This window comes from Nyctereutes procyonoides, unplaced genomic scaffold, assembly GCF_905146905.1.
Source record: "Nyctereutes procyonoides isolate TBG_1078 unplaced genomic scaffold, NYPRO_anot_genome, whole genome shotgun sequence".
In the NCBI taxonomy this organism is placed as follows: Eukaryota; Metazoa; Chordata; class Mammalia; order Carnivora; family Canidae; genus Nyctereutes; species Nyctereutes procyonoides.
Genome location: NW_026575122.1, coordinates 24713820 through 24830317, shown reverse-complemented (window position 1 = coordinate 24830317; position 116498 = coordinate 24713820). Strand labels below are relative to the sequence as shown.

The following is a 116498-nucleotide window of genomic DNA, read 5'->3' as shown; positions in this document are numbered from 1 at the left end:
TGATGATGATGATTACCTCTACCAGGTACTTGTGTCATTTACTCTTCATAAAGCAATTCTGCAAGGGAGTGTTATTAATATTACTGTATTTTACAAATGAGAAAACTAAGGCATAGAGAGATAAACTAGCCTGTCCACAGCATCTAGTAAGAGCCAAGATTTGGTCCAAGAGTTTAAATGTAGAGACTATTAATCACTATCTCTTTGATTTTAATAATAGTTCAGAAATTTAAAGATTAAGTTAGTGTATGTGTATATATATATGTGTGTGTGTGATATGTGTATATATCTACATATCTCTATATCTCTATATATCTATATCTATATATCTTTGAAAGTTTACTCACAGGTATTAAGCACTTTCTAAATCTTTACCCATCATCATCCTCATCGCCCAAGGTCACAGCCATTTTGTGGAGTCTGGATTCTAATACAAAATTCATTCTTATCCCTTATTATGTATTGGAGTTAGCCGAGGGTATTACAAGAGCACACAGGAGCACCTGATTTCAAGAGTGAGAACAGGGTAACGTGAGGTGTCAAGAAACCTTTTAGTAAGAACGACAGAGCAGTGTTATGAACAAGTAGGCGGAGGAAGAGTAGGAAAGAGAGGCAGTTGATCAAACAGCATGTCTATAATTTAAAGGTGGTCGGGCCTAGGCTACAATCGAATGGGCAGTGGCGGGGAATGAGGCTGAAGAGACTTCATACCCCATTCCACACTGTATGATTTTGCATTTTTCATCCCTTAGGAAACGTCACTGAACAATGCTACTGGAACACACGCGGGCACAAGGCTGAAGGTGCACCACGGAAGTCAACAGAGACCTGGCGGGGCGAGTCTGTGCGAAGCGGAGGGCAAATACGTAATACGGTGGGCGCAAAAGCCGCAAGCCGGTGGCGCGTTCCCGGAGGAGGGAACCGGCGGGGGGTGGAGGTGAGCGCTGCACAGCCCTACGCCCGCAGCGAGGCCTGCAGGGCGTCTCTGGTTTCCGGCGTCCTCCGTTGCTAAGGAAGACCGGAAGCGCCCTTCCGCCCCGCCCCGCCAACCCTAGAGTCCCGGAAGCCCAGGGAGCCGACGTGACGGGAGGACGGAGCGACAGCCGGTGGGTTCGCGGTAAAATGACGACTTTGGTGCTGGATAACGGAGCCTACAATGCCAAAATCGGCTACAGCCATGAAAACGTGTCGTAAGTGTTCTCTCGCTCCTCAGCAGGAGCCCGACGTCTGGTGGCTTCACAGACTCGGCTGGCTTCCTGTCGGGAGCGCAGTAAACTGCAGGTGGCCCTCCGTGGCCCTCACCGGCGCCGTAGGGATGCTCCGACTGGAGCCGGGAGGCTGGGATGCTTTCCACTGCGGTTGTGGCGGTCACGTAGGCCACGCGGCCCCGGAAGTGGGACGTGCGTTTCCTTTGGTACAGGAAATCGTTGAGGAAACTAGGCTTCTTTGAGAAGCGGTGCTCGACCAAGCGGTGCGTCCCCGAAGTTCAGGAACCGCAGGAAGCGCGGACATGTGGGTGCATATGCACATTCTTGAGGGCACTGCCGTGGCTTTCACCAGATCCTCAGTGGGTCCTGTGACCCCAGAAGCGCTTAAAAACGGCCTACTGGTTGGAGACGTTGAAGGCTTCGTGTCCAAGCCCCTTGGTGTGCCTTGGCCGACCTGGTTGATAGACTTGATTTGACGGAATCACTGCAATGGCATTCGTCAAATATATACGTATATAGAGAGAAGAAAAGATGCTTTACTTCTAAAATGTTTACAGAGGATTCTCTGCCCTCTCTCCTTTTCTTTTTTAAAGAGAACGCTTATAGAAACGTAAATTCTTAGTCTTCCGGAAAATGTTTTTTTGGCAATGTGTATCATTGTTTTTATCCTTTGGCCACAGTAGTTCTGTTATCAGTTTCCTAAGGAATAAGTATGAAGGGTTTGATAAGAATAAATACAGGGTGCTCTATGTTACAGACCTTGTGTATGGTGGGAAAAAAAGAAAAGAAAGCAAGCTGAATAATCAAGAATAGAAAATAGACTAAAATTACAGTACAACCATAAGATTGACTGTAGTGCGGTTTTTAAAAATCCCGTCCTCCAATCGCCTGGATGGCTCAGTGCATTGAGCATCAGACTCTTGACTTTGGCTCAGATGGTGATCTTAGGGAATGGAATTGAATCACCCCTTGGGCTCTGCCCTCAGCTGGGAGTTGGCCTGAAATTCTCTCTCCCTGCACCCTAACCCCCAGCTCTTGCACTCTCTCACTCTCTTGCTTTCTCTCTAAAATTAATCTTTAAAGAAAAAAAAAATCATGTCCTCAAAGCATATTTAAACATGTAGAGAAAATGACAACATAGTATAAATGAAATAAGCAGATACAAAACATGTTTGCAGTATTGTCCCAATATCCTTTCCCTCTCTCCTCCTCTCTCTCTCCCCTCCCCTTCTCCCACTCCTGCACACACATACGTGTGTACATGTGTGTATGGTTGATGATGACTTTAGTTTGTCTTCCTAACCAGATTGTAAACCTGTGGTGGGCGGCAACCATATTAAGAACCACTTCCTCCTTCTGTATCCTATAGCATCCTGCTAATTGAAAATCTTTGACTTCTTAGATATTTAGTTTTAATGGCAAGAATTTTGAAACTGTAAATCTTTTGCCCGAGTGGTATTAAGATTCCCACGTTAAAGCCCAAAGGACCAGAACTTTACCTGAGCCCTGACTGTCATTTGGTGGTGGCAGGATCAATACCCACCTGGAAGGATTTTTAAAGGATTACTTGAGAAAGATGAAGGGTCCAGTGTAGGATCTCATACATATTATAACTTTTCAAACAAATGTGTTTTTTTTTAATTATTTGAAGACAAAATGAGAAACACTGGTTGTGAATATTTTTTTTGTCATGGAGGGAGGTGGTTAAGTAATTATACTTTCTAAGTGAGTATTTGGGAAATAATTATATTATTTCTTTGTTTACAGGGTAATTCCTAACTGTCAGTTCAGGTCAAAAACAGCACGACTTAAAACTTTTACTGCTAACCAGATAGATGAAATAAAGGACCCTTCTGGACTCTTTTACATCCTTCCTTTTCAGAAGGTAATTCAATTATATGTCATTTCTAACAACATAGTCCTAAATGTAAAGACAATTTTTAAATGTATAATTAAGATTTTTTTATGTATGGGAATGTTTTTAGAAAAGCTATTTAAATTTTAATAAGATCTTATTAAAACCAAAAATTGAAATTAAATTGTCTTGTTAGCAATAAATGACCATGACTTAGTTACTGTCTAGGGTTCAATCCCAGACCCTATAGCAGGATGCTATAGGATACTGATTGTGGTACTGAATTTTACTTGTTTATATTAAAGCTAAATGAGATGAACATGTTAAAAAAATGTAAGTATGGAGTGGCGTCTCCTTAAACAGTGTTTGAGTAGTGAAGGTAACCATAAAGAGCAATTAGTCATTTAGAGTATATTAATGTGATTTTTAAAAATTATTCAAATATTTGTGGTAATTTATACAAGAATTTTTTTAGGGCTACTTGGTGAATTGGGATGTTCAAAGACAAGTTTGGGATTACCTTTTTGGAAAAGAAATGTATCAGGTAACAAATTGGAGTATGTATTCAAATTTCTATTTCCATGCTTTATTCAATGAAAAATTACAGCATCAAAGAATTATTAACTCATATTAATGCAAGAACCAACAGGATAGGATATAAAGCTAGTTTACACCTTAATATGACTTAAATAAATCTGTTCCACATGGTTACTATGTACTATCACTCATTTTTAGCTTTTAAAATTATATACACTGCCCAAATATATATGTTTATGAAAAGTAATACTTATATACTTATGATTACTTGAGCTAAAATCTGGTAGGGGGGAGAGCATGGTGTGAAGTGAATAGACTTATTATTTTTTTAAAGATTTTACCCATTTATTCATGAGAGACACAGGGGTGGGGAGACAGAGACACACAGGCAGAGGGAGAAGCAGGCTCCACACAGGGAGCCTGATGTGGGACTCGATCCCGGGATTCCAGGATCACACCCTGGGCCAAAGGCCGGCAGTAAACCACTGAGCCATCCAGGGATCCCCTAGACTCAGAATTTTTACTGAACAGTCTTGTGCTGAAAGTTGGCTCCTACAGGGTCATGAGAACCAATTACATGCATTTCTTCCCAGCTCTGTGTTCAGGGTTTGGTGACTTCAGGATAGCTGGAAATCAACCATGGTGACAGTATCTATAACACAGACTGTGGTAAACCCTACAAATCAGGGCTTTTTTTCCCCCTGGAGATCTGGTTGTTGACCATTCACCAGCACACGCTGTAAGATGGGTTAAGGGGGGGATGAAATTGCAAATATATGGGCATTATTTCCTAGGCAGTGTCAAGTCATAGAAGGAAGGACTTGTGTGGTGAGGAATACATTTGCAGAGGGTGATCAGATTTCTGATTTAGAAAAATACTTGCTGATGATTATGCTAGCGGCACAGAAGACCGAGCAGAATGAGAAGAGAATGGAGGCAGAAAGGGCATTGAGAAGGCAGTGGCATTATTTGAGGTGAGAGATAAGGTGGTATCAGTAAAGAGGAAAGGCCAAGGACAGATTCCAGAGAGTAATTCTGGGATTGGGGTTGAAGGTAATTGAGGTATCTAGCTTTAACTTTAGAATATGTTTCAAAAGTTATATTTAAGTCACTAATATACTGTTCTTAGTTTTGAAGAAGTATAATATTTAAAAATATTATAAATATTTTAGGGATCCCTGGGTGGCGCAGCAGTTTGGCGCCTGCCTTTGGCCCAGGGCGCGATCCTGGAGACCCAGGATCGAATCCCACGTCGGGCTCCCGGTGCATGGAGTCTGCTTCTCCCTCTGCCTGTGTCTCTGCCTCTCTCTCTCTCTCTCTCTCTCTCTCTCTCTGTGACTATCATAAATAAATTTAAAAAAAATTGAAAAAAAAAATAAATATTTTAAATATATTTAAATATTTAAAATTAAGTAATTGCATATGAATAGAATTTTCATTTTGAAGTGAATTTGAGGTTGAGAGTCTGTATGAAACTCAAGATTATTCACATGTCTACTATTATTAGATCAATTCACCATCTCCTATTTGTTTTCACAGTAAAATATTTTTGTCCACATACCTAAATTGTGAATATTATGTGAGAATTTTGTGCTTTTACTGTATGTAATGTACCTTTAGGTATAGTGAGTGAATTTTCAGTTTTTAATGCTTCTTAAGGGTGTAGGAGAGAATTATGTAAACACTATGCTAAAGCTTCTGGCCATTTGACTTGGAAAACAAAACATCTGTAATGCTTGTAGTTGTATTTTTCATTACTTTTGCACGCTGATCTTCAAACAATTTGATAGTATCATTTTATTAATGCCACCATTAAGAGAGTTAAAATTGAATAATAAAGTGCCTGGATTCTGTAATCAGTCTTCCGGGATTCAAATCCTAGCTATGTCCCTAACTAGTTACATGAACCTTGGTAATGTATTCAACTTTTCTGTACCTCAGTTGGCCAATTAAATGGGGTTAGTAATAAGACTTCTAGGATTATTGTGAGGATTAATATTTTTGTCTATATATGTAAAAGAAGTGTTTATGACTACAAAGTTATAAAACTTGTGGAATTTTTTTCTCTCATAGGTTGATTTTTTAGATACCAATATTATTATCACAGAACCATACTTTAATTTCACTTCAATTCAAGAATCAATGAATGAAATCCTCTTTGAAGAATATCAGTTCCAAGCAGTCTTAAGAGTAAATGGTGAGTTAAAGTTTTGATTGCAATTAAGTAATGGGAATACAGACATGAATAGGGTAAAGAGAAACCCTTAAAGTCCAAGAATATTGGGTGACATTTTTTTAGATTTGAAGGAAATAAAACATGGAATTTAAAAATTAGGTATACTCTTAGAGATTATCTAATCAGACTTTTCTCACTTCATCTTTTTACTAGTTTGGTATTTTCTCCATAATGAAGTTACTAGCCACATACTAGTTTTTGTTTTTGTTTTTTGTTTTTTTTTTAAAGTAAACTCTGAGGTTCAGACTCACAACCCTGAGATCAAGAGTTACATGCTGTAACGACTGTACCAGCCAGGTGCTCCACTAGCCACATATTTTTAAGTTCTGAGACATTGTTTCTAAGGAGGTTACCTTTTCTGCCACTGATGTGTTCACTATCATTATTATTGATAATAGCTCAGCCTGCCAATATGTGGAAAACCAATCTGAAAATAATATCTAGATATTTAGATATATCATTTAGATATTTATATGCTTACTAGTTTATGAAAGGCTAGAATTACATTACATGATTGTACAATGAAAGTACTCAAATATTTAGCTTGCAGAATTTAAGTCTGTATGAGTGATACTATACTATAATGGTTAAGAGCACAATCTCTAGAACAGTGTTCTTCAGGGTGATTTTGCTCCTTGGGATATTTGGCAACGTTGGGAGACATTTTTGGTTGTCACGACTGTGAGGACACAGATGCTGCTAAACATCTTAAAATGATTAGGACAGCCTCCAGCAACAAGGAATTATCTGGCTCAAAATGTCAGTAGTTCTGAGGTTGAGAAACCTTGCTCTAGAATCATTCTAGGTGGTTTGAATCTTGACTGTTACTTTCTAGTTGTATGACATTGAGTATATTATTTAACTTCTCTATGCTTCAATTTCTTCATCCATAAAATGGAACTGTTGTGAAGATTAAAACACAAATACTCATGGAGTTTTTAGAATTCTGCTCAGCATGTAATAAATGCTCAGTAAAATTATCAACTGTTAAAATAAGTTATGATGTTAAAATAATTAAGAATATTTACTTTTAAAAATTGATCACAAAAATTTTAAGTCACGTTTACCACAAAATGTGATGTTTTAGTTTAAATGCTGCAGAGAGCTTGTGATAGTTATGCATATTATTTTTAATTGACATATAGAAATAAAGGAAAGTTTTTGTCTTTGTGTTTGCCTTAATTTGTTACCTTTCTTTAAGTTACTTTAAATTAAGTACACTTTATATAATCCAGTTTTCTTTATCTTTTTCTGAATAGCTGGTGCTCTCAGTGCACATAGGTATTTTCGAGATAATCCTTCCGAGTTGTGCTGTATCATTGTAGATAGTGGATATTCCTTTACACATATAGTTCCCTATTGTAGAAGTAAAAAGAAAAAAGAAGCAATTATTCGGTGAGTTGTATTCAATTTTCGTGTTTTTCTTAGGTTAAAACCAAATGAAAGGTGCGATAAACTGAACCAAATTTGAATTCTCCCTTTGTAGGATAAATGTAGGAGGAAAACTCCTAACCAATCATCTAAAGGAGATCATATCTTACAGGTAATATTTAGCTTTAATTCTTTGGGAGGGTTGGCTGCTGGTGATGAACTTTTTAAAGTCATTTAAAACTACTCTGACCATTTAGTTGTAACTTCAGGTGACAATTCTATATCACTACTTTTAAAAACTATATCACATATATAAATACAGATGATGTTCAAATTGAAAGGCTTTCTAGTGGGGCACCTGGCTGGCTCAGTCTGTCCAGCATGCAACTCTTGATTTCTGGGTCATGAGTCCAAGCTGCACCATTGGTATAGAGCTTACAAAAAAAAAAAAAAAAAAAAACCAAAAGCTTTCTAGCATATAAAATGCTAGTGTCCACCAAAATTTGGATATTTCCAAATTACTTAGGGAGTTAAGTATGTTTAGTATCTTAAAATTCTAGAAGTTATAGCAGTTTATAAATGTTATACATTATAAAACAAATTAAAAATGCATTTAAGGAAATAGGGTTTTCAAAGGAAAATAAATCTCTATGCCTCTTTTTCTCTCATGTCAATTCCATTTCACACAAAGTATGGTCTTTAAACTGTATTTATCGTTTATAGTTTTAGTCTCTATGACTCTTAATAATGTATTGTTATTTTTGCTTGTGGATTAACCAATATTAGTTGACTATCCATCATTAAAAGATGAGGAATTAGCGTACTTTGCCACATCCCAACTCTTCTTGCTTTCCTATATTTATTTATAAATTTAATTTATGCTATTATTTTAAATTTTATTTTGTTTAAAAACTTAAGTGGGATTTTTTTTTTTGTTTTGTAAGTAGAATTGTTAAATCTCAATTTCTCATTACATTAACTTTGACTAGTATGACACCGTCAGTATCTCTTAGCTCCCCTCTATATCAGATGAGAAAATAAGTGAATCTGCATTTCCTTCTGCCTTTCCTCCCATGTTTTCCTTCTTTCTTCTGTCAGTGTACTGTTATTTTTTTAAACAGCTTTATTGAGATCTAATACATACCATAAAATTCATCCATTTAAAGTGTACATTTTCAGTGTTTTTTAGTGTATTAGAACATTTTTAGAACATTTTTGTTACCCTCAAAAGAGACCTACTCCCCTATCCATCCTACCCAGCTCTAGCACATTTGTAAAAGACTTTTTATTTTACGATAATCACAGACTGAGGAAGTTGTAGAATAGTGTGGAGAGCCCTGTGTAACCTTAGTAACATCTCAATTAACTAATACAATATCAACATGATAAAATTGACACTAGTACAATATTATTTTCAATTTTCACCATTTTTTACATGCATTCGTGTGTACATCTATGCGATTTTATCCCATATATAGATTTATCTAAGCACCACTGAAATCAAGATGTAGAACTATTCCATCACTCTAAAGGAACTCCTTTGTGCTACTCCTTTACATTTGCTTTCTCACCATGTCCTTCTCTCCTGGCAATCTCTAATTTGTTTACCATTTCTATAGTTGTTATTTCAAGAAACAGAATCCTATAGTATATAACCTTTAAACAGTGACTTTTTTCATTAAACACAATGCTGTATGATTTCTTCTTAATTATTGAGATAACATTTATATATGACTTTTTACTAAAGTGAAGTCTTCTTGCCTTGTTGTTTATACATCAGTTCTAACAATGAAAGGCTCAAGAGTAGCATATACAGTATTATGATTATGTGAATGTTATTCATTGTAGAACCAGAAAGAATTGGGCTCAGTTTCAAAAAGTTTGGATATTTAGTCCCCCTATCCCCATCAGATTGGAAAGACCACATTTGAAAGGCAGAGAAAGTTGAGACAGATGAGGATGTTAACCAAAACCCAGGTCCCTCCCACATACAACTTTGTTAATAAAACAAACTTTTTATTGAGGTAAAACATACATACAGAAGTTTACAAAACTTGAATGTACAATTCAGTGAATCTTTAAAAACTGAATATACCCAAGTAACCAGAACACAGTTCAGGCAGACTATATTACCAGCACTCCAATCCCTCTTTGTCCTCTTCTGGTCTGGAAAACCACTCATTTCAAGCATTTGTAAACAAAACTAATGTCAATGTAAACCTGAGAAATCAATTTAAAGCAGATATGACACTGGGTTGTTATCTTTAATATATTAAGGGCTCTTCTCAGTTAAGAAATCACTACCTTGGTATAAAATAACGGGTTACTAGACGATTCTCAGAAAACAAATGGTCAGTGATACAGATAGATAATTATTAGGGTTACATATAGTCAAAGGATATAAATGGATAATTCTCAGATATAGAAAAGTGTTAAACATCTGTAGTAATTATTACAAATTCAGTTAAAATATTTATTGAGCATTTATTTAGGAGGTTGGGATATATTGAGTTAACAAATAAGAATTCCTCTATAGGGCAGCCTGAGTGGCTCGGCAGTTTAGTGCCCTTTCAGCCCAGGGCGTGATCCTGGAGACCAGGGATCGAGTGCCATGTCGGGCTCTCTGCATGGAGCCTGCTTCCCCCTCTGCCTGTGTCTCTGCCTCTCTCTCTGTCTCTCATGAATAAATAAATAAAATCTTTAAAAAAAAAAAAAAGAATTTCTCTATCATGACACTGCTATTAGAAAAACACAAATTAAAATACCACAATTTTTATGATCCAAATTAATAGAATTTTTTTCAAAAGATAATATTGCAAAAAAAAAATATTGCAGATTGTGATGCTGGCTGCTGATCAGAGCATACCTTGAAATAACTTTTCTGGTAAACAGTTTGGCAATACACCAAGGTAGTAGAAGTATTTCAAATTCTGTGTCCTAGAGTATGAATAAATAATGAGATAATCCAAGATACAGATAAAAGTACCTATATTGCATTGATTTTGAGTTATACTTTTCTCACATCTCTAGTTGGAATGGATCTTCCAATTGTTGGTACCTTAGAATTGTCATAGTTTAATTATCCTCTTTTCTTTGGTGCAATAGTAAATCTTAAAGAAGGTAAAATATGGTGTATATGGAGATAACAAAAAGCAAAAAGAAGCAATAATAATATTTTTTACTTATAAGGGCTATGCTAAACACTTTCCATGTATAATTAGAATCATTTACTTCTTACAGATGTATTAAGTCGGTGATCTTATTATGATAACCCCTTTAGAGTTGAAGAGATTGAGTCCCAAAGAGGTAAAATAACTTGGTTGCTGAAATGTGATTCAGCCAAAGTCTCTGGGGCACCTGGCTCGCTCAGTTGGTAGAGCATGTGACTCTTGGTCTCAGGCCATGAGTTCAAGCCTCATTTGGGGCATAGAGCCTACCTAAAAAAACCCAAAAAGCAACAAATCCATAATCACAAACACACAAGTATCTTTCCCCTTGATATAAATTTCCAACACCAGGAGCATTAATAAATATATTTTAATAGATTAGATTCCTCTAATAAATATTATGGGGCAGTAAATAACCATATTTTTGAAGAATGATAGCATATGAAAATATGAGATAACATTTAGTCTAAAACAAAAAGTATAGTATATATGGGTAAAGATAAATATTCAAAGGAAATAACTTCACATTTTTGTTTATCTTTTTCTTGTATGTTTTTTATTGAAGTATAGTTGACACACAATGTTACATTAGTTTTAGGTGTGCAATACAGTAATTTGACAACTCTATACTTTATGCTGTGCATATTATAAACATAGCTACTCTCTGTCACCACACAATGCTATTATAGTACCTGGACTATATTCCTTATGCTGTACCTTTCATCCCTGGGACTTACTCATTCCATAACTGGAGGACTATACCTTCCACTCCCCTTCACCTGTTTTGCTCATCTCCCTACCCTCTCTCCTCTAGCAACTGCCAGTTCTCTATACATATGGGTCTGTTTTTGCTCTGTTTTGTTGTTTAGATTCCATATATAAGTGAAATCCTTATCATATTTGTCTTTCTCTGACTTACTGCATTTTGCATAAAACCTTCTAGGTTCATCCATGTTGTCACAAATGGCAAGATCTCATTTCTTTTTTAGGCTGCTTAATATTCCATTGTGTTTGTGTGTGTGTGTGTGTACCTGTACATACTATGTTTTCTTTATTCATTTACCTATCATTGGACACTTGAGTTGCTCCCATATTTTTGCATTATAAATATGTTATAATAAACAACAGTGCATATATTTTTTATATGTTTTTGGTTTTTTGGGGGGTAAATACCTAGTAGTGGAATTACTGGATTGTATGGTATTTCTATTTTTAATTTTTTTGAGGAATCTCCATACTGTTTTCCACAGTGGTTATACACCAGTTTGTGTGAGTTTTTCTTTTTAAATGTTTTTTTTTAATTTATTTATTTATGATAGTCACAGACAGAGAGAGAGAGGCAGAGACATAGGCAGAGGGAGAAGCAGGCTCCATGCACCGGGAGCCCGACGTGGGATTCGATCCCGGGTGTCCAGGATCGCGCCCTGGGCCAAAGGCAGGTGCCAAAGCGCTGCGCCACCCAGGGATCCCAGTTTTTCTTTTTATACATTATTGCCAACATTGTTATTTCTTCTCTTTTTGATACTAGCCATTCTGATAGATGTGAGGTGATATCTCCTTGTTTTGATTTGCGTTTCCCCGATGATAGTGATGTTGAGCTGAGTTGTCTTTGGTAAAATTTCTATTCAGGTCCTCTGCTTATTTTAATCAGATTATTTGGGGGTTTTTTGGTGTTGGGTTGTAAAATGTCTTTATGTATTTTGGATATTAACCCCTTATCAGATATATCACTTCAGATAAATCCTTTGTATATATCTTCTCCCATTCAATAGGTTATCTTTTCATTTTGTTAATTGTTTCCTTCACTGTGTGAAAGACTTTTATTTTGGTGTGCTCCCAGTAGTTTATTTTCACTTTCATTCCTTTGAGTGAAGAGACATACGTAGAAAAATGTTGCTAAAGCCAGTGTCCAAAACTGCCTATGTTTTTTATAAGGAGTTTTATGATTTCAGGTCTCACATCTAGGTCCAATCCATTTTGAGTTTATTTTGTGTGTGTGGTGTAATAAAGTGGTTTAGTTTCACTGCACCAGTTTTCCTAGCACCATTTATTGAAGAGGTATCTTTTCCCTATTATATATATTCTTGCCTCCGTTGCCGTAGATTAATTGACCATAGAAGCATGGGTTCATTTCTGGGTTCTATGCTATTTCATGGAGCTATGTGTCTGTTTTTCTGCCAGTACCATACTGTTTTGATGACTATAGCTTCATAGTCTATCTTGAAATCTGGGATTATGATACCTCCAACTTTGTTCTTTTTCAAGATTGCTTTGGCTATTCAGAGTCTTTTGTTATTCCGTATTAATTTTAGGATTATTTGGCCCAGTTCTCTGAAAAATATTGTTGGTATTTTGATAGGGATTACACTGAATCTGTAGATTGCTTTGGACATTTTAATAACACGAATTGTTCTACGCCATGAGCATGGAATATCTTTCCATTTGTTTGTGTTTTCTTCAGTTTTGTTTATTTTCTTTTTTTTTTTTTAAGGTTTTATTTATTTATTCATGAGAGACAGAGAGAGAGGCGCAGAGACACAGGCAGAGGGAGAAGCAGGCCCCATGCAGAGAGCCCGATGTGGGACTAGATCCTGGGCCTCCAGGATCACATCCTGGGCTGAAGGCGGCGCCAAACCGCTGAGCCACCGGGGCTGCCCATTCAGTTTTGTTTCTTGAAGTATCTTTGTTTTCTCTAAGCCTGTGTTTCTTAGGTTCACTCATCAAATATTTATTAAGCATCTACCGTGGTACCAGGTACTGTGTGCTGACTTACTACTGTAATTAGAAAAGAGGGAGATCCCTGGGTGGCTCAGCGGTTTAGCGCCTGCCTTCGGCCCAGGGCATGGTCCTGGAGTCCTGGGATCGAGTCCACCGTCAGGCTCCCTGCATGGAGCCTGCTTCTCCCTCTGTCTCCGTCTCTGCTTCTCTCTCTCTGTGTCTCTCATGAGTAAATAAACAAAATCTTTAAAAATAATAATAATTAGAAAAGAAAGTGCAGAGTTAAGTCATTTTAGCAAGATTCTATTCAGAATGGTTGGAGGAAAGTTGCTAACTGGATAAACATTACCTAATTTAAGCCTTCGTTTTCAGTTTCTTTCTGCAAGCTGGACTAATAGTTGACCTCAGAGAGATAATGTGGAGATTAAATAAAATGGAAGTGTGATTATTCTATGAAGTTGAAAATATTTTACACATTCAAAAATTTAATATTTAAAAAAATTATCCAAAGATTTAATTCCAGAAAAAATATTTTAAACAGTTGTAAATTATACTTAATGTTTTTCGATTTCAAATTTTACAGTATTTATTTCTGTTTAGGCAGCTTCATGTTATGGATGAAACACATGTAATTAATCAAGTGAAAGAAGATGTATGCTATGTGTCTCAGGATTTTTATAGAGATATGGATATTGCAAAGTATGTATAACCATAATCTAAGAATTAGAAAGTTGATTGGTGGGTGATGTTATGCATAGTTAATTATCTCACAAGTCTATATTTTGTTTTCCAGGTTGAAAGGGGAAGAAAATACTGTAATGATAGACTATGTTTTGCCTGACTTCAGTACAATTAAAAAGGGCTTTTGTAAGGTAATGTAAAGAATCCTCAATGGCATTGCTTGAAGAGATCATCTCAGTCAGATTTGAAAAACATCTAGCTGGGTTTGGTAGAGTCTTACAGAGTTGATAGCCTTCTGCTGGCCTTTTCTCTGACACAGTGCATAAATGATTAATAAATATCTTATTAAAGTTATTTAGAGAAAGAAGCATCAGCTGTGATAGAACATGGGGAAAATCTGGTGTTAGATAGTATCATTATTTATATTCCAGTTAACCCCTTTTCTACTTTCTAAGGAATTAGTTTATTTTATTTTATTTTATTTTTTTAAGGAATTAGTTTAAATCCAGTTGGAAGTTGGTTATTTGCCAGTTGTGAAAATTATTAACAGAGCTGACATGGCTGAATTTTACTTGTTTGGTCTGATATGATCAGATGTAGTTGAAAAGGGCAAAATCCAGCACACTTTCAAAGTATTGAGAAGCAGTTTATCTTAGATGTCAAAATAATTTCTCCTTTTATTTTTGATCAGCTCAGATAAACTTAATTCTGTTTGAGTAAATGTGAAGTTTGCCCTTTTAGCTGACTTAATGGAGGACTATTGGGAAATTATAAATCTTTGGTCAGAAATGTAAGCGTGTTTCCATAAGGAAATGTTAATGATATCATTCATTGCAGTATAAAAAGTGAAAAATTGAGAAGTGCCCAAATATCTACTAATGGAGGAAAATAAATAAATTTTGATATATATTATATTATAAAAAGCAATTGTGAAAGTGAAATAGAGCTACACAGAATAATGGTTACATCTCAGAAACATGTTTGGCTAAAACATCTAACACATTATGATGTCTTTTTAAAAAATATTTATTCATGAAAGACACAGAGAGAGGCAGAGATAACAGACAAAGGGAGAAGCAGGCTTCTCATGGGGAGCCCAATGTGGGACTCGATCCCGGGACCGGATCACGTGCTGAGCTGAAGCCAGATGCTCAACTGCTGAGCCACACAGGCATCCCAACATTATGATGTCTGTAAGGAAGATTTAGTAAGATCTGTACAGTTTCAGGATGTGTGGAATAACTTATGTTACTTAGAAATACATAAGCAAGAAGTAAAAGGATGAAACTGTATGTGAGTGATAACACCAAATTAAAAAGGGGAGTTGTTAAATTTATAAGTTGTATCAAACAAGTTGATAGATACTTGGGTTTTGTACTTTTATAATTTTTTAAAAGATTTTATTTAATTATTTGACAGAGAGAAAGAGAGAGAGAGAGAGAGCACAAGCAGGGGGAGTGGCAGGCAAAGGGAGAGGGAGAAGCAGAACTTGCTGATCCTGGATCCTGGGATCATGACCTGAACCAAAGGCAGACGCTTAACCAACTGAGCCATCCAGGCACCAATTATATTTCTTTATATGCCTGAAATTTAAAAAATTTTTGGACATACTGTTGAGGTAAAAATACAAATCAGAATTCTAAGGAGCCCTTGTAAAATTGAAATCACTTTGTGATATTCTTAGAGACAGGTACTTGTGGGAGGACCTAGGCTGGCTTTGAAAAGTGGGAGTTGGGACAGATGAAGAGATCAGGTTGCCTGTAATAAACTGAAAGCCCAAGTCCTCCTTAGAATATCGAAAGTACATTTTTTTCTTTACAGGACAGTGAAAACTTCAAATACATAGATAATACCATCTTCATATATTATTGCTCATTAAAACACTCCAGTTATATAAAACACCTTATGGATAATTGATAGCATTTTATAGAGTTAATGGTGGTAAAGTAATACGTATTTCACAGGGATGGGCCCTGAGTAAAGTCTCAGTAATTCCCAATTTCTCTAAACCTGAACGATCATTGGTATCACCCAGGGCACTTGAAAAATAATCAGTATGTATGTTCTCAGTTCATGTCCCTTCACCTTACATAGTGAGCCAGTAGAGAAGTGATCATTCCTCCAAGTGAACTTTGTTTTACTCATATCTTTGGAGAAAAAAGGCAGAAGCCACATAGCTCTTTTATTGGCCTTTGGCTTTGAGCTCAGATTCTGGTTATAGGTTAAGCTTCATTAACTTAGTGTAGACTCTTTGTTATCAGTAGACTGGATAGTCACTTGCCCTGGACTTTTGCCAGATGATGGAATGTTACATTGAGTTTTTATTTTAAAAATAACAGTTTAATCTTTACTTTGCCGATTAATGTTAAGATTTATCATTGATAAGTATAGTTAATCCTTGAACAATGTAGGGGTTAGGGGTACCAACTGGCGTCCCCCTGCCCCATGCAATTGAAAATCTGCATATAGCTTAACACCCCCATCCCCACAAAAAACTTAACTACTACTAGCCTACTGATGACTGGAAGCTTTACTAATAACAAAGTTTATTAACACATATTTTGTATGTTACATGCATTATATACTATATATATTTGTATAATAAAGTGAGCCAGGGAAAAAATGTTGTTTAGAAAGTCATAAGAGAGTGCCTGGGTGGCTCAGTCAGTTAGCATCTGCCTTCAGCTCAGGTCGTGATCCCAGGTCCTGGGATTAAGTCCCATGGAGTCTGTTTGTCCCTCTCCTTCCACCCTTCCTACTTGCTCTTGCTCTCTTTTTCTCAAATAAATAAATAAATAAAATCTTTTTTTAAAAAAGTCATAAGAAAGAAAATATATCTACAGTACTGTGTTGTAAAGAAAATCTGCATATAAGTGGACCCATGTAGTTCAAACCCATGTTCAAGGGGCTACCTGTACATGTTAAATCATGTGTATATTGAAAAAAAAGACCAAAAAACAAACAAAAAAATTGTGTATATTTTAATGATTTTAAGATTTAGAAACAATTTCATTTAGTATATGTTAGAATTTATCCTAAAATATGTTGTTTTGAATTAGTACTTGATTAACTTCATTGTTGCCTGATATACAACAACTTTGATGAAAGCTCATATATGTTTATGAAATTAGAAAAACAATAACTACATAAAATGAAAAAAATTATAATTATTTGAGAATCCTTATACTTAGGATATTGTTAAAACTTGAACTTTGATAGTTTATTCAAGAATATTTTTAAATAATTGTGAAAAGATACAACCTTCATTTTCTAGTACTTATGATAGTAACAATAACAATAATAAGCCTATAATATTGTTACCGATTACAACTGATACGAATTCCAGTATTATCTCTTATTGGAAAGGAAATACATACTAAAGTGTAGTGTACTTGATTGGACTTAAATTGAGAAAATCTGGCTCATAATTAATGACATTAACAGTTTCTGCAGAGCCATTGTAAAATGTAAACTGAGTATTTCATTTACAGTATTAGAACAAAATTTATGAGGCTGTATAGTAATCATGGCCTACCCCACGTTGACTGAAGTAGCAACTCCCAATAGACCTTATATATTCATTCCTTCTTTTGTCTATGTCTAAAAAAATCTTTTTGGAGTTCTACTCTTAAAACAGAAACTACTTGTAGTCCCACATTGCATATTGATGAATAATGGCTTTAGAGCCAACATCCAACAAGGATACCTAGTTCTGGCTCTTTCCCCTAGTTTAGATATTTGATTCTGGGACACTCACTTGATTCTCTTTTATAAAATCTGGGGAAAGGACTACATAATCTTATGTTTTGTCAACTGAATTTCTCCAAAGTCTGCATCTGTTTCAACTTAGAGTATTGACAAAATGAGTTATAGCCTTTAAACTCAAGCTAATATCACTTTTAAGTGAATTTATAAATTTGTAGAAAATATTTTCCTTACTGCCTAAGAAGGAAGAATACTTGAGGATAATACTTTTTGCTACTTTAACAGAAGTTTATTGAGTTGAAAAGTGATTTGAGTTTTCCTTGTTCTTCCTAAAGTATAATGAAAATTATAGAATTTTTTTTGAAAATTCTATAATTTTTTTATTTTTTTAATTTTTTTAAAAATTTATTTATGATAGTCACACACAGAGAGAGAGAGAGAGAGAGAGAGAGAGAGGCAGAGAGACACAGGCATAGGGAGAAACAGACTCCATGCACCGGGAGCCCGACACGGGATTCGATCCTGGGTCTCCAGGATCACGCCCTGGGCCAAAGGCAGGCGCTAAACCACTGCACCACCCAGGGATCCCGAAAATTATATAATTTTTGAGTGTTCTTATTTAAGAGTAATGTTTCGAACTTGGAATTCCCAAATTCCAAATGATAGAATTCAGAATTATATCCAGGTTAAGAGAGGCAATGTAGTGGAAGAAATATATATTAGAAGTCCTTTTGGTTATTAGATGAATGATCTTGAGCAAGTCATGTAATCTTGCCAAACCCGATTACATCATAAGAGGAAAATATGCCTACCTTACAGGGTTATATGAGAGTTCAGAAGGATAATGTATATAAAATGCCTAATACAATAAATGGCACATTGTTAACTAGGATGCTATTATTTAGGAATTTATTGAATACTCATTATGTGCTAGGTAGTGGACATATAGACTATGAAGGATAATATAGAGCAATAGTGGAGAATAATGGAGGGAACTTTTTTTTTTAAGAGTTTATTTATTTATTAGATACAGAGAGAGAGAGAGAGAGGCAGAGACATAGGCAGAGGGAGAAGCAGGCTCCTCACAGGGAGCCTGATGTGGGACTCGATCCCGGGTCTCCAGGATCACGCCCTGGGCTGAAGGCAGCGCTAAACTGCTGAGCCACTGCGGCTGCCCTATGGAGGGAACTTTTATGTGAAGTCAGAAAAAGCCTCTTTGAGGAAGCAGAAATCTGAACAGAGAATAGATGACTGACTATATTAAGGGATGTATAATATTCTTTAAACATATTATTCTTTTGTAATTAATATTTTCATATATTTTAAGTATTTTATACTTATATAAAAGATTGGGTAATACCTTGTCTCAGGAGGAAAATTGCATATATAAATGGAAATGAATGTTTATAACCAAATCTGGAAGAACTGATGGTTCTTAGTAAAATTGAAAGGGCGATTATTTTAATGATGTAGAATATTGTAGATTTTTTTTTTCTGGCCCCTTTAGGGATACAGCTCAGCAGAAAATAAGTAACAAAATTTCATTGATAAAGTCCATGGATTTCAAAATAGTTTTTTGAAGATTGAATAAATGAATTTAAATATTTAGGTTTTTTGTACAAGAGAAAGGGGAAGTCCTGATAGAATATAGCCACAGGGTCCAGTAAACATCTAGAATAAGAAAATAGGGACATTCGGTTGACTCAGTCCATAGTGTACAACTTTTGATCCTGGGGTCGTGAGCTCAAGCCTCATGTTGGGCATAGAGCTTACTTAAAAATAAACACACATATGGGGATCCCTGGGTGGCGCAGCGGTTTGGCGCCTGCCTTTGGCCCAGGGCGCGATCCTGGAGACCCGGGATCGAATCCCACGTCGGGCTCCCGGTGCATGGAGCCTGCTTCTCCCTCTGCCTGTGTCTCTGCCTCTCTCTCTCTGTAACTATCATAAACAAATAAAAATTAAAAAAAAGATTTAAACACACATATGCATGCATACATAGGAGAGTGAAAGTAAGGTAGTGATGGTAGCATTAAGACATACTAAATGTTTTTTAGAGTATGTTTTTTGTTCCCTAGGAACTGAAATCAGTCTGTTATTATAGGCAGGTTAAGAAGTTTCCTCTCATCTATTCTCCTCTCTCTTTAAAAATGTGTGGAATAAGGCCAGATCGTCTTTTTGGGAACAGCTGCATTAGAGTGAGCAATTATTTATTCGTATGGTTTAGGCAACAGAAAAGGCCACATTTTTCTAACTTTTGAAAATCCTGAAAAGAAAAAAAAGAAAATCCTGAATGAAACTCCCAAGAATATGGTTAATATTATTAATAATAACATATTGCTAAATGTTATTCGTATGGACTAGATAATGTAGCTTAAACTTTTTTATCTTTTTTTTTCTTTTTTTAAGCCAAGGGAAGAGATGGTGTTAAGTGGAAAATATAAATCTGGAGAACAAATTCTTCGTCTGGCCAATGAGAGATTTGCTGTTCCAGAAATACTCTTTAATCCTTCTGATATAGGCATTCAAGAAATGGGTATTCCAGAAGCTATTGTTTATTCAATTCAGAACTTACCTGAAGGTACATGAATAAAGTATTGCATGGTAATAATATTTCTAAAAACATCATAAGCTCTATAAACTATAGAGAAATCATCTGAGTTTTCTAAGTAATTTCGGGCAAGTGGCAAGCCTGTTTTATTTGCAGAGATTTCCAGATCTCATAGTGCACTTGAATAATTCTTTATTGGTCCTAGATTAGAAATTTGATATGGGAAAGTTATTATAGTCTATTTAAACTTGAGGAAGTTAATCTCTTCATGACTATTAGATTGCTGTATCTGTTTTAGAAAGGTTTTAACTCAAATTTCCACAAAATAGAAATTTATAATTTAACAAAGTGATGGTTTGTAGCTATTGATGGGACTGGTTTATCCTCTCAGTTTTATTTGGACTAATGTACAGGATGTAAATAAGGCTAAAGTATGGTGCTTCTTAGTGATGTGTGTGTTCTCCTGAAACAGGATTCACCTAAGTAATTTTCTAGAGTGTTATAGAGTACTTTTATATCTTGAAAGTGTCTTCCTACTTCATAAGGAACAGTCTAGGCATTGGAGAAAATCTACCACCACTTGCAATGTCCTTTCCTCCCTTTAAAAAAAAAAAAAAGAGAGAGAAAGAAGAGAAAATCACATAATGTAGTTATTTCACAACTATTTTTGTATTAATGTCTCATTAATTTCACAGTTTATATAAAGTTGCAGGTAGTGTTCTACAGCATTTTAAACTACACTGCTTTAATATCATGAGACTCAGTGTCAAAGTAAGGGAACTTTGTGCCTGTTTTGTGAAAGGAAGCATTATGTGGGGTGGCCATTATGTATTAATTCCTCATAGATTTCCCCATGGCTTTTAATACCAACTAACCAACCGTATGGCACCCATCATGTAACCGTAAGTGTAGAATATAAGATCCTTTATGCTTATGGATAATGAGTATTTTTCACTATCAAATGTAAATGTTGCACAATGAATATATCTGTCAAAGTGAGACAACATGGAAGTTTGGGCTTCCACGTTAAAATGCCTTAAAGGCCTTCATTTTTAGCCTTACCTTAGTTCACAATCTCAGCCTACAGAAATACCTCCTCCATTTTAGGAAAAAGTGAGCATAATTATCAAACATCTGCTGCTAGAAAGTTACTCATTTACATATTAGCTTACATGTATATGTAAGTAGTCAGCAGTTCACCTCCCTCTTCACCTTAGCCTTTATTTTAAAGATCTATGAGGTCATGTTTCACTGTTTAGTAGGCCAATTTGTGTAAACTTAACTTCATTATAGAATCTTACAAATTATAAATAATTTTTATGGTTATTAAACAATTAACATGTTTTCCCAACCAATAACTATAACTGATTGCCCTTGTCTAAGCCCTCATCTCTGTCTTTCTGGAAAGATAAGTAAACAGGTTTTCTGATGCCTTTTCTTCTTTTTTTCCTCTTAAAGAAATGCAGCCGCATTTTTTTAAGAACATTGTTTTGACAGGAGGAAATTCCCTTTTCCCGGGATTTAGAGACAGGGTTTACTCAGAAGTTCGATGTCTCACTCCAACAGATTACGATGTTTCAGTTGTGCTGCCTGAAAAGTAAGTGTTGGCTTACTTTTAGAAATAAAACATGGAAGTCGTTTTGTAGATAAAACGGTCAGAAAAACAAACAAACAAACCAACAAAAAAAACAATTGTCAGTAGGTAGACTTGAGTTTAAAGCCTGGTTCTGGCAGGTTTATTTCACCTTTGGAATCTTCATTTTCCCTTTCTCAATAATTAAAATGATAAGCCTGACATTTCAGTGGGCTATGACAGCTTGATGCTGAGATGATGAGTGTAGTTCCTGGAGAAGAAGCGTAGCAAGGCCACATCCTGTTCAGCATTTTTACTTTGTAAATAAAAAAACAAGGGCTCATAACTTGGCACAGGCCTTACAGTAAGTTAGTAGAAGTGACCAGGCTAAAACCTAGTTCTCTTCATGTGCAGTCAGGAGCAAATACATGTCTCTTACCAAATATATGTTTATTTTTATTTATTTTTATTTTTTCAAATATATGTTTAAATAGCACCCCCTTGCCACTGTCCCAGTCTCCAGTGGCAGAGTTGCAGATAAGACCCCCTATATCTGGCTTTTTTTGAGAGAGAGAGAGAGAGAGAGCGCATATGCATTGGGGAGGGGGCAAAGGGAGAAGGAGAGAGAAGATCTTAAGTAGGCTCCATACCCAGCACTGAGCCCAACACAGAGCTCAATCCCACAACCCTGAGAACATGACCTGAGTCCAAATCAAGAGTTGGACATCTAACCAATTAAGCCACCCAGGTGCCCCCCCATATACCTGACTCTTAGTTTTTAGAGTTTCCTTTTAAAGGTCAAGTAGAATTTTTCTAAATCAATAGCAGATATAGAAGGCCCTCGTCTGCTGCTCACTTAATTTATAGGTATCAGATTAAAGAAACAATTGTTGGGCATTGTAATGATTTTTATCAGTATTAATGTTTATGTACTTTTTATAGAATATGAAGCATACTGGATTTTTTTTTTTAAAGATTTATTCACTTATTCATTCAGAGAGAGCGAAGAGAGGCAGAGACACAGGCAGAGGGAGAAGCAGGCTCCATGCAGGAAGCCCGATGTGGGACTCGATCCTGGGTCTCCAGGATCACACCCCGGGCTGCAGGCAGCGCTAAACCGCTGCGCCACCGGGGCTGCCCGAAGCATACTGGATTTTTATCCTATGTGTTTATTTTATTTTTATTTTTTCCACCATGTTTCTTTATCCCCCACACATTTTTTTTTAAGAGTTTATTTATTTATTCATGAGAGAGACAGAGAGAAATAGAGGCAGAGACGCAGGCAGAGGGAGAAGCAGGCTCCACTCAAGGAGCCTGATACAGAACTTGATCCCGGGACTCTGGGATCATGCCCTGAACCGAAGGCATATGCTCAATCACTGAGCCACCCAGGCATCCCATCCCACACATTTTTTTTTTTTTTGCTTTGTTTCCCCTACACGTTTTTTATTTTTCATTTTATTTCATTTTTAAAGATTTTATTTATTTATTCAAGAAAGAAACAGAGATAGCAAGAGCACAAGGAGAGGGAGAAGCAGGCTCCCTGCTGAGCAGGGACTTGATGCAGAACTAGTCCCAAGACCCTTAGATCATAACCTGAGCCAAAGGCAGATGCTTAACCAACTGAGCCACCCAGGCGCCCCTCCTGCATTTTATTTTTTTTATTTTTTTAAAGATTTTATTTATTCATGAGAGAGACAGAGAGAGAGGCAGAGACACAGGCAGTGGAAGAAGTAGGCTCCATGCAGGGAGCCTAATGCAGGACTTGATCCCAGGACCCCAGGATCACCCCCTGAACTGAAGGCAGACGCTCAACTGCTGAGGCATCCCTCCTTCATTTTAAATGCAAATCATGTATACATTACAGGGCAGGAGATCATCAGAAATAGTTTTTATTCTTTTATTCAGCAAATCTTTATTATACATCTGTTTTATATATGTATATATGTTATATAGATACGTAAATAAATATATGTTTAAAGGTTAGTAAATACAATGAATATAATAAGAAAAACATTAACTTTTCATCATTTTTCAGATTTTAAACTGATTTGGGAGAGAGGAACAGTAGAAATAGAATTGAGTCATAAAGTATAATCTTGGTTGAAGATAAAACCAAACTAAATGTTTTATGTGTGCCAAAATTTTACTTACTGTGTCATACCATGTAAACGTTTCATTTATTAGAGATAGCAGTGTGGCAGCTAAAGCACAGACTAAAAATAGTTTGGGGTTAAATCCTAGTCCCACACTTAACCTCTCTGAACCTCATTTTCCAAATCTGTAAAATGAGAGAATAGTTATTTCATGGGTTTCTCTGCAAAATAGATGACCTTTCTTTGCCACATACAGAATTTATATCCCGTTATGACAGTATTTTTCATTTTATGCATTTTTGATCTTTTGTATTCTTGTTTATTATTAGAAGTGGAGGGTCTGTAAATTCAGGGCATAGGGGAAACAAAGAACGCTTAGTTAAACTGGTGGCTGAGGTTCTTTTCTTTCTTAGTTTACCTTATTCCTATGAAGCTTATGCTTATTTTCACAAGTGATTCTCTGTTAAATTAAGTAGGGTAGAGATTGCTATGTTTTAGCTACTAATGAATGTTTTCTGGCATTTCAGGTCTGTGCAGTCATCTGGGTTCACTTATTTTAACTTTATTTTCAGCCCTATTACTTATGCCTGGGAAGGTGGAAAATTGATATCAGAGAATGACGATTTTGAAGATATGGTAGTAACAAGAGAAGATTACGAAGAAAATGGACATAGCGTCTGTGAAGAGAAATTTGATATTTAAGAAACATTCTGAATTAAATGTTTTGACTGTTTGTGATTGAAAGGTTTAATTTCAATGTTCTTTTTAAAGTAGATTAAGAACCTGTATTACCTTTCATCCTAAGATAAGATCTTGAACTTATAGAAAATACTTTGATCCTCAGCTAATTTTCAAAGGTTTCTTAGCTCTGTTATTCCAGTAAACTGTTTCTTAGCTCATATTTTCATGTAGGAGTTAGACTACCATAACAGTGCTCACACTGTTTCTGAGAATAGGTTATCTTTCATTAGAAGATGAAAGAGTGAATGCATTTTAAATTTAATTCTTTATATCTGAGAGTACAGATGTAACTGTCTCGCTGGTCAGTTTTCCTTGGAGTGCTTTTTTGTGTTACAATGAGTACAAAGGATTGGCTAAAAGTGTTTTCTGGCTGATACAGTTTCTTTTAGAACTAAGTATTCGTCTAAAAATTGTCATTTTTATTTGTACATACTAAAGTTGGGAAGACTAATCTTATTTGTGTTTAACATTTATTTTGTATTTAGAATAAGTTGGAAAGAGTGGAAACTAAAGCCAATTTATTAAAGTGCTTTTTGATTAGTACTGTGTTGGCAGAAATAGATTATTTCCTTCGCAAAAATACACCATTTTTTAGGATGAAAAGAAATTTGAAGTTAACTCAGGGTTGTTCAAAAACTCTTGGAACAAATGTTAGTTTGGTTTTAAAAACTCTTACATAAGGGGATGCCTGGGTGGCTCAGTGGTTGGGCACCTGCCTTCGGCTCAGGTCGTGATCCCAGAAACCGGGATGGAGTCCCACATTGGGCTCCCTGTGAGGATCCTGCTTCTCCTTCCCCCTCTGCCTATGTCTTTGCCTCTCTCTCTCAGTCTGTGTCTCTCATGAATAAATAAATAAATCTTAAAAAAACAAAACTTTTATATAGGGGTGCAAAAAAACCCTCCAGTTTAAGGAAATAGCTGGCAATGACATTAACGAATGGAGCAGGTAGGCTTCTTTGCTTGCAAACAGCAGAAACTCATTTGGGCTATCCTAAGCAAAATGAAATTTATCAGCAGGACAAAGTTTTGTATAATCTGAAAGGAAAAACAAAAACCAAAACTCAAAACTGGACCAACATTCTTAAAATCCACTAAACGTGGAATGAGAACTTAGGCACTTTAGAGTTCATAATTTTCTTTTATTGCAAATTGCATGCATCGAAATAACATGTTCCAGTGTTGTCCATGCATTGTATACCCCTTAAGACAATAAAGTATTAGGATTTACACCAATGAGTAATTATGATAGAACTGTCCTCTCAAACACTCTTCTGTCTTGGTTTTGAAATTTTTAATTCAGTGGTGTTTGGCTTGGCATAGCAAACCGATCATGTTCACCTACTTCATGTCCCAAATCCCTTTAAATATTTCCAGTGGAGAAGGGAGGAAAGTAAATGAGATCAGGGATGAATACACAGGGAACGCTTAAGTACTATATTGTGATGATATATTATTTCTCAAGCTGGATGGTGGGCACAGGGGTGTTCATTGTAGTAGAATCTATACTGCGTGCATGAAATAGTTCACACTATTTTGATAGAGTAAATCCTTAAGTGACTTGGAAACACAGAGTGCTATCGGTGAACAAAAGTGGAGGAATTTCTCAAAGATGAAAAATAAGTGAGATTAGATTGTTAGAGAATCAAGAACAAGAAAACCTGTGTTCCAGGTCAAGGCAGGAGAAAACTACCAAAGACAACAATTCCAGGGATATTTTAATCTTAGGACAAATACAGAGAATAGGAAATCACGGAGGAGCCATTAAATGAATTAGAAACAGCCAAACCCTACTCACTTTCTTGAAATTGAGGCTCAGCAGAAAGAGTTGAAGTGTAAGGGTTCCCTAACCATCTAAAATAGATTTACATCCACTAAAGGCATAGAGAAAAAAAAAAAATCTTGAAGGGAACAGCTGATTGTGGCACTGATCTCAGGCTAAAGGTAAGAGCTCAGACCTCATTAGAAAAAATTCTGACAGGGCAGGACCGTAGGGCACTTAGCATAGCTTTCTTCCTGCCAAGGAAAGGCACCATAATTAGAACTTCAATTCATCAACAGGTAAACGGGAATTTGTAAAAGAAAGAAAAAAAAAAAACATTAAACATTTGAGGGATACTTAAAACACCACAAGAGGTACCTGAATCCAACAAGAACAAACCCCTAAGGGAATAAAATAAACTTTATAATATTCTCAAAAGACTAATGAGGCATTTGCATCTATCACAACAGGTTACCATAGCAAAATAGGTCCTATCCCTCTATCCCTCCCCTCTCCCTGCTTGTGTGCACGCTTTCTCTCTCAAACCAAATAGATCCTAGAAATTAAAAATAGAATTATTTATGCTTAATTGATGGGTTGGATAGCAGAATGGACACTACTGAAGACTAGAAGCTGAGGGAAGTGTCCCAGAATGTAATAGAATTGAGCAAGCACTGGGATGACTAGGAAAGAAGCTAGCCCGCATTGCCAGCGTAGGCTCTGTTGTCCACCTGACACTACCAAGCCTAGCCTTCCCAGTAAATGCCTTTAGATGAGCTTTTGCATAAAATGCGAATATCCTCACTGCTTACTAAAAACACCTCCAAGTCCACTCGTTGGGTACAGGGCAGAAAGATGGCCAGGGAGAAAAGTCTCAAGAATGCCTTTCAGTTTTGAAAATTCTCCATGTATATACATTGTGAAAGGAGAAAAGTTTTCTCTCAGCATTTGAGTTAGAAAATCTTTTTTCGGGGATCCCTGGGTAGCGCAGCGGTTTGGCGCCTGCCTTTGGCCCAGGGCGCGATCCTGGAGACCCGGGATCGAATCCCACGTCAGGCTCCCGGTGCATGGAGCCTGCTTCTCCCTCTGCCTGTGTCTCTGCCTCTCTCTCTCTCTCTCTCTCTGTGACTATCATAAATAAATAAAAAAAATTAAAAAAAAATCTTTTTTCTCTTTTTTTTTCCCCTCTGAGAGAGAGAGAAGGGGAAGGGGCAGAGGGAGAGTAAGAGAATCCCGAGTAGGATCTACACTCAGTGGCACACGTCCCAGCGTGGGGCTCCAGGTCACCACCTGAGATTGTGCCAAGAGCTGAAACCGAGAGCCTGGTGGGTGCTTGGCCGACGGAGCCACCTGGGCACCTCAGAAAAACAAAACAAAACTTTAATTTACCTGGATAGTACCTGAGAATGTGCATAAGAAGTTGAAGCAGAAGCTTAAGCACTGATGAATCGGGCTGTCAATTCTCACAGAAATTCACTGAATGTTCTAACAGGAGGTAATCTTTCTGATCGTTGGAGCCAACCCTTTTTCTATACAGGGGAGAAACAAAACTTTGTTTATAAGCCTCCCTCAAAAATGAAAAGGTTTAACCCACAGTTGAAGGCCAATACCCTGGAGAAGTCGTAAGCAGGGTGACTGACCTGAGGAGCTGTCTCCAGTGGAGGGAACTGCTGGGGTAGGAATTCATACCTCAGAACCGCCAAAAACCATTCAGTAGAAGTCAAGGTTTTCTTTGTAAACAAGTGTAATTGAGTAGCAGCGTCTACGTATATTTATATTATCAGGGTAAGCTTCACTAAGGGGCGTTATGACACGTTTTCATTCACTTTCTATGGCAGTAAAATAGTTCAAGTGTTGCTGAACAACTCTTAGTAATTCTACGGATTCTGAATTGGGTTGCATCCAATGTAGGGTGCTTGCTGGCTAGCCTTTTCCCCTCTGAACTCAAATAGGTCAAGGAGTAAATCAAGAACCCTGACACCAGGCCCACGTAATGGCGTCACTGCTGCACTGCATGCTGGCCTTTGCCTCTTGGCCCTTTCTGGCCCAGTCTTAGAACCACATATCTAGGCATGTCTATTTTTATTCCAGAAATTAAAAACTGAACAAAACCGGCTCAGAGGGAAGATGATTCCTTGAGGTCACATATAATCTGAGCGGCACATTCAAGGACGTGGGAACATCCTAATGCTTTTCTCAAAGTGCCAGCGTTTCCCAGTGCAGGTGACAATCCCCACGCCTGACTCACAAACAACATTGAAATGGGGACCTTCCTAATAAGGGGGCCCCTTCCCCCTGCACCCCCTCCAATCAGGAGCATTTGGCGGTATGTTTCCAGGGTTTTCCTCATCTCTCTAGAACCACCCTTTCCGGTCTTCTCCTGGAGGTTATATTAATTTCCTTCTCAACTCAAAAGAACCATACACAGATTAGGGTGGTTACATCTTCTAGGGTCATAAGATTATTTTACTGTGGGTTTTGTTTTGTTTTGTTGTTTTAGATGGGCAGGAACTCGGAATTCATTCAGCTAATACCCTTATCTTAACATAATATCTGGACATTGAGAATAGTGGTTCATCCACAAAGTAAAAGTAAAATGTGGAAAATATATAAATATACCTCAATAAAGGCCTTTAGTATATTCTCTGACAGAATCAATAGTGTTGATTCTCTAATTTGGTAGTTCTTTTTTTTTTTTAAGATTTTATTTGTTTATTTGAGAGAGAGAGGGAGAGAGCACAAGGGGGAGAGGCAGAGGGAGAAGCAGGCTCCCTGTGGGCAGCCCGATGCGGGACTCGATTCCACAGACCCTGGGATCATGACCTGAGCTGAAGGCAGACACTCAACCACTGAGCCTCCCAGGTGCCCTAATCTGGTGGTTCTTAATGTACTTAGCTCGTAATACCCTTTGAAAACCTGGAGATGCTGTGGATGATTTTTCAAATTATTTTTTTTATTGGAGTTCGATTTGCCAACATATAGCATAACACCCAGTGCTCATCCCATCAAGTGCCCCCCTCAGTGCCCATCACCCAATCACCCCAACCCCCCGCCCACCTCCCTTTCCACTACCCCTTGTTTGTTTCCCAGAGTTAGGTGTCTCTCATGTTTTGTCTCCCTCTCTGATATTTCCCACTCATTTTCTCTCCTTTCCCCTTTATTCCCTTTCACTTTTTTATATTCCCCAAGTGAATGAGACCATATAATGTTTGATTGACTTATTTCACACAGCATAACACCCTCTAGTTCCATCTGTGGACGACTTCATAGAAAAATACCACAAGCACATATAAACCAACAACTGAACATAACTTCAGAAAGTACACTGTATTTCAGCCCTCTGAAATCTTTTCGCAGACTCTTAGTGGAGAACTTTGACTCTAAGCATTCAAATTCAAGAAACGGTCCTAACAGTCTTTGGACAAAAAGATAAAACAGAGGACCATAGTTATAAATATATTTTTTCAAGTACTTATGACACATGCTTCTCAGATCAAGGCACAAGTTAAGACCACAAAAGAGTGTATTAGAGCATAATTTTCAACAGGGATTGAATCCACAACCTATGGCATTGAGAAAATGAAGCCACAAAGTGAACTAACCAACTCAAAAACAGAGAGGGAGGGGGGCACCCGGGGGCTCAGTGGTTGAGCGTCTGCCTTCAGGTCCCCGGATCAAGTCCCACATCAGGCTCCCCGCAGGCAGCCTCCTTCTCCCTCTGCTTGTGTCTCTGCCTCTCTGTGTCTCTTGTGAATAAATAGAATCTTAAAAAATAATATTTAAATACTTGTAACATTTTGAATTTATAATATCAGTATTGAGTATAAATATTAAATATGTAATCATTATTACCCAGTAGGGTAGATGGCATTATTATTCCCATCTTGTCAATGAGGAAAAGCTGAAGCACAAGGAGATTAAGTGACTTGCCCGGGCGATCTGGCCCCCGCACCTACAGTTAGGTCTATTATGCTTTTCTTGGGAAATTCATATTGAAAATATTTGCTAGTTTAAAGAAAATCAAGGAATCAGGTCAATTGCCTCAAGACATTGAGTGAAACAAATCGTGGAATTTACTCCCCCGGGGAAGATCAGGCTCCTCCTCTATAAAACTAGGTTATTTACTACAGAAGAGAAGGAAGGGCGGGGCGGGGGAGGGAGAAGGACACAGGACAGAAAGAATCTGAGGGAATCAGATAAAGCAACCAGAAAGAGCACTGGAGCAAGGTCGCAGCAGGTGGGTAAGAGGCAGGAGGGGAGGGGAGACTTGGGAGCAGCACTGAGAGAGAAAATGGTCACCTTTTTAGATGAAAGGTCATCAGACTTTCAGAAAGAACTCTGCAGTTCAAAGAAATAACCTTCATGTAACTGCCTTTTATAATATTATATATTTATTCACATTCTCACCCTTGGCTCCTCTCCAACTTACTGGGCTCTAATAGTCACTTAATGATAAAGAAGGAACAAATCTGAATCCATACCTGATAGGACAGCTGGATCTTCCCCGTGTAGAAGGTTCTTGAGTTTCTTACAACCAGATCCAATAAAGTAACCAGAATCTACATAAAACCTGGTATGTTCAAATATTCAGTATGAATTTTTTTTCCAGCCAGGAATGCAACATAAAAAAACAAAAGCCTCTCAATATTTCTGACCAATGAGTAAGGGAAGACGATTGCAGATGAGGAGAGGGGGTGGGTAGCAGAAGGCCTCTGAGTTATAAAGGGTAGGAGTACGTGAAACTTTTTTTGGAATTCTTCAAATTCTATTTTCTGCTTGCACATATGTGCTTTAACTGCAACTAGGTCAACCAAGCCTCAGGGTAATGCTCTCCTATAATATTGAAAATTATTTATGCTTCCATAATAACAGTGGTCTCCATAAGCTTACCTTGTGATTACATGGTCTGCATACAAATGGGAGCTTTAAACTACAGTAAAACTGTATTCTTTTTTAAAAAAAGTTTGGGGGGCAGCCCCCGTGGCGCAGCAGTTTAGCGCCGCCTGCAGTGCAGGGCGTGATCCTGGAGGCCCTGGATCGAGTCCCGCGTCAGGCTCTCTGCATGGAGCCTGCTTCTCCCTCTGCCTTTCTCTGTCTCTGTCTCTGTCTCTATGAATAAATAAATAAAATCTTTTAAAAAAGAGATTTAAAAAAATTTGGGTCACATGAAAATCATCGCAAATCACTGTTGTGTGTAGGGTAGATAATCCAGCGACTACTCCAGTTACACAGGGCACTCCCTAGGCACATGGACGCTGAGCTCTTCTCTCTTAGATACTGGACTTCCTTTCCATCAGCTTCAACATCCTGCCGATTTCCAGCCACAGAGTTGCCCCCGTGGATTCATTCTGTCGATCGCTGAGAACTTTGTGAGGACCTACTATGTCCTAGGCCCCATCCTAGGTGATAAATAAAGAGACCGAGTTCCTGACATTGGAAAAAAAAAAAAAAGTTTCTGAACTCATGGGAGAGACTTATATTCTCTTGGGAGAGAAAGACAAAAAAAAAAAATTAGCAAATATGAAATAGGATTTCAGGCAGGGTTAAGTGCTGTTAGGAAAGCAGAAAGCAGGGTCAGAGGTTAGAGAGGAGATGGGTAGCTGTCTCCCACAAGGCCTCTGAATGTCTGAGGGGGTGATATTTCAAGCAGGGGCCTCAGCAGCTGTGAAGGCATAAGCAGTCTTGGGAGAAAAATGCTCCAGACAATCAGCAGCATCAGGAAGCCCTGCACTGGGGGAATGCTGAGCACGTTGGAGAGTCCCTCTCATCAGTGCCCCATGTCAGCCACTCTGGAATACCCCATCCCTCATCTCCAGGAGCCTGTTTCCCCCCCCCCCCACCGCCCCACACCCTGAGTCCCACCCCCACCTTCTCTGGTGTCAACCTCTTCTATGACCTGTCAACAAAATCTGACCCAGTGAGTTTCTCTGCTAGTTCCACTTGACAGGGAGGTCAAAAAAAAAAAAAAAAAGAAAAGAAAAGAACAAGAAAAAAGAAAAACAACTTCTGATTTCTCTGCCACAGGTAGGAAAGATAATTCATGTACCCAGAGGAGGAGTAGGGGTGGGAAAGGAGGATGTGGAGAGGTTAGGTGGTAAGGAGGCAGGGGGCCGAGGACATGGTCAGTCTAGATCCCTAGTTGGGATCTGGGGGCTACTGCACCCAAGAATCAGACCCACGAATACTGGTTTAGTGCCCGTAGAATTAAAGGTTTACATAGGTTGGGGCTAACCTCCAGTGATGATGATGATGATGATGATGATGATGATGATGATGATGATTTTGATGAAAAACTAGGTGCGGAATAACAACGGACTTATGAATGAGCTTTTAGAATATATTTCATTCAACATTCATCATTGGGATGGGGAGCACCCAGCTGATGCCATCAGTGGACGCTGCAACTCTTGATCTTAGGGTTGTGCATTGGGAATGGCACTTACGGAAAACAACAAAATGCGTCAATGGGGGACTGCTTCCACTCAATGGACTCAATACATCTTTTTCTCTGAAATAATGGAAAAGAAGCCTCAGTTTAGGTTCACAGAGCTGCTACAGAATTTGAGCCAATATGTTTCTTGTGACACCAGAATTTTCTTAGATGAAGCAAAAGAAAAAAATTGAAGAGGGAACACTTCTTGGTAGAGGCTGTAGAGAAATAACGTCACCAGAAGTACCACTGTGTGGAGCTAAAATACGGAGTGAGGCCAAAAGACCAACTTGTTCTAAGATATTTCAAGATCCATGGAGAATCTGCACCATGTCTTCCTGATGATTGCTACTCCTCCACATCCAGTCCCCACATCTCTCGCCCACGTGATGAAAACAGCCTCAGAAAAGGTACCCCTGCTTCTCTACCCTCACCCCTGATGGCCCATTCTCCATATAAAAGCCGGGGTCAAGCCAGTCTACGGTTCTGCTCAAACCCTCCAATGATTCCCCATTGTATTCGAGCAGAAACAATGTCTGTGCAGCAGCCTCAGCCCCTACTGCTCTCCCCTCTGCTCCCCACTTCTGAAGTCCTTAGCACCCAAGGGTGCATGACCCCTAGGTCCTCTGCACCACATCCGTCCTCTCTGCCCAAGACACTATCCTGCCCTCACAGCCATTTGGCCGATTCTCTTCCCACCCTTCCAGTCTTTGCTCTATTCTTCTTTTCTCAGGCAGGAGGCCCACCTTGGCCACCCTGACACCTAAGTTCCCTCTCACCCTCGCCCTAGCACCCTGAGGCCCCTCAGCCATCTTTTTTCTTTTCCTCTTCTTTTTTTATTGCAAGTATTCCTTTCTATCAGACTACATGACTTGATTTGTTGTTGTTGTTGTTGTTGTTGTTGTTGTTTTTTATCACCTCTTGTCCCTTGCTTGGATAGAAGCACCTCCAGGGCTTGCGACACAGTGTGTCTGCTGAGCTATTGTCACCCCGAGCAGCAGCCCCGGGCACAGTCATCACCAGAAACCGGTTTAAGAGATGAATCAATCAATGCAGGTATCAGCATTGTTGTGAGTCGGACTCCTTCTTTTTAGTGGGTGTGGGGAAGCAGAATTCCTTCAAATTTCCCCCGTCATGGGTACTCAGGAAATTATTTAGGGCGGGAATGGTTTGACTTTTGTGCTGGACGCAAGTAGCTTCGTCAGAGATGTGCTGGGCCCGGTGCCAGAGCCACCTCGAGGAACTCCACGGGTTGCTCCAGTAGAAACTGGACTGCTTGTTCTGCCCAGATTTCTAATAATGATCTTGTTAGCAAAACTACTTTGACAGGCGTTTTCAGGACCACCATTTTGTGATGACACTGTAAACCGAAAGATTGGGACACCTGGGTGGCTCAGTGGCTGAGCATCTGTCTTTGGCCCAGGTCATGATCCCAGGATCCTGGGATCAAGTCCCACATCAGGCTCCCTATGGGGAGCCTGCTTCTCCCTCTGTCTATGTCTCTGCCACTCTCTCTTTGTGTCTCTCATGAATAAATAATCTTTTTTAAAAAATAAAAATAAACCAAAAGATTAACCTCAGCTTGAATGATTTTTTTTAAAGACCAGAAAATTATAAACTCGCTATTGCATTTTTTTCCCACCAGTTTTTGTGACTTGTGGGTGTTAGGTTTCCATATAATAGTCATGAAAGCAAGTAGCCCTCATAATGCCTCTGTAATGTGTGCAGTAACAGTCTTAGATACAGTTAGGTTGCTTCAAGGGCTTCTGTTCTTTATTCATTTTCTATAACACGGGTTACAAAAAAATAGAGGTTGTCATACTCGGTAGTTGGTTATAAAGCTATGAGGCTGTATTTGGTTTGTGGATTCTTTTTTACACTAAGAAGTTTTTATTTCATTAAAAATTTTCGTTAAAAAAATAAAAAATAAAAAATAAAAATTTTCATTAAAAGTTTTTATTTCATTTTTTGCATTAAAATATTTCAAACACACAGGAAATTATCCTTATAATTCTACAGGCCAGGAGCACCTGGATGGCTCATTCATTTGAGGGACCAACTCTTGGTTTTGGCTCAGGTCATGATCTCATGGATCATGGAATCGAGTCTGCTGCCTGGCTGGAGCTAGGGGAGAAGTCTGCTGGGCATTCTTTCTCTCTTCCTCTCTCTGCCCTTTTGCCCCTCCCCCCTGCCATCACACCAGCCCACGCTCTCTGTCCCTCCCTCCCACCCACCCCCAAATAAATAAATGAGTACAGCTTTATAATTCTACATGCCAAACACCTGCATAATTCCATCCAGCATTATCAAATAGTATTTTGTTTTTAACATGAAGTTATATGGCTGCCTATATAGCTAAAAAAAAGTGACATGATACTATGTCACTCGATTTTTATTTTGGTGAAAAATCACCAAATTAATACATCAGAAATGAATATTTCCAGATGCCTTAGCTCTCTCTAATCCTGTACTATTATTAAAATATGTTCTTACAGTGCCTCTGTGATATAATTACCTTAGATCTGATGTCCTGTACTTCAGTTGATACAGTTGATAGTACAATTCATGTGGCAGGTAACATTAGTGAAGTGAAAAAAGAGTTCATGAAGTACTTAGGCATCATTGAAGAAAAATATTAAAATATAATACTCAGTTCATTGAATGTTCTGCTATTTATTTATTTATTTATTTATTTATTTATTTATTTATTTTTAAGTAAGCTCTATGCTCAGTGTGGGGCTTGAACTCATGACCATGAGATCAAGAGTCACATGCTTCACTGACTGAGCCTGCCAGATATGCCCCATGAAATCTGTCTCTTTAAAAATATTTTAGGGGGAAAAAATATTTTAGGGGCACCTGGGTGACTGTGCCACTTAAGTGTTCAACTCTTGGTTTCAGCTCAGGTCATGATCTCAGGGTCATGAGACCAAGCCCCGCGACTAGCTCTGTCCTCAGCACAGTTTGTTTGTCCTTCTCCCTCTGCTCCTCCCCCGACCCCCCATATCTAAAATAAATAAAGCTTTTAAAATATTTATTATACAAAAAAACTAAAGTTAATTTTTTTTTTTTTACCTAAAAGTTCTGTAATTCCTGACTAAATATCAGAATCCTCATCAGTTAATAGGCAATCTCTCTCTTGGTTATAGTATTTTACTATGACATCAAAGAGCATCTTCTTATGTATTCTCAATCTTATCTTTTGCAGTTTTGTACTAACTGCTGATTAGCTGTGGCTATAACTGGTCAGGGAAATATTCAAACATTTAATTGTTGCATTAATAAGCTGATTGTCAACCCCAGAGGTAAAAACAAACAAACAAAACAAAACAAAACAAAAACACAAAAAAACAAAACAAAAAACAACAAATCAATAGTTAACATTTCCACTAAACTACCTAAACACTGTTTGATAACATCTAATAAAGTCTAGCTTACATTTAATCAGATCTAAAGAGACTAATTTTGAGAAGAATTTTAATAAATTTTGCTGGATGATTATGAGAGTAAATTAGAGAGAATAGCTTTTTTCTTCACCAAATACCACCACATACATTTGTTTTCAAGGAATTAAAATATTTTTTGGTCACCTTTTCATTATTTCTAGTTTTCCTAGGTTTTGTTCAGAGGAGCTCATCTGCACTTGGTGTTTCCATGAGGGATTCCCTTGCTTTTCCCACTTCAATTATTTTTTTTTAACTTAAAAAAACTTTTTTTATTGGAGTTCAATTTGCCAACATATAGCATAATACCCAGTGCTCATCCCTCCAAGTGCCCCCCTCAGTGCCCATCACCCAGTCACCCCAACCCCCCTCCCACCTCCCTTTCCACTACCCCTTGTTCGTTGCCCAGGGTTAGGAGTCTCTCATGTTTTGTCACCCTCACTGATATTTTCACTCCTTTCCCTTTATTCCTTTTCACTAATTTTTATATTCCCCAAATGAACGAGACCATATAATATTTGTCCTTTTCCGATGGACTTATTTCATTCAGCACAATACCCTCCAGGTCCCTCCAGGTCTCTTTATTATTTATTCATAGAGACACACACACAGAGAGAGAGAGGACAGGACAGACAGACAGACAGAGAAGCAGGCTCCACGCAGGGAGCCCGATGTGGGACTGGATGTGGGACTTGATCCCGGGTCTCCAGGATCACACCCCGGGCTGCAGGCGGCGCCAAACTGCTGGGCCAGTGGGGCTGCCCTATTTTTAACTCTTTGAGGAACCTCCACACAGTTTTCCAGAGTGGTGTTCTGTTATTATTTGAAAAAAAGATACTAAATATTTGCCCAATCAAGATGCATTTTTATTCCACCATAACATATGTGACGAATTATCTTCTAGATTCTCATGTTGCAGATGAAAAGTTTAATGCCAGTTGAATTACTTTTCAACTGGAAATGCCAACCGATATACGGCCACCTGGCTGCTGTTTCCTGCAGTGGAGTCTAAGGAAACCCTGTTTCTCTGATGGTATCCCTTTGCTCTCCCTGTCTCAAAGGCCGAGGAACACTCAGCCATTGTTTGGGTCTTTCTTGGCTCATTGTGAATTAAAGAAACCTACCATGTGCAAATAGGACCACAGTTGACTAAGTGGGTCCACAGGTCCCTATCACCTAACACCTCCCAGGATCTGAAGCTTTCTGGTTCTCAGCCTTAGAGTCTAATGTTCTTTTCTTATTTGGCTGATGTGGGAGAAAGCATCAGATATCAGGATCTCCCTGCTGGAATCCTAACAGGACCCAAGGTTTTATACTTCTAGTTATTGAGAGCTGATTTATGCAAGAGTGATGGGTACTTTGGAGTTAGGAGGGAGACTCATTCAGGTTATATGGTTTCCTGAGCATCTCCACAAATGAATCTGGTTTTTTGATAGGGCTTATCTCATTGGACTGTGATGTTTTGTTCTATGAATATCTCCCCTACGAGGTGATAGATTCTTGCAGGGCAGAGATAAGCAAACTGGTAGAAATTGTTGGTTTTGTTATCTTAGGGTCATAAAGCAATGATAGAACCTTGGAAAACACTCAGGGTTGGCACAAGGAATGGATGATTGACAAATCATTACTGAATTCATATGAATGAAACCACTCTGATTTCCAACGATCTCATAGGTCATAACCGGTGATTTTCTATGTTAGATCAAATAAGAATTCACAATAATTTATAAAACAGAGATGTTGTTAGCATATATGTATGGTTGTGTTCTTAGAACTTAACATGCCAAGGACAAAATATGTGAAAGGATTTTTTAGCTATAAATTATTTAAAATAAAAATGATCATTTACTCAGGTAGACATAAGCTTAGAACAACCTCTCTGTCTAGAGAAGTGTTTGAGAGAATAAGATCTTCCTCCTTACTTAACTGAAGAATTTGTATTTTAATTGAAGCCTCCAAAATATTTTCCAAGAATGGAAGGTGAATCAGTTGAAAAATACATAGCAATATCTGTGGTTTCCAAACAGCTTAAAACAGAATTAAGTAACCATCAGGTTGATAAATAACATCCACACAGCCAACCAATATTATAAAATTCTTTCATACCTAAATGAAAAAAAAATAAAAGTTACCTTAATATGATATAATAAATGAATTTAATGTTAGGATCATTTAAATTTACTGAATTACAATTTTTCTTTCCAAAATTAACCTTTAAATAGACATCAAAGTCACAAGTCACATTGATTTTATTTTCTACTAAGGTTGATTATAAAATGATATGATTTAGCTTTTATTGGTTGGTTTGTTTATTCATTTTTTAAGTAGGCTGCATGCCCAGCATGGAGCGCAGCATGGGGCTTGAACTCACAACCCTAAGATCAAGAGTTGGCTGCTTAACTGACTGAGCCACACAGATGCCCCTGATCTAGCTTTTATTTATTTTTTTAAAATTTTTTTAACATTTTACTTATTTATTAATGAGAGACAGAGAGAGAGAGAGAGAGAGAGAGAGAGAGAGGCAGAGGGAGAAGCAGGCTCCATGCAGGTAGCCTGATGTGGGACTCATGGCAGGACTCCAGCATCACGCCCTGGGCTGAAGGCGGCGCTAAACTCCTGAGTCACCTGGGCTGCCCTGATCTAGCTTTTATTTATTTTTTATTTTTTATTTTTTTAAATTTTTATTTATTTATGATAGTCACACAGAGAGAGAGAGAGAGGCAGAGACACAGGCAGAGGGAGAAGCAGGCTCCATGCACCGGGAGCCCGACGTGGGATTCGATCCCGAGTCCCCAGGATCACGCCCTGGGCCAAAGGCAGGCGCCAAACCGCTGCGCCACCCAGGGATCCCTGATCTAGCTTTTAAAGCCAACAATAGGTTAATTCCAAATTAAAAAAACTACTAGTCAAACTTATGAATTATTGTACACATCTGAGATAATATGAGATTACTAATTATAATTTTACTCAAAAAGGCAGAGATAACTGTAGTTTCTTATTTTTAAATTAAAATATAGTATTAGGTTAATCTTAACTTGAGTTTCTGGTCATTCCTCTTTAGAGTTCATGAAATTTTTCATTATCCTAATTATGAGATCATAATTAACGTTTTGTTTTTCCTTTAAATCAAAATTATAAAAGTAGTAGCTATAGTAAATCTTTCACAGAGCTATCAAACTGGTAACCTATGTATTAAATTTGGACCATAACTATGGATTGTTTGGTTGTAAAGTATTTTGAATAAAATTAACTTGTATAAAAATGGCAGCTTTCATGTAAAATTTTGGGTTTCAAGCTTCCCTATAAAAAAATTCATAAGATCTCATAAAACACCAGGTTTGAATTCAAATACTTGAGCACAGAGAGTTGATACAAGTTAGTGGTTACCCCCTTTGGATTGGCATGTTGTTTCCGGTTCACCACAAACCCAACCACTCCATTGTATCCCAGCGTGGTAGGGCCTCAGTTACCATTTTCATGATACTGTCCTGGTTTTTTTCTATAGTAAAAATCAATTTCCCTGTACATATTTATATGTCTATGATAAATGGGAAAAGAAAAAATAGCTTGTGAGGGCTATACATTTCAAGCAAAACAATGCTATATATATATATATTTTTTTACATGTCTGATATTTAAGTACTCCCTGGCTCTCTGATCTCTCTGGCTCCCAAAAACTTCTTAGTTTGCTACCTTTGAGTTAATGGCCAAAAATCAAATCAACAACCTTTTAGTAAAGATTTGAGATCATACATGGCCCCTAATCAATCAGGCCATGTTAGTACCAACCTTTTGGCCTGGTACTGAATAGGTGTTAGAAAAAGATATATAAAGACTAATGGACCTTTAGAAGCCAAACTCTAAGTAAGAGAGACTGGGATAGCCACATATGAAATGTGCAAAGGCAAGTTTTATGAAGTCACTGAGAAGGACAAATAGATATATTATAAGTAAGTCCAAAACTGGAAAAAAAAGAGTATTCTGCAGGAGCATCAAGACAGGACGTTAATTTATTCAACAAATGTTTATTGAGACTTATTTTGTGCTAGACACTGTTCTACATGCCAGGAATATAATGATACCCCAACCAGGCAAAAATCCTTGCCCTAATGGAGCTTATATTCTAGGGTGGAGGGGAGGGATGCAATAAATAGACAAACAAAAAACGAAATATGTCGTGTGTTGGTTAGTGGTAAGTTCTATGGAGAGAAAAGAAGAGAAGCAGGGCAAGATGGGGTAGTATTGCGATTTTAAATAAGATGTGTGGGAACTAACATTGGGAAGATGATATGTAAGCAAGGATCTCAAAGAGATGGAGCAGAGAAATGTGCGTGTCGAGAATGCAGCAGCTCAATGCAGAGATGATAAACAAAATAGCTCATTCTGTGCAGTGAAATAAAACTCAAGAAGGATATATTTTTTTAAGATTTAGGGGGGAGTAGGAGCGGGGGGGGGAGGAGGAGCAGAGAGAGAGAGGGAGAAAGACAAGTAGATTCTCTGCTGAGCATAGAGCCCAACTTAGGGCTTCATGTCATGCTCTGAGCCGAAATCAAGAGTCGGCCGCTTAACCAACTGAGCCACTCAGGCCCCACAAACTCAAAAAAGGATATTGTGGCAACACTTACCATCACCACGGTCATCTTTATGGAGCAGTTCATATTCAAGTGACCATTGTGCTGAGTGATGAGGATGCAAGGGGGAGAGCATCTGCATCTGATGAATGTACAATTTGTCCAGTGTTTAGGATAGCTTATGCACACACACACACACACACACATGTGCACCAGGTATATATGCATAGGATGTATATATAAAAAGAAGATATTATTCAATGAGGAGACTGTACTTGCGCCATTAATCCATGAAACTTTTATACACCCTACCCACAGTGAGGCGCTATGTTATTCAATGTGGATGCAGTGGTGGATGAGAAAAGGACTGTCCCTAAGTACCTCACACTATAGTGGGAATAAAGACAAGTAAACAGGCAATTTAATGAAGTGTACAAATGTTTTAGTAGGAGGAATACAGTGTGTTCATTAGGATGCAAATTTTGTTTTGACTGAGGAAACCTTTGTCCAAACATATTCTGGAAGTCAAGTGAAACCTATTAACGGTAGAGTTGCCCTAGCTGATATAGGCAGTTGAGAGACCTACCCTACACAGGTGCGGGAGAGGTTGATTCTGTACCCTAACATTTCTAAAATGATACACATATGTTCTTGCAACATTAGTCATAATATTATTAGTAAAAAAATCAAATAACTGTAAAAAGCAAACAAATGTCAGCAGAGGTGGTTCATCTTAATGCTTCTTGCCAAACAGATGCAAATTTGCAGTGAATCCTGCAGCGATCACACTGCTTTACCACTGTTGGCAGAGTTCTCAATTCAAGTGAAGTAGTTCTTGCAGTTATTGGAAAATTAAGAAATGGCTTTTCTCATAAATAGGGGAACTAATATTTCTATTTCTTGACTGACATTTATATAGGTGTGTTTCCAATTGCATACCTTTAACCAGCCTTTTTTTTTTTTAAAGTAAGCTGTACATTCATGGGGCTTGAACTCACAACCAGAGATCAAGAGTCACATGATTTCTTTTCTTTCTTTCTTTCTTTCTTTCTTCTTTCTTTCTTTCTTTCTTTCTTCTTTCTTTCTTTCTTCTTTCTTTCTTTCTTTCTTTCTTCTTTCTTTCTTCTTTCTTTCTTCTTTCCTTATTAAGATTTTTAATTTATTCACTTGAGAGAGGGAGAGAGAGAGAGAGAAAGAGAGAGCATGAGTGAGAGCAGGAGGTTGGGGCAGGAGGAGGGGAATCACAGAGAGAGGGAGAAGTAGACTCCCTCTTGAGCAGGGTGTCTGGGGATCATGACCTGAGCTAAAGGCAGACACTTAACTGACTGAGCCACCTAGATGCCCCAAGAGTCACATGCTTTTATCAACAATAGCTAAATTATGGAAAGACCCCAAATATCCACTGACTGATGAATGGATAAAGAAGATGTGATACACACATGCAGTGGAATAATTACTCAGCCATTCAAAAGAATGAAATCTTGCAAGAAAAAAAAAAAGAATGAAATCTTGCCATTTGCAACAACGTGGATGGATAGAGAGAATATTATGAAATGAGTGAAATGAGTCACAGAAAGACAAATATCATGATTTCACTCTCATGTGCAATTTAAGGAACAAAACAGATGAACATAGGGGAAAGGGAAAAAAAGAGAGAGGTAAACCGTAAGGGAGACTCTAAACTATAGGGAACAAACTAAGTTACTGGAGGGGAGGTTGGGGGGATAGGCTAAATGGGTGATGGGCATTAAGGAGGGAGGGCACTTGTGATGAGCACTGGCTGTTATATGTAAGTGTTGGAACACTAAATTCTTCTCTGAAACTAATATTATACTACATGTTAATTAACTAGAATTTAAACAAAAATTTGAAACATAAAAGAAAAAAAAGAGTCATATGCTCCACCAACTGAGTCAACCCGGACCTTTAACCAGCCATGTTTTGCCAAATGCACTTTCTTCAAAAAGTTTTGGTTTGAAAATTTAACTTCCAAGCAAGTAAAATTTTTTTTTTTGCATTAAATACAAGAACAGTCAATTTTAACATTAGTTCTCTTTTGCAAACCTTTTTTTACAAACAAAAACAAAGACAACCCCTTCTCCCCAAACTACTAGATTTAAGAGGCTTTTGAAGATGAAGAGATTTCTTATTAGTAACTTATTAAAAACTCCTCTGAAAACTATGCTTTTATGAGAAAGAACTAAAATAATGTTTGTGTTTCTCTATTCCGAAGGCTGACACATTCAGTTGTGATAAAGGGCAAACATGCCAAATACGTTTCACTCATTCTCATTTTATAAGTTAGCAACACTTTGCTGCAATAAGAATGATAAAGCACTGATAAAAGTATGGAAATCTAAGTCCAAATCTTGATGCCATTAGTTAAGTGTGGAAACTTGGCAACTTATCTAATTTTTCTGTTTCTTTATCTATAAAATAATCAGTCTAAACTAAAGCAGTGGTTTCCAGACCTGGCTGATTCTTGTTTTAACATAAAAACTCTCTTTTTTCTTTTTACAAAACTTAATAGTTTGTTTTGTGACTTAATGTTTAGAATTTCAGGCTAAATGGTATAGATTTAAATCTACCCATATTCCTCCTAATTTCATCCAACATTTTTTTATTAAATATGTCACACGTAAAAGAGTATATAAAAACATGTACTATTTAAAGCGTTTTGGGCGGGGTGGGCCTGGGTGACTCAGTCAGTTGAACATCTGACTCTTGGTTTTGGCTTGGGGTCACCATCTCAGGGTCCTGGGACTGAGTGGGCTCAGCACTCAATGTTAAAAGTCTGCTTGAGATTCTCTCGCTTTCCATCTGCCCCTCCCACCACTCATGCTCTCTCTCTAAAATAAATAAAATCTTTACAAGAAGCAAATTAATAGATGTACACAAAACTGAAAGATCATGAAACGGCATTATTATAAGCATGCTGTTTAGAAATAGGAGATACAAGTTATAAATGGTTGCCTCTCAGGAACTGAGTGAAAGTAGCAGGGTAGGGAACTCCGAGTTTTTGTTAATAAAACCTGTAGGACCATTTGAATGTATCACATTCAATAATAATATTTTTAAAAATACATCAGAATGCCAGCTTTCTTCCTATACTGTGTCTTAGGGATTCATTTATCCTTCAGAGTCTCAGTTTCCCCAACCATTACATGGGAGTTTTATCCCTTACTCAGGCCTATTGTTAGGTTATAAATAATATATACAAAATGCATAACAAATTGTGTAGTACAAGGAAAGGCCCAATAACTGGAAGCTATTTTTATTAGTGTATTTACTGATAAATTACACTCATCTTTATGTTAGGAATTTCTAGAGATATACTATATCCCCAAGGGGAAGTGATGGGACAATTTTTTTTAAAGATTTTATTTATTTATTTATTCATCACACACACACACATACACACACACACACACAGAGGCAGAGACACAGGCAGAGGGAGAAGCAGGTTCCATGCAGGGAGCCCGATGTGGGACTCAACCCGGGTCTCCAGGATCACGCCCTGGGCCAAAGGCAGCACTAAACTGCTGAGCCACCCAGGGATCCCCAATTTGCTTTTTTTTTATTCGTAGTACATAAGAATCACTTCCACTTGGTTCCTCATCTTCTGCCCATCCAGTAGTCTTCCTCAGGGTTCTCTTCTAGGCCCTCTTCTCTTATTATTGCTCTACTTTGGGCACTTTATCTTTCCTTTATCACACTTCTCCTGATTATTGTTATTTTTTTGCTCCTCCAAGGTGGAAATCATTCCTGTCTTGCTTCTTTAATGGTTTAAGCAAATGCAGCAAAAGATGTAACCACTAATGAGCTATGTATGCATCCCTCCTAACTGCCTGGGTATGAGGCTTTTCTTTCCACCTTCAGCGGCATCATAAGGAGAAAACTGCAAGTAGATGAAGTAAGAGGAGTAGAACAACAGGTTGCTTAGTTTGTCCTGAAATGTGAAAGTTAGGGAGATGTTTGGGAAGGGCCTATACAATGGAAAAAGGATACCCTTGCAAAAGATGGTCTTGGATTATAGATGGTAAGGACTGGTAATGAGCTTACATGTCTTTTTTTTTTTTTCTGGTAGTATGGATGATAGAACCTGATCATGGTCATTGTAAAAAATAAATATTATTGGATTTATGCTGCCTCACTTGTCTGATGCAATCACTACGTAGAAGGAAGCTCTAATAGAGGAGTAGAGAATCAATACGATAACCACTACTTTAATCATATTTGAAAAGTCAATTCTTGGAGATAGTCAAGAGATCAGTGGTTACCAGCAATTAGGAGGATGGGAAAGATGAAGAGGTGAAGTATAGAGATGTTCAGGCAGTGAAACTATTCTGTATGATTCTATAATGTTGGATGCATGTCATTATACATTTCTCAAAACTCATATAATATAACAACACAAAGAGTAAACACTAATGTAAACTATGTGGTTTGAATGATAATGATGAACCAGAGTAGGTTCACAGAGTGTAACAAATATATCACCTTGGTACAGGATGTTGATGTGTAATGGGGGCAGGGGATACATGTGGATTCTACTTTCTGCTGAATTTTTTTGTGAACCTAAAACTGTTCTAAAAAAATTAAGTAACTTAAAAAATCAGTTCTTCCTTACAAATTTCTGAAAGAATAACGACAACTGAAATAACCTTCTTTTGAAAGTGAGAGAACATGGATATTTGGAGGTAAAGCCACATTCCTACTCATTGTATGAATAAGTTCCTCTAATCTTTCCTCACCAATCCCTTGTGCTGGAGGATTTGAAATAATTTCATCTCCTAGTCTGTTAGGAAATAATATGTGAACTTTTCTATTATACTATATGTGGGATCAAAATTTCAAATATACATTTTAACCTATTAAAACTTATTTAGACATTTCCTATTTCCACAAAGGATTTCAGGGAGGTTACAATAAAATACATGAGTAATAAATTTATTAGATAATAGAGCATCACCAAAAGAGGACAAATTAGGATTATAAATAAAAGAGAAAGAATATATGTTAATTCCAAAGTCATTATGATTACTATGATGTGATAGAAAATTTTTACTGTGAGTTTTCTGATAACCTTGGATCTTTTTACTTTGGCTAAGTCATTTTTCAAAATTATAAAGCATTATGATCAAAGAAGATACAAGTTTTCCTGGTATAAATTCTTAAAAAAATTTATGTGGTACTGTCTTCCAGAGCAGTTTTAGAGCAAATGCAGACATGGATTAATTTCCCCATGGCTTTTCTTTTATTGGCTTCCGAATAAAACAAAAAACATAACATTTAAGTTTTGCTCAATGAAGACTGTTCCATAAGAGCCTAAACACAATGTATTACAGTATCTTGGCTAACACTAACCTTAAAGATTCCTTTGCTTATATTTCATCAGGTAACCCATTCCCAGATTCCTTTACTTCTTCTGAAAAAAAAAATAAAAAATATAAGATAATTTATGGCTTAGGAACCTGTAGAGACTACTGTTTGAATCTTCAAATTCTAATTCCTTTTAATTTTTCAATAGCTTTGTGATTGAAAAATACTTTGTGATTCATTAGAACTTGACAAACTCCGTTCAGAGGTGTCATTACTTCTTAGGCACTTATTTTGCATTAGATGACTTAATACTACATCAATGGCATTAGAACCAGTAAAACAGTCTTTGCATGTTTATAAATTATGCCTCCTTTTAACTTCCGCTTGAGTCTGAAGAGAGTGAATAATACCATCCTATAGCTGAGTAGATTGAAAAGGACCAGAGCATCCTGAAAAGAAAAAAATTAAATGTTTTTTACAAATTTAGGTGACACAAAAACATGTAAGTTTCCCGGTTTTGACAACCTTATGCTTTTATATGGCATCTCTGCTGCCAGTGTCTCCAGTTTTTCCTCCTCTCATCTTAAGTAAGCTATAACTTATTTACTAAGATTGCACCGTTTGTCTGCTGATAAAAAGAGTAAACCCAGGAACTTGCTTTACTGATATGAAATATGTTATTGTGTGAATTATATACCCTTAGTGTTGCATGATTAACTACTAGTGACACTTAATCTTGAATAATATTATTTTAGGGGATATTTAAAAGGAATGCACACACACACATTGGAGTCTTGAGTATTAGAGCTGCAGCTTCAAGAGGCTCTTTGCTTTCTCTTTTTTCTTTTTGCCTATTTTTGGGCAATGGCAAGCTTTTCATGAAAGAGATCTAGGGCAAGGAGCTGAATAAAACTAATCAATTTATCTACCAGTTATTCTGTAAGAAAAAAATTTGTGAGGAATAATGAAAACCTGAAAACAATAAAAATGTTGATCATCTGGGGGAACATTTAAGTAAATTATGTCATAGACTTACTGTGGAATATTGAACAGTAGGGAATTTGGAAGAGTAAGATTTATAGCACTGGAGGATTTCATTAAGTATGTAAAACAAAACAAAAATGAAAGACAAGTAGACATGTGTATACTATCATCTTAGTTATATAAAAATGAATTCCTGAATTACAAACATATATATGTAAATAAATAGAAAGGTCTAGAAGGGTCACCTTCAAACAATTAACCTTGTGTTCACGGTTTATTCTACATATTTGTGAACTTTCTAATAATAAACATTTATACAGGGTGCCTACGTAGCTCATTGGGTTAAGCCTCTGCCTTTGGCTCAGGTCGTGATCCCTGGCTCCCTGGGGAGCCTGCTTCTCCCTCTGCCTATGTCTCTGCGTCTCTCTCTGTTATCTCTCATGAATAAATAAAATATTTTTCAATTAGTTGGAGATAGTAAAATTTTTCTTTTTAAAATTTTTAATTGAGATATAATTCACATACCACAAATTCACCTTTTAAAAAAATTTATATCTTCATTTTTTAATTATTTAAAATGTACAATTCAACGGGTCTTTAAAGTGCATTTACGAAGTTGTGCAACCGCCACTGCGATCAAAACCCATACTTCAGCAGTCACTCCTCAATCTTCCGTATCCCGGTGAATTTTTAATTAAAACACTTTTTAGAATGACAAGGTACTAAGTTGAAACACCTAGACTGGTTTCTCGGGGTTGTGTTGTTAGAATCCTAGAATTTAAGCTCTTTCCTCCCTTGACTGGAAACGGGATGTCCAATTCCACATTATAGCCTGATGTTTACGACAAAACGACAGTAATAGAAGCCCCATCTATTAGGCCGAGATCCTGTGGATCGTGCGCAGTGTGGGGCAGGCAGTGGGACGTGGACCGGGAGGAATCCGAGGAGGCGGCGAGCGAGGGATGGGCGAGTCGGCCGAGGGCAGGGTGCAGTGGGGTGGAAAGGCGAGGAGCCTGGGATTGGTGCTGACAAGGTAAGGCCATCGGCCCCGTAACCTTCCTTAAACAAGCAGGCCGGGTTAAGGAAATACTTCTCGCGCTTGCCGCCTCCTACTTTAACTCTCTGTGGTTCTAAGTGTAGCCTTCTGAGCGGCAGCAGCAGCATTGGCGTCCTCTGGGAACTAAGGAGAAATGCAGAGTCAGACCCTACTCCCAACTGCATCTGAACAAAGCCCCCAGATGATCCGAGTGCGTACTGATGTTTGCGAGGCACGGCTTTCCCGGAACCGCAGGGAGAGCGCAGGGAGAGCGCAGGGAGAGCAGCTCCGGAGAAGCGGAGCAGCGGTTCGTCATCCAGGACCAGACAGAGCAGGTGCGCCGGGGAGGAGCGGCCCTCGGGAGCCAAGTCCGAGCCACCCGCTTCTTCAGGACGCATTTGGTTAGGATCTATAGGGCTCTCGGTCCTCCTGTCCCTGCAGAAGGCACCGTCAGGGCTCACGAAGGCCCGTCCGCCCGGCCCTGGATGGGGAAGCTCCCTCCGGCGGCCCGAGCCGCCCAGCCGCCCAGCCCAGCCGCCGGGTCAGAAGCACGGTCGCCGGCGCTGCGCCTCAGGCTCCGCCCCTGGCTCGTAACACCGCCCCCGAGCGCCGGGCCGGGGCGGGGCCTGCATTCCCGGCCCCGCCCCCTTCCGAGCCCGCCGGAAGTGACGTCATGGTCCGACTGGCCGGTCTCTCGGTCTTCTTCCCCCTCCCGTACTCTTCTTCCTCCCCAGTCCCTCCCCTCCCCTCCCCCTTCCCTCCTCCGGCTCCAGCCTCTGAGGCCGCGCGGGCGGAGGACGCTATGGAGTGAGGGGCGGCGACGGCGGCGGCCGGGCGCTAAGGCTGAGCAGGAGCAGCCGGGAAGCGTTTGGGGGGGCGGGGGAAACAAGCTCCAGCGCCGCCCCTCCGGGGAAAGAGGGGAAGAGGTGAGTGACCGCCCGCGGGCACCGGGCGATCTCCTCCACCTGCCGCCCTCCGTGTTGGGCTCCTGAGGCCCGCGAGGAGGGAATGGGGAAGGACCCGCACCCCGGGGTAGGCCTCCCGAGGCTCTTGGAGCTGGTGACTGTTGCCTGGTGACAGCCCTGCCGGCTGCCGGCCGGGACGGTGGGCGCCCGCGCGAAGCCGGGGCTGGGGGAGTGGCGAGCTCCGGGGAGCGGATCCGAGAGGCCCGGGTCCCCCGAAGAGGCCTCGAGGCGACGGGGGACCAGGGCCGGAGTCGTCTGCGGGAGGGAGAGCCCCTTTCTCGGGCCCTGGAGCTCGGGTTTCCGCGGTGGACATCTCGGTTCCCTTTTGGGAAATTGGAGCCGCCTCCGCCCCGGTCAGTCCGGTGGTCTGCACCTGATGACCTGGGTTCCCAACAGCGCCCCGCCGCCCGCGTCCTTTCCGACGGTAGCTGTAGTTCTGGAACGGAAGCTTATTGTGTGCGGTGGGTGGGGCAGGTGTGTTGTGAAGACTGACACCCCCCGCGGTGGCTCCTGCACTCTTGTTTTCCTAAGCGGGAGAGAAAGGTTGGAGGAAGGTTTAGAAGGATCAAGCTTGAAAAAACTTCTTGGGATCCCACTGAATACATACTTCCGATCGCTCATTACGGAGACCAATACTGTCAGGCCAACGCCTATAACTATCTTCATGAGACTGGACTCGGGCAACTTAAAAGTGCCATGTCAGGACTGCCTTAAAATTGTAAGTGCAAACTAGTTTTTTGTAGATGAAATTCAGGCATTATTTGTATGATTATTTTTTAATTTTTTTATATATTTTATTACATACTGGATTCTATGAATAATAAGTTTTCCAAGTAGCGTTTGCACCCCGCTCCATTCTGGAAAATTAACATAATTTAATGAAAATGCCCCAAACCTGCCTGTTACTTTAAAACTGATCATGTTCTGGTAGTGGCTTGAAAGTCAGATACTTGAAGCTTCCTTATAGACTTTGCAGGATTTTTTTTTGTCTGGCCTCCTGTCTTATTCTTTAAAATAAACGTTAATTTAAAAGCTTAAAATGGTTTATCAGGCGAGTGTATAAATAGAATTCTCGAGACAATATTACATTAGTCATAAAAAGATGCTTTTGGAGGATTGTGTTAAAGGAAAGGAACCTAGTGGAAGGTAAGGACCTTCCTTCTGTTCAGATCCACTTTACTCACATGCCAAAACCTATTCTTTTCTCTTTAAGATCAATAAGCAGCCAATAAAAACAGACACATTGTACTTCTATACAACAGAATACTTCTGAACAAATCAAACCAATAATTGTGAATAACTACCCTACCTACGTTTCAAATTCATTATTTACCCCCCAAGAAAAATAGGTTCTCTTGCTGTGTTTAGCTGAAGAGACGAGCGTCATCATCCCTTTCTCTAGGAGAAGTGTGATATCTTCCTGTCTCTCATGACTCATAGTAGTCTTTCTAGAAGTCCTATTAATTGGGCCTCTTGAACATGTCCACTCTTCATCTTCAGTACTAGTACTGTAGTTCCAGCCATCATCATCTCTCCTTTGATGAAAACGAGCTTCCTAGATGTGGCCTACTTGCATTTACTGTGGTCAGATCTGTAGTTTTCCACACCAGGTTGAGTGACTTTTTCAAAATGCAGATCTAATCACATTATCTTCGTGTGTAAAGCCCTTCAGTGGCTTTCATTGTTTTTAAGGGAAATTAGCATCCGGAACAGTCTGTTTTGGTCCCTGGTTGCCTTTTCAACGTCTTCTCCACAGTGCTTTCTGGCATTCTTCTCTCCTAGAGTCAGTTCTTTCTGTTCTGCTTCAAGTACATGGCTTTTAGTTATGATACTTTCTCTGCCTGGAAATACACTTCTTTTCCTGTTACTGCCTGTTCAGCTCAGTTCAGGGAAGACTGCTGGTTAGGATAGAGTCCCATAATGATATGTTCACATGACGCCATTGCAGAGTTGCTGTATTTATTAATTCTTAATAAATTAATGAGATATTTCTCATATGCTGTGTAAGTGCTTAATAAATGTTGAGTGAGTTCATTCAGTGCTTAATCTGCTAGGTAGTAAGCATTTTATGTGTTGTCATCCTTTTTTTTTTTTTTTTTAAGATTTTATTTATTTATTCATGAGAGAGACAGAGAGAGAGGCAGAGACCCAGGCAGAGCGAGAAGCAGGCTCCATGCAGGGAGCCCCATGCGGGACTCAATCCCAGGACCCCAGGATCATGACCTGAGCCGAAGACAGACACTCAACCATTGAGCCACCCAGGCCCCTGTGTCCTCTGAACAACCACTTGATATATATGGGTGGCAGGTCCCCCTTTTTATGGATTAGAAATAGTATTAGGGAGTAGTTGGTGGTCCCAGTGCTAATAAGTATTAGAACAGGCATTTGAACCCAGGTTTCCTTGCCACTGAGGATTGTGTACTTACTCCTATAACATTTAATTCTCACATTGCATCAGAACACCTGGGGAGCTGCTCAAAATACAAATATCCTGACTGCACATTTACAGATTCTGATTCCAAAGGTCTGAGATAGTAGATAGGCATCTGTGTGATTAGCAAGTTAGCCAGTCATTTGGATGTTATTATTAGATGTTATTTAGATGTTCATCAGTGTTTGAAAACCATTGCCTTAGACAACATTTCACTGCTTTATGAGTTACAGTTTTTACACGTTTTACTTCACTGTATTTCAGATTTTGTATGTTCTTAAAGCAAGGAAGAACTATAGACCTGAGGAAGTGAACTTAGTTGTCAGTTTAATTTCCTACCCAGTTTTTCCTTTTCCCCCTTCTCCAGTTTAACGGGCTGAGTAGTGAGATGCTTGCCACCCCAGTGCTGCTAGTTTTTTGAAATGATGGTAATTTTAAGAATCTGATTGCGTTTCTGTAGTAAAAACTACACTAAGTACATGGGCTTAAAGTGCCTTCAAAAGAGTTGGATGTGATCTCTCCTCAGATCTTATGGTTCAGATTACTAATTTGATATTTAAGCATATGTTGCCTTATAATTTCTCATGTTGCCTTTTAAGTCTTTGGTACAGTGTTCTTAAGTTTGTAAAGTGATGGAATGTTTTACTTCTTGTTTGTTGTTTCTCCTGCACCTAGTGTGGTGCTTTACACATAGTAGGTAACCAATAATTTGTTGAACAGACTGTGCATCTCTGTTCATTCCTAAGGCGTGTTAATATTTTATGTTTTTCTTAAATCAGGTTTGTCTCCTGTAAGTAATTTGTTCTAGCTCAATTGATAATTATTAGATACTTTATGTAGCTGTAAAGAGAATGATTGTCTTTGGCTGGTGTAATCTTTGTTTTTTGAATAAGATTAAACATGATGGAAATGCCAAAGGATACTGCTAACCTTTTTTTTTTTAAACTGTATCTTTTTATTTTTTTTAATTTTTTTTTTTTATTTATTTATGATAGTCAGAGAGAGAGAGAGAGAGAGAGAGGCAGAGGCAGGGGGAGAAGCAGGCTCCATGCACCGGGAGCCCGACGTGGGATTCGATCCCGGGTCTCCAGGATTGCGCCCTGGGCCAAAGGCAGGCGCCAAACCGCTGCGCCACCCAGGGATCCCTAAACTGTATCTTTTTAAAGCTTATAGTAGTCTCTGAGTGCTCTCATAAGAAAAAAAAATGTAATTCAAGAATGTATCTCAGAGTCCTCTTTAGATGTAAACAGATAAGTACTGCATGTGGGAATGTAAGGTACGACATTTTTCCCAAATCTCATGAATCACTTTCCCCAAAAGTATTTGTGTCATGTTAATGTAATTTTTATATGAATCACAAAATCTCATTTTATGAATATTTAACTATATAAATCACTGTATATAAGTAATATTCTTTTATTTTCAGGCATTTACATAGAAGTCTCAGACACTTGTGCCTCTTCAAGGAATAAAACTATTTTGAGTTGATTGGTATTTATTTGCATTGTTCATTAGTGGTCAGTGTGTATTATTTTGTGCTTATTGAAAGACTGGTTTCTACTAGGTGCCGTGAGACTAATAAGCACTGAACAGAATTTCATTATCAGATGTAATCATAATAACTTTTTTATTTGCATTACAGAATTTCCATAACACATAAATACATAATACAGGTTAGTTCTACTTTTTAATATTTCATTCTTGGGGAAGTAAGGGATTTGCAGTTGTGTTACTTGAAAATGCAGGAATTTTTTTTTTTCATAAATCTAATTTTACCTACTATATTTCTGCTATTTCTAGAGTTTATGCGTAGGCAGACTGAAAGAATTGCCAATTCCTTTCAGCTACCTGCCATCAGGTGCTGTAACAGCCCAGCTTCTGGCAAGTATGTGTACAATTTTGTATTGCATCAGATTTACCTTCTGGTTCTACCAAAAGCCAAGTTATGGCTGAGCCAGATGTTAGAGAGTTATAGTCTTGGAATCATAATTAAGTTGTCCCAGATCTTGTTTTGACTGAGATTTAGAGGGAAAGATGAATGAATTTCAGGTAAATTCTGCTAGTGGTATACAGTGGGAAATGGCTTATATCCATGGACATTCCTGTTGTTTTATAGCTTTGTGTCTGGAAAAGATGGGCTTTTTTCTTTATCCAGCAATCAAGTGAAAATTTGAAGAGCTACTATTTTAAGAAAAGATATTTGGACTCTAAGTTTCTTATATGTTAAAGGGATGCTGCTAATAATTCAAAATCTCATTTAAATTCAGGTCTTCTTTTAGAAGTTCTTTCAGTTCATCTGTCTTCAGCCTTCTGTTACTCTCATGATATTCTTGGCTAACCTTTTTCAAGGTTTTAGCCTTAACTGCTGTACTGCTTATAAGCTCATGGTAATCAAAGTTTTGTCTTCAATCAAGGCTTTTTTCCCTAAGTTTTTGGCCTATGTATCTAAAAACCTACTAGATATATCTATATGTGAGTGTCATTCAGGCAACTCAACTTCAGTGTGTCCAAAATTGAATTCTTCCTCCACAAAACCAAGAGTTATCCCCTTTAAATCCTGCCTGGGTAAATGGCTTTGCCCTCTGTCTAGACTCTGAAATGGGAGACCTGATTGGGATTCCCAGTTTTGTCCCTTTTCTTTATCTATAGATAAAGTCACTAACTTCTCTTAGTTCTAACTTGTACTTGTTTCTAACTTTTTCTTTTCTTCCCTTCCTTACTATTTATTACCTTACTTCAGCAACCTCTCCTTCTGTTAAAATATGTTTAAAATTTGGTATATAGTACATAAAAGTATGTAGCAAAGTTTAATATGTAATTATAAAATAAATATCCATGGAACACCTTTGAAACCCCCTTCTTCCCACCATCTCTTCCCTATCTTCCCTGTCTCTATTTCCAGGTATCTTTTCCTTTGTCTTCTTGCTTTATATACATTCTAAATTATGGATATATATCATCCCTGAACTATGTGTTGATATTCTCTTTAGTCTTGCCATGTTCCCTATTCCCACTCTCTACTTGATTGGAGTGGTTGATCTTACTCATTCCTGAAACCCTTCTGTGGCATATTGCTTACTACTCATTGCTCTTGGTGATCTGGCTTTTGTTTCTTTTGCCATATTTCCCTGTTTCCTCCAGCTTTTATCTGAACTGCTTTGTTTTTACTTTATTCTCCCGTTCTCTGTCTTGTTCATTTCTATTCACCTTTAGAGACATCTCTAGCATTACCGTTTTGGGAAAACCTTCTCTCTCTTACTATTTTTTGTTTTGTTTTTGTTTTTTGGCTCCTGTAAGACTTGGTATTACTGTAGATTTTATCACTGTGGGCTAATGCTATAGTTCGTTTATGTCTCTGTCTCTTGCCCCTTTGATGATAAGATCTTTCATGGCTTATTTTTCCTTCTTTCTCCCAGTTTCTTATGTAGTATCAGGGACACAGTGGGTACTCAATAAATATTAAATAATTTATCAGGTGAATTTCCATGTCTACTCCTACCATGTGTACACTATCGTTGGCTCTGTTTGGATGACGAATTAGCTTCTCAGAATTGAATATTACCTCCGAAAATATCCTTTGTTTTCATACTGAGCTCTTTGTATTTCTCAAATCACATCATGATCTTCCTCCCTTACTGTGGTGTGGTAGGCACCTCTCTGTTTATTGCTCTTAATCTTTGCAGGTCTGAGTCTGCTGGCTACAGACTAAGTCCCCAAAGAGCAGAAATGTTTCCATTTACATCTGTATTCCCAATGTATAAGTAGTGCTTGGTGAGTTAGAGGAATGGGTATGCAGGTTTTAAAGAGGGTTTTTATGTCCCTTTACCTCCCCCATCAAAATCAGCAGCAGATGTTCATAGAGAACAACTTGGCATAGCAATAAATATTTTCATAATGCCAATAGCAACATTTTCTAACTGCTCACAGAAATGCAGCATTAAATTAAAAAGGGAAAGAGGATCTCTATTTCTGTTTCTAGACAGTTCAAGTCTTTCATAGAAGAAGGTAGGTCATATTTGCATAAATATAATTTAATTAACAGAAAAAAACTGGATATGAACTAGTGCTACCTTAGTCCAGGGGCCTTCCAAATATTTTTGCTTGTGTGTTTTCCAAATAATTTGGAAAAAAAGAAAAAGTACTTTTTTTGCATGTTTTTAAGTCGCTAGTATCTGAAATTTTTCATCAAGAGTTTTGATAGTTACAAAGGACCTAATTTCTAAATTGTTGCTTATTGTGATTATGTTTTACTTCTATCAAAACCTTGGAATTTTTGCTTATTAATTGGAATAAACTTGTTCTTATACATCCCTCTGACAGCCATCTTATTTCTTAATTGTAATTCTGTGATAGATAAGGCATGGGGGCTTGTTGTTAATATCTGCCCTAGAAGAAATAAAGCACAGCCTCTTTGAGTAGTTTTTCCCAAATTCCTTTTTGCTTTATTCTTAAGAGACTTTCAGTATTAATGCATTCTTGAATTTCATTTGCTGTATTCAAAGTTTTTTATATCCAGGCAAATGCCGTGTAATAAGATTGTGATGGCTGCAAAAAATTCTTTGGGCAAGTGGGAGAAAATTGTGCGGAAAGAATTGGTTAAGGAAGATTTACAGGATACCGACTTTGTCAGACAAATCAGTTGTAGGAAGGAGTAAACATGGAAGTGGAAGATTTGAAGAATGATAGAGTTCTAGGCCTTGTTTTGTGCCATGGACCCTTTGATAGTCTAGTGAAGCCTGTGGACCCCTTCTTAAAGCAATATTTTAGGGTCTTGTCAATTTCTACAAAAGCCCCTGGGATCCTGACGGGATTGCATGGAGTCCATAGATCAGTCGGGAAATTGGTATCTTAGCAATATTGAGTCTTCCAGTTCGTGGATGCAGTCTTTCCTTTTAAGTCTCCATCCGTTTTTCGTAGCAATTATTTGTTATTTTCATTGTCCAAATCTTATATATCTTGTTAAATTTATCCAATTGGTATTTCATGTTCTTGAAATGGTATTTTTAAAATTTCAGTGTTTGTTTCTTGGATATTGAAATAGACCCCCCCCCCTTTTTAAATGTTCTGTTCTTATATTCTTTAATGCTAAACTCATTTAGTTCTAGTAGCTTTTTTGTAGATTGCTTCTGACTTTCTGTGTACATTTTATTTTGTTCTAATTGTTTTGGCTAGGGACCTCCATTAGAATATTTAATTAAAGTGGTAAAAGTGGTTGTTTTTACTTTGTTCCCAAACATAGGGAGAAAGTTATCAATCTTCTATTTTTAAATGTAATATTAGTTGTAGATATTCAGAGATTCTATTTATCAGGTTGAGGAAGTTTGTTCATTCCTTCCTTCCTTCCTTCCTTCCTTCCTTCCTTCATTCCTTCCTTCCTTCCTTCCTTCCTTGTTTCCATCCATCCATCTATCCTTTTTTTAAAAAGTAGGCTCCATGCCCATTGTGGGGCTTGGACTCACAACCCAAGATTAACAGTTACATGTTCTTTTGAGTGAGCCAGCCAGGTGCTCTGAGGAAATTTCTTTCTGTTCTTAGTTTGTTGAGAGTTTTTATTATTATTATTATTATTTTAAAATATTTATTTATTCATGAGAGACACAGAGAGAGAGACAGAGAGGCAGAGACACAGGCAGAGGGAGAAGCAGGCAAACCCGACGTGGGACTCGATCCTGGGACTCCAGGATCACGCCCAGGCCGAAGGCAGGTGCTAAACTGCCAAGCCACCTAGGGATCCCCGAGAGTTTTTATTGTGAATGGATATTGAATTTTGTCAAAATTTTTTTCTGCTTTTACTGAGATTATTGTATGTCCTTCTCCATTATTCAGTTAATGTGGTGAATTATATGAATTTGTTTTTGCATGTTAAATCAACCTTGCATTCCTGAGATAAATCCTTCTTGGTTATCAGGTTGGATTTATTAGATTTGATGTACTAATATTTTGTTAAGTTGATGAGGGATATTGGTATGTAGTTTTCTCTTCTGTCATTTGTTGTTGGTGTCAGGGCAATACTGACTAAATAACAGGACATAGAAAGTATTCTCTTCTGTGTTCTGGAAGAGCTTGTACTGACCTGGTCATTATGTATTCTTTAAATGTTTGATAGAATTCAACAGTGAACCATTTGAACCTGGAGTTTATTTTGTGGTAAAGTTTGTAGTTTTGAATTGAATTTCTTATAATAGGACTATTCTGACTTTCTGTTCCTTCTTGAGTCAATTTTGGTAGTTTTGATTTTCAAGGATTTTTTTTCCATTTCATTCAAGTTGTTTAATTAACAACTTGGCATAAGATCATTTATAGTATACCTTATTGCTTAAAATCTATAGGATTTAAATAAGATTAAAATCCATAGGATTTCCTCTATTTCCAATATTGGTCATTTGTGTCTTTTAAATTTTTTCTTAATGTAACTAGAGACTTATCTTTTTGAAAGCACAGTTTTTGGCTTCATTGATTTTTTTTTTTCATTTCTCTATTAAAGTAGGGTGTTACATTAAATTCCGTATGTTTGGGGGATCCCTGGGTGGCTCAGCGGTATAGTGCCTGCCTTTGGGCCAGGGCGTGGTCCTGGAGTCCTGAGATTGAGTCCCACATCGGGCTCCTGGCATGGAGCCTGCTTCTCCCAATGCCTGTGTCTCTGCCTCTCTCTCTCTCTCTCTTACTGTCCCTCTCTCTCTGTCTATCATGAATATATAAATAAAAAAATCTTTACAAAAATAAATGAATTCAGTATATTTCATTGGTTTTTACTCTTTTATTTCCTTTTTTCTACTTATTTTGCATTTAATTTTCCTTTTTTTTTTTTTTTCTTTTTTCTGGCTTCCTGAGATGAAAGGTGAGCCTACTGATTGATTTTGGCAGTTCCCCCCACCTCATATAAATATTTAAAGCTGTACATTTTTCACTAATTACTACTTTACGTACATCCCACAGTTTTTTCACTTTTATTCACCTCAAAGTATTTAAACATTTTCTGTGATGTATTTATTTTAGCCCTTGGGTTATTGAGAAGGATTAAATTTCTAAATATTTGCATTTTTTTGTAGATATTTCTCTATTACTGAGTTCTAGTTTAATTTCACTGTGGCCAAATAACAAGTTTTATATTTCAGTAGTTTTCAATATGTTGAGATTTGGCTCACCCTTACTGAGTGTTCCATGTACACATGAAAACAAAATGCATTCTGCTGTTGTCAAGTGGGTTTTTTTGAGTCATGTTGTTTGACAGTCTTCTTTGTTGATTTTTTTGTCTACTCAGTCTACATCCATTTGTTACTGAGAGAACATCCTTGAAGTCTACAACTATAATTGTGGATTTGTCTGTTTCTTTCAGTCATTTTTTTGCTATATTTATTTTAAAGCTCTTATTCAGTATGTACACATTTAGGATTTTATGTCTTCTTTGATGAAATGACATCTTTGTTATGAAATATTGCCTATTCTGTTTGTTATTTTTTTTAACAATTTTTTAATTTTTATTTATTTATGATAGACATACAGAGAGAGAGAGACAGGCAGAGACACAGGCAGAGGGAGAAGCAGGCTCCATGCACCGGGAGCCCGATGTGGGATTCGATCCTGGGTCTCCAGGATCGCGCCCTGGGCCAAAGGCAGGCGCCAAACCGCTGCACCACTCAGGGATCCCTCTGTTTGTTATTAATATGACCACTCTAGCTTGGTATATTTTCACATTCTTTCAGTTTTATTTTATTTTTTTAGATCTTATTTATTTATTCATGAGAGACACAGAGAAAGAGGCAGAGACCTAGGCAGTGGGAGAACCAGGCTCCCTGAAAGGAGCCCCATGTGGGACTCGATCCCAGGATCCCAGGATCATGACCTGAGCCAAAGGCAGTCGCTCACCCACTGAGCCACCTGGGTGCTCGCATTCTTTCAGTTTTAAATCATCTTGTAAAGTGTGTTTAAAGTGAGTTTCTTGAAAGCGGCATATAATTGAGTCTTGCTTTTTAATCTAGTTTGACAATCTCTGCCTTTTAATTGGAATTTTAAATCATTTACACTTAATATTATTTATAGGGATGGATTTAAATCTGTCTTATTATTTTCTGCTTGTCACAATTGTTCTTTGTTCCTTTCTTCCTCTTTTCCTCCTTTTTGTATTCATTTCACTTTAGGATTCCATTTTATTTCCACTATAGACCTTTTAGTTGTATCTCTTATTTTATCCAATTAATCTAGGATTTATAATATGTCTTTTTTTTTTTTTTTTAGATTTTATTTATCTATTCATGAGCGACACACACACACACACACAGGCAGAGACACAGGCAGAGGGAGAAGCAGGCTCCATGCAGGGAGCCCGATGTGGGACTTGATCCCAGGTCTCCAGGATCATACCCTGGGCTGCAGGCAGCGCTAAACTGCTGTGCCACCGGGGCTGCCCTATAATATGTCTTTAATTTGCTCTAATCTATTTTCAAGTGATATTATACTGCCTAACATATAAGAATCTTTCAAAAATACACTTCCATTTCCCTTGTCCTGTTCTTGGTTTGTCATATGTTTTACTTTTTCATATTATCAGCATATTTTTGTTATTTTTGTTTTAAATGATCAGTTATCTTTTTAAGAAATATGAGAAATTTTTTTAGATACTTGCATAATTTTTATTTCTGGTATATCCTTCATTCTTTTTATGGATTCACATTTCCATCTGGTATATTTTTCCTTCTGTTTGAAGGACTTCTTTTAATATCTCTTGTAGTGAATATCTGTTGGCAACAAATTTTCTCAGATTTTGTTTTCCTGAAAAAGTATTTCACATTTATTTTTGAAAGTTGTTTTTCCCATGGTGTATAGAATTCTAGGTTGATAGATTTTGTTTTTTGTTTTGTTTTTGTTTTAGCACTTTAGAGACCTTCATTCAGTTGCCTGACTTGTATATTTTCTGATGAAGAAAACTGGGGAAAATTTTTATCTTTTTTTTCCCTCTATATATAATTTTCCTATTTTCTCTGGCTGTTTTTAAGATTTTTCTCTTAATTACTGACTTTCAGCTACTTGATAGGATGTGTCTAAGTATGGTTTTCTTTGTGTTTATCCTGCATGTGGTTCATTGAATTTCTTGATACTTTGTATGTTTTCATGAAATTCAGGAACATTTTGGCCATTATTTTTTCAAATATCATTTCTCCCTTTTCCCACTCATTTTTGGGATTCATTTATATATGTTAGACTGTGATATTGTCCCACAGGTCACTGAGACTTTGCTCATTTTTTTTTCCTATTCTTTTATTCTGTCTTCAGGTATTACTACTTTTTTTTTTTTTTCCAGTAGACTCCTTGTCCAGTGTGGAACTCATCATGAGCCTTGAACTCATGACCTGGGATCAAGACCTGAGCTGAATTGGATGCTCAACCAACTGATCCACCCAGGCACCCCATGGTTTTACTAATTTTTTTTCCTACTAATCTGTTAATCATATCCTCTGAATTTTTTGTTTGAGATATTTTGTTTTTCAGCTCTAGAATCTTCACTAGGGTTTAAAAAAAATATTCCATTTACTCTCATTATGTTCATGCTTTCTTTGAAATACTTAGACAAATGGTAGCTGTTTAATGTCTTTAATGTCTATAACTCTCATTTGTAGTCTTTTTTGATTGATTTCAATCTTAATTATGAGAACATCTTCATATTCATTCATGGCATGTCTACTAATTATTGACTGCATGCTGAACATTGTGGATGTTACATTATTAGATATCTGAAATTTTTTTGTATTTCTTTCCTGAATATTGGGTTTCATTCTGGTAGACAGCTAAGTAATTTATGATTAGTTTGATTATTTGAGGCTTGCTTTTAGTTTGTTAGGTCAGCTTTAGAGTACATTTTACTCTAAGAACAGTTTATCCTACTACTATGGCATGGTCCTTGTGGGATTTCTGTTGACTGCCTTTAGTGATCAGTGTAGCTGGTGAGAAATTAAATGATTTATAGCTTGGTGTGAACCTGAACTGTTCAGTTTATAGCTCTCTGGTTGGTCCTTGACTGAGCTGGTTGAGTGTCACACCATGTATGGTCATCTTAGTGTTCAAACAAAGCATCAAATTTCTGGAGCTCTTTTTCAGCATATTTCCTTCCCTCTCTGTCTCTCTCTTTCTGTCTCTTTTTTTCTTTCTCTGATTTTCCCCCTTTTTGAAATTCTATCCCAGACCTCCCAGCTACCCCTGCATTCTTGAATTCTAGTTTGTCTCCTCAACTCTTTAACTCAACTAGACTGCTGCTTGGAATTCTGCTCTCTACTCTGGTTTGCGGTGTGCCCCTAGGCAGAAAGCTTGGGGCAGTCCTTGAGTTTGCTTTGTTAATTCACTTTCTCACTAGGATTATATGCCAGTGCTGCCAATTCACTGTTTGAAAATATTTGTTTCCTATATCTGTTTGGCTTCTAGTTGTTCAAGATGAGGGGATAAACTTCAGTGTTTCTGCATCATGACTAGAAATGTGTAAGATTTTAAAAATATTTAATTACCTGTTCCTTCTGCATGTTTTACTGTCTTTTTGCCACCAGTGCTTATTTTTTTAGAAGGTATTCTCAAGTGATTTCATAGTTCAACAGTAGTTTACTCATTTATTTAAGTTAATCTCTGCGCCTATCGTGGGGCTCGAACTCAGGACCACAAGATCAAGTCACATGGTCTTCTGACTAAACCAACCAGGTGCCTGCAACAGGAATTTTTTTTAATAGTGAATAAAACTTTTATAAAATACAAATTTATCGTTTAATATAGCATTAGTTCCTTTTAGGTTTTATTTATTTATTTATCTATTTATTTATTTATCTTTAAGATTTTATTTATTTATTTATTTATTTATTTATTTGAGAGAGAGAGAGAATGCACAGAGGGAGAGTGAGAGGGAGAAGCAGACTTCCCTGCTGAGCAGGGAGCCTGCTGTGGCCCTCGATTCCAGGACCTTGGACCATGACCTGAGCTGAAGGCAGATGCTCAAACAACTGAGCCACCCAAGTGTCCCCTTTTAGGTTTTATATGTTATTTTTAGCATGAGGAAAGATTTAGACTCTGTACACCACTTAAAGTCTTGAGGGTCCATGTTACATAGTTGCACAACATTCATGTCCGTGTCAAGTGTGAATATGTCTTTTCCTGGTCTGTAATAATTGAGGTTGAAAGGAAAAATTTGGTTCCTAGATTTAAATTTGCATCCAAGCGTATTGGGCTCTTTGAATACAAAATCAACATGAAGTTTTTGTCTCTATAGAATTGTTTCATTCACTGTTTGGGGTATATTAAGTTTTTCAGACTAAATAATGAATGTTAAGTGCTTCAACAGGTACAAACAAATGATCAGTGCTTCCCTGTCCCCCTGTGTTTCTAGGTAACTATAACTCAATATTGCAGCCATGGAGTCCATGCTTAATAAGTTAAAGAGTACCGTTACAAAAGTAACAGCTGATGTCACTAGTGCTGTAATGGGAAATCCTGTCACTAGAGAATTTGATGTTGGTCGACATATTGCCAGTGGTGGCAATGGGCTAGCTTGGAAAATTTTCAATGGCACAAAAAAATCGACAAAACAGGTAAGTTTTAATTCAGAGTCCATTTGGCAAGAACATACATGCTAAGTACCATAATGTGCATATGCATCTTTATGTTAAGAAATGCCAAAAGTGGGATCCCTGGGTGGCGCAGCGGTTTAGCGCCTGCCTTTGACCCAGGGCGTGATCCTGGAGACGCGGGATCGAATCCCACGTCGGGCTCCCTGCGTGGAGTCTGCTTCTCTCTCTGCCTCTCTCTCTCTCTCTCTCTCTCTCTCTCTCTCTCTGTGACTATCATGAATAAATAAATAAAATCTTTAAAAAAAATGCCAAAAGTAATGGGTTCTTTTTTTTTTTTTAAATTCTTTTTTTTTAAATTTTTTATTTATTTATGATAGTCACAGAGAGAGAGAGAGGTAGAGACATAGGCAGAGGGAGAAGCAGGCTCCATGCACCGGGAGTCTGACATGGGATTCGATCCCGGGTCTCCAGGATCGCGCCCTGGGTCAAAGTCAGGCGCCAAACCACTGCGCCACCCAGGGATCCCAGTAATGGGTTCTTTACTTCTCGTTTCCATCCAGTGAAGTCATACAAAAATAAATCCTTTAAAACATGCCCTAAATCTAGTTACAAATACATTGTTTAATATATCATCCACATGCCCTAAATCTAGTTACAAATACATTGTTTAATATATCATCCTGTCTTCTATTTTAATTTTGCATACTTAATAAATCTAATGTATCTGTTGAGCAAAGAAGTATATTAGATTTTTTAGCGAAGTGTTTGTTTTAGAATAAAAATCATGTTCCTTTTCAAATTTGTCAATAAGCTAGCTATTAGTTTATTATTACAGACTTTTGTAACATTCTTTTGTGTTTAACATGATATTTTTTATAATCAGAAGGTAGTATGTTTGTGGAATAGTCAGTAATGTGTTTTATGATATATTTATTTCAAAGTTATTTTAAAACTAACTGTTCTTTTAGTAGTCATTTGAATGAGTTATATTTTTATTTTTATTTTTTTAATTTGACTTAAGAGACCAACAGATGGTTCTTAGAAATGTGGAGGATTGTTAGTGTTATATTTTACTAACAGTTTTCTGTTGGGATTGTTAAAGAATTGAAAAACCTCCAGGTTTAAAACCTCTGTAGAAATAACGTTCTTTAAAAAGAAAAATCACTGTTTCCAAAACTACTTTTGTACAAATGAAACATATGGGTTATAAGACGTTTGGGATTAATTACACATAATTTTCCAGTGACTCTGTCCCAGTTATACAGTTGTGGATGTATATGCATTATTTGTGACTTTTCCAAAGCTGGCTTTTTTCCCAAACAACAAGTATATTAAAGACTGAATCAGTTTTGGTTATCCTTTTATGAAGTAAGAATCTTGGTCTTGTGATAGCCTATCAAGGCTGGCATGTGGTTTGTACCTGACCTGTAAATCTTGTTTTTATTGCCATTTGGTTGGAAGTCTTTAGTCCAGGGCTGATCTATATTTTAAATGCTGATTTATTTGTCATTTTTGAACATTGTTTTCTCTCTCAATTCACCAAGAGCCCAAAAAATAAGTGGTTTCTCGAGTATTGAATGCTTCAAAAGCTATTAATGAGTCCATGAAGTTATGTAAATGACCAACCTCTAATACTAGCTTTTATAATCAATTATATCAGGGGAAAATGAAAGAACACCAAATGTACTAAATTTTGCATTATTTATTAATGGTGGAACATAATAGTGTCTGTGTGCTCAGCCAAAAGAGTTCTCAGTGTTTGTGTTTATATTAGAAGTCCGTATACAGAAATTCTCTGATAACGTTGAAACTTCTGTTGCAGTTCATAGAACATGAAAACCAGGCACAAATAATAGGTAATTGATTGGATATTGCATAATAATACATCAGTTCTCAACTGCTAACTGCCAGAATTGGATTCTCTTAGGAAACTGCTTTATTTTACCCCCCAAATTTATTGCTTTGTGGAAAAAGATAGTTTTGAAATATATCTGTGCTTTATGTGGATACAATTTTGAATCTTCTCTCTTTGCCTCTTTTAAACCTAAGGTATCTGAACTGAGTATTCTATTTGGACTATACTAGCTAATTCCTTAAGAAGTAGTTAAGTCTTTAACTACATTGGCATTGAAGCCTCATTTTAATTTCTCCCTTAATTGTAGTTTTAATTCATTTTCAGTTATCTCATTTTTTAGTAAAAGGGAATCATAGAAGATAGATAATCTAGAGCTGTGCTACCCAATATGGTAACCACAGGCTACATATACCTATTTCAATTAGGAAAAATTAAATTTAGTTCCTTAGGAGCACTAGAAACATTTTCAAGGCTCCTTAGCTATGTGTGGCTAGTGTATTACCATACTGGACAATGCACATAGAGAACTTTAAAAAAAATTTTTTTTTAAGATTTTGTTTATTTGAGAGAGATAGAGAGAGACAGAGATATAGTGACAGAGATAGTGAGAAAGAGCACAAGTGAGGAGGAGAGGGAGAAGCAGGCACCCCACTGAGCAGGAAGCCCAACATGGCTCTCCATCCCAGGACCCAGAGATTATGACTTGAGCTGAAGGCAGACGCTTAATTGACTGAGCCACCCAGGCACCCTGCATGTAAAGAACTTTTGATCATCACCAATGTTCTGTACCACAACGCTGATCTTAGAGAAATTGGAAGAAAAATATTGGAAAAAGACATTCTTCTTGGTCCTAACCCCTGCCTCCCCCCATGCATAAAGATACACTGAGACTGTGAGACTGAGGGTATTTTTCTTAACCCTCTCAGCTTTTCTTGATCTAGCATACAGTGTACTTGATTGTGTTTGTGTTTATAGCAGATTATATGATCTTAAATTTGACTTTGAGGTAACATCAGGTTAGGGACTTAGGCTGGGAGATTCTTTCTGTGTACTTTTTGCTAGGGTTATTTCAAGTTCACAGTAGTACAGTAGTACAGTAGTACATGATGAATTATAATTTTCAGATCATGTACAACTTTTGCTTTTTTAATTTAAATGTTTGAAGGCTTCTGAGAGGAATGGAGTAAGTAATAAAAGCACCTACAGAGCAGATAAAAAAAATACACATATACAAAACCTGGAGTGTAGAAAGATAAAAAAAAAATTGGCAAATAAAAATTTACTTTTGTGCCTGGTAACATCATTGTACCTCATTAGGCATCTGTGTTATTATTATCCTGGCTTTATGCTTCCAAAACCCAATTTCTGTTGTTTCTGTTTTTGAAAGACATTCTTTGAAGAAACATCTCCTGGTAAGTAATTTATGAAAGTGCAATTAAGAATTCCTAAGAGTCCTAAGTTTAAAGTTGATTTTTTTTGCAGTTAAATAAGGTGTTTAGGCCAGTTAGGTATACAAACTTAAGATTTTTAAAAGTTATTATTTGGGTAAACTTCACATGTGAACATGCTGAAATGGATAGATCATTAATTATAGCCTCTTAGCATTTGAAGCTACTATTTAGGTTTATGTTTATTTAGATTTCTTCTTGAGTGTTCATTTAGAAGCAGCTCTTGGTTCCCAACCATTATTCTTTCTAGAATCTCGGTAGAGACGTCATAAAACACTTCAGGGTGACATTTAGGGAATAAAGATTGTGTCTATTTAGCATATTTTTAAAATATAAGCATATTTTTAAGAACTTTTGCAGAGTAGTGCACAAATTATCAGTGTAGAGCTTGATGAATGTTTACAGTGAGCACACCTGTGATCAACATCTGGGTCAAGGAAACATTGCTAATATTCATGGCTTTTCATAGTCATTACCTCTCCACACCTTCTCTTCAGAGGTCACTGCTATCTGATCCTTTGACTCTAAGTAAAAATTACTCTAAATAATTTTTCCTATTTTTGAACTTTAGGGTTGTATGTGTGTGTGCGTTGCATGTTTGTTTACTTTTGAATTTTATTTAAGTGGAATCATACTGTGTACTCCTGTTTGGCTCCTTTTCCTTAAATGTATTTTCATGGGATGCATGTATGTTGCTGAACATAGCAGGTTTTCTTTTTATTAAAATATAGGATATTGCTATGAACATTCTTGTATATGCCATTGGGATATATAACACATTATTTAGACATGGAATTACCAGGTGATAGTGTTTCTATTTGTTCAGTGCTAGTCTTTCTAGAGTGGTTGTTTCAATGTATACTTCTATCAGCAGTTAGTTTCTTCACATTCCTGCCAACTCTTTTTATAGTTAGTCTTTTTAGGCATTTTGAGCAGAGATTCTTATACTTATTTTTTATTTTTTAGTGTAGTTGACACACAGTGTTAGATTAGTTTCAGGTGTGCGATATAGTGGTTTGACAAGTCTATACATTATGCCGTGCTCACCACAAGTGTTGTTAACCTTTTGTCACCACACAGTGCTGTTATACTATTGGCTATATTCCCTATGCTGTACCTTTTATCCCTGTAATTTATTCATTCTGTACCTGGAGGACCATACCTCCACTCCCTTTCACCCATTTTGCCCATCTCTCCATTTGGCAACCATCAGATTGTTCTCTGTATTTATGGGTCTGTTTCTGCTTTTTGTTTGTTTATTCATTTGTTTTGTTTTTTAGATTCCACATAGAAGTGAAATCATATATATTTGTTTTTCTCTGTCTGACTTATTTCACTTGCCATAATACCCTCTAGGTCCATCCTTGTTGCAGATGGCATGATCTCAGGGTCTATTTATTTTTGAAAATTCATTGAAATATTCGTTATTCCTCTACCTCCTAAACTTTTATATTGTCTGGTAGGTAATTAATTGCTGGGCATAGAATTTATAATGTTGTGTTTCTGTTACAGCTTTATAACTGAATTAGTCTTTCTACAGAGTAGCATGTTTAGGATTAAAATGGTACCTAACCATAAGTGTTCTTTTCAAACATATTCTTATTTCCATTGTAAATAATATTTATTTTAGAGAGATTTCTGAGATAAGTGCCCTTAATTGGATTTAATTACCTTTTCTAATTTTTTTTTAAAGATCTTATTGATTTATTCATGAGAGATACAGAGAGAGAGAGGCACAGACACAGGCAGAGGGAGAAGCAGGCTCCATGCAGGGAGCCCGACATGGGACTCGATCACGGGTCTCCAGGATCATGCCCTGGGCTGAAGGCGGCACTAAACCGCTGAGCCACCTGGGCTGCCCCCCTTTCTAATTTTTAATTATACTTTATTTAAACAAACCATTAAAGGGAAATTTTTGGCCAAACTATCTATCTATATGTATCAGTCATAAGTGAGAAATGGTTGCTTTTGTATGTTTGTGTCCTTTAAAAATTGAAATACCATCACCTTATCTGTTTGATGAGAATGATGTAACTACCAAGGCTGCTAATATGTTTAAATAATTTGTAATAAAAGCACTACATAAATAGAGTTTCTTTCCCACGTGTATACCTTTTACTGTGTTTCGAGTAGAAGAATAATTCTACATTTTGAAATTTCTTTTAACTCTACTATATCAAGTTAAGGGATTTATTTGGGGGGGAAGATGTTTTTAAAAAAGAGTGTATGTGTGGGTGTATTTATTACTTAAACATTTATTTATTATATGTAAGTATTTCTGTTTATCTTGACACAAGATTCTGTTGCCAGCTAACTACTTTTCAAAATGAATTTAACTTGGGATCCCTGGGTGGCACAGCGGTTTGGCGCCTGCCTTTGGCCCAGGGCGCGATCCTGGAGACCTGGGATCGAATCCCACGTCGGGCTCCCGGTGCATGGAGCCTGCTTCTCCCTCTGCCTGTGTCTCTGCCTCTCTCTCTCTCTCTCTGTGACTATCATAAATAAAAAATAAAAAATAAAAAAAAATGAATTTAACTTAACATTTATTTGTGGTCTTCTAGTTAGTGTCCCATATTAATGATTATTTTTTAATCCAGTTTTAGAATAGACTTTTTTTTAAAACAGGCAAGTTTAATCTTATTTTGTCTTAAAAGTCATGTTTGCTGGCCTGTTTCTTTTGCCTAACTACTGCATTAGCCTTAAAACACTATCCAGTTAAATGACTATTCTTATGAGGATAATGAAGATAGATTGGTTTTAAAAATTATATAATAAATATTTAGCTGGTAATCATTATTTTAGCCATTCTACCGGATGTCATCTTGGACGTTTTCCCTTCCTTACTGCAAAATCTACATTGTGTTGTCCAGATGCCAGTATTCTGGATGAAGCTTGCTGGTAGTATGTAGGCAAAGGCATAATTAAATTATTATGAAAAATTAAAGTATAATTATAAAATTAAAAGTTTTAAACAAAGAAATCACTGTGCAAAGCTGAATGTGTTAGTCAAATTGGTTAGGTCAATAATGATCATCGACTATCTTCAATAATTTTAAGAGATATATCTTATTACTGTCTTAGTCTTCTCAAATACCAAGTTCTTTTAGCTTAATCTCAATGAAAATTTAGATTTTGTTTTATTATTTTAGGAAAGGAACTTTGCCCCTAAATCACATGAAAAATGAGGAGTATGATGGTTGGCAGTCACCACTGACCAGTCATGAAAGGTCTTTAAATAGAGATCACAGGAAGTATCTATGTCTCAGAAACCATCTCTGTTGGCTTTGAGGGATAGGTTAGTGGAGGTCATGATTACTATTAGGGCATCCTAGACACATTGGCATATATTTATTTAGATTTTATTTATTTATTTACTTATTTTTAATTTAGATTTTATTACTTAAACTGCCCTGTTTTCAGCAAGAGTTCAACATTGTAGAAAGCAAAGTAGCTTTAAAAAGTTATAAATTAGACTTGTATCAAAAGGCAGTCTCCAGGGACGCCTGGTTGGTGGCTCAGTTGGTTAGGCGTCTGCCTTCAGCTCAGACTCCGTGCTCAGTGAGGAGTCTGCTTCTCCTTCTCCCTATATGCCTCCACCCTGCTTGTGCTCTCTTTTGCTATCTCTCTCAAACAAATAAATAAAATCTTAAAAAAAAAAAGGTAGTCTTCATTTTGACAAGTATTAGTTTTTAGAATAGATATTTTATAGCATTTTTATTTAAAGATAGGCTATTGAGAAAAAATATTTTTTAGTAACTTTTTTTGCCAGTGTATTTTAAAGGCTATGAAGTGAATAAAAAAAAGTGCCAAATATTCTTATATTTTGTTTTAGTAATTTTTGTATAAAAAGGAGATTCCAAATTTAATTAGAGTTAACAGTTGACTCTTAAGTGGAAGATTTTGGGTATTTGCAGTACTTCACCTTTTTTTGTATATTTGAACATTTTCATAATAAAGAGTCAAAAAAGGTTTTATTTCAGTATGATAATGGAAAGCTTCCAGTAACTACTTGTCTTTATTTACCACCACTAGGCAGTAAACGTCTGAGTGTCTTCTAGGTGTAGATCCTGTAGTGGACACAGAGACACTTAAGGCATGGTTTCTTTCTTCTTTTTTAAAAAGGGGAGGTGTGCTTTCTTTTTTAAAGAAGCTTGTAATACACATAAAGTGACAGGACTTTTACACAAGTGATGTGTGTTAACAGAGTGGGTAGTGAAGTTGTAGAAGGAAAACAAATGAAAAGTTAGATGATAGTCTGTTCTGAAGAAAAGTTTTGCAGTGCAGGCTAAGAGTTTTAGGAAGTCTGTGTGAGGTCTAGGGGTCCTGGGGTCAGTCATACCTTGGCATTAGTCAGTCATACCTTTGTTGAAATTGGTTAATTTTAATTAAGCTGGAACAAAGAAAATCTTTTTAAGATAGTTGATAACCTATTCTGATCTATGTAGAAATCTTTTGTGACTTTAAATAAATGAATATCTCAGAGAGAATTTTATGTTCTTTTTCTTTATGAACTATGTTCTTCCTTAAGCGGTGAAATTGCAAGAGCTTAAGGGCTATTTCATGTGATATATATATATATATATATATATATATATATATATATTATTTTTTTTTTTTTTTTAATGTCTTAAAACATCTTGAAAAAATAAACACATTTGGGACGCCTGGGTGGCTCAGTGGTTAAGTGTCTGCCTTCCGGCTCAGGGCGTGATGCTGGAGTCCTGGGGATCGAGTCCCACATCGGGCTCCCTGCTTCTCCCTCTGCCTCTGTCTCTGTTTCTCTCTCTGTGTGTGTCTCTCATGAATAAATAAATAAAATCTTTAAAAAAAATAAACACATTTAATTTAGATGCATTTATAAAATGTGTTGTAGCAGAACACTTACTAAAATAAGATTGTGCACATGAATAGTGAGATGGGAACTTGAACTTCTAGGTCATTTGTTTTTAGTTCAAATTACTATGACATGACACTTAGCTCTGATAGACCTGTGTCTCATGAATTATCAAAAGAGCTAAAATTATGAAAAAAAAAAGGAGCTAAGATTATGTATTTATCCATGAATGCTATTTAAATGTCTCAAATGATTATTTTCCTGAAAACATATATTTTAGGGAGGGGGTTGCTCTGTATTTATTGTCCCTGTATTATTTCTATGTAGACAGAATGGTATATTGGGTAAGAATGTGGTCCTCAGATGTAAAATGACTGAATTTGAACTTGATCTCACCAGTTGTGAGATTTTAGATAATACATTATCTTCTCCACTGTGTCCTCATCTCTTAAATGAGGATAATAATTTGTCTTGTAGGATTGCTGGAGAAATTAAATAATTCCTTAAAAGTACACAAATGCTTTGGAAATAAAATTTTCGAGTTGAGTTACTAAATAGTCCCTTTGTTATTTTGGAGACTTAATCCTCCCAAATCCTTAACTTATTTATATACATATAAGGAGCCTCCAACTTAAAACAAGTTGTGTTTGAGATATTTATTGGCTTGGCATTCTGCAGTGAATCTCTATTAGCTAATGAGGTTGCTTTGTGAAAAAACGTAATCCTAATGTAGCAGAAATAATAAGAAATAAAATGGAAAGATACTGTCTTGGGTATTGATAGTTGAGTATTAGTAGGTTTAACTAGAGGCTTTTGAAAGAGACTTTTATAGAAATTCTGAAAATCATTCAAAATTTTTCAAGGTATTTTGGAAGGTTAGCATTGATTCTTTCCTAATTTTGCTTCCAGTTTTATCATTTTTCTTTCTATCTATCTATCTATCTATCTATCTATCTATCTATCTATCTATTTATTTTAAATATTTATTTATTTATTTATGAGAGAGAGAGAGAGAGAGAGAGAGAGAGAGAGGAGGCAGAGACACAGGCTCCATCCTGGGAGCCCGACGCAGGACTCGATCCTGGGACTCCAGGATTGCGCCCTGGGCCAAAGGCAGGCGCTAAACCGCTGAGCCACCCAGGGATCCCTTTTCTTTCCATTTATGATGGAGATCTAGCATCACTGCTGTGTTGCACTGTGTGGTAATACATCAGCTATCAGTACAGCTATTTTTTGATTGATTTGTTAAGATTGGTTACTGGATGGGAGCTATTTTTCCTTGGGTAACAGATGAAGTGAAAGGAAGAAGATAGTTAAGAAGGACATGTGCTTTTAGTAGTATAAATATACTGTGAATGCTCTTGGAGAGAGACAAGGAGAGAGTAACTTCCTGTACTGGTACCATTCATTCCCAGTTACTGTGCATAGTACATTAGGAATAGAGTAGAAGGAGAGAGTGAGTATAGGCTATTTGTATATAAAAGATGCTTACAAAATGGGTTTTTGTATAAACACGCACTCCTGAGATATACAACTTTTCTTTCAAAAAGCGATTCAAGATTTTGTAGGGTTATAAGTAACCAGGTTTATCATTATGAATAGCATTTTGAATTTTTAAACATTTTAACTTGTATGAGAATTCTGGTTAAATAAGAGATTACTTACATAGAGTACAACACAATATACTTTGTGTGTATTAGAGTTCAAAGATGGAGATTCTCCTGTGTTCTCCTTAGATAAGGGCTCTGGGTCTCATACTTTAAAAAGTATTTAGATTTATTAATCATGAAGAAATCCAGTTTTTTGATATCAGAAAAGTGTTACAATAGTGCTATAATTTCTATATTAGATTTTACTTTGATTTGTAGACCATTGTGACACTTGAGTAAAGTTTTATTACTTTTGTATATTCTTGCTTAAAAATATGCAATTCTTTAATTAGGAAGTAGCTGTTTTTGTCTTTGATAAAAAGCTGATTGACAAATATCAGAAGTTTGAAAAAGATCAAATCATCGATTCTCTAAAACGAGGAGTCCAACAGTTAACTCGACTACGACACCCTCGACTTCTTACTGTCCAGCATCCTTTAGAAGAATCCAGGTAAATTTCTATAAAGGCTTTTATAAAAGACTTGTTGAACAAATAGTTAATAATTTTATATTTAAATTCTGTCTGGAGAGCATGCTCTCAGTGAAAAATTCTTATAAACTGAGTGTTGAGTTCTTATGGATTTTTTATTTCTGTAAAATTTATTTATGTATTCTGTGTATTTGCCTCTTTTTGAAATAGTGAAAACTTTCTTCACATTTGCCATCAGTCTGTATTTGCTTACTTTGTGCTCAGCCCTACAATAGTCAAAGTGGAGGATGTAGAAGAAATATAGCATGTAGCCTCTGTCTGAAAGTAGCTCTCCTTTTAATTTGCTAGAATATTTTGTACCCTTTGCATTGATTACATATTTGTAGGCTATTTTTATGTGTGTTTCAGGTACTCTTCTAAATATTTAACCTTCTGATATGCTCAGCATGTCAGTCCATAGCTCTTATTTACTCTGCCACTTATTTTTCTCATGCCTGAGCTTAAGAGCTGTTGCTGAGAATAACAAGAATATGAAATTTATGTTGTGTAATCTTAACTGGATCCTCAAGCCTGTGGTGCTTCTAATAGTCCATTAGGTACCCTAGCTATACAAATTTTTCCACATTACACATAACCCCTAATTTCCTTCCTTTTTTCTTCCTACCTAGCAGACTGTATTCCTCAGTTCAATTAAGAAGATTTTAATGAAATGGTTTGCCAGTTGTGTTTTATGGGCCCTAGAATTTAAAGGATAGGGGAAGAAAGGACAGATAGAAGTAAAGAGCTGGCAGGGTTCCAGTCTTCTAATATCTCTTTGGCCAGAACATTTTTGCTTTTATCTTTTTATGTATTGAATTTCTGGATAGTTCTTTACTTTGTAATCTTCAGGAACCCACTGTTGCTTATCTCTCTCCCTCAAGAGCACAAGATACTTTCTTTCAACTTAAAAGAAAAAAGCTTAGTATTTACCATAAAAACTGTGCTAAATGCTTTGCATCTATTTAACTCATTCAGTTCTCACAATTACATGGAAGAACTGAGAATCAGAGACATTACTTCAGCTACATAGATACCTTGATTCCTAAGCCCCTGGTTTGTTTTTTTCCACTGTTTCATGGTGTGCCTACCCAGAAATATGCCCATATATCTCTTATGATGATAATATTATTATTGCTCTTCTTTTTCATGAACAAACCCAAAAGAAGAGTATAGTTGTTGGCTCTTATGTAAATTCACTATTGTGAACTCTTTATTCTGAAGTGGGTAAGTTTTGTTTGCTATACTTGGCCTGAGCTTTCCGAACTGTACTGTTTTCTCTGGAGTGTTTTCTATCAGCATCTACCATCTCACCTATCAGAATCCTACCCATCTTTATTACTTTAACTTGTATCAATGTGTTTTATATTTCATCATTACACATCTCTTGAGGGGAGAAGCTATCCCTGCAGCTTCTTTTATAGTGATTTAAGTATTATAGAACTAGGGATTTGTTGGCAATTATTACGAAAGACAATTCAAGGATTACTTTAAGGCATTTTCATTGTTGTAAAGCTGTAAAGTTGATAGAAATAGGACAACTTTAGGGGAGGAAAAACATGAATTCCAGTTTTTAATGAATTAATAATGTAGAGATAACACTGGAATTATCCAAAAGAAATGTGCTATAATAAAGTCATCCAGGTGAAAGCCCCGAGTTGGGTGATATACAGTGAGAGTAACATGGAGGTAGGTGGTAATTAAAACCATGAAAAAAAGAATTTTTCAAGAGCATGAGTCAAAAGAGTAGAGTACTGAAGACAGTATTTGGAATGAAGAGGGGAAAGAAGAGCCAGGAAAAGGAATGACTGATGAATGATCATTGTTACATGGCAGGAGAAAAACAGGCAGCATGTTATGGAAGCTAAAGGAGGGGAGGGGAGAAAAGGACCCACTAACACTCATGGCACTGAGTAAATGAAAATAAGGACCGAGAAGAAAGACTTCATTACATTTGACTAGTCAGAGATTTTTATTGATCTTCAAATACATCAGTTGTAGAATGGTGGTTTGGAAGCTAGAAAATAGATATCAAGGAGCCTAGCAGGGAGAACTTCATTATATGAATAAAGTCTGACAGGAGGAACTCAAAGGAAATTTTAGGAATATAGTTTAATCACTAATACACTGAAGTGGAGTTTAGGGAAATTAAGTCATTCATGTTAGATGAATTTTATGCTTTTTTAAAGTAAAAAGTGGATAATAGATGAGTAGTCGTTAAAGGGGACCATGGAATGAGGAACCAAGAAGAGGGCTATAAAGGAATGTTCTTGAATGTTGAAAAAAAAAACAAGATTAAAGTACACTATGTGACTTTACACTGAATTTAAAAAGATTTGAGCTTTCTATTTTTTCCTTCTGCTTATGATATAAGAGAGTGAAAGAAACTTCTGGTGGTTATTATAGGTTAATAAGGGTTTGCTGAGTAAAGGGTAATTTGGGTGATAGTTTATTGTGATAGTTCCGGAGAAAGAAAGTAATCGAATATATATGGTCAGTACTGAATACTTTGAATTTGGTGAATAAAGGTGCTGGTGGGCTTGATTTGGTGGAGGTAGTAAAGGGGTAGTAGGAGATGATGGCTAGTAAGTAGCTGTGGTTGGGGAAGCAGTTCTTGAGAAGAGGACCTTTTGGTATGTGACTGTTTGTAATGGTGATGGGAGTGAATATTCATGAAAGATTAGAGGGCTTCCGCTGGAGGAACAATCATATGGATGTTGATGTGGCCAAGGATGATGTTGGGGTCAAGACATGGAGGAAAAAAATAAGAGTCAAATACATGAGTTCTGGGAATTCTAGAAAACCGTAGAAAAGACTTCAGAGTATTTGATCGGTTTTCCCCCAGCAAATGAAAGCCTGGTGTCCACTGTGTTTATGAGCTTGGTGAGAGAGTAAAGAATAAGGTAGCATCTTTGTTGATGATTGATCAGGTGTTGCTTTCTCCCTCAGCCCCAAGCAGCTCTCTCTTAATCTCCCATGTATGAACTTCTGCATATGCTTTCATTTGAAAAATGGGTTCAAAGTGCAAGAAAAGTCACACAGGTATAGCGGGCAGATGAAACTGCAAAAGGTGTGCTTGCTGTTAAACACAGTCCACGTGCAGAGGCTTGGTTGAGCTTTTTTACCGCACTACCTTATAGTTCTTCATTGCCAGAGCCTAAGCCCAAGGCATAAAATGTTAGGTCTTGAGTCTCAGTCTCAAACACTTGGTAATTATAATAGTGGTAGAGATTTATTAAGTTTTCATGCTAGTCACTCTGCTATGTACTTTATACTTTACATTCATTATCTCCTTTGATCTTCACAGTAGTCCATTAAGGTGGTTTGTTATCACCATTTTACAAATGGTGATAGTGAGGCTCAAAGCTGAGGTGTCCAAGTCACCTAGTCCGAATAGGGATGCTGAGACTTGAAGTTGGGTATTTGTCAAAGCCTGAGCTCTTTATAATTACTCCATAAAGCCAGTTGAGTGTTAATTTCTAACATTTTCCAAATTTCTAAATATTCTTCTACATCAAAAGCAATAATTTAAAAAATTTAAACATTGTGACACCATTTTAAGTTATATATGAAGTAGGTAAAAGGCGCATAGCTGCTCTGATTGAAGTAGTGAGAGGGGATCTGGAGCTGTGCTCTGGGCCTCTTTCTGACTTTTCTTGCTCAGAGGGGTCTGGAAAATCTGCAGCATATGCTGAAAATGGTGGCTTAAATGTTATATTAATGCTGAAAATAAATCTAGATTTCTACCTTCTTGTTGACCACTAATATTCTGTATATTTGACTTTGATAATGTGTAAAAAAATGATGGTAAATAACTTTTTCTTTTTTTAAAACAGAGATTGCTTGGCGTTTTGTACAGAACCAGTTTTTGCCAGTTTAGCCAATGTTTTAGGTAATTGGGAAAATCTACCTTCTCCTGTATCTCCAGACATTAAGGAGTATAACCTTTATGATGTAGAAACTAAATATGGTTTGCTTCAGGTATGTATTTTATTCATCATGTGAAAAGAGTTTTATCCTTCAAAATTGTTTTTGGCTACTTAAAACTTATTAGCAATATCAACTGCTTTATGTAAACCTTTGGGTCCTTTGAGTAATTTAAAAATTATTTCTGTATTCTGCCATTTTTTTTTACAGTATATTGTTAGGTTTAAATTATATTTTAGGGGATCCCTGGGTAGCACAGTGGTTTAGCGCCTGCCTTTGGCCCCGGGCGCGATCCTGGAGACCCAGATCGAATCCCACGTCAGGCTCCCTATATGGAGCCTGCTTCTCCCTCTGCCTATGTCTCTGCCTCTTTTTCTCTCTCTGTGTGACTATCATGAATAAATAAATAAAATCATTAAAAAAATTATATTTTAGGTTTGTAAAACATAACATTGGTAACCTTTGTAGAAGAGCACTTACTCATTTGTTGATGGGTTGGTTCCCTTTTGATTTTTTTGAGTGCTAAACTTTGTGAATGCAATTTCATAAACAAAATATTAAGTTGAAGTACTAACATACTTAAAAAATAAAAATTAAATCTTTAAGGAAATTATGTAATCAGTATCGAGATAGTTACACTTTTCTTATATGTCCACTTTTTCTGATTTTTCTTTCCCTGTCTACCAAAATATCTTCAACTCTGTAGTGTATATATGTATATTTTTGTAGCATATATTTATACAGGAGATTCTTAGTTCTTTGGGGACAGAGATCATTTTATTTGTTATTTTTTAAAAACCGCTTTATTAAAAAAACGCTTTATTGATATTAATTGGCATATGATAAACTTCACACATTCAAAATACTATATGGTTTTATAAATTTGACATATATATACTAGTGAAACCATCACTACAATCAGGATTATGCACATATTCATGACGCCCAAGAGTTTTCTTACCCACTATAATCCCTCCCTCCTACTTCTTACTATCTATCGCTTGTCCCAGGAAACCACTGACCTGCTTTCTGTTCCCATGAATCAGTTTGTATTTTCTACAATTTTATAACTAGAATCATACAATATATAGTTTTTTCCTGTCTGACTTATTTCACTTAATTCTTTGAGATTCATCTGTATTATGTGTATCAGTACTTCTTATTTATTGCTGAGTAGTAGCCCAGGGTGTGTGTGTGTGTGTGTGTGTGTGTGTGTGTGTATAAATATACGCACACCATAGTTTGTTTATCCATTATCTGTTGATGATCATTTCATTTGGGGTGTTTCTAGTTTTTGGTTATTGCAAATGCAGCTGCCATGAACACTCATCTATAAGTTTTTGTATATGCATATGCTTTAATTTCTCTTGGTTAAATACCTTGGAGTGGAATGTCTAGATCAAATGGTATGCATGTATTTTGGTTCTTTGGAAACTACAGACTTCTAAAGCGGTAATACCATTTTACATTCCTGTTGCAATGTATGAGAGTTCCATTTTTTCCATATGTTTGCCAAAAGTTGGTATGATCAATCTTTTTAATTTTAGCTATCTTAATTGGTACACAGTGGTATTTTGTTGGAGTTTTAATTTGCATTTCCCTGATGAAATAATGATGTTGAACACCTTTTCATACACTTCTTTGCCATCTGAATATTTTTTTTGTTGAAATATCTATTCAGCTCTTTTGCCCATTTTTTTAATGAATGCCCATTTTTGAATGGGTTGTTTTTTTATTACTGTGTTTTGAGATTTCTTTGTAAATTATGGGCACAAGTCTTTTATCATTACAAATATACATTTGTAATGTATACAAAGATACATTACAAATATTTTCAATATTTACAAATATTTTCTAGTGTCTGGCTTGTCTTATTCTCAACAGTATATGTATTTTTAATTGTAAAATACACATGACATAAAATTGACCATCTTACCATTTTTAAGTGTACAGGTCAGGGACATTAAGTACATTTATATTGTTGTGCAACCATACCACCATCCATTTCCAGAACTTTTTCACTTTGCAAAACTGAAGTCGTATCTATTAAACAATAACTCTTCATACTCATCGCCACAACTCCCCAGCCCCTGCAACCATTTTACTTTAATTCTCTATGATTTGACTACTTTACTTTAGGTGCCTCATAAAAGTGGTATCATATATTATTTTTCCTTTTGTGGTTTATTCCACTTAGTATGTTCTTGAGGTTTATTTATGTTGTAGCATGTGTCAGAATTTCCTCCCTTTTTAAGACTGAATAATGCATTGTATGTATTTACCACATTATGTTTATTAATTTGTCTATGGACACTTGGATTGCTTCCAAATCTTGGCTATTGTGAGTAGTACTACTATGAACGTGGGTGTAGAAGTTTCTCTTCAAGGTCTTGTTTTCCCTTTTTTGGGGGGATAGACCCAGAAGTGAAATTGCTGGACCATATAGTAATTTTATTTTTTATTTTTTTGAGGAACTAGCATACTGTTTCCCATCATGGCTATCCCATTTTATATTTCTATCAGTAGGGTAGCACAGGGTTCTAATTTTTCCATGTCTGCATTGACGTGTGTTATTTTGTAGTTTTTTATAGTAGCCATCCTAATGGGAACAAGATGGTAGATCGTTGTGGTTTTGATTTGCATTTTCTTAGGAGTTAGTGAATTTAAGCATCTTTTCATGAACTTATTGTCCATTTGGATATCTTCTTTGGGGAAGTGTCTATGTACGTCCTTAGCCCGTTTTTTAATCAGGTTATTTTGTTGTTGTTGAGTTGTAGGCATTTATTATATACTCCAGATATTAACCTCAGTATATAATCAGATATGTGATTGGCAAATATTTTCTACCATTCTCTGGGTTGCATTTTCACTCTGTTGATTTTGTCCTTTGATGCATAAAAGTTTTTATTTTGGTATATCCAATTTATTTTTTCTTTCGTTGCCTGTGCATTTGATGTCATATCGAATAAGTGGTTGCCAAATCCAGTATCATGAAGCTTTTCCTCTGTTTTCTCCTAAGAATTTTACGGTTTTAGTATTATGTTTAGGCTTTTGATTTACTTTGAGTTGATTTTTACATATGGTTTAAGGTAAGGGCCCAACCTACTTGTTTTGCCTATGGATATCAAATTTTCCCAGTAGCCTTTGTTGAAACTTCCATCCTTTACCCATTGAATGGTCATGGTACCTTTGTCAAAAATCATTTGACTTTTCTAGACTTGGAAAACTTTGTGTATTTTATAAATTATATTTGGGGAAATAAGCAGTTTTAAAAATGCAATTCTTATATGAATTTCATGGGTTCCAATGTGTTAGAACTGGAGAACATTCATTAGAGAGATATTAAGTCCTAATTGGTTATTATACTAGTTACTGAGGATAAATATTCAGGCAGTTAGTTGTAGCACATTACATCTGAGAGAGTGGTGAAAAATGAAACTGAAAAGATAGAAAAAGACCTTGTTGGTGATGGGGAACACCAAAGGATTTTTTTCTTTTTTTAAATATTTTATTTATTCTTGAGAGACACAGAGAGAGGCAAAGACCTTGGCAGAGGGAGAAGCAGGCTCCCTGTGGGGAGCCTAATGCGGGACTCGATACCAGCACCCTGGGATCAGGCCCTGAACCAAAGGATTTTAAGCAGTGTAAATGATCTGGTCTGACAGGCGTTTTAGAAGTGCCATTCTAGAAGAGTGGAACTTGGGCATAGGGGATATACTACTATGTAGGATTATTTTCAGAATCAAACATGTAAATTTATATAAGTACTTAGCATAGTGCCTGCATGTAAAAATAGTTGATAGTTGAAAAGTCTTGCTCAAAAATCACATAAAGTACTAGAGGGATAGGGTGAAATTATGCAGAGTTTTTTTTTTTTAATTTTTTTTTTAATTTTTATTTATTTATGATAGTCACAGAGAGAGAGAGGCAGAGACACAGGCAGAGGGAGAAGCAGGCTCCATGCACCGGAAGCCTGACGTGGGATTCAATCCCGGGTCTCCAGGATCGCGCCCTGGGCCAAAGGCAGGCGCCAAACCGCTGCGCCACCCAGGGATCCCGAAATTATGCAGAGTTAAAATAGGCCCTGTTGACTGACTATGGGGATGGGAATTGGGAATGGTGTGGAATCTAATATGATTTCCCGCATTTATTGAGATCTTAACATACCATCATTTGAAGTAATTTACCAGTGGGACCTACGTAGGTTTAGTGACTTGCTCAAAGTTGCGAGACTAGTAAGTAATGAAGTGGGAAAAGGAATCCAGATACTTTCTAAAATAATACTCTTGAGTATTTGAGTCAACTATTGTTGACTTACCTTTGTGTTGAAATTGTAAGGTTTTATTTATTTTTTTTTTAGAGAATTCTTTCTCATATCCATTCATTAAGCAAATATTTATTGGATAGCTGTATGTCTGGCACAGTTCTGGGTGCTAAACGTATACCAGGGGAAAAAATGGACACAAATTCCTGCCTTTTAGAAATTATGTTCTCATGGGGAAGAAAGACAATAAAATAAGTAAATATTCAGTATATTAGATTATCATAAGTGCATGTGGAGAAAATAAGGGAAGGGAGAAGAGAGGATAGTTTGGAGGGGGAGGAAAATGTTGCACTTTTGAATGGGAGTAATCAGGAACTTTATAAATGAAAGGGGGACATTTGAGTAAAGATCTGAAAAAATCAAAGAAGTGAGCCATCTAGATACCTAGGGAAAGAATGATCTAGGCAGGAAGGAACAGCAAGTGCAAATTCCCTGAGACAGAATCATGCATGACATGTTCAAGGAATAGTGAAATACCTGGAGTGGTAGAGAGTAGTTAATAGGATTAATAGTAGGAGACAAAATCAGAGAGTTAATGAGTGGCTAAGTCCTCTTAGGCCCTGAAAGCCAGAGAAATACTTTGAATTTTACTCTGAAAGAAAGGAAAGGCCTTTGAAAGGCTTTGAGCAGAAAGGTGACATGATCTGGTAGCTGCTTATTGAGAATTAAATTATGTTGAGGAATATGAGCAGGAACAAAGAGGTGAAGTAGGTGGTACCTATAGTAATACAGGCCAGAGATGTGATGGTCGAGGGTAGGGAAAGTGGTAAGACGGTCAAATTCTAAATATATTTTGGTGGTGAAGGTATTGGAATTTGCGGATGCCTTTGTTATATAAGAAAAATAGAGTAGTGCAGGATAACTCAGAGGTTTTTAAAAAATGGAAAAGTGAATCAGTGACCAATGACTGATGTGGGGAAAAGACAACAGGAAGAGAGAACTGAATTGAAGGGGAGGCTCAGTTTTAGATTCTTTGAAAAATGAGATGCTTATAAAACATTCAAGGGGAGAGAAGTCAGGAAGGCAGTCAGATAATCAAGTCTGGACTTGAGAATAGAGGCCCAGCCTGGAGATAATGTAGGAACAGTCGACATCTGGATGGTATTGAATGTTGTGGGAACACTGAGAAAGAGTAGATGAACACTTCAGATGTCCAAACAGAGTCCACGAGTTTAGGGGACTGAGGAGGAACCAGCAGTGACCAATGGAGTTGAGGGGAAACCTGGGAGACTGGTGTCCTGCAAGTTGGGAAGTGTTAGTTTGCCAAAATCTACCCCTGGAAACAGAAATCCAGCCTTCATTTTTGGTTAACAAATTCCATAGTAGTCTCAGGTACAAATATTAAAAAGACCAAATACTAATCCAATTTGAGAATATGTGACCATCAATTAACATGAAAACTGAGCACAATTCATAAAAACTGAATTTCAATATGAAGTATAAATATAGAAAAGTATTAAGAATTAGAATTGAATTGACAAGGAGTCCCTTGATATTTACTATCTGTAATGAGAACTGAAGATTCCTTCACATTTCAAACACAGAAACTGAGTAAGTTTGTATAGAGAAGTGGTTTTAAATTATCTTTGATTTTATTTATGTTCGTATAGAAAGGAACTTTAATAAAGAGTTGTACTCTGGTTTTATAACTGGGATCTTCCAACTAATGCTTAGATCGTTGTGGCAACTGAGAATATCTACTCTTTTGCGTTTATGATGAAATTAAATTGTTCCCTGACATATAAAAAAATCTTTTATTGAGAGAAGCAGCAATTACTATTTTTAAGAGACATTTTATTATTGTAATTGAGAGGGTCTTTATTTAATGTAAAAGTATCTCTCCCCCCCACCCTGCCCCATTTACAGGTTTCAGAAGGATTGTCATTTTTACATAGCAGTGTGAAAATGGTCCATGGAAATATTACACCTGAAAATATAATTTTGAATAAAAGTGGAGCCTGGAAAATAATGGGCTTTGATTTTTGTGTATCATCAACCAATCCTTCTGAACAAGAGGTAATGAAGGTTTTCTAATTTTTTTCAAAAAGATTTTGAGTGATCTCTACAGCCAACGTGGGGCTTGAACTCCCATTCCTGAGATCCAGGATTGCATGCTCTACTGACTGAGCCAGCCAGGTGCCCCAGTCTTCTGATTTTGTTCAAGCTGTGGAAATTTATGATACATCCAGAATGGACTAGAGAATTTATGTCTGATAAATGTGTAGAAACAGGCTATGTGGTACAATGTAGGTTTAAATGTATAGCTTTATAGAAAATTTCTAGTGTTCATCTTACCTAAGAGTATTCTTTAGTTCATTAATTCCACAGTAGTGTTACTTGAGTAAAGGATGCTAGAGGTAAACAAATTTTTTTAAATTAAAAAAAATTGTTTTAACTTAAAAAATTTTTTTTATTGGAGTTCAATTTGCCAACATATAGCATAACACCCAGTGCTCATCCTGACAAGTGCCCCCCTCAGTGCCCATCACCCAATCACCCCAACACCCCTCCCACCTCCCTTTCCACTACCCCTTGTTCGTTTCCCAGAATTAGGTGTCTCTCATGTTTTGTCACCCGTCACCCTCACTGATATTTTCACTCAATTTCTCTCCTTTCCCCTTTATTCCTTTTCACTATTTTTTATATTCCCCAAATGAATGAAACCATATAATGTTTGTCCTTCTCTGATCGACTTATTTCACTCAACATAATACCCTCCAGTTCCATCCACTTCGAAGCAAATAATGGGTATTTGTCGTTTCTAATGGCTGAGTAATATTCCATTGTATACATATACCACATCATCTTTATCCATTCATCTTTCGATGGACACCGAGGCTCCTTCCACAGTTTGGCTATTGTGGACATTGCTGCTATAAACATTGGGGTGCAGGTGTCTTGGTCTTTCACTGCATCTGTATCTTTGGGGTAAATCCCCAGCAGTGCAATTGCTGGGTTGTAGGGCAGATCTATTTTTAACTCTTTGAGGAACCTCCACATGAAGTAAACAAATTTGAGAACTATCAGGTTAAGTAGGTTTTTTTCCTGAGGATGTCAAATACACTAACAAACATTGTGCATCTCTAGCAAGTAAACACTTTTAAGGGAAGCAGAAAGAATTAGTATTGGTTGAGTATGTACTGTGGGTCAGACACTGTTAGGTCCATTTTCTTCCCATGCATTCATTTAATCTTACAACAACCTTTTGAACCTGTTAACTAAATCACACAGCTAGATAGTGAAAGAATAAAGTTCCAAATAATAACCTGAGTCCAATAAAACTTGAAGCCTATGTATCGTAGGACATAGGTTATACCTTTTCATATTCTTACTGCATCTTGTAGTGATAATTTGTCTGCTGGAGGAGAGCCCCAATAATCTGATGGTTACAAGAGTTTTTTTTTTTTTAATGTTTATTTATTTTGAGGCAGGGGGAGCAATCAGAGGGGCAGGGGTAAAAGGAGAGAGAGAATCCCAAGCAGGCCCTGGGGTCAGGATGGAGTCCATTGAAGGGCTCGATCTCACAACCCTGAAATCCTGAGCCAAAATCAAGAGCTGGACGCTCAATGGACTGAGCCACCCAGGCACCCAGGTTGCAAGAGTTCTTATTCATATCTCTCGGTCTGTTTAGTGTCCTTTCCAGATTTGAGAATTTGAGAATTTCAGGATTGAAGGTGGTGGTGATTTTTTTTTTTTTTTTTTGGTGGTGATATTTTTCCTTGCATGACTGAGTACAAATTTAAAACTAGGTTGCTACTGCTTGATAGTGGTTTTTTGTTTTAATTTGAGATATGTAGTCTATATAATCCCTTTTCTGTCTTTTTGTAGCCTAAGTTTCCTTGTAAAGAATGGGACCCAAATTTACCATCATTGTGTCTTCCAAATCCTGAATATTTGGCTCCTGAATACATACTTTCAGTGAGCTGTGAAACAGCCAGTGATATGTACTCACTAGGAACAGTCATGTATGCTGTATTTAATAAAGGAAAACCCATATTTGAAGTTAACAAGCAAGATATTTACAAGAGTTTTAGTAGGCAGTTGGATCAGGTAATTTGCCTTATATGTAAATATTTGCTTGCATTAAAAATGTTTAAATGTTTCTTTGAGTTTTAAAAAAGTGTTCAGAAAATTCTCTAAAATGAGATGATATCTTATATTTTAAGTTTGCATAAAATCAACTTAACAAAAGTAATTCTGTAAATAATGAGGACTAAAGTTTGTGATCACAACTTTAATTGTGGCATTTATTTACTAGAGTGAATACTGAACTATGATCTAAAATGCTGGGCATTTTGTTTCAGTAATAGAAACAATTTCAGGTATTGAAGATTAGTATTTTAATTATCTTGCTACAGTTGAATTAGCGGTTTGTTCATTCTAACATATTTTTGAGTAAATTTCAAAGAAGACTTTAAAATAGACTATTGACTATAAATGCATTATCTTTTTGAATATTTTATATTCACATTTAATATTATCACTCTTTTAAATAGTTGAGTCGTTTAGGATCTAGTTCACTTTCAAATATACCTGAGGAAGTCCGTGAGCATGTAAAACTGCTGTTAAATGTAACTCCAACTGTAAGACCAGATGCAGATCAAATGACAAAGGTGAGTACACATGAATTTCTGCCTTAGGTGGAGGGACAACGAGTTAAAAGTAGATTAAGGGTTTCTAAAGCAAGATTTAGTCAGGTAGAGTCCCCAAATAACATGAGTACCCTTGAATGTGTTAAATATTTAACTTATTTTCATCTTAAACAGTTAGTTTATGTATGTAATTGCTCTGATATAAAATTAAGATTTCAAATAATCAGAGGTCTAATAGTCATGTAGGTATAGAAATTCTGGACACATGAATGCATAGCCTTTTAATTTACTTATGTAAGTGTGGATTTTAATAGATAAATGGTACTCTTTATGCTTTCAAGATAATTAATCTTTCAATATCTACTAGTTAGGTAAAATGTTACTGCCTAGCCAGCTCATAGATACTGACTTGAAAGTTTGAACTTGAAAATAAATTTGGTTATTACTTCCTTATTTTGATTTTTGTAATAAGAATTATTAAATGGTCTTTAGCATTTTGCTAAATGTATCTGAATATTTTTTCATTATATTATGGCAGTTTCAGGTATGAGAAGTACTTTAATATTTATCAAAATAATTTTATTTCCCTGTTTTTAGATTCCTTTCTTCGATGATGTTGGTGCAGTAACGCTGCAGTATTTTGATACCTTATTCCAAAGAGATAATCTTCAGAAATCACAGTTTTTCAAAGGACTCCCAAAAGTTCTACCAAAAATGCCCAAGGTTTGTTGTTGAACTTTTTTTTAAATTATAGTCAAGATTATGTTTACTCTATAATAACTCTTGCAGAAGAAATAAATGTAACTTTTGCTTAGGTGCATTAATGACTATAGAAGGCTATAGACTGAAGCTGAAAATTTAGTGGACCTTTTTGACAGGGTCCAAAAATAATTTTAAAAATCATATAGATAAAAAGAATTAGAATACTACCTATGCAAAGGTAGCACTTGGACACTAAATTTCAGGAGAGAAGTCCATAAGCTGTCATTGTGGAGATTATTGCTTCACCAGCAATTAAGGGGATACTTCTGTATTGATACTAGCTTCTCCAATTCCTTTATTTTTATTTATTTATTTTTGTAAAGACTTTATTTATTTATTCATAGAGACACACGGGGTGGGGGTGGAGACACAGGCAGAGAGAGAAGCAGGCACTATGCAAAGAGCCTGACATGGGACTCGATCCAGGGTCTCCAGTATCACACCCTGGGCTGCAGGGGCGCTAAACCACTGTGCCACTGGGGCTGCCCTCCAATTCCTTTAACTACCCTCTCAGGTTTATTAAATCATGAGTGTAACATAGTATAAAAAATGTTGGTGAAGGCATTAGAAATCAGTGGTCAGAATACTGGTGATATTCCTGTCTACAAAAATATTTCCAGTCTTTAATCTGTCAGATACTCATTGATTATGCACTGTTTGTCTAGCCCTTCATTTAGATGCTATGGAGAATAAAGAGGAAACCTAAAACACTGTTCTCACTCTCAGCTCTTAGAGTATTTGTTAGATGGACTTAACATGCGTGAAACAATTAACAGTACAGAACAGTGTTTAAGTTGTGTGTTACGAATCATGAGTAATGAAGAGAAGAAAACATGTTAATAGACTAATGAGGGAAGATTTCCTAAAGGAATGGTGACCATATGTCTCCCTCTATCTGTAACATTCCCAAGTTATTTCTTTTGTCCTGACATAGTTAGCAGGAGCACCCCAATTTACTTTCAAAAATGTCCTAGTTTCAACTGTAAATTATATGGTTATCTTCCCCAAAGGGATTGGAGATTTTATTTTATTTATTATTAATTGTTATTATTATTATTATTTTTAGGGATTGGAGATTTTAGACTGTAACTTCAATATTAATACTAAAGACCTGAAGTTAAATTTAGTTTTATGAAAACATTTTTGCCTTTCAGCGTGTCATTGTGCAGAGAATTTTGCCTTGTTTGACTTCAGAATTTGTAAACCCTGACATGGTACCTTTTGTTTTGCCCAATGTTCTACTGATTGCCGAAGAATGCACCAAAGAAGAATATGTCAAATTAATTCTACCTGAACTTGGTCCTGTCTTTAAACAGCAGGAGCCAATCCAGGTATGTGTATAGGTACTCTTTCCTATTATTTAATGATATTAGTCAATGATGACTATCATTGAAAATGGAAGGAATGGGTATGCGACTTCTTAAAAAATGTGGTAAGTATAAGAGACTTTCTTTTCCGTTAGTCAGAAGCAATTTTGTGTGTGTTTGAAGTGAACCATTGTTAAAATTATAATTAAACTTTACAAGTAAATGTCTATAGCTCTCCATAACTTACCATCTCAGAAAATAAATTGTAATGAAATGTTATACTCTTCTTATTGGCCTTATTAAAAGTTATAGGTTTGGGAAAAGAGATGTTATTTTTCTGCTGCACTTTTAAGTATTTGCTTTTTTGTTTTGTTTCGTTTTGTTATTTAGGGTCTTTAATTTGTAGATAGTTTATTATGCCAGTTGTTTCTCTTTATTTTACTGGTAACAAGTAGTTTCACCAGAAGAAGGAAAATGCTTACAGCACCGTGGAAGTAATATGTGTATTATGTGTGTGTACTGTAAGTGAAAATGTAATTAGTCTCTGATATAGACTCTACTGTAATATTTATTTGTCGGATTCAAGGTAGTCTTGTATTTACAACCAGTAGAGTCACACACCTGTGTTTGAATCTGGTCTTCTTCATCCTTACTAGAAGTATGACTTGGACAAATCATTACTCTCTTAAAGCCTCTCTTTGCTCATTTCTAAAGCAAAAGTGTTGTTGAGATTAAATGAAATTTCTAGGTATATAGTAAATATTATTACATGTTTTTGCCACTGCATGGCAGGAGCTTATTAGTAAATCATCAACTACTTGGTTTAATGGTTCTATGACAAGTTTTTTATGGCCCTTCCTTTGAAAGGAGGGGGAGAGAAGGAAGTCTGTGCTAGTAAGGCAAGAGTTCCTATGGCTAAGAAGGGGCAGTGAGGGAACTATAGGCTTTGAAGCAGAATTCCCCAAACCTGTCAGGACATTAGGAAGGAAAGTGGTGCGTGCAGCCACATCTTCACTCAGTATTCTGCATGAATAAAAGGGACAGTTTGTTCCTTATAATATAGGTATGGGTGGCAGCTAGGTGAGAAAACAAGTGATCTGGAACAAAAACTGTTTCCTTCTAGAATTTCTCATGACAGTCTCTTTCATTTCTGTACCTTTTCTTCTACTCTTAATCTTAGAAGCCAAGTAAATTTACTACTTTGGGATACCTGACTTTGTTGTTCTCAGGCTTTCTTTTTTTTCTTTTTTTTAATTCAGTAGATTTCCAGATAGTGGTAGTTATGAGTATGTGACGTATTACTGAAGATATATGAGAGTTAGGAAATTAGTCTTCATTTAAATGTTTAAACTGAGAGCAGATGTTAAATATTGTGCTTCTGAATATGTAAGAAACTTGATTTGTATGTTTTTGTCTTCCATGCCTTCAGGCTAGCAACATGGTGAGTGTCAAGATATAAAACTAACTCTTCTGAAAATACTTTAAATTTTATCATATGTGAAATCTTATAAAGATTCTGGACTTTAATACATTGTTCCCCTTTTTTACACAGATTTTGTTAATTTTCTTACAAAAAATGGATTTGCTACTAACCAAAACTCCTCCTGATGAGATTAAGAACAGTGTCCTACCAATGGTTTACAGAGCACTAGAGGCTCCTTCCATTCAAATTCAGGTATAATATTTGATTTTTTTTCTTTAATAATGATTTTGATTTTTAAAAAGTTTTTGATTTTTAAGGCAAAAGAAAGAAGTATGTCTTGGGTTTGATTTGTAAAATCCTTTACATGAAACTCAATAGTGATATATATGAATCCATTGAATTGGATGGTTTACTGGTACTAACGTATACTTAGTATCTACTACTGTATCTGCTCCCAATTAATTTAAAGAATCAATTGACAAATACCTGTATTAATGAGGTAAAATTATTCATTACTTTCATTTATCAAAAATGTTGTATTCTGGAAGATTTGATTTATTATAGTTTGGATCAGTGTATCTTCTTCCTAAATGGTTAACTAACATAGGAATGAAAATGTCAAAGATACATGTGCCTTTTTTTATGAAAACATTAAATATGTACTCCCATAATTATAATTTTCTTTCATGCTTTGATAACTCAGTCTTCTAAGTGTTCCTTCTATACTGAAGTTAATTTGTGTAGCAGGTAGATAGAAAGCTAGACAGTAATTTAGTGTGACTATTCCTAATGTACATTTGTAGCCATGCTTTGTGACAAAGGTGATGTTAAACTGTTATGTACTTTTAGTACTTTTAGTCCTTTAGCTTTGCTATTAAAAGTTTGGTTCTGTAAGGCTATATGGAAAATAATTTTGGATCACTATTAAAGTTTAATTTTTTTTATTTTTCTTTTTACTTTGGAAGATAAGTACTTATTTTAAGAACATCTCACTGCATAAATGGTTTTATATTTAAAGTTTCTTTGCCAGTATAGAAATCCTAGTAAAGAAAAGCAGAATTTTAATTTTTAAAAGCTATTGACCAAAGCCTTTTTTTTTCTCCCTAATATGAACCTAGTATCAGGGGCACCCAGCTAGCTCAATCATTAGAGCATGTGATTCTTGATCACAGAGTTGTGAGTTTGAGCTCCATGTTGGGTGAAGAGATTACTTAAGAATACGTGAAGTGAAACTAATACCACATGTATAAGGTCACTTTTTTGACTCATTTCAGTCTTTGTCTAAGTTCTTTTGTTCAAAGTTGTGAAATTGATGTTAAATTTTGTCCGTATAAGGTTATGCTTTTAACGTGAGAGGATTAGGGAAGGTGTACTTATTTCTACATTTTAGCCCTTTCCAAAGGAGTTGTGAATTATTGCTTCCGAAAACATTCCCCACAGGCCTTGGTCACCAACCTGGTCTTATAGTCAGTGAAATTAAGAAAGAGAGAAAAGGCATGAAAGCCCATTTTTCTTCCTAAGGGGATTCATTTAGCCAATCAGTATTGGCCAATAAGTATTTATTAAAATAGTTAATATTTAATCCAGATTAACCTGTGCAACTTTGCTGAATTTTCCAAACCAGCATTTCTTGTATCATTCAATATAAGTCTTCAGTCACCAATCCAGCTAATTAGTATCAGCATTGCTCGGTGAAGTCTGATAAAGTTAAAAGACTAAGCTTTGGGAGAATCCTAGAGCAAGAGTAAGAAACATCTTTTCAAGTTTCATGCAAGTAGAAGACTAGAAAGTAACTTCTGAAATTCATTTTTGGGGTGATATTTATAAAGTGAAATTTGATTAAAAATATTTAAGAGGCTAAAGAATTTAGAAAAGTATTTGGGAAAGTAGAGATGGTTTACCAAAGTTAGGATGCTTAGAGGCATGAACAGGAATAGTATATGTGAACCAATTTAAAACATTTTTACCTTTAAAATTAAAGACAGAAGCTGTGTTTATTCTCCTCTCTCCACCATCAGTTATAAAGTATATACTACGAGGCAGAGAATACTGAGAATGAGCAGATGACTTCCTTGAGTTTGATTTCTTTCAATCTCCTATTCATAGGTTCTTGATCGTATTTCCTCGGAAGAGCTCTTCCTCCCCTCCTTTAGCTAAATGATTTAGACATAATTTAAGATTTGCCTCTTTTTAACCTACTGCTAGATTATACAGTACAATGCACATGCATGCCCACTGTCTTGAATTAAAGGCTGACCTTCCCTACGGACACAGCCTCTGGTAACAGGAGCAGTGTCTCATGAACTATTCATCCTTGCGTATTCTCTCCAATCTGTGGAAAATGGTCCCGTGATTGTAGCTTGTACTTCTTATCCTCAAGTTATGTCACCCACTTATTTATTGTGGCTCTAAGTGGATATAAATATATAACTCTTATATCTGCCTCTTGGAAATCTGAGAATAAAGCAAATAAAATATGTGGCCATTGTTTTGATAACAAATTCTTAGTAGTTAATTCATTTCTATCTGCTAACGACAAATGAATGTCTTTAAGCATACCAAAGTTTGTCCAGCTCTTTCCCTGATACACATTTATGCCACATTTAGTCCCCCTTCCCCTAGTCCGCCCCTCTTTTCCTCTTAGCTTCTTATTCAGAGTTCCCAGTTACAGTCATTTACATTAGGGCCAGCATTGGCTAACAATGTTGTAAATAACCTTTTCCTGTTTCTGTGACTTATACTTGCTTAAGTTTCAGAATTTGGAAGTATGTAAAAATATAAAGAAAATCAAAATCCGGGAACCCTGGGTGGCGCAGCGGTTTAGCGCCTGCCTTTGGCCCAGGGCGCGATCCTGGAGACCCAGGATCGAATCCCATGTCAGGCTCCTGGTGCATGGAGCCTGCTTCTCCCTCTGCCTGTGTCTCTGCCTCTCTCTCTCTCTCTGTATAAAGAGATTATTTATTATTTATTATTTATAAATAAATAAATTAATTAATCAATTAATTAATTAAAAAAAAGAAAATCAAAATCCTCTCTCAGAGATGTCCAGAGTTAACATTTCCAGATGTCCAGAGTTAACATTTCCAGATCTATCCTTCAGTCTTTCTCCCTAAGCCTATAGACAGACACATGTACATACACATTTTAAAAACTGGAGTTATATAATAGTATCTTATTGCATTTCCCCCCAGTATAATTAAATTATCTTTTAAAATATTTTAAAGAAAATGTATTATATTCTGTCACATATGTTAACAGCTAAGAAATCCCTTATTTAAGAGGAATAGTTTTATGTCACATTGTACTTGATTTTCCATCATGTGTACTTGCTAGTCCCTCAAAGATAGCAAAACTTAGGTGTTCCCATTTTTAAATAATAAATGATGAGGTGTGTTATCAGGGAAAGAAATTAGGAATGCGACCAAGGAAATGTTGTTACCATATGCTAGCTTATATGACCTTGCGTGATTTTGAAGATGGTCTTTTGAGTCTGTTTCCTCATATATAAAGTTGAAAACTAATGATAACTGTTCTTTCAAATAGTTATTGAAAGGAGTAAATGATATAATGTACATGAAAGTTTATTTCAAACTATGTGACAAATTAAATTAGCCTTGTAAATACAAAATGTTTTTTAATATGTGAGAGAAAAGGTGAAGAGAATCTTTCCCTAAGATCGAATTGGTGTATTTTCTTAATAGGAACTCTGTTTAAACATCATTCCAACCTTTGCGAATCTTATAGACTACCCATCCATGAAAAATGCTTTGATTCCAAGAATTAAAAATGCATGTCTACAAACGTCTTCTCTTGCTGTAAGTAGTTGCATTATAATTTTTGCTTTTCTTTAACTTCTTATTGTTTTAAATTATTTTCTTATTGCTAAATAACCCTTTTATAGTTTGTATATATATATATTTCATCTTGGCTGTAGATAACCTTTATATAGTACTATAAAAGTGAGCAGTGACTGTAGTTTTCCCTGATACATAATTTTGCAATATTGCATCCCTGACCTCCCATCCCTTAACTTTGAGTTCTCCAATAGAAAATTTGAGTAATTTTTCTTTCTTAATACTTTTCTGCTTTAATTCATAATTTATTTTGTTGGTAGTTTTAAAATAATCATGAGAGTTTAACTTGGTGTATAAGCCTAAAAACTTTTTGAACAGCTTCTTTTTATAAATTGTCTTTATTTTTAGTCATCTATTTCTGTACTTTTTATCTACCACCTTACTTGCCTACTTTAGAAAAAATAAGGGTACCGTAAAGCAATACATTAATAAGCATACAAGTGGGGGGAAATACTTGTGCTCAAAAATCTAGGTCAAAGGCAGATGACTCCTTTGAATATAGAATTTTGAGAGTTAATAGTTGGTAGTCAGGGAAGTAGTAAATAACAATAAATAACAGTTCTCATTATCTCATATTGGGAAGAATATATATTCCCAACCTTTTCTCTGACAGTAGATCATAAGAATTTATCCACAGATAATTCTTTATTAGAAGTAACATTGAACATTGTCTTCAAATAGCAGTTTTGGAAAAGAGGAAGAGATGTCCTTTCTTCATCTGTCAGTTCTTTCTATTGATGTTTGATAATGGCCATGTTATTAAATTTGCATTTTGCAAATACAGTTCTTTAGAGATCTCTTCTATCTTAGGTGCAATGCAAATTTAAATCTAAGCATTTGTGGCTTAAGCTTTAACTTAAGACAAAAGCAACTTTATTTATTTATTTATTTATTTATTTATTTATTTATTTTTAAAACAAAAGCAATTTATTTATTTATTTATTTTTTAAACAAAAGCAATTTAAATGGCATTTTACCTTATAGTGATCTAATCCATTTTAGTTCATGGGTTTCTTTTTTGGGTAGGGTGGTGGTGGGGGTAGGTGTGTATAAAGGCTCTGAGATGGAAAACAACACCAAAATAGGAAAAAATAACATTGTTTACCAAAATGAACAAGTGTGAAATGAAGTCAAGAAACCTGAGTTCTTGGGGATCCCTGGGTGGCTCAGTGGTTCAGCGCCTGCCTTTGGCCGAGGGTGTGATCCTGGAGTCCCGGGATCGAGTCTCATGTCAGGCTTCCGACATGGAGCCTGCTTCTCCCTCTGCCTGTGTCTCTGCCTCTCTCTCTCTCTCTCTCTCTCTCTCTCTCTCTCTCTCTGTCTATCATGAATAAATAAATAAAATATTAAAAAAAATAGAAATCCGAGTTCTTATTCTGACTCTGCTACTAACTGACCTGTGGCATTGGACAAGTTACTCTAGCCCTCTGAGTCTTTTTCTTCATAAAAGTTAAAAGTATTTGAAATTCAGTTTTTTCCCTGAAATTTTCTAAATTTTGTGATTGAATTTTTGAAATAGATGGTAATACAATACAGCTTAAAATTTCATTTTCAAAATGCCCTTTAAAAATCTGTAGGCACCTGGCTGACTTGGTCAGTAGGGCATGTGACTTGTGATTTTGAAGTTTTAAGTTCAAGCTCCATGTTGGTTATAGAGATGACTTAAAATAAAATAAAAAATAAAATCTTAAAAAAAACCCTGTAAGTCGTACTGTATTTTATGGTGGCATAGATTTATTTTAGCATACTTATGTCAAAGTACATGTTCTATTTTAGTTCTAAGTATTTATGCAGAATGAGTAGGAAGCACTGATACTTAACTGATCTGAATTGATGCCTGGGGATGTCTTTTTAAGATGCCAACTGAGCCATTAAAGACATGATTACAAAGAGTTACACTGAATGTATTTAGAGCAGTAACCCTGGAGTGGATTTGCATTTTTTATATCATGTATAGTGCTCCTATTTTCAGAGGGACAACTGTGAGTTGTGAATTGCATTCATAGACATAGATCTCTAAGGTTAAAAATTTCTAACTGGGAAATTAGTGAAACATGCGTTATGAGTTAGAATTGTATTTTAATACTGTTTCCTGAAAGAAAAGAAAAATAAATTCTACACAGAGGTAGGTAAAATGCTCCAAGAATTCTATTTCTTCATGACTTACATGACTAATATTTTATATTAAAAATAAAAAATTAAACTAGTATGTCTAACTTGACACACATACACACACATAAAGAATGTAGCAAATCCTTTTATAACACCGATTCTAAGAACAAATCAATTTGTTAGAATTAGAATTCTAATTAGAATTATAATTAGAATTCTTTTTGAATTTGTAATATCCCTTATGTTTGAATTTCAGAAAACAGTTATACTTTTTCAAAAAATTTTACCATCTTTCTTGTAGATATGCTTTTTTTTTTAACCAACTAAATTATTTTCTGCTTTTCTTAGTTTTGTGGGGTTTTTTTTTGTTTGTTTTTGGAAATTGAAATTTAATTGATAGGATCCTCACTCAAGATACTATTTTTAAATAATTGAAATATAATTGACGTACAGTGTTAGATTAGTTTCAAATGTATAATACAATAATTGAACAATTCTAAACGTTCCTCAGTGCTCATCATGATAAATATACTCTTGATCCCCTTTATTTCACCCAGCCCCCAGTCCCCCACCCACCTCCCCTTTGGCAACCATCAGTTTTTTATATTTAACAGTGTGGTGTGTTTTTTGCTTTGTCTTTTTTCTCTAAGTATTTTATCTTAACATATTCAAGCTAAAAAAATAGGGTGTGAAGTATTTATCAAAATTGTCAAGTGAATATGTAGAATTTTGATAAAAGAGCTCTTAAGTATCTGTGTTAAAGATATATTTAGAAATAGAAAACTTTATGTAGGGTAAAATATAGTTTTCACATGTTGAAATATTTAAGAATGAATTAAATCTGAGTTATAAATAAACTACTTGAAGCCTAGTAAAATTGGTCACTTGGTAGGAGAATGTAGTCCTTTTAATAATTCAGATATCCCCAAAGAAATATTGTTAGTAAATACATGTATAGGAAAGCTTCTCTAATCCTAATCACTTCATTTAAATGGATACAAAATTGAAGTCATCACTTAGCTAACTAGTACCAGTGTTCTGGTAAAGCAATAATAAATTCTGAAACAAGTCCAGGGGAGTTAGTAAATATGTGGATTTCTTATGTTAATAAAGGACGAAAGCTTTAAAACCTACTTTTATTGAAATTTTAACATATATATTTACATATGAAGATTAAATTTATAGTTTAACATTTTGTTCTAGATTGTAAAGACTTTAAATGACTAATGCAATTTACCTCTTTTAATAGGTTCGTGTAAATTCATTAGTGTGCTTAGGAAAGATTTTGGAATACTTGGATAAGTGGTTTGTACTTGATGATATCCTGCCCTTCTTACAACAGATTCCATCCAAGGAACCTGCAGTCCTCATGGGAATTTTAGGTAGCTGAAAACTTAATGTCATTTGATGCTACTTTTTTGTTTTATAGTCATGCAAGTGAATTTTCCAAATTACAAAAGCTTTGTTATCATTTTCTCAAGTATATGGCATTTAGTAATTGAGGAATGATGGGATAAATACTGTGATATAACTTCTTTGTGTTAATTTTAGCAAAAACTGTAGAACCGTCCTTGACATTTACAAAAGAATTAGACATTTGGGAATCCCAGCTTCACAAATAATCATGATCACATGTAGTTTTCCCTGTAAAATGATACCAAATAAGAGAGGCAAACTAAGCTGCTTGAAATGCTGATACCAGTCTTAATAGTAACACTTGTTGGTTATTTGGTACCCATTTTGTAAAAAGTACTATACTGTTTTCTCTGCATTATCTCATTTTATCCCCTCCAAATTCCAGTCAGAGAGGTACTATTATTTCTGCTTTACAGTAAGGAAATTGAGGCCCAGAGTTTAAGTTAGTTATCCAAGAAAACACAACTGATAAGTGGTAGAGCTGGTTTTTAATTTGTATATGTTCAGATCTTAACCAGTATGTTTCACAACTGAGTGATGCGCTGATAAAGCATATCAGCCTTACAGCGTTTCTATCCTATCAGCATAATTACAAATTACTTTGTCAAGAAACTCTAAAATTGTTTATTAGTTAAAGCTTTGATGGTCTAGTCTGGAAATGCTGAGGTTCTGCTATACTCCTGGAAACAGACATAATTGTAGAATCATAAAACATTAACAAGTTTACTTTTTACTAAATTTAAAGTTTGTTAATTTTGAAGAAAAACCAAATTACTCAGCTGTGTATTTTTAACACCTACTATAATGCCTATAGAAAGTCCTCACTAATATTTGTAGGAATGGTCAGCAAATAATTTATTGTGGACCTCTGTAGACATGGGATATGGTATGAAATTTTTAGGCTCAAAGAAATTAGTCTTCTTGAGAAGGAGTTTGGCATAGCAGAAAGAGCCCTAGCTCCAGTCCTGGCTGTGTCAGTTCCTAGAATGACTTTGAAAAGTTGCTTCATCTGTCAAATGAAGATGAAAATGCATCATTATGGGTGTCTTATGAGAATTCACTGAGAAAATGGGAAGGGAAAAGTAATGAGCATAGCAAATAAGTGCCTAGCAAATGAGCATTTAGTAGGTGTTCAATAACGTTACTCTTTGAGTATATAAATGAAGTATACATTAACAGGAAAGTGACAGGATATGGTATGTTCTAAGGATATGGATTATACACAGAACACAACAGACAGTCACCAAATGAGAAACAAATGTGCTCAGTTTACCAAATGAAGGCTTTGTGGAATAGGGGTAATAAGCAGAGTCTTGAAATTTGAGTAAATTACTATAGGGAAGGATCAGGTGGAGGTGAATTAAATTATTAAAGTTTCAAATATGTTAAGTCTAATTAGTTAAGCAAATGAAGCTTTAAGACCTACACTCACACTTGTGAAGTAGAGGTCTCAAGTTTGAGTGAGAAGTCTGAACTATATATTCAGATATTTTCAGGTCATTCTGTAACCTTGCTGCTGCATTAAGGCTTTTTGTGTTACGCTGACATTAAATGTGCTCTTAAGCCAAAAGAATTCATGATAAATATGTCATGGTGTTTAAATCAAAACTGGTGATAAAGCTGAAATCATCCTGATCCATATGTAAGAGCATTCTCATTCTAGGCACTGGCAAGAAAAAGTTTGTAATTATACTGATTATCAAGAGATTTCATGTAGATACAGTATTTTCCTAATGTCTATTAATATGTGGTATTGAACTATAAAATTTGTCTCATTCTTTTCTATCAGGTATTTACAAATGTACTTTTACTCATAAGAAGTTGGGAATCACCAAAGAACAGTTGGCTGGAAAAGTATTGCCTCATCTGATTCCCCTGAGTATTGAAAATAATCTTAATCTCAATCAGGTAGGAACAGTTTTGTGCTTTATTCAGTTTATCCAGCTTACTGTTTTCTTGGCATTAAATGTATAAATATAATATGTTTAAATGTTGCTAAAACAAGGAAAAATATGCCACAGAGTTCAATAAAGAAAGTTTGTGGATTCAAAGTAAGCAGTATGTGAATTGGAAGGATAGATTAATGAAGCCTTCATTGGGAGATAGTAAACAACTAGAACATTGAAAGATACGTAGGGTTTTGGGCTACTTCAAATTGGGGCTGGAAAGTTAACATGAACAAGGAAAAAATTAATGTAATGTGGCTGGGATATGTATTTGTTATTTATTGTTACATAACAAATCACTATAAACTAGATGGTTTAAAACAATTTTATTATTCCATTGTGTTTCATTGGCTGGATCAGCCAAGCCAGGGCATGGATTCTCTGTTCAGAGTTTCTCACAAAGCTACAATCAAAGGCTGGGGTCTCATGTGAAGGCTCAACTGGGGAAAGAAGGCTTTGCTTCTAAGCTGCTTGCGTGGTTGTTGGCAGGATTCAGTTCCTTTTAGGTGGTTGAAATGAGGGCTTCAGTTCCTAGCTCTCTGTTAGCTGGATGCCCTGTCAGTTTTGTGCTTCATGGCATTCCAGCATGACACCTTGTTTCATCAAAGTGGGAGAGAGAGTTGACTAGAAAGATGGAAGATATAGCATCCTGTAGGATAATCAAGGAAATGACATCCATTACCTTTGTTGGATTCTGTTGCTTGCCAGCATGTCACAGGTCTTGCCCAATCAAAGATTAGGGAATTACACAAAGGCCTTAGCAGCAGAATGAGGAGATAATTTAGAACCATTGTAGAGTCTGTCTGCCATAGGAAATGAATAACCAGTTCAACTGAGAGGTACCTGTAATATAGTAGGGGAGCAATGGGAGAGAGATAAATCAAGACTAGAATAGGTAGACTTTAAATTGCTGTCTGATTTAGGTATTTACTTTTTGTGGGTTTTTTTTTTTTGTATTTTAATTCTAGTATAGTTAACATACAGTGTTATATTAGTTTCATGTGTACTGGTTTAGGTATTTGAAATTTCTAGATGTGGTAAACATTTGATCAAAAAGGTAATGTAGGGGCACCTGGGTGACTCAGTTCATTGAGCATTTCCCTTCAGCTCAGGTCATGATCCTGGTGTCCCAGGATCGAGCCTTGCATTGAGCAGGGAGCCTGCTTTTCTCTCTGCCCCTCACCCTACTTGTGCTCTCTCTCTCTCTCTTTCACTCTCTTTCGATCTCTCTTTCAAATAAATAAATAAAATAAAATCTTAAAAAGAGGTAATGTGTTCAAAGATTATCTCTTTGCATACCTCTATCAGCATAGTTATCACAGCTGTGTACTTATGTGTCTGCCTTTCCCAGAAGGCTGGTTATTATATCTTATTCTTTATTATATCCCCAGCACTTAGCACAGTGCTAAAACCAAAAATATTTATTGAATTGAGAGAAAATTTGAGTTAGAGTAATGATAAGTCAATTTTGTTCACTGTAGAACTGCTGTTTAATGGAGTAAAATGGAAAAAGACTGGGATTGGTTGGTTACTGTTTAATAAGGAGTGTCAGGAATGGATAGGCAGGCAAGATTGGGTACTAAGTACTGAAAGTGAGTTAGAGCAATTAAGGAAGCAGAACACTGGGAGTTAAGCAGGAAAGCTTTTGTGGAGAGTGCTGAGTGAATGGAGTTTTGGAGTTAGAGAAATTTATAAAATTAATCAGATCCAAAATTTCATTTGAAGTGGTATGGTAAGCCTCTGAAATATGTGTCCCTAAATGTCAATTTTTGGTTTGATAGTTTCTTCATACCTTGGGTGGCAGGGTTGAGGTTATAATTGGCCAAAAAGGAAACAGTGAATATTGGGGGAAAATAGGATGATGATATGTCTAAGTCCAATTTTGGTCATTTCTGATCTTAGTTTTCATATTTCTGATTTAAGATGTTTTTAAATATTCCCAAATGCTTATTTCAGGATATATAATTTCATTTGAAATGTGCTGTTAGTTTTCTTCAGCTGTATGGTTGATTTTTTTCTTTAGAGGCCTATTTTCATCAACAGCAATACTTTAATTCATATTCTCTGGTATTTTACAATAGTTAACATGGGTGTGGTCTCTTTTCTTAGTTCATGGAAAGGGTTCCTAATTTAAGACTGCCCTCTTCTGTCAATTCTGATTTAAAATAATCTAAATATATTATTATGTGAAAAATAACTTGATATAAGAAAGTACATTTTTTTGGGTAATTTGATTATAAAACAGGGAATACTTAGTAGCAATCAAAACATCATACCACAACTTGTGTTGGGTGAGGGTTCCAAAGACCACTTCCAGATGCAGTGATTCATTAGAAGGAGTCATGGGCTCAGCATATAGTTGTATTCATGGCTATGATTTTTTAAAGTAAAAGGATATAAAGCAAAATCAGCAAGAAGAGAAGGCTTATAGGGCAAAGTCTGGAGGAAACCAGATTCAGTGTCCAGAGTCATCCCCGTATATGTACCTTCCCTGGTAATGAGTGGTGACTGTATATATGAAGTGTTGTAGCTCCATCTGCCCGTCATGTACTCAAATTCCAGACTTCCAGAAGGAAAGCACATGTTTAGCATAAAAGTCTTTTTTTTTTTTTTGCATAAAAGTCTTTGTACAGTTTAATGAGCCACTATTATCAGTTAATGGCGGGAACCCTCCTAAAATCTGACTTTCTGGACACTGGCCAAGGGCCAGCCTTGCAAGACGGCCTTTTCAAAGACAGCAGTCCAGACCTCCTATGCTAATTCTTCTGTTCAGTGTGCAATGATACAGATGAATCTCACAGACATAATGTTGAGTAAGTGAAGCCAGACACAGAAGATCTACCGGATGATTCCATTTATATTAAGTACAAAAACAGTCCAAGCTACATACCAGAAGTCAGACTAGTGTTTACTCAGGATAAGAGGGGTGGGAGGCAGCTAGAAAGGGGCACAAGGAAACTTACCGGGTACTGCCAGTGTTCTTGTTCTATCTACATCTGACTACTGGTTAAATTCATTTGAATGTTTTGATATGTGTGCTTAGGTGTATACTTTTCTCTTAGTATACTTCATTACAAAGTTAAAAAGATTAATCAGAGAGTCCAGACAAACTGCTCAGGAAATAATGCCTTTTGTTACTCTCATGGTAAGACAGAGGATGAACAGATGACTCAGCCCAGTGAGGAGCAGTGTCCCATAGAAACGAGCTCTGGAGACAGGCTTACATGAATTCTGAGCCTTCCAAATGTTATTTAGTATCTCTTACTCAGTTGCTTTCTCTCCCTGAGCCAGTTGCCTCATTTATGGAATAGAAATATTAATAAATCTACTTTGAAGAGTGGTGTAAGCAGCACAAAAAGATTTGGGAGGGAAAGAAAGCAGTTTCTAGATTCTTCCTGCAACATATGGTGTTGTTCAAATAAATTGTTCATGATGATCTCAGGTACTCTAAGAAACATTATTTAACCAGAGCTTAAACTACATTATGACATAGTGTTAAATATACTTTAAGAACTTTAATTATTTGAAAGTTAAACTACATACATTTAATATTTCTATTAACTTTTTAGAAAACAGATTTATTTTAGCCAAACATCATTTTTTATAATAATCTGAATAAACTGATTTTTTAAAGCATTATTAAATCGGTTGTTTCCAGATATGCAGAACTTCAGATGGTCAGTTTGGGACTATTCGAGGAAAATCAATATGTAATTACTGGGGGTAAATTTATAAGATCCCTGGATAATAGTTAGATAATTCAGGCTATAAAACTAATTGAGATACATTTTCTGGAACTGAAAATCCTCACCAACTTTATCAACATCATACAGGCATACTATAAAAGCTTGCTATGATATGCTGAGTTTAAATATACTATTCTTGTGACATCAGTTCTATGAGTGGCTCATATTCTGATAAAAATAGAGAATATTATGATTAACTCATTGAATTATTTTATTAGATTACATTTGCTGCTAATTTGAAATATTATAACTATGTCAATTTCTTATTGCATAGTTCAATTCTTTCATTTCCGTCATAAAAGAGATGCTTAACAGATTGGAATCTGAACATAAGACTAAACTGGAGCAACTACATATAATGCAAGAACAGCAGAAGTAAGTAGGTTGCATATGAATTGTACATGGCCCAGGAGTGAGATTAAAGTTACCTCATGATTGATTTTCTGGAATAAGGACTAGAAAAATTGATAGATTTCTGTTTATTTTTAAATTAAGTTTATTATTATTAAAGCTTTGATTTATTTATTTGACAGAGAGAGAGAGAGAGCATAAGCAGGGAGAGCAGCATGTAGAGGGAAAGGGAGAAACAGGCTCCCTGCTAAGCAAGGAGCCTGATGCAGAGCTTGATCCCAAGACCATAGACTGGTGACCTGAGCCGAAGGCAGATGCTTAACCGACTGAGGCACTCTGGCACCCCAAGTTTATTATTTTAATTTCAGTATAGTTAACATACAGTGTTATATTAGTTTCAGGTGCACAATATAGTGATTCAACAATTTTGTACATCATTACTCAGTGCTTATCATTAATCCCCTTGACCTGTTTTCACCTGCCCCTCCCGTAACCCATCAATTTGTTCTGCACAGTAAAAAATGGATGGATTTCAATTTGACCACATGTAAAACATTTAAAAAATTTCCAGCATGTTAACTTGAACTGATTGAAAATACAATGTTGTAGACAATCTAATGTCATTTCTCAGGGTGATCACTGAGAGTACCACTTACACGTTTTTCAAATCTGTGAAACCCTGGTGTTTTGATTTCTCCTTTTTTCTTCTCCCTGATTCCAGAAACATTTATAGAACGTTCATTTCATATTTAATACCACAGCATACACTTCTTTTTTTTTAGGGAGGATTTTCTTTTTCATTTATTCATTCATTTATTTATTTATTAAATTTTTTTTTTAAGATTTTATTTATTTGTGAGACACACAAAGAGAGAGAGGCAGAGACACAGGCAGAGGGAGAAGCAGGCTTCATGCAGGGAGCCCGATGTGGGACTCAATCCTGGGACCCAGGGACCACGCCCTGGGCCAAAGACAGTCGCTCAACCGCTGAGCCACCCAGGAATCCCATTTATTTATTTTTTTAATTTAAATTCAATTTGCCAACATATAGTATAACACCCAGTGCTCATCCCATCAGGTGTCCTTAGGGAGGATTTTCTAAATTATTTGCAAAATACTAGTATTCAAAGGAGGAAGGGAAAGGTGAAAATGACTGGAGTTTTTATTAAACTCCAGTTTATTAAGATAAAATCTCCACTATATTTGTTTCCCAGAGAAAAACACATGATTTTAGGATGCCTGTTAAATCCTGAGCCAAAAGACCTAGTAAAAAGAAACATCAGAGGCGCCTGTGTGGCTCAATCGGTTAAGTGTTCTGCTCTTGATTTTGGCTCTGGCCATGATCTCAGGGTCATGAGGTCAAGCCCTCCATCGGGCGCTGTGCTGGATGTGGAGCCTGCTTAAGATTCTTCCTCTCCCTCTGCCCCTCCTCTCTCTTTCTATCTCTCCCCTTCTCTAAAAAAAGAAAGAAAAAGACTTCAGAAAATCAGTAAAATTGGTATCAGTTATGAGCAAGGTTCCCAGATAGAAATTGTTTAGCTTCTGCCCCAAGTGTAAGATGAAAGCTTATGGAAGTAAATATACCAGGTGTAGAATGACATGAAATAGCCCTTTGTATGCTCTACATATTCTGTGATGTATATATTTATGTTATTTGATGGATTGGCTATTAACCCTGAAAAATAATTTTTAAAAATTTATACAAGAAAATTTTAATATCAACTATTTATACTAGAGGTGTAAATTAACTTTTTTCCCCCTTTTTCCTATCTAAATCTTACCTATTTTTCAAGGTATAGGTCTGGCTCATCATACTGATTATAGCATTTATTGTGAATCAGATTCTGAATTTAATCACATCAAGTTCCTCATACCTTCTTTCTCAGTGACCTATAAGCTCTCTGACAATAAGAATCATGCTTGTCTGGTTTTATGACACACTGAGTAAATTCTCTGGTAAATCTCAAATACTGAATTAAAAAAAAAAGGCTTGTATATGCAGTGTTACTTTTGGGCAAGCAGACATTAATTGTAGTAAATAATAAAAAAGATTATGACTGGCCTTAAAGACTAAAATTGCAATTTGGTTAGGTTCTAATAAACTCCATATAGATGAACTATTTTTAATATGAATATTTAAAAATAAGCATTCCTTTTTATTGCATTGTCGCAATTCAACTCTCCTGCAGATCTTTGGATATAGGAAATCAAATGAATGCTTCTGAGGAGACAAAGGTTACAAATGTTGGGTCTCAGGTAAGATATTTAGTTTATTCATTTACTTGTTTGTTTATTTTCTTCCAAGATTTCATTTAAATTCAAGTTAGTTAACATATAGCATAGTATTGGTTTCAGGAGTAAAATTTAGTGATTTATCAGTTGTGTATAGCACCCAGTGCTCACTCATTACATCAAGAACCCATCACCCATTTAACCCTCATCCCTCCCCTCCAGCAACCCTGTTTGTTTTGTATATTTGAGTCTCTTGTACTTTGTCTCCCTCTCTGTTTTTATCTTTATTCCCTTCCCCCATGTTCATTTGTTTCTTAAATTCCACATATGTGTGAAATCATATGGTATTTGTCTTTCTCTGACTTATTTCACTTAGCATAAAACACTCTAGTTCCATCCACATCATCGCAAATGGAAAGGTTTCATTTTTTTATGATGGCTGAGCAATGTCCTATTGTACAAATATACCACCTCTTCTTTATCCATTCATCAGTTGATGGACATTTGGGCTCTTTCCATACCTTGGCTGTTGTTGATAGTGCTGCTATAAACATTTGGGTGCATGTGCCCCTCCAAATCAGTATTTCTATATCCTTCGAAATACCTCATAGTGCAGTTGCTACAAGGGAAGTTTATTTAGATCATTTTAATTTTTGTAAAAGGAGTTTGACAGTGTGCTTCATTTGAGAGGCTTTTGCTCTTTAAGCAGTAAAATCACAATTTTTTGATGGCATTCAGGTGGCTGACATTTATCTTTTTCAGCATATCGACAAAGTCTTTAACAACATTGGAGCAGACTTTCTGACTGGTGGTGAATCGGAAAATAAGGAAGATGGGTTACAGAATAAGCATAAAAGAGTAAGTTTGTTTACTTGTTCTTATAATGCACTTATTTATATTATAGGGCTTCCTGTAAACTATAGATTTTTGTTTGGAAATACTGTTTAGCATCTAAACAAGAAACATGCTTTTAATAATCTTTATGAAGTCTAAAAATTGTCATGGAAACATGACCTGATTCACACTGAGAATAAACAGGCTTGGGAATTTTAACTTCCTTTGTTACTCAGTCTCCCACATGGTAGCATTTCTGGATTGCCTACCTCCTTTGTCCTTTCTCCTGCATTTTGCCAGTCATACCTCTTGATAAATTCCATTGTGTCTCTTCTCTGCTTTTGATTTTGAGTGATAAATTATGAAATGATACTTTCCAGTTGAAATATTGGTTAGTATTCAATAAAATAAATATGTCAGTTTGAATTTCTGCCAAGGGCAGGGCAGTTTTTCTTCTGTTCATTTGACAAATACTAGTACCTGTATGTGCAAAGCAAGGAGCTACTGGGTGTTGGGTTTACAGAATTTTAAGAGAACATACTGTGAGCTTATAGTTTAGCAGTTGATAAAACAAAAAGATAAATGTCAAATTTGATGCAGACATTAGCAGTGAAAGAAGCTGTTTACCTTTTCCTTAGCTTTTTGGTGAATTCCTAAAACATTTTTGGAATGAGGTAGATGATTAGAGTTGAATAAGAGTTTCCCTATTTTATAAAATGAAATCACCAAATCATATTCCCCTTGTCTGGAAAAAGGTCAATCTGATTAATGTTTTTAAAACAATAACTGTTTTTATCCTGAAAGTATTTTAGCAGAGATTTTCTACCTAAAGTTAAATCTCATAATAATTCAAAATATAATTTACCCGTGATAATCACCAATACAGGAGTAGTTTAAAGCTACTTGGTATTGCCAAACATACCAAGACATACTTTACAAAAAAAAGACATCTTTTATTTTACAAATGGAATTATGAAGATGCCAGTTGATGTTTTATTTTGTTTTGAGGCATCACTTACACTTGAAGAAAAACAAAAATTAGCAAAAGAACAGGAGCAGGCACAGAAGTTGAAAAGCCAGCAGCCTCTGAAACCCCAAGTACACACACCTGTTGCTCCAGTCAAACAGGTCAGAATTCATTTCTTTTGTATAATTTCAGGCATACTGTACTGAAGGTAAGTATTTAACCTATTCTACCTACTAGTGTTTGTATAAAAGTATATTTCGAAGAATATTTCGATAATGCAGTTTCTAAGAAGTATAGGCATAATAGAGTTTCCAACAACTCCTCAGTAGCCTGCCTAATGTAGAATGTTTTGTGATAGTGAATGTTACCAATAAAAAGAAAGTTGTTTGAATAGGAGGGTTTCTTTAAAAATATTAGGTTTCATAGTACTAATTAGCTCTGTTCACCTTGAAATGATCAGGAGTATTTTGTTTATACATTTATATATTTTTGAGCAAAAAGTAATTTTTAATTTTTGACTTTTCAATTATAGTCAGGTCTATAACTTAATTTAGGAATGCTTACCTATATGTCCTGACCAGTACTTACTTCCTATTTTGTTCCAGACACTGTTGTAGGTGCTGGTGCTATGGCAGTGTTTAAGGTTCCTGCTTGTAGAGAGTTTACACTCTTACTGGCTACAGAAATAACTTTATCTTAAAAGCTTTCTTTACATTATTTTTTGTTACCTCCTAATCACTAAAATTCTTCTGAAAAAAATCTTTGTGGGCCAAGAGGCAAAATAAAAAAATATTTTTAGGTACTTATAAAAGAATGGAGAAAACAAATTTTCACAAAATAGTGATGCAATTCAGAATACAAAAATAATAGAATATTCTTTTTGCAGTACAGATCTACCAATGAGAAGAACACAGTTCTATTTTGGAGAGCAGTGGGGAAGGCTAGCATTTATTTAATTGGGATTCAAATTTGGTGTTCCCTGTCATCAAATTGATTGTAGTTTGGTTTCATGGTCAATGTTCATGTTCAGTTCAATGTCCATCTGTAAATAAACCATATAAAAATATGTGGTCAGCTGGATTTGGCCTATAGGCTGTAGTTTGCTAACTTGGTATAGACGGTTGAGTTTAATTTTAACTTGTCATTTATGATACAATCTATGAAATATTTGTTGATTTTAATTAATTTGGAGATCTTGGAGATAAAATAATTCCCTCATATTTTTCAGACTAAGGACTTGACAGACACATTGATGGATAACATGTCATCTTTGACCAGCCTTTCTGTTAGTACCCCTAAAATTTCTGCTTCAAGTACCTTCACTTCCGTTCCTTCCATGGGCCTTGGCATGATGTTTTCTACACCGATTGATAATACCAAGAGAAATTTGACCAACGGCCTAAATGCTAACATGGGCTTTCAGACCTCAGGATTCAACATGCCAGTTAATACGAACCAGAACTTATTCAGTAGTCCAAGCACACCTGGAGTGACCAAGATGACACTGGGGGCACCTTCCACTTTGCCAAACTTCAGTGCTGTGAGTGTTCCTCCTGCTGGTGCAAAGCCGACTCAACAAAGACCCACAGATATGTCTGCTCTTAATAATCTCTTTGGCCCTCAGAAACCCAAAGTTAGCATGAACCAGTTGTCACAACAGAAACCAAATCAGTGGCTCAATCAGTTTGTACCTCCACAAGGGTCTCCGGGTATGGGCAGTTCAGTTATGGGAACACAGATGAATGTGATAGGACAGTCTGCCTTTGGTGTACAGGCTAATCCTTTCTTTAACCCACAGAACTTTGCACAGCCACCAACCACTATGACCAACAGCAGTTCAGCTAGCAATGATTTAAAAGATCTCTTTGGGTGAGATGTCTTGCTCTATTTTTGAAGAATTGCTTCAATTTTAATCATGAGTGAACTGATTTACATCTTTATATAGTTGGCTTGGAGGAAGTACTTCAATTGGGAAGTGAATGGTTCTGTGACAGAGAACACCTTGTTTCCACGCCAGCATAGTAGTTGTATGGACTCCTCTAACAGTTGAGTTTTTAAAAGCATTGAGGATTTTTTTCCTCTTACCACCTCTTCTTCAAGTTTTTAAAAGACCCAACCCTTACCAGTCTCAAAGAGAAAAAGATACCCGAGTATCCTGAATAGCAGAATTTTTTAATCAAATGTTTATTTTAGCTTGTACATTTTGGTTTATTTAAAATATTGAGTTGATGGTTAATGTAAGTTTCATATGTTAAATACTACATGGTACACAGTCTGCCTTCACACGTCATTTGTCTTCATTTTAATGTGTGAAAAATCTTGATGCTCTCTTGATTTGTTTGCATTTAGTATGACAGTGAGATAATGATTAACTTAATGAAAAAGATCAGGTCACTTGCTTTTTTCCAATCTTATTTACTTCTCTGATGAACTAATGTTCAGTGCAAAAGACTGAGCAAATATTACAAAATTTTACTTAATGTTGATTTCATTGGTTCAAACTAAAGGCATTATTAACCATCTTAAATGCAAACTAATCATTGTAAATTATATTTTAGCATGGTCTGCCTCAAATAGTAATGTATTTTTCTGCATTTACTTGGATATATTTAGAATCACTTTCTTTCCTACTGTATCACAGAAAGAGTATGTACTGATTTGTACAGACCTTTGACAAAGCCCTCTGACGTGATTTCCCTGACTCTTGCCTTCATATTTCATTTTGAATTCAAACTTCGGAGGTTGCAGCATATATGAATTGCATTTTCAAAAGGATATTTGTAAGAAACTATATTTAATGAGTAAACTTTTGAGATTTCTGCTGTATTGTTTCAAATGTAATAAACTTTACTTCTCTAAAAATGAGCAGTTGTATCTTCTCGCTACCAACAGATTAATTTTCAGCCTACTGTGATAAGGTCTGACCTCATCAATTACTGTAACTAAAGTTGAATTGTTTTCTAGAAATTTTAGGAACCTTTTGTTTGAACATTTTTATGTCCACAAGTAGCCATTTTTAGGAACAAAAGACAAAATTCTTCCAACAGGAAACATGCTTTATTTTTTCAAGCCTTTCTCTGATACTTTTCTTTGATGTGCTGATTGTTCAACCACAGAGCCTTATGCTGTAAATGTAATTTGTATTTTGTTTAAATTATATTCCACCATTTATGTGATAACTTAAAAATGATCTTTCAGAGAACTATATAATGCGTTATAGTTGCTACCGTAGTTTGTGGTTTTTAATTCTCTGAAACCAGCAATCATTTAAAATAAATCATATTGAAGTTTAGTGTGTCATTGGAATATATATGTACACACACACTAAATATAGACATTGAAAATACATTACTTGGTTATAAAATGTAATTTGATGATAGCATTACTGGCAATATTCAGTAAAGGGGTACTTTAAAGAATAAAAGGTCAGCTTTACATCTGGTTTCTGTATCAGCTGTACTTTGTTGTTACATGGTTTTAGAGAAAAAGATTCATAGGAATGTTGAAGAAGTATATCCAAGCAAGGAAGATCAAATGTTTTTGTCAAATATGTTCCACACCCTGACCAGATTACCTGTCTTGTTTATAACACGATACCAATATTTCTCTTAGGGAAAGTTTGCATATGGAATAAATGCTTAATGTAAGTTGAAGAATTTCTTAGTAACAATTTAGTAACTGTTTATTAGGAAATTGCTTTTTTTGTTAAAATAACTTGATGTCAGTGTTGAACTCCTAATTAGAAGGACAACTGAATATACCAACATATGATTTGAACTCCTAAATATAAAGATAGATTATTTGGAAAAATATATAAGTCTTAGGTAATTTTTACACCTTGAAATTTGCTCATTCATGAGGTAATGGTGCTACATTTTTAGAAATTTTTTCCTTCACTTTTTCTGTTTTCTTGAAGGTGTTTTATCTAAATCATTTCCATCAATTGAACTGTTACCATTGCCTATTGAGAAATTCCATCTGAGAGGCCCCCGGCTGGTTCAGTCAGTAGAGCATGCAACTCTCTTGGTCTCAGGGTTGTGAGTTTGAGCCCCACATTGGGCATAAAGCTTATTTTAAAAAAAGAAAGAGAGAAATTACATCTGAAATATAGTGCCATTTTTAGGCTTGTATTTCTATGTGAACAGCATTTTCAAAATACTAGATCACTTTAAAATTATTTTAGCTACTGATGACATACATATCCCTTGTGCTTAGAGTAGAAAGTTGGTGGGTTAAAAAGTACCTGTCGACAAAAATTGCAAGAAAGATTTCCTTTATTTGAATTGGTTCCTTATTCTCCTAATGCTAAAATGTGTGAATATGGAGAAGATGTATAAACAGAGATCGAAATAGACTGTGTACTTGGCTGGTTTTTGTTTTTGTTTTGGAATGCTTATAATTCTTTTCACTTGAACAAGTTGAGGAAGTAGGTTTTTGTTTTTTTTTAATGTGTAAAATACCTCACATGGTTGCTTTTTACAAGATTCAAAGAAAAGGTATATGTGAAAATATCGGCTAGCAAGCACAGAGTATGCACCAAATAAATTTTAGCTTTGATAAAAATCTCCATATTAAGTTGTGATTTTATGCTTTGTGATTTACTGGTCTTGAAATAATTTTTGAGCAAAATGAATCTTTAAGAAATTGAGCTATATTGTTTTTAAGAGATCATCTGTGGTGGCTTTCAAACTGTAACCATGACACTCTTAGTAAGAAACATATCTTACTCTGCAAACCAGTATATAAAATGTATACTTGAAACAAGTCTCAGAAAATGTCTTTAATACATGTGATATATTCTGATTCTTAAATTGTATCCCACTCATTAAAAGAACAACCAAAAAACCTTTATAATCTCTAAAAGAATTTCATGATATAGTTTAAATAAAACTGGAAGGATTCAGCCCTTTTCCCAAGCAGATGTAGAAATAAAGGACAGCAGATACTTACACAGCCTCACCCAAGGAGGTCAGAGCCAGGAATAGAAGGTAATTTTTTTTTGTTTGTTTTTTTTCTAATCTGTATTCTGGTACTGTCTACCACATTGCATCCTTTATATCCTTCACTGTAGGAATTCTTCTGGAGTTGTTTCTGTTGAGACTATTTTATGTAGCAAGTATGTGTTCAGTACTCACTTGACACCACAAGTACCTTTCTGTTGGAAACAATTGGCATTGAAGGAGCATAGGGAAATGACAAAGCAGATGTTTATGGTCAGAATCAGCCTCTGCTTCTCTGAATTGTGGGTGAGGAGGGCTGGGGGAGCCAGCTCAGTGGTGCTTGCAGTGCCCAAGCATGTAGTAGAATTGAAGTACATCATCTTACGGAGGAGGGGTGCAGTGGGAAAGACTGTTGCACCGAAATGGAGCTTGGGTATTAGAAACCTTTTCTTTTTTAAAAAAAAATTTTTTTTTTTATTTTTTATGAGAGTCACAGAGAGAGAGAAAGAGGGGCAAAGACACAGGCAGAGGGAGAAGCAGGCTCCATGCACTGGGAGCCCGACGTGGGATTCGAGAGAAAGAGGGGCAAAGACACAGGCAGAGGGAGAAGCAGGCTCCATGCACTGGGAGCCCGACGTGGGATTCGAGCCCGACGTGGGATTCGATCCCGGGTCTCCAGGATCGCGCCCTGGGCCAAAGGCAGGCGCCAAACCGCTGCGCCACCCAGGGATCCCTTAGAAACCTTTTCTATCCAAAGCAGTGAAGTTTCTCTAGCCACTCAAGAGACGATTTATCTGGGATGCAAGCCACGTATGTGATTTTAAAATTTTCTAGTAGCCTCATTAAAAAGCAAAAATAGGTGAAATTAATTTTGATAACATTTTGTTTAGCTGAATAGAGCCAAGGTATGTCACCCAGAACTGATAACAACATTCAGGGAGTGCCCAGGGGGCTGAGTCCGTAAGTGTCTGCCTTCAGCTCAGGTCATGATCCTGGGTCTGGGATGGAGCCCCACCGAGGGCTCAGGTCATGGTGCTGGGGTCCCGGGATGGAGCCCACCGAGGGCTCTCTGCTCGGCGGGGAGCCTGCCTCTCCCCCTCCCTCCCCCGCCACGTCCCTGCTTGCGTGAGCTGTCAATAAATAAATAGAATATTTAAAATAAAAGATATAAAATTTAATGAGATATTTAACATTTCGGTTTGCACGTAGTCCTTGAGCCCTAGTGTACACTTCACACGTCACGTCTCAGGTACTGAGTGGCACGTGTGGCCGGGAGCGGCAGGGTCACTGGGGCAGGTGTGCACGGGCTAGTCGCCCCGACGGCGAGCTGGGGCGGTGACCGACGTGGCCCAGCTCCACATCCGTCCCTTTGTGCTCTGCCCTGCCCTCGGGGCTGCCGCCGGCCTCTGAACTCTCTCTGGCCGCGCGGTGGGACGTCGGGGCCCTGAGTGGCGCTGCGAGGCCGGAGCCGCGAGAGGACGCCTGTTCTGGCTGCAGGTGCGCCGCCTGCCTTGGGCCTGGGGAGCTCAGCAGCCCGCGGGAGAGCCGCCTCTGCACCTGCCGGCCGGCCCGGCCTCTCTCCCGGCCTCCCTCCCGGCCTCCGTCCTGGCCTCCCACCCGACCTCCTTCCCGGTCTCCCACCCAACCTCCCTCCCGGCCTCTGTCCTGGCCTCCCGCTCAGCCTCCCACCCGACCTCCGTCCCGACCTCCGTCCCGGCCCCCGCTCAGCCTCCCACCCGACCTCCGTCCCGGCCTCAGTCCCTACCTCCTCCCTTTGCTGCACCTCCGGGGGGCTGCTCCTGCTCCTGCTCCCGCTCCCGGGACCACCCCCCCCCCGCCCCCGCCAGGAAGTTCCTGTGGAAACCGCCGCCTCCGCTTGGGTGGAGCCTCTCTTAGTCCTCAGGCCCTTAATCCTTGACACTTTCTCTCAACCTCAATGCAGTAGCTGCTTTTTCCCCCTGCAGCTGATACTTCTGAACTCTTAAGGTTAGAGTCCTCTGTTATCCCCCGAATTAGCCACCTTCTCCGAGGTAACAGTGATTTTAGTAAAATTTCTCATCACATACCCGGTGTGGGTCCTCCCCAGACATCACCCTCAGTGGACAGACTCCTGAGTCTCCACCATTTTATTTTAATATTTTAAAATACTATTAAACTTTTTTTTTTATTATTGAACTCTAAAGTCCACACAATGTCACATTAGTTGCAGGTGTACGACTTCAGGATTTGACGACTCTATTGTTACTAAGCCACTTAAAAATGGGGCCATAGGGTCTCTATTCTGCTGCTGGCAGAGCCGATTGATGGCGTTGACCAGAGACCCCTCGCCTATATCAGAACCTTCCTGCCGGGGGATCCCTGGTGGCTCAGCGGTTTAGCGCCGCCTTCAGCCCGGGGCGTGATCCTGGAGTCCCGGGATCGAGTCCCGGGATCGAGTCCCGCGTCGGGCTCCCTGCATGGAGCCTGCTTCTGTCTCTGCCTCTCTCTCTCTCTCTCTCTCTCTCTCTCTCTCTCTCTCTCATGAATAAATATATTTTTTAAAAAAGAACCTTCCTCCCTCGAAGCCTTTTCAGGTGAGCTCACCGTAGGTATGGCTTGGCCCTTGGGTCATACCCCAGCGAGGCCGCAGCGGGGTCTCCGGGAGAGTGGGCGTTTGACTCCACGGAATGAGTGAGTGAGACGGAGGCGTTAATGTCTGCAGTTTGAACGTCGGAGGGCAGCGGGCGTACAGGCTTTGGAGCCACGGATGGCTGGGGGTGCTTGGGGTAAGCGTTTTCGAAAGGTTCAAGCTAAAATGATAGCATCTCATGATTATGGAGGTGGCGTGATATTTATACATTCCATATGTTGAAGCAGATCCAAACTTGTTGGTAAGAAAATCCTGTCTCTAACAGTAGGGACTCTTGAGATCACTTTTATGAAGAGGTGGACAGGCCTCCCCCTGAAGTGGCATCCTCATGAGCCTGCTCTCTTTCCAGAAGAGATGTTGTCTCTCTCCCAGCACCCGTGAATGTATATGCACCTGCTCTTAATCAGCAACAACCCTGTGCCCCAGAGAGTGACCCTTAACTATACTGCCCAAATGTTCGAAATCTCATTTTTGAGAAATGTGCATGGAACAGGCCAAACATGGAGTAATCAGTTCATTTCTCTAGAAATTAAGGAGACGTGTCTGAGGCACCTTTGGCCACATGTCCAGTCCCTTTACCTGGACGGTATTGTGACACATTCATGCTGGGAATGACGCAGCCTCACTCCTTCACGCAAGGGCTGCTTTGAGGACCTGCAGGAGAAATTTCACGTTTCAGTTCAGGAGTAAACGTGCTTGTAAGCAATGGGTTTGCCCTTATCTTTAAAAGCTACTCTCGGGGATCCCTGGGTGGCACAGTGGTTTGGCGCCTGTCTTTGGCCCAGGGCGCGATCCTAGAGACCCGGGATCGAATCCCACGTCGGGCTCCCGGTGCATGGAGCCTGCTTCTCTCTCTGCCTCTCTCTCTCTCTCTCTGTGACTGTCATAAATAAATAAAAATTTAAAAAAAAATAAAAGCTACTCTCTGTGAATAATGGAACAAAACACCTGTTCACAGCTGGGAAGTTTAGCCACACTTGCTGTTCACATATATAGCCGATGTATGGGCTGTTAATAGGATGCGCCCTTCAGTGCTTCCCTGCTGTCTCTATATGATTTTTAAAAATTCTTATTTCTCCTTTGTTCTGATTTCCTTTTTTTTTCTTTACAGTTTGTGTCATTTCCTTAGATATTCTCATTTTGGAATACGTGTATAAAGAAATATGTGGAATGAATGAGTTTAAATCTCATATCTTTCACTAGCTGATCCCAGTGTGTTTTCCCTGCCATAAATGAATATCATGGTTTATAGGATTATTAGGATTAAATGAAATAAAAGTGTGTGAAATACCTGGCAAGGCTTGAGGACATGGTAGGTGCTCAGTAGCTATCCTCATCTTCCTTATGATGCATGTAGGCCTCTAAAATTTGTTTGAGTAGAGAACAGATACCTCACCTACCATGGTTTGAATACATTCTTCAAAAAATAAGCCAAAACATAGGCGACACGTTTGGCAAAGTGAGATTCTGGGGACAAAGTAATGAGATACAGACATTGCCCTCAAGGAATTTGCACTGTGGTTATAAAGGCGGCTGAGTATGCAGTTACTTGACAGTAATGTGACAGATCTACATCGATGACCCCAGCCTAGAGGAGGAGATGGGAAGGCTTTCGTAGAGCTGAGACATTAGGTCAGCCATGCATGGTGCCTTTTTTTTTCTTTTTTTAAAGGTTTTTTATTTATTTATTTATTTACGATAGTCACAGAGAGAGAGAGAGAGAGAGGCAGAGACACAGGCAGAGGGAGAAGCAGGCTCCATGCACCGGGAGCCCGATGTGGGATTCGATCCCGGGTCTCCAGGATCGCGCCCTGAGCCAAAGGCAGGCGCCAAACCGCTGCGCCACCCAGGGATCCCTTTTTTTTCTTTTTTAAAGATTACTTATTTATTTATTCATGAGAGACACAGAGGGGCAGAGACACAGGCAGAGGGAGAAGCGGGCTCCATGCAGGGAGCCCGATGTG

The 116498-nt window shown here is 36.8% G+C and overlaps 3 protein-coding genes across 9 annotated transcripts; 2 read left to right on the top strand and 1 right to left on the bottom strand.

Annotated features, from left to right (window-relative positions):
- Nucleotides 1-1065: 1065 nt before the first annotated feature.
- Nucleotides 1066-24890, top strand: ACTR6 (actin related protein 6). 2 transcript variants are annotated; one of them, XM_055336659.1, is made up of 11 exons: nt 1066-1190; nt 2976-3093; nt 3539-3607; nt 5674-5797; nt 7096-7231; nt 7323-7379; nt 13693-13791; nt 13886-13964; nt 19888-20059; nt 21488-21626; nt 24271-24890. In XM_055336659.1, the coding sequence occupies exons 1-11, from the start codon at nt 1123-1125 to the stop codon at nt 24398-24400; spliced, it is 1191 nt and encodes a 396-aa protein (XP_055192634.1). In that variant the 5' UTR covers nt 1066-1122; the 3' UTR covers nt 24401-24890. The 2 variants fall into 2 exon arrangements, with proteins under 2 accessions (XP_055192634.1, XP_055192635.1); XM_055336660.1 differs by lacking the exon at nt 3539-3607.
- Nucleotides 24891-37916: 13026 nt separating this feature from the next.
- On the bottom strand, nt 37917-48382 carry DEPDC4 (DEP domain containing 4). The gene is given in 6 exon segments (XM_055336454.1): nt 37917-38098; nt 45307-45467; nt 46066-46185; nt 46187-46228; nt 46230-46413; nt 48004-48382. Coding segments are annotated over 6 exon segments (1068 nt in total).
- A 328-nt stretch (nt 48383-48710) lies between these two features.
- Nucleotides 48711-111536, top strand: SCYL2 (SCY1 like pseudokinase 2). 6 transcript variants are annotated; one of them, XM_055336387.1, is made up of 19 exons: nt 49494-49667; nt 53023-53053; nt 62740-62941; nt 73000-73157; nt 77009-77153; nt 83290-83439; nt 85252-85473; nt 85920-86036; nt 86613-86738; nt 87932-88108; nt 89637-89759; nt 93209-93322; nt 96723-96855; nt 98679-98797; nt 102856-102956; nt 105122-105188; nt 105927-106022; nt 107007-107126; nt 108194-111536. In XM_055336387.1, exons 3-19 carry the CDS (start codon nt 62765-62767, stop codon nt 108836-108838), a joined length of 2790 nt encoding a protein of 929 aa, XP_055192362.1. In that variant the 5' UTR covers nt 49494-49667; nt 53023-53053; nt 62740-62764; the 3' UTR covers nt 108839-111536. The 6 variants fall into 6 exon arrangements, with proteins under 6 accessions (XP_055192360.1, XP_055192365.1, XP_055192362.1 ...); XM_055336385.1 differs by lacking the exons at nt 49494-49667; nt 53023-53053 and adding an exon at nt 48711-48910; XM_055336386.1 differs by lacking the exon at nt 53023-53053 and having other exon boundaries at nt 49495-49667.
- The last annotated feature ends 4962 nt before the right edge of the window (nt 111537-116498 follow it).

Coding starts and splice junctions, on each gene's coding strand:
- ACTR6 (XM_055336659.1), top strand. CDS start 1,123: ATGACGACTTTGGTGCTGGATAACGGAGCCTACAATGCCAAAATCGGC. Junction 13,965..19,887: donor TTAAAAAGGGCTTTTGTAAG/GTAATGTAAAGA, acceptor TCTTTTTTTAAG/CCAAGGGAAGAGATGGTGTT. Junction 21,627..24,270: donor TCAGTTGTGCTGCCTGAAAA/GTAAGTGTTGGC, acceptor CTTTATTTTCAG/CCCTATTACTTATGCCTGGG.
- SCYL2 (XM_055336385.1), top strand. CDS start 62,765: ATGGAGTCCATGCTTAATAAGTTAAAGAGTACCGTTACAAAAGTAACA. Junction 88,109..89,636: donor AACAGCAGGAGCCAATCCAG/GTATGTGTATAG, acceptor TTTTTTACACAG/ATTTTGTTAATTTTCTTACA. Junction 105,189..105,926: donor TTACAAATGTTGGGTCTCAG/GTAAGATATTTA, acceptor TATCTTTTTCAG/CATATCGACAAAGTCTTTAA.